Source organism: Siniperca chuatsi, linkage group LG11, assembly GCF_020085105.1.
Source record: "Siniperca chuatsi isolate FFG_IHB_CAS linkage group LG11, ASM2008510v1, whole genome shotgun sequence".
In the NCBI taxonomy this organism is placed as follows: Eukaryota; Metazoa; Chordata; class Actinopteri; order Centrarchiformes; family Sinipercidae; genus Siniperca; species Siniperca chuatsi.
Window position 1 is genome coordinate 4,087,331 of NC_058052.1, and position 144,179 is coordinate 4,231,509.

At 40.3% G+C, this 144,179-nt stretch overlaps 3 protein-coding genes across 7 annotated transcripts; 2 read left to right on the top strand and 1 right to left on the bottom strand.

The window, feature by feature from the left end:
• The first annotated feature begins 26,568 nt into the window (after positions 1 to 26,568).
• Positions 26,569 to 69,461, top strand: vrk2 (VRK serine/threonine kinase 2). 3 transcript variants are annotated; one of them, XM_044213975.1, is made up of 14 exons: positions 26,569 to 26,727; positions 27,500 to 27,639; positions 28,039 to 28,094; positions 29,511 to 29,580; positions 30,511 to 30,598; positions 34,194 to 34,302; positions 34,573 to 34,665; positions 34,924 to 35,056; positions 47,142 to 47,262; positions 48,246 to 48,304; positions 64,694 to 64,872; positions 67,088 to 67,228; positions 68,293 to 68,466; positions 68,765 to 69,461. In XM_044213975.1, exons 2-14 carry the CDS (start codon positions 27,510 to 27,512, stop codon positions 69,152 to 69,154), a joined length of 1,743 nt encoding a protein of 580 aa, XP_044069910.1. In that variant the 5' UTR covers positions 26,569 to 26,727; positions 27,500 to 27,509; the 3' UTR covers positions 69,155 to 69,461. The 3 variants fall into 3 exon arrangements, with proteins under 3 accessions (XP_044069910.1, XP_044069911.1, XP_044069912.1); XM_044213977.1 differs by lacking the exon at positions 26,569 to 26,727 and having other exon boundaries at positions 27,555 to 27,639; positions 30,516 to 30,598; XM_044213976.1 differs by lacking the exons at positions 47,142 to 47,262; positions 48,246 to 48,304.
• On the top strand, positions 56,017 to 58,266 carry LOC122884276. The gene is made up of 5 exons (XM_044213982.1): positions 56,017 to 56,174; positions 56,577 to 56,862; positions 56,967 to 57,065; positions 57,298 to 57,605; positions 57,705 to 58,266. Exons 2-5 carry the CDS (start codon positions 56,717 to 56,719, stop codon positions 57,884 to 57,886), a joined length of 735 nt encoding a protein of 244 aa, XP_044069917.1. The 5' UTR covers positions 56,017 to 56,174; positions 56,577 to 56,716; the 3' UTR covers positions 57,887 to 58,266.
• Positions 68,596 to 102,066, bottom strand: fancl (FA complementation group L). Of its 3 annotated transcripts, none has more exons than XM_044213979.1 (14): positions 101,682 to 102,066; positions 99,721 to 99,779; positions 99,443 to 99,503; positions 98,880 to 98,936; positions 97,403 to 97,491; positions 86,646 to 86,742; positions 82,632 to 82,700; positions 76,312 to 76,462; positions 75,988 to 76,071; positions 73,799 to 73,844; positions 71,629 to 71,710; positions 70,736 to 70,852; positions 69,696 to 69,767; positions 68,596 to 69,276 (listed from the first exon to the last, which is right to left on the bottom strand). In XM_044213979.1, the coding sequence occupies exons 1-14, from the start codon at positions 101,766 to 101,768 to the stop codon at positions 69,241 to 69,243; spliced, it is 1,107 nt and encodes a 368-aa protein (XP_044069914.1). In that variant the 5' UTR covers positions 101,769 to 102,066; the 3' UTR covers positions 68,596 to 69,240. The 3 variants fall into 3 exon arrangements, with proteins under 3 accessions (XP_044069914.1, XP_044069913.1, XP_044069915.1); XM_044213978.1 differs by having other exon boundaries at positions 97,394 to 97,491; positions 101,682 to 102,064; XM_044213980.1 differs by having other exon boundaries at positions 97,394 to 97,491; positions 99,721 to 99,799; positions 101,682 to 102,064.
• Positions 102,067 to 144,179: the final 42,113 nt, after the last annotated feature.

Here is a 144,179-nt window from a genome sequence, read left to right on the forward strand (position 1 = left end):
TTTCATGTAGGGTATAGGCCTGCTAGTTGTTGTGTCTATTACTGACTAGCCTGAGTAAAGCTGGTTCAAAAATACAGCCAAGTGGCCGATATTTCTGTCAAGTTAGTACCGTACACATTTACAGTGATATGTGCAATGGATCAAATGGCTATGTGTAATGTGTAAGGAGTCATTTTTAGTGCCAAAAAAGAAAATACCAACTCTACAGTTGCCTTACGCTCTACGCCTTAGGCTGTTATAGGTAACCGAGAAAGTCGGGGACTGTCTCATTTTTAAAGTTACGTTACAACCCATTGACAAATTGGCAATAAAAAGTGATTAATACATAAAATTAATAAGTAAAATGCTTCAGAATCTTACATATGGCACCTTTTAAAGTCCTCTTCAGAACTGTGTATGACCCACATCACAATCCTAGCCCACCAATTGGGAAACAATGGTTTGAATCCAGATTGTAATCGCCTTTGTAACTAAAACTTTGTGAGCACCAGTGGGGGATGAAGAGAAGGAAGGCACTGTTGTTTGAGGAACAACATCAAAGACAAAGGTAGTCTCCAGCAAATGATAGTGTAATTGCCCCGCGGTACCTGCGAGCCATATGACGGTACTCTCTAAGCTAGTTAGGAGCCCCAGGTGAGAGAACAGTAGGTCCAGTCTCTGCATCCCCCGTAATCTGCACACACACACACACACACACACACACACACACACACACACACACACACACACACACACACCCCTGCATAAATTAGATAGAAACTTTGGGATCAACATCAGAGATGCTTTTGTATTTTCAAAAGTATATTGTTTATTGGGGTCAGAATGATTTAGGGGCGGGACTTGGGATGAAACAAAAGAAAAGCTCTAGTTAGCAGAGAAAATAAATCAATAAATTCTTCTCTGCCAGGAGTGTTCCTTTGTTGTGTTGGACGCTTAGTGTTGCTGAGAGGAGGTAAAATAGGTGAGTCTTGTTAGTGTGAATGACTAGCAGGCCAGACGCCTCTCTCCTGTTTGTGAGGTGTGTGAAGCAGCTTCTGATGTTCACAAACAGTGTATAAACATGTGCAAAAGTGAATATGAGCACAGTTTCAGTCCTACTTGAAAAAAGAAAGTTTCCTTGAATGTGCAGGCACTTTGGAGAAACAAGAGTTATGCCAACACTTTCTTGACTCATTGAACTTTCATATCTTACGTATGTGTCTTGCAGTACGTACCTGCATATTTTGCATACAGAGCTATCTGTGATCAGATAGGATGCCTGTAACTACTTATCTTTTCTCCATTTCAAATTAGAGTAAATTAGAGCAGAAAAGCAGTGTTGCCTGACCTCCAGCACACATGGAATACACAAACTAACTATGTTTCTGCCTCTGATTTTCTGCACATAACAATTCCTCTTCAACATGCTTCTGCTCATTCAAATAGTGACACAATTCATCTTGTAAGCTCAACATCTACTTCACTTTGTTGATCCCCTTGAGGAATTTTATCCTTTGACTTTGACCTATTTCAAATGGGTCGCAATGGGTCACCGTTGTTAAGTGTTACAAAGAGCCTATGTAACTTTTGCTGAACAGCAGCAACTGTGGCCACAAGTGGTAATTCAGAATCAGAGTCAGAAATACTTAATTGATCCCCGAAGGGAAACTCTTTGTTACAGCAGCTCGCCTTTACGTCAGTGCACACAGGAAAAAGTACTTGCAAAAATATAATACAATACATTATAAAACAGGTCAGAAAATAAATTAAGTACCAGGTGGGTTGTAGAAAAGGTTTCAGTCGTAGTCAGTCATCTACAATGGAACACTCCTGGACGAATGAGGGACTACACGTTCTACCAGGTGGGTATAAGTATAAAATAAAATAAGTGTGAAGTACCAAGTGGGTTTACCGGTTGATGATGATAATACGGTATAATAATACAATGTAATAATATAAGTAATAAGTAGTAGTGCATGTACTGTCGAGTTAAGTGTAGCTTATTGAGATTATTATGAACCGGTGGATATTGCACAGCAGTAATGGAGGTATGAATAATATCAATTACAGGATAATGGTAAATACTAAAATGTAGCGCAATGTTAGCTCAGTAATATCTGTTACACAGCAATATCTATCTACAGTTTGGGTTAGCTACCATAAGCTACTTGTCACACCAGACCAAGTAAGGCTGTAACAGCAAAACCTCTGGGTGTATTGAAATGAGCATTAGAGCAACACTGAAATGTGTTTATTGCTTATTAAATAAACTTTTCACTTGTCAGAAGCAAACTGTTATTTCAAAAGTTACAAAGTCTCACTTAAACTCAATCTGCTTCTCGCACTCTCAAATCTCGACTTGCAAACTGAAAACTGCTTAAAAGTATTACAAATAATTCTTAGATGTGGGGATGTAATACCATACCTTATTCATGGAAAGTATGCCAAGTCATGTATCCCCAGATATAATACATTCTGGCTATCATACACATATTTTAACATCACTACCATATGTAAACGTATGGTATGTGCTTCTGATCTGTGTTGGTAGAGTCCATGTTGTATACTGTAGGCTATGGTTGTCTGTTATTTGACAAACCTTTCTTTTCAAAATATAATTTATTTGATTATATTTACATGTTGGGGCGAGTTGAAGAAAATGCATTGGGGTGAATATGGGCACTAGCAGGATAAGTTCTTGCATATGGTTGCACCTTGGTGACTTTTCAGTTGAATCATTTTGAGAAAAGAATTGTTTGTTGCTCACTTGGTGGTTTTTAACTTCTATACCTTCTGTCAAAGTCTATCACAGCAATTAAATATTAAGTTTACCATTTTTTCCCATATTATCAGCGTTGCTTAAGGAATGGCAATGTCTGTCAATCGGTCAGTCCACAACTTTGGTCCAGACAATATTTTGAAAACTACTGGATGGATTGCAATGAAATTTGGTTCAGAGTATTAACTGTATATGAAGATGGACAACATGTCAGCTCCCCAAAAATTAAGCCAGAACATCTTGATCGCCCCCTGGTGGCTGGCTGCAGTATAGGTCATGATCGCTACTGCGCAGACTCTGGCTCCAAATGACGTCACCAGCGCAAGATGGCTGCGCTCATATTTTGGCTTCATTTTTGTACAGTGGGAGGAAGTGGAGATGCGTTGTCCATCTTTATATACAGTCTATGGTTCAGATATGCATGTTCATCACAGGATGGGATTTGCAGGGTCGTCTACATGCAGAGCTCCAGTGGTTACTAAGTAGTGGTTCAGTGTTATCTGGTGGATTTACTCAGTAATCAGGTTTATGCTCCTTTCTGACTGTCAAACACTAAAACAGAATCCATTTTGGTGGACAGGGAAGAGGACCTAATCACTCCTGCACAGACAAACAGCTCAATGACTAAGCTTGGGGGTGACAGTGTGTTAAATCCACCAGAACATCTCACCAGGTAGCCTGACTGGCTCTTAGTACTTTGATATTTTCACACACTTTCTCCAGTGTACCTGCCGCTAGCAAAATCTGCTGCTAGCTAGTACCGGTTTGTTTTCAGCCAAAGTAGCTAAGCTAGTGCTCCAAGACAGAGACTCTCGCCGGGACAAATTCTGCAGCTCGGATCCTATTTTTTATCCGTCATGAACTTCCACTTGAGAGACTGATTGTAAAAAGCACCCCTTGCTCTAGACCTTCCGCTGCTGCTGGCTTTGCTAGGCTCTTCTTTTGCCTGGTGGCCAAGCAAGCTGGCTGCTTGACCATGGGTGTGTGTGAGAATTGTCTGCCTATCTACTCGCAGATAACTGAAGACATCTGTTGTTTGCAAGAGGATCTGAGGAAGAAGGATGAGCTCTTCATGCACCTCTCCACAATCAGCACTGCCCAGGCTAAGCGCATTTCATGCACCGTTTCCTCAGCCCTTGTCCCATCGGACTCCAACACCACCCTGCCTTGGTCCGGGTCCATTTCCAGCAAAGCCCAAGTCCCGAGCTTGTTCTATCCCAGAGCCCTGGACCTTGGTGAAGGTCAGAAAGCTGTGAGGCAAGCGCTCCCCTCGTTGCTCTATGCCAGAGGCTCTTCATCTGGAGAACAAGTTTCAAGCCCTGGAGCCCACAATCGATGTCCTAGATGAGCAGGAATTCTCCCCTCTGTGTGAGCAACCCCAATCCTCTGTGCCATCGACTGCACCGCGACTCTCCATCACAACCGACCATGCCGCTGCAGTCTACCTGTCTCATTCTGGACATTAACACCTTCGTCCTACTGCTGCTACATCGTCACCCGTTTGTCTTGACTGTTGTTATGCATGTGGGCACAAACGATCTCAAGATGCAGAAATCGGAGAAACTTAGAGGATTTTGTCTGCCTCATGGACAGTGTCTTGAACACTGGCAAACAGTGCATAATTTCAAGCCCACTGCCCTCCCCCCGTTTTGGCGACGTGAAGTTTAGCAAGTTTGGAAACAATTCAGTTAATGTGGTGGGTGCATACAGACCACCCTCAGCTGTCTCTAGTGCAATTAATAAACTAGCAGACTTACTTGCTCAGTACAGTAACTCAGATGCTGGTTCTAGGTGACTTTAATCTAAACTGGTTAGCAAATGACTCAAATAGTCAAAAAGAGATGTGTGACAATCTCAATCTGTCACAGCTAATTGATGAGCCGACCAGACCTAATTTAAAGGATCCTTTAAAATCAACATTGATAGATTTGATTCTGTCCAATAGGAGGGACAAAATTACTGCTTCTCGAGTTTTTGCGGTCACTAAGGTCACTAAGGCAGACCTCTAGCCTGCATCAGAATTACTAAACTGGAAACATCAAGCTATAGGATTCTCATTAAAAGAAACTTAAAAACTTTTAATGAACAGGCTTTTCTCAGGGACCTTGCTAACAGTAATTATACACCACACCTCTGAAATACCAGATGTAGAATTGGCATTGGATATATTGCTAATAATATTTCACAAATTCATTACTTGCACTTTGACAAGTGCCAATTCATAACAGAAGTTATCTCATTACACATGTTCTTATAGAGCATTCTAGACCATACTCTTTAAAATATTATTTACAGAGACCCAACAAATCTTACCATGAGCAAGCATGTGGTGACAATGGCAAGGAAAAACTTCCTTTATGAGGCAGAAACCTTGGGCAGAACTATATCTATTCCTTCTCGTGTTACTTTTAATGACTGCCAAATAAATAAGACATCAGAGATTTGCCATGTTTTCAACACACATTTTGCTGCTGCTGGTAATCAGTTTGATATGGTATACTTAGGATCTGCTGTTAATAGTAAGCCTTTGGCTCATGTGCCCTCCTTAAACCGTACCTCTTAGTTCACCCTGCAGGCCTTCACCTCCTCTGTTGTTAAGGAAGCACTTCAAACAATTGATTGCAGGAAAGCAACTGGGGAGGATAAACTACACCCTTGTTTTTTTTAAAGCTCTGTGCCCCAAATATTGCTGAACAAATTGCATATCTCTTTAACCTCTCCATTTCTACTGGCGTTATCCCTCAGGTCTGAAAATCTGACTACTTGTGGTTCCTAGAGTCTTCAAAAGTAGAATGGGAGCCACAGTCTTCAGTTTTCAAGCTCCTCTTCTGTGGAATCAGGTCCCAGTTTGGGTTCGGGAGGCAGACACCATCTCCACATTTAAGAGTAGGCTAAAGACTTTCCTCTTTGATAAAGCTTATAATTAGGGCTGGCTTGGGTGAGTCCTGAACCATCCCTTAGTTATGCTGCTATAGGCCTAGACTGCCAGGAGACTTCCCATGATGCGCCTCTTTCCTCTTTCCTCTCTCCTTCTCTCCCTCACCATCTGTATGCATTTTTATCCCATTACTGCATGTTACTAACTCAACATCTTCTCTCTCCCTTAGTTCTGTGCTTTCTCGTTTCTCCTCTCTCTTTCTGTCACTTTCAGCAGGTATTTCTGCCTCCAGAGCTGCGGACTCTGGGTCTGTGGTTGTGGGCCCTCTTAAAGGAAGTTTTTCCTTGCCACTGTTGCCAAATGCTTGCTCATGGTGGGATTTGTTGGGTCTCTGTAATTGATATTATAAAGAGTACGGTCTGGACCTGCTCTACAGGAAAAGCGCAATGAGATAACTTCTGTTATGAACTGGCGCTATATAAATAAAACTGAATTTAATTGAAAATTTAATATTACCACTATAATACCACTATGACAGAGTATTGAGAGGGTTTCAGAGTACAAATACTTTGGGATCAGGCTGGATCAAAAAGTTACATTTCACATTAACACATTTGTCAGCAAGCTACGACAAAAAATTTGATATTTGTGCAAAAACAGAGCTAATTTTCCATTGTTCAAAATATAAAGCAATAACTGAGGCCATCTTCTGTCTTGGACTATGGTGATGATGTTATCCATAGACATGCCTCTGCCTCCACTCTTAAGCCGCTAGATTCAGTTTATCACTCCGCCCTAAGATGTATTACAGTTATTCTACTTATCATTGCATTTTGCATGAAAAGGTTGGGTGGACATCTCTAACAGTAAGACGTGACAGGTATTGGTTTCTATTCAAGGAGTGCAAGGAGAGCGTGATTTACATTTAATCTGCATACTAAGGACAGAACATCACTCTTCTTGAACTAGCCGTCCTCTTGTCTGCTCCGAAGCCTCTGGTATCACAGCAAACACAAGATGACAGCAGCTACATTTGAAACAGTATGGGAACCTGCAAGTCACTGAATTTTCCAGAAGACGGTCCTACAAATGTTCCACAATTAAAGCCTTGTTGTGAAATAACGGGATTCTGTCCACTGAAACACTAGAGGGATTTTAATTAATTAACGGATACAGGAAGTGTCGAGTTTGTATTAACAGCATAGTGCAGTAAATTTTTCCAGGGCAAACAGGAGTGGATCAGAAAACAAGGAGGCTTCATACTAAAATATGAGCAAATGTACTTATCAAACAAAGGGAATTAGAAAGGCTATGGCAATCTTTGAATCCTGTTACAGCAAAATACCATTTGGCTGAGACATTAACATATATACACCCAAAGAGACTGAAATAAGACAATAACACTTAGGTTAACAAAGTGTTGACAATAGCATGAATATATTGTTGAATTTATTAAATTAAAGTGATGAAAATGCAGTGGTCGAATGTCACTAAGTTAATTTACTCAAGTACTGTACGTAAGTACAAAGTTGAGGTACTTGAGAATTTTCTTTTCATGCCACCATCTACTTTTACTCCACTACATCTCAGAGGGAAATATTGTACTTTTTACTTCATTTAGCTGACAGCTTTAGTTACTAGTTACTTTACAAATTACACAAAACACACAAAACATAGAGTTTATAAAATGTGTTTTGTTAGAAATTAAACTACCCAATAGACAGAAAATGATAATCGTTTACATTTTTCATGCCAAAACATTTCATGGTTCCACCTTTTCAAATGTGAGGATTTGCTGCTTTTCCTTTTAATTATTTTAATATATTTTTAAAAAACAAACCAAACAATCAAGTGATTAATTGAGAAAATCCATAATCCATAATGAAAATAATCATTAGTTGCAGTCCTATACAAAACAGTTTTCTCCATTTACATTAATGCATAAGTAATAATAATAATCTAAAGGTATAATATGCAGTATAATAGTATAACATTCACAGGGGCCAATTTTTCTGCATTGAGTAGGCCTACTTTTACTTTTACCAGAATTCCTGGTGAACTTGTGGAACCCTTTACAGTAGGTTTGCAGTGATGCCAGAGGCTTCAGAGCAGATAAGAGGACAGCTGGTTCTCTCCTTAGTATGCCCCCTCCCCTCAGACCCCTTCTCTCCACACCAAATGGTGACAGAAAGTTGAAACACTGAAAAAATCCTGACAGTGTAAAAAAAAAAACTGTCACTGAAAAAAGTGACATGAAGAAAAAACTGAACATTGTCAGTGAAAAACACATCAGAATGCAAAAAATATCAAAATAAAATGGAATAATTTTTATTTTTCAGTGAAACTTTTTTCAGTGTCAATACTTGTTTCAGTGCCAATACAACTTTTTTTTCAGTACAAATGTTTCCTTTTTCAGTTCCCTTTTTTTTCAATGCCAAATTTTCTTTTCAATGCCAAATTCCCTGTCCCTGTCCTGGCTCCATAATGTTAGCATGCTAACACAGTAAACTAAGATGGTAGCCATGGTAAACATTATACTTGCTAAACATCTGCATGTTAACATTGTTGCTGTGATCATGTTAGCATGCGGATATTAGCATTTAGCTAATAACCTCACAGGGCTGCTAGCAAGGGTAGACTCAGTCTTGTTTCGTTTTATCCTGTAAGGAAACTGTGAGTTGTACAGAATGTGTGACTGCTTACCTATTGATTACCTTCATCTCTTGCTGACTCAGTTTCAAAGATAAATTTTAATTTTGTCTTTGAGCTTTTGCTTTATGCATCTATTCTTAATAGTACACATGTTTTTTACCAGGCATTCAGTGCAGTAATACATAAAATGTTATATTGGCATGATTTACATGTCTGTTAATATAACCTGGGTAATATAAGAACAACATATAAAGACCCATGTATATTACAATGTTATCTACTGACACAGGTAAACATGTCTCACTCATCAGGTTAACTAGGTTACTCGTCTTGCTAGGTTAATTAACATTTTGTAAACCTAACCTACTTTGTGCTGAATAATGTTTGAATCATGTCTTCTAAGAACTCTTCAGGAGCAATTAGAATGCAAGTGATGACACATGGTTAAAATTTGGTTACTTAAAGACAAAAAAGTTGCTGGGTATTGTTTACTGCTTGATTTATGTCTCTTAAGATCCATAAGGACCAGTAAAGGATAATGTAAATGAGCTGCTTGAAGAGACTTTAAAACACAAGAAAACATATGAAGTTTTATGTCCAATGTTCTTCAACAATTAATAAAATACTTCAAAATGTCTAAACAAATACCATGTCAGGAGTTCTGTCTATTAAAAAGATACTGAAGCTGTCATGATACAGCTGTACCATTCCTAGTGTCTCTCTCTGTTTGTTCCATGTTGGTTCCCTTATCTGAAACCCTGACTAACTCTCTGACTCCCTCACATCGTTCCTCTCATCTGCCACCAAGTTACTCACCGGCTTTCCAGGAAGACCTCACCTCGGATCTCCACTGCTCCACCTCAGCCCACTGTCCTCGCTCCGCCTGCTCTGGTCTCCCCAGTCTCTTGCCAGTCCGATGTCTTCACCCAGTCCACCGGCTTACAGCGATTACCTCCACATCCCTGGTTACTCATTGTACTTTATAAGAAACTGAAACCAACTACTTCAACTCCCTCTGTGCTAGTCGTGCTTTTGGGTCCAGCCATAGTGTACCATAACAGAAGCTCAATGTTTGCTTTAAACAAGTCAGTAGAAGGTAAACATCATCATACTAATGATCTGTCTGTTTAATCCTGTAAAACAAAATAATTAGAGTCACTATAAATACACTAACTTCTTGGTGCAAAACAAATGATTATATTCTAATAACTTAGCAATAAAGGGTAGAATTTTGTGCACCAACCTATTAAGGCAAAAATGTTTAGATTCGCTTCTCAAATTCCAAAACACCTAAAGAGATTCATCCTGAAATTCCTTTGAAATCTTACAAGAGTTTCATGGTATCATATTTAGACACACGAATAGAAAATCTAGTGCACCAAATCTAGCACCAGTCCTGATTAGAAAAAGTAAGTATATGGGTCCAGCTATGTCTGCATTCAAAATTAAGAAGACAATATTCTATCTTGATCAGGCCTCTATTTCAAATTGCAGTGTTTATACACTCCAGACTGATTACTTTTGTTAACTCTCAACTAAGACTCTGAGGGTACAAAGAGGGTACAGATGTGATGTGTGACTGCTTAGTTGAATAAAATACAGCAGTGGCCGCAGTCCATGAACTGCCAGACAAAGCCACATAGAAGAGTGAAGGGAGGCATGGTCAAACCATGGTTTTAAACCATATCCACTCAATGTTGCTCAAGGTGAGACAGGGTAGAGACCAATGAAGTGTTTTTCATGTATTTTCTCACCTTCTTTCCACCTTTTCTTTTTTCTTTCTTATGCCACTGGTTAACGCTGGAGTTGTGGCCTTGGCCAAGGTCATCCAAGTGAATGCATCAAGCTGTGAATGTGTCAAGTGCTATATCATTTTGTACCAGGCACACTGCATTTTATGACACTCAACAAAGGCAACCAGGCCAGTGCTCCGACCTTCCGTGCAATAAGACAATTAATTTTGTTCACTCTTCTCTTTTCACTTTTTCTCCATGCGTGCGCCCCAGATTGATGAGAAACGTTTGACAGAAGAGCTTCCAGTGGTATTGTATCGATCATTGTCCGAAGAGATAATTGATAGTGGGTGTTTAGCTGTTGGAGGCTATGGCTACTGCCAGCCTTCATGTCACAATGACGTTGTTTGCAGCTCGAGGTGTGCTGTCAACAGTTTTACAGACCCCCCCTTTAATAATGGAAGACAGAGGGGGGAAATGCATTTTCGGCAGAAGGGGAGTTATTTTGTTGCAGTACTGTGGTTAGTAGCTGGGACAAACTGACCCTTTGCTAAATGACACCTTTCAAGCTTTCTGCACTGTACATATGCAGTTTACAATGGTAACTGTGGCAGTTTTACCACTTGAAATTTGTGGTAATTTTTTAAACAATAGGTCATTGTAAGCCCATAAAACAATATAGTTATCTAATGATATGTTACCCCTTGGCCTTGTAAGTAATGTGGGATTACTGTAAGTAATAAGCCAGTTAGACAGGCATTATAATGTTTGCAACTTACATTAAAACAGAAACACACTTTTTTTAACATTTATTTTTGCTGACACTTTTATCCAAAGCGACTTACAATAAGTGCATTCAACCATGTGGATACAACCTAAAACTTGCAAGAATCCTGCAAGTACATCAACTTCATCAAATATGCTGAACTGCTTTAAGTATTACATTAGAGAGTAGAGATTTTTATTTTTTATGGGCCACATGAGTTTTCAGTCTGCGACAGATGATGTGTTGAGTGTCTGCTGTTCTGATGCCAATGGGGAGCTAGTTCCTCCATTGTGGAGCCAGGACAGCAAACAGTCGTGATTTTGTTGAGTAGCAGAACATAGTGGACAGGCTGGGGTGTATGGATTGACCATGTCTTGGATGTAGGAGTGCCTGAGCCATTTGCAGCATTGTAGGCAAGTATCAGTGTCTTGAATCGGATTCGAGCAGCCACCGGTAGCCAGTGTAGTGGTGTAGGGTGGGAAAACTTGGGTAGGCTGTAGACCAGTCAGACTGCTGCATTCTGGATGAGCTGCAGAGATCTGATGGCACATTGCCCCATATTGCCCCTACTGGTGGTCAAATACTCCACACTGTACCTTAAAGGATGACTAGGTGGCCCTCACCAGACTCAACCGTGATCTATTGACCAGTGTATTAATTAGCTGATCTGTCAGGCCAACAATGTCTGATATCTAGTCCGGTCTGAGTTGTCTCTAATATGATGGATATGATGTATTATGATTTTATTGCAGAATTGATCCATACTGGTTGTTTATGACAAGCCTCTAAGCTGAATTGACTCCAATGCAACATTTTAATTGTTTTTCACATATTATTGTGGCTACTACTAAGTACTTAGATATTTTACTTAAGTAAAGGTAGCAATACCACAGTGTAAAGTAAAAGTACCAACATATTAGCATCAAGATATACTTAAAGTACCAAGAGTAAAGTCATTTTGCAGAAGGCCTATTTCAGAATAATGTACATTATGTTATTGTATTATAATTATTGATGCATTAATGTGTACATCACTTTATTCTCACAGCTAGTAAAGGTGTTGCTAATTGTAATTACTATATATGTATACTGATGGTATAGCTTGTGAATTTCAATAAATCAATAAAGTCTTATATAAATCTTACCTATAATAATGCATCATACTATTGATTATATTTGGTATTATTAATCTGAATCTGCAAAGAAACTAGTATAGTAAGTTATCACATAAATGTATTGGAGTAAAAAATACAATATTCCCATGTGAAATGTAATGGGGTAGAAGCATAAAGTAGCAGAAAATGGAAATACTCAAGTAAAGTACAAGTATCTCAAAATTGTATTTAAGTACAGTACTTGGGTAAATGTACTTAGTTACTTTCCACTACTGCTGCCACCAATAACAAAAGACAACAATAAAACATGAAACAGTCAAATTAATTAATTTTAGATTCAGGTTCAGTCCAAACTGAATTCAAAAATCCTGTATTTTCAAACCTTCTTCTACACTCTCTCAATACTTTGTTTGTCTGGCTAATACACACCAGAGGAAAAAACAACTTAAACTGTTGAATTTATTGGGAGGAGGCTGCTGAGTACACACAGATTACCAGAAATGAACAGTGATAGCATTGCAATGCAAATCCAGACATGCATCTTTGTTTATGTAGCACAGCCTCTTCAATGGAATGTTTGCATGAAACAAAGCAAATTACAGTTACACAGCTACATGTCTCCAACTTCCACATCAAAAAATGTAAGGAATAAATGATGTTTGGTTTGGGGATTTACATTTCAATTTAGCCCCAGGCCTAGAAGCCATTAAGACCTAATCTGAATCCTGGTCAGTGCTTGCTCCCTGGAGCAGAACGTATGGCTTTATTAGCATCAAATCATACACAGCATTGAGAAAACACACACACACACACACACACTGGCATAGACCCAGCCCACGTCCAATAATGGCAAAACAGCATCTCATTACTGGCCATTAGATTTGTATTACTTTCATTTGAACTGGCAATACATCTCATATTCATAAATAGAACAGTCACAACATGAAATGGTGACACAGCTGCATGATGGGAGCTGAGAGACAAGGCCAGGAACAAATGATTCATAAAATGAAACAGTTTGAAAATGTCGTTTATGATACGGCGGCAGAATGTCCGTAATTACTTACAAAATGTAACGCTCACTAATGTGAAGATAAGGTATGACTACTGTAGGTAATTAAGTACATAAATACATCAGGTTTTCGAGTGAATTTTGTCAATTTTTTTTATTGGAGCCAAAATGTAAATTTATGTGTAAATGAGTGAGCGAGAGGGAGGAAATAGAAAAGAGGGCAAAGAGAGTAAAACCTCCTCCATCTCTTTGGCACAACGTTCATACTGAGTATCTCTTACTGATGGACACAGCACATTAACTGGCTCATTATCAGCCTCCCACCATATGGACTCGGACCGGGGTGGGTCAGAGCTGCAGCCGCCCTGATCCTCGACTCCTAATTAGGACAATTATGCCATCTCCATCACGATGGCCAGTTACACAAAATGGTGTCACGCCCTTACTGAGATTGGTGTCACCGAACCCAGACTATGAGAGGCGCAGAGAGGAAACAGCAGTGTCGTTTGGCAGGCACTGCCGAGCTCACAGAGCAATTACCCCAGGTGAGAGGTGGCGGAGTCGGGGGGGGGAGAGAGCAAGTGAAAAGAGAAAAGACAACAGAGAGAAAATTGTAGAGAGATGGATGGAGGCGAGGGTTAAAACCTGGACTATAGTGAGAGGTTACAGTATCAGCGAAGTTAACATTGGTGACTTTTAGATCGATTGGGTGTGAGGCTGTACAGTGGTATCCTACTGGACAAGGACAATGACTTTATTCAGTCATTTAACCTCTATTGGTTCCATTGAAGCTAAGAGTCTCTTTTACTGGAGAACTGGATAAAGGAATAGTTTTGGAAAATACACTGCAGGGCGAAACAGCTAGACTGACAAAGTCAAAGTAGTTCAAAAATACACCTACCAACAACTCTAAAGCTTAGAATAAACAGTGTTAACAGTAACAGTAAAATTATGTTTCCACTGTGTTTCACTCTAGCCAGCAGGGAGGGCACCCCCCTTCCCGTGCTAATGTATCTCACAAACAGAAATGTGAAAGCAACATTTTGTGGTTTTAGGATGAGTTGTGTGCTGTAACATGTACTTCAGGAAAAAATGCTTATCCATCCGTTCAGCACTTATGTGCAGCACCTCCATCTTCTATATAGCCAGATACATATATTACCATGGTTTTTTGGTCTCTTTATTCAAATGGCAATTCATTTTGCAATTGGCAAATCTATGTGCAATTTGTAAATGCATTTTGCAATTGACAATTCAATATGCAAAGTGGCAATACAATTCTCAATTCAGTTTGAATTATTTTGATTCTAATTTTTTAATGAAAGCTCAATCAATTGCATTTCATATTGCCATGGTCTTTTGGTCTCTTTATTCAAATGGCGATTCATTTTTGCATTGGCATTTCAATGTGCCAGTGAAACAGCGCCCCCAGTCTATTGCATTTACATTTACTTGTCACCATGCTTTTTTGGTGTCAAAATTCAAATGGAAATTAAATCTGTCAGTCCTCTCATCATGGCAAGTCTTCAGTTCATACAAGCTTTTCTCGTTCAGTGATTGGGAAACAGCCGGCACTTCACTTCAGCCACTTCAGGCGGCGAAGGTGGGGACCCCCTGGAGGTCTGTGGCAAAAGTGGGAACCCCCCTGGAGGTCTGCGACTAAGGCAGGAGCTCTCTGGAGACCGGTGAACCAGATCAAGGGCCGGCTGCAGGACCGGTGAACCAGATCAAGGGCTGGCTGCAGGAACAGGAGCCAGCGTCAGGATAGCAGGACTGGGAGCCAGCGACGAGGCAGCAGGACTGGGAGCCGGCGACAGGATGACTGGCTGAGGAGCGGCTGGACCAGTGGTGTCCGGGAGTCCGGAACCTGCTCCTCTGGCTGAGAAGGAGGGTACGGCTGCTGCTGTGACCTCGCCAATGATTCAGTGGCTTGTTGCGGAGGTGGTTGCGATCCAGCATCAGCCAGGGATTGGTGCTGCTGCGATCCAGCCAGGAGTCCAGGGAGCTGCTGCAATCCAGCCAGGAAAGGAGTCGACTGCGACCTGCAGGGGTTGCTGTCTGCTGCCGACCTGCAGGGGTCGGTGTCTGCTGCAATCCAACAGGGAGTGATGGTTGCTGCGATGGCTGCTGTGATCCAGCAGGGACTGGAGGCTGCTGCGATCAAGCAGGGACTGGAGGCTGCTGCGGAGCTGGAACTGGAGGTGTTGACGGAGCAGGCGAGCAATTGGGCAGCGGAGTTCCGGTGCAGGGAAGTCGTGGGTTGCTAGACCCAAGACTGGCCGGTAGAGGTGCAGGCTGAGGACTGGCTGATGAGGTACTGACTGGGGTGCCAAACGCTTTTCTGAGGTGTGTTGCAAAATGGCGAAAAGATTGTGTGACAGCCTCACCTCTCGACCAGATGTCTGCCACCCAGCGGAGTGCCGGTCCATCAAGCCAGGACACCAAGAAGGCCACCTTCGATTGCTCGGTGGGGTACTGGTGTGGATATAGGCTGATGACCAGGGAACACCACAGCAAAAATCCCTCGCAGTCCTCTGCTGAGCCTGAGAAGGTCTGTAATTGACTAATCATCCTCATTACCAGCGGGGTTGAAGGAGTGTCTGAGGAGGCGTTGGTTGGGGTGACTGGTGGTGGATGGGTGAGGAGATATCGTCGGATAACATCCTCCAGGTCTGGGAAGGGGTCATCGGGGCTCAGGGCTGTCATCCTTTCGGTAGTGGTCCGACCTTCTGTTACAGTACAGACAGGCAGGGGACACCGAGATGGACAAAGTTGTAGAAACAAAGTAGAATGTTCTTTATTGAAATACAGCCAGATATAGTGGGTATGGAGAGAGGGAAGTCGGTAGGAGGGAGATTGCTGAAGACAGGAGAACGCTGGAGACAGAAGACCGCTGGAAACAGGAGAAACGCTGGAGCCAGGGAGTCCGGGTGATCGCTGGAGCCAGGGAGACCGGGAGATCACTGGAGAAGGGCGAATAGGCGTAATGCGAGGTCGGACACATACTGAGGTGAGTGCAGGGCTTTTATGCTGCCTGTGATTGAGAGCTAATGTGGAGCAGGAGTGTAATTGGGAGCAGGTGTGGATAATTAGTAGGTAGTGGAGCCTGGAGTATCCATGACATTTATTCACTTTATTTATTTATTTATAGAGCGCCAATTATTATCAGGCTGCCCAAATAAGTCCCTTAAGACTCTCCAGTTGATCCAGAATGCTGCAGCACGTGTACTGACAAGAACTTGGAAAAGAGATAATTTTTCTCCAATATTAGCTTCTCTGCACTGGCTCCCTGTAAAATACAGAATAGAATTTATAATACTTCTCCTCACCTACAAAGGTCTTAATGGTCAGGTTAGTTTAGTGCTTTTTCGTCTCTCTCTTCTCTCTCCTTCTGTCGCTTTCAGCAGGTACTTCTGCCTCCGGAGCTTGATTGTGGGCCACCTGCACACACCGTGTTCCTACTCAACAACTGTTACTACAATTGTTATTATTAGTCTTATTACTATTATTATCATTCCTATTTGTATTACTTTATTAATATTAAAATTACCACTACCATTACATTATTATTATTTTAAAATTCTAGGTGGTATTTTAAAATAATACTGTGATTGTTCTTATTTTCCTATTAATGATGAATAGTAGGCTGCTCTGGCATTAGGGAGGGCCATCCTGTATGTTTTAGGACCATCTTGCCAGACTAAACAAGATTCTTCCGGAGTTCACGATGTTTGCTTTAATTTGCAGGTTCGGGGGTTATACCATGAAGCTAACCATTATCTTCTTTTTTAAAGAACAGACAACTCATAATATTCCCATTTGTGTATAAATAATATTCATATTTGTGTATAAGTTATTATGTATGCAAGAAGTATAAGACGACATTAAATATGGCCTTTTAATGAATAATCTACATTCTGACAAACAAAAAATGCCATTAATGTCTTTCTGTCATTTGATTATTGTACATATTGATATTAAACTTAGTTCCGGAATTGTACCATGAGAGAAATCAACTGACTTGGAGCAACAATTTAATAAATTTTTTTATCGCACATTAAAAATAGCAGCATCACTGGGTGAGGCAGGTTATGCAACCCCCCGCCCAGAAAAAACTCTCTCTCTCTCTCTCTCTCTCTCTCAAAACCTAACACGGCAGTGGCGGATGGCTGCCTACCATTGAGTCTGGTTCTGTCCAAGGTTTCCAAGTTTTTTCTTGCCACTGTCGCCAAATGCTTGCTCATGGTGGGATTTGTTGGGTCTCTGAAAATATTATTATAAAAAGTACAGTCTACACCTGCAATATAGGAAAAGTGCAATGAGATAACTTCTGTTATGAATTGGCGCTATATAAATAAAATTTAATTTAATTGAGGCAGTTTATGCAGTGTGGTGGGTAGTGATGACATGCAGGTGATGCAGGTTTGAGCTGAATGCTGGTAACCTCCTAAGGTCATTCAACTGCACTGGATGAGGAGGACATCTGGTACTGCTCTTACTGGTAGGGACTGGTCAGAAGATACTTCTGATACTTTCGGTCCTCATGGTCTCCACGTCTCTCTAAGCCCCACACTGGACTGATGATCCAGACTTAGGGCTGAGGATGGAAAATACATTGCAATAGTGTATCCTGATGTAGGGTAGTGACAAAAAGTAAACGTTGGAAAACCCTGACTAGCTAGCTACCATATGTTAATATGACTGCAATATTCTGCTGTTTCAGAAATACTGAACAAAATTTTATCGTCAGTCTGCTTCCTTATGATAGTCAGAAAAAAATAGTACTCACTTGTTTAGTATTGTGTGGGTGCAGCATGGTCCCAGCTGTCAGAAGAATACATTTCTCTGGAGGGGAGAGAATCAACATTTAATCTTTCCAATAACTCTCTGTTGATCGTGACGTTATCAATCAGTACCACTATAATATGGTGTAAATGTGCCAGGTTTAGACAAAAGGCTCACATTAATTTCCACCTGCTGTTCCTGTAATGAATACATTAAGATAACACACTAACACAATAGTAGTAGCTTAAATGAATCCCAATTTTGCATTTCACTGTCACTTAATGCACCACGTTAATATTAAGTTAGCTAATGTGAATAGCACTGATTGGATTCAACATATATTGCTAAATGCCTTTATTGAGACATCTCCCTAGCTTCATCTCAGCCCTTTTCCTTCATATGCACAATGAATGATATTGAACTGATTGTATTAACCAACTAAATATATATCAGTTAGCAGTGCAAAAAATATTAATCTACAAGTTTCCTTTGACACTTGCCATTCTAGTTCTTTTACTTGTTGAGAATCTGTGTGTTATGTTAGTACAGAAAGCTAGTTGGAATATTGTTTATAATACTCACTGGTCTCGTGAAAGTGTACAGATGAAACAGGACATCCCTGGCCCTTCTTTTTCTGCTTGCTGGGAGTGGAGGTCAGTGGGTCACTTGGATCATCCCTAGCCATTATCATCATGAAAATATAATAAGCATGTTAGTGACTAGTAGCATTAGCTATTCAGAACTAAGGGAGGAGGCTGTGCCATGGCCTAACCTTTCTCCAAAGAACACGTGCCAGCTGTGGTATTGTAGTGTAGTATAGCATAATTAATGTTCTGTTCACATTGTCAAATACCAGTAGTTTTGTTTACTGCCTCTGGGCTTACTTAATGTAACTTGTTTATGTGGTGAGCAATAAATACGCATCAACATCACGAAAGTGGTGAAACCTATGGTCTTTGACAGGCTATATTACAGTAACGTTACAGGCTCCCATGAGGGGCTTATAGCCCTGAAAAGAGACCCCTCGGGCTACTGGTTTATGTTGTTTAGGAAAGTTAGGTTTATAAGGGATTGAAATGTTTGTTTTTTTTACCACAGAAATTATTCTGCCTTTGTTGTTGTCACTAGCGTTGTAAATTAGTGAGCAATCGGCAGTAAACTTAGCTAAAGTTAGCTTACTTTGCTAGCGTTAGCTTAGATTGTTAGAAAGCTACCAACGCGTTAGTCACGGTTATTCTTTCAGATTTGACAAAACTCCCTCCAGAGCCACAGAAGACTATGCAATTAAAAGCATTCCTGAGCCATTTAGATATAAGCTTAGTTAATAGCAGGTATTCAGATACACCATAGGCTCTATAGTGCAATAATTAGGTCACATTCATTTTAAGTGTTCTTCAATTGATCTTCAACCAAACACCACACATGACTTATTGCTTATCTTCATCAAAGCAGACCCAGTTTTCCAACAGTTTTCCTTATGACTACCTGATGTTCAACCAGTGATGTTTTTTTTTTTCTTCCTTTCATGGCAGAATCCTTGAGTCTTAAATTAGGCCCTGAGGGTGCCTGTAGATCGATAGGCTCAAAGCAGGTGCACGCCGACAGGAGCAACAAGGGAAGGCATTTTCCCTCTCCTTTCATCGCAATAAAACAAGCTTGATTGGGAGCGATGAGTGGAGAGAAATGTGTGAGTTCCTGTCCACCACCGGTTCCAGGAACATTTGTTCCTGCAGCCTGTGTTCATTAGCCAGGTATGGTATTGACAACGTTGAACAACAAAACGGAGATCAAGCTGGGTTACAACAGGGACGCCTGAATTCATGAAAACAAACTGTTATTGATTTGTGTAAGTAAGTTGAATAAGCAGTATACAAGGGGCTGCTTTGAAGGCCCAATTCCATGTCAGAATCCAGCACCACCTCTGCTTCCATTTTACTGCATGTAGCTGCTAACACCGGCTGCCCTTATTGATTACTATTTAGAGTATTCATGCATAGGTGGAGTCCACTTTAGTACTGAGTGTAACAAGGGTGTACTAGGATCTGTGTGAAACTTGAATTTATGGATGACACCCTAAGCACCAGCCACACTGGAGGCTGACTGGTACATTTTTAAGGCTTTAAGGCTGATACATAGGAGGATATCTTTTTAAAGTGAAGCTACCTATAACATCAATATCAATACAATTTAACTATTTTCATGCCAAAACAGGAGAAACACTCAGAATTTTGCTCTTGGCAGAGTAAAATTCTTGGAATTATCTGCTGTGTAAAGCAGGGTGACCCACAGCTATTCGATGGCAGGGAAATCTCAGCAATAATTAGGCCATTAAATGAAAAATGTATTTTGAATATTACTGAATAATTAAATGAATGATTTTTTTTTACAGACCCTTTTTATGCAGGGGTATCATATTGCAAGTGAAGGACACAGCCTAGGTGTAAACAGTATTTATATTCAGAGAATAAATTAAAGCACAGTGTCTGCAGTTTAGGTTTGGGTTAGTTAATATTCAAATGAGTTCATGTAAGATTTCTTTGAATTATTTATTGGTATTTGGTTGATACAAAGTATTTTTTTAATGAAAATAATTTCATTGTAACAGGTTAAATCATCGCAATATCTTTTCGGAGCTGCCTTTATACTGAAAATACTGTAGAACAGAACCCAATGCCATCACTTCACATGACGCTGTGACAACTTTGAATTGAATTTAGGGATCATGACATTGAGAAAAACCATTATGCTGAGAACCGTTATGCTAATTTTAGTGAATCATGATGATTTCACACCAACCACTGAATGGGATCTGATGTAATAAACAATATTTTTGAGAAACATCTTAGATGCTTGAGAAATAAAGATGGGTTATCAGGTGGACATCTTACATCACAGATGCTTGGTTGAAAAAAGTCCAGTGACTCCTCTAGATGGCTCAACAGTGAGTTACTACTGCATACTAAGAATCACAAATTGGTTAATCATTACATCCAGTGAACTGTTAGTGTGTCACTGGCCTCAACAATAGGATTAATCATCCCTCTGGCTTGATAAACTGCTCACGTACTAAATTTGGTACTGCCATTTCTCATGCATCCTGGTCAAAATTAGCACAAAAATATCATAGGTGTTGTATTATCAAAATGAAAATACAGATGTAAATACACACCAAAGAACTTGCGAATCAACAGATGATGGCCCTGTGCACAGCTATAAGCTTGTTCATCTTCCAGAGTGCTGAACTGGACCAGGAACAATGTAGCAGTGCAAGCATATAAATTAAAGCTCACACCAGAAATAGACACATTGTCTAGATCGTCTTAATTTATTTGTTCAGTCGTGCATAATTACAAATCTTTTGCATTGTAGCTTCTTCAGGTTCGCTCCTCACATGATCAGCAACAGGTGAGTGCTTTTAAAGCTTCTTGTGACTCATGATAGCCCATGCATGGTCAGTGATCAAATACAGATCACATGACAAAAACTTTGACATTTCTCAATACATCATCTATATATATGTAAAGTACAATTCCTGTATGTACACATAATAGTTAAGGATACAACAGGATAATTAAAAAATACACAAGTTTAAAACTACATTTAGTCCCCAACTGTATTCAAGGACTGAATTAGATTACATGATGAATGAAAAATCTCTCAAATACAGTTGGATGCAGTTAAAAAGTCGCAAACATAGTTTTAAAATCAGAATCCAACAAAAGTCACCAAATGCTACCGCCATTTCTTTTTCTTTTGTGATCCTCTGGAAGTGTCCTGACTCACACATTTGAAACCACTGTGTTTTGATATACTGGTAGGCTATCATTGTTTTCCATACTATCATATTAATCCTGTTCTGGCTGAGCTGCTTTTATCAACTGCTTCACAGACTATCTTTATATACATGATGAAGTGTGTGTTTTTTTAAATCTGGATGATAAAGAGTAGTATCATATAGTTAATCTCTCTTTATGTAAACAGTGCTTATTAGGTGGTGTTTATGTTGCTTTTATATCTGTATAATAAGTATGTTCTACCTTTCAAGAATCTCTAAGAAATTCTAAGCCATAACTTTTGTAAATTCAAAAAAATGATGAAGGTATCAGGTTTTAAAGTACGCCCATGCTTTGTAATAAATAATTAAAGCATAAAGCATTTAATTCTTCAAATAATAAATTACATATATGGTATGTTGATTTGTCAAATTGAGTGCACAATATTGCATATTCCCGCCTCTACTGCTTCTCTATTGGCTATTGAGAAACTTGTCCTGGCATGTCATTGGCTGTGTGGCGTAGCAGGACAACGAGTGATAACAGGCATTCCCATTGACGAAGATCTGGAGAAACTCAAACTATTCAAAGTATTCATAGGCGAGGTGAGGAGACTAAAGAGATTGTTAAAGACAATCAATGGGGAGAGAGTAGAAAGTTTGTCAGTGCTTCTAGAGTTCCAGGACCTGGTACTTCCTGATAAAATAAAGGCTGTATGAGTTTCCTCCTCCGCTTCGGTGTTACAAATGCCAGAGGTGTGGGCATATAGCGATGGGTTGCAAAGGAAAGCAAAGGTGTGCCAAATGCGGAGGGGATCATAGATTTAGGGAATGTGGAGATAATGTACAAGCTAAATGTTGTAATTGTGGTGGCCAACACAGTACGGCATTTGGGGGTTGTGAAGTCAGGAAAAGAGCAGTGGAAATTCAACAAGTAAAAACAGCTAACAACATAAGTTATGCTGAAGCAGTGAAGACGGTGCAAAGACAAAAGGGAATGGAAGAAACAGACAAAACCAGTCAAAACTCAAGACCAGAAGGAGGTCAAAGAGGACAAACTATAGAACTGACAGTAGATAAGCTGTTTTTTTTCATTGCTTATGTAATCAACTGTGCAGATCAAGTTAAACACAAAACACAGAAAATTGTGAAGAGAGCTGAAAAATTCTTGGCTATGAAATATCTGTCCTGGGAACAAATCAACAAAAGACTTGAGGCAGAAGGGAAAACGGGGGTCTTGGGAGAAAGAACCTAATGATTATTCTTCAATGGATCGCAAGAAGTTTAATAGCAAATGGTCAGGAATTTAAATGATTTGTTAAAGGTCTCAGAAATAAACCAGAAATATTATGTATTCAAGAAACATGGCTTAAGCCAGCATTAGAGTTCATAATAAAAAGATTATAATAGTATACGCAGAGATAGAGTGGAGGGAAATGGAGGAGGCTGTATAGTATTTGTGAAACCTAGAAATCTAAAATGCCTTAATGATGGAAATGGTACCAGAACTGATGTTAGAAAAGGTACAGAATCAGCCATAGATCTTACTTTAGTGTCAGAAACAGTGGCGGGTATTTGCACATGGGAAATTGTAAAAGCAAACGATTGAAAGGAAAGGAGGTAAGCTTAAAAGGAAAATCGTATAATAGTGGACAAAGGAATGTGAAAATGTAATAAAATCATGAAATAAAGCTTTTAAAATGTTAAAAAGAACTCACAATTTTCAGAATCTTATTGAATGTAAAAGGTTGCAAGCTAAGGTAAAGAAAACAATTAAAATACAAAGAAGAAAGAAGTTTTGTAACTCAGTAGGAAGAGAAACAGAAATTGCTAAAATATGGGGAATGATAAAAAGAATGAATGGGGTTAAAAGAGAGTATGGATATCCAGTATTAGTGGACAATGGAACTACAGCAGTGACAGACGAGCAGAAAGCAGAGATGTTAGCACAAACTTTTGTTAAAATTCACAGTTCTAATAGTAATAGTGAAGAGGGGCAAAGAGGAAGGGTATAGACAATAGCTGAGAATAAGGAACTACTACAGCAAAATGAAGATACCAATGATTTAACAAATATACCATTCACAAAGGCAGAACTGAACTGTGCTCTCAGGAAAACCAAGATGTCAACACCAGGGAAAGATCAGATATGTTACACTATGATAAATCATCTTAGTGAAACATCGAAGGACATCCTACTGGAACTATAAAATAAGGTTTGGGAGAAGGGAAAATTGCCACAAGTCTGGAAAGAAGCTGTTGTAATTCCGATACGTAAACCAGAAAAGATTGCACAAACCCAGGGAATTATACGCCTATTGCCTTAACCTCCAATGTATGCAAAGTAAGAATAAGAAGTGTTATTCAGATTTTTTTTTTTTGTTGAAAATGGAACTCCTCAAGGGATTACATTGAGTCCTTTGTTATTTTCTATTATGATAAATGATGTTTTTCTGAATTTGGAGAATGGGATGGGATTCTCTCTTGAATTGGAAAGAGTGAAACAATTCAGGTTGTGGTTTGATGAAAGAATCACATGGGCAGTACATATTCAGAAGGAAACGGACAAGTGTAAAAAAGTATTAAATGTAATGAGATGTCTGGTGGGAAGTGAATGGGGGCAGAGAGATCAGCATTGAAAACCATCAACATAGGATTAATAAGATCAGTATTAGATTATGGGTGTGTAACGTTTGGATCTGCAGCAAGTACATCTCTCAGAAAGCTAGACAACATCCAATATCAGGCTTAAAACTATGTTCAGGTGCCATCAGAATAACCCCAACATCAGCATTACAAGTGGAAATGGGAGAAATACTACTTGAATTAAGGAGAATACAGCTATCTTTAAACTACTGGGTTAATTTAAAAGGACATAATGAAGATCATCCAACGCAAGATACACTAAAACCCTGTTGGGAAAAGGAGAGGAGAGAAACAAAAAGTTTTGGATGGACAATTGAGCAGAAAGCAAAAGAACTAGGAATAACTGAAATAAACATTAGTCCAACAGTACCATTCCCAATAATACACCCTTGGATACTCCCTGACCCTATAGTAGATCTCACATTGCTTGGTAAAAAGAACAAACAGGAGCTTATTTTACATCCACAGATAATACAGACATATATAGAAAGCATATACCACAGCTACGTGAAAATTTATACAGATGCTTCAAAGAACACAGCTAACAACACTGGTATTTCATTCATAGTTCCAGATTTCAACATTAAAACTGGCAAACGAATCAGAGATGGAGTATCGGTTTATACAGGGGAGATGCTGGCAATTTTGTTAGCATTGCAATGGGTAGAAGATGTGAGACCTTTGAGAGCAGTAATATGTTCTGATTCCAGCTCGTCATTAATCAGCTTGAAGCACAGCCATTCAGACAACAGGCCAGATGTCTTAATAGAGATAAAGCAAACTCTATATAGAATTCAAATGATGGGACTAAATATGACATTTGTATGGATACCAGCACATTTAGGGATCAAAGGAAATGAAATAGCTGACAAGTATGCAAAGGAAGCCACAAAAACGAATCACATTGACATTACAGTACCCCTTAGTAAAACGGAAATGAAAACCACAGTTAAAGAGAAGGTGAAAGAAAGGTGGCAAAAGCAGTGGGAAGAAGAGCGAACAGGAAGGTGGTTATACAACATTCAAAGAAAAGTAGGGGTGATGAGGAAAATGGGGAGAACCAGGAAAGAGGAAACAATAATATCCAGACTACGTTTTGGGCATACAGGATTAAACAGCACATTATGTAAAATAGGAAAACCGCCATAAAACTTTACGAAGAAGAAGAAGAAGAAGCGGGAGGTTGAACAGGACCGCCACCTAGGATATGGGATGGTAAGAGATTGTACGCACAAGAAAAAAAAAAAGGCGAAAATGGAGTCAGAGGAGGAATCGGAGCGTGAAATTGGAAACGAGGACTCAAGGGGATTTGAAAAGGAAGAAGAACAGTTCAAGTGAATCCAGTCAGACAATGAAGAAAGAGGACAAGTATCTTGTCGGGATGGTAGCGGTGACACAAACAGACGGCATTTTCAAGGATCCACATGAGGTTGGAAAGTTTATAGGAGGAAAGCTTGGAGATGTAAGATCTGACAGGATAACAAGAAGTGGGATGATTATCATTGACTGTGTATCACAGCGTCAGAGAGATAAAGCCCTGAAGATTCATGCATTTAGAGATTATAGCAGTGTGAATTGCTTCCCACTTGGAGCAGAAATAAAGAAAAAGGGAGTGGTAAGCGGCGTGCCACTGAGAGTAGAGGCCGAGTCATTTCAGGAGGTTAAAGATGTGTGTGAGGCAAAAAGGCTGACAAGATTCAGAAAAGGGGAGAAGGAGGAAAGTAATTTGGTGTGTTCCACGTTTGAGGGGGAGTTGCCGGAAAGAGTGTATCTAGATTATGTGTGTTACAGGGTGAGGCCATACAAGAGAGCTCCTCTCAGATGTTTCTGCTGTCAGGAATATGGACATGTTGCTGCAGTATGTAGAGGAGGCAGAAGATGTGGGAGATGTGTGAAGGACAACTGTAATGTGTAAGTGGAGAAAGAGGAAGCAAAGTGCCTGTACTGCGAGGGAAACCACCATACGGGATCAGCACAGTGCCCAAAAAGAATTAAGGAAGTAAAAATGAATAAGATCAGAGCAGAAAAGGGATTGTCATACACTGAAGCTGCTAAGAGTAGAAGAGGGAAAGGAGAGTAACGGTGAAAACGGTGGCAGTGCAACAGGAAAAGGAGCAGCAAGGAAATGGAGATAATCAGAGCATCAGTATGGACAAGAAATGATTTCTGGCATTGCCAATGCCATGGTTATAAATTGTGCAGCTGAAGGGGAAGTGGGAAAGGATTAATATGGTGCTGGACGCTGCAAGAAGGTTCTTGAATGTTGTGGACATATCTGGAGAAGATCTAGATGTTACACTGAGGGAAGGGACAATTGGGTCTGGGTTATAGAATGGACTTTGACATGAGATCACTTTGGATCACACTGTAAATAGTTTACACTGTGAAGCTGTTACAATCCAGTAGGTGGCGGTAATGCACAATTATGGATGCCAACCGCCATAAAACTCAACAGAAGAAGAAGAAGAAGAAGAAGAAGAAGAAGAAGAAGAAGAAGAAGAAGAAAAAAAAAAACAGAAACAGAAACAGAAACATAAGTTTTGTCACTTCTGTTTCGTACCGGGGCATTCGGCTTGGATTCTCTTCGAAGGAGGGTGCATATTTTAGCTTGTGAGTCATTAAAGAGCTTCTTACTAGCTAACGTTAAGTTAGCCGCTAGTTGAGTGCTAACTTAGTTTAGTTGTCCAAACGTTGTCCTCTTCCCACCAGAGTTATTTAAATCTTCAACTGCCGCGTGTCAGCTAACTGTTAACTGCAGTGTGTTTAACGTTCTTCGGTTGTTTTACATTCAACGATCCAGCTATTTCAGTTGTCATTCTTGTGTTTCATATAACTAACCTTAACAAACAACTTCTCTGAAAAGTTGCATAGCAAGCTGGGAATACCTTCCCATAATCCTAAAGAGCCGCTCTGCAAGTTAACGAAAACGTATGATAAGAAGGTTGCCACAGATTTTGCGGAAATCTCAAATTTGTATTTGGCTTAACAGTCTTGTCGGCACTAAAATACTGTCCTAAAAGACCAGGCAGTTAACAGTTACAGTATGTACTTTGCTTTTGTTAATAAGCAATCTTGTGTCAGAGGTTTAAAGCTGACAGATTTTTAATGGTGTTTGTGGACATTGCCTTTAACTTGTACAATAGAGAACTGGCAGTATAATGGTACAGGGCAGTGTTGTACCAGCTAGCAATAGCTGTACCAGTTAGGCCAGTTGTTGTTTTCATATTACACTTTGTGAAAGAGATTACTGTTTGCTCACCTATAATTAAATTGTTATGTCTCTTACATTTTGTCATTTTGTCAGTTTCATCAGTTTCGCATATTCTCCTAGTATATAAAAATATATTTCTAGCATTTTCTTACACATATTTTCTGGAACTAGCTCAGCTTTCATGGCACCACAAAGAAAGAGGGCATTACCCAAACCACTCCCAGATGGCTTCTTACTGACCGACACTGAGAAGAAGAAATGGAGGCTGGGGAAAATCATTGGTCAAGGTGGCTTTGGACTGATCTATCTTGGTAATGAGCACACTCTGTCTGATGACACACACGCACACACCCTGTACATTCACACTCTGTCACACAAGTATGTACATGCAAGCAGACTAGACCTCCTCAGTTTCTCTGTCAGATACACACATTGTTTCTGAGAGACACTACTCTGATTGATCTGTTTTTCTCTTGGTTGTAAAAGCAGTTTGAACAGTCTAATCTATGAAGACCTTTCCAGTCAGCTGTAATTCCCCAACATTTACAAACCCATTTGTGCTCAGTACAGAGTTTTGTTAATTTCTTCCTGGTGTTGGATACATTTTATAAATCCAAAGGGCTTGATCTAGTCTAAGAGTTAAGACTTAACATAATGTATCACAACTTTGTTTGTCTCATCTTTTCTCACTGTCTCCTGTTGTCTCAAAGCCTCCCAGGATGTTGACAGACCTGTTGCAGCAGACACTGACTTTGTCATAAAAGTGGTGAGTACATTTGTGCTGCGCACAGACAGCATGTCCATCTTAAGGGACACAATAATGCTTGTTTGAAATGTCAGTATATACTGCAAGATGCCCTACTGCACTCTGCTGGAAGCAGAAAGCAGCTGATGGTGACGAACAATAATGCATGTATAAATTGTTAACAACAAGATATGTTTCCACTTCTGTAGTTTCAAATTCACCAAACATCATGTGATTCAGAAGTCACTGTGAGAAAGCATGTGAGACAAATGATGCAAAAATAACATTTGACAATGTATCAAAACTGTAATTGGTGTGATGGTGCACATGCCCTTCTTCATGTCACAGTATTGTCCACTTCCACTTCCAATTAACTGGTTTGGGATAGCCTTCAATATGTGAACCCTTCTTGCAATGGTGGCTGAGTGAATAAAGTGAGACTGCAATGGCAGGTTTATTTCAGGCCTTGGACTATATTCAGATTCAAACTAGCAAATTGTCATCCCTTTGTGCAAGTGATACATTATAAAGTTCAGCTGATGCCAATATGAGGCTTTAGCGGTTCCAGCAGTTGCAGCCATTCCCTCTCTCCCTCTTTGAGTTAATGTACCTCTGTCGCATCTCAGCAAGGTAACCGAGTCTGGGTCAACAAAAAGATGGAATTTCGTGCTAAAAAGACTGTAACTTTGAAAATGAAATACTGGCTTTGGCTAAGTAAACAGGCGTTCAGACCGAAAACAGCCCTGCATTAAAATAATGCAGGGGGCGTGTTGCTTCAGGTACCGGTGAGACATGAAATACGATCCAGGAAGTCCAGTTCGAGTAACAGATGCCAAAACGCTGCACATCGTTTTATACTGCGCTGAGGATAGACTGAAAAATCCAAACCTACCTTTAACATTCTAACATATACCATGAGGTACTGTAAGTTGTCTAATAAATAAATTGCATTTAAAATTTGTTAATGGCCTCTAACTTTCTCAGGAACTATTAAATGTAAAAGTAATTAGTCTTACATTTGTATGCAAGGTAATATGTCTCTCTCATTGCATCAGAAAGTATTGTGTGATATACTTAATGTTTACATGTATTTATACCCTTGGTTGAAGGGAGGTGAAAAAGAAAGGAATTAGAGAAGAGGGATTCTTTTTTCATTTAATTTAGCCTAATCTAAATGGGAATGCCATGTTCCATCCAGGTATTTTGGGGAGTCCTTCTTTGATTCAAGGGAAGGGACAACAGGAAGAAAGCTTTAAAAAGGAATAGAATGCACAGCCAGTTTTATTTATACAGGTGGGATGATGATTATTAGTTGGGACACTAACGTCTCTCACAGCCCCACTTTGTGATGTATACTAAGACATGTTTATTTTTGTCTAGCCTAGTGCTTTAACCAGTGATAATGAAATAGTTAATAATGTGTGCTTTTATGTGCAGGAATACCAGGAGAATGGCCCCCTGTTCTCAGAGCTCAAGTTCTACCAGAGGGCAGCCAAACCAGAGAGCAGTGAGTAGCACCACCCGTCCAGCGTTCTGGCAGCTCACTGGAGCACGAGTATGTTTGACTGATGAAGTGGCCACAGACACAGAGGCTTTGCTGCCTGCCGCACAGTAATTAATAATAAGCCAAAGCAAACATGCACCTCAGTGGCAGTTAGCCCCCCTCTCCATGCTTGTCAGAGCTCTCCAACACCTCCGTTTGGAGTGGAGCAAGAGAGAGGAAGCCACTCAAACGTAATGATGGCCCGGCCTCCGATGAGCCCCTGACCACCTGCCAGCCTGGTTGAGCGCCAGTCAGGCCAGCCGCCATCAAGCCCTGAGCCAAGTCCACTGCTTTGTCTTTCTTTCTTTCTTTCTTTCTTTCTTTCTTTCTTTCTTTCTTTCTTTCTTTCTTTCTTTCTTTCTTTCTTTCTTTCTTTCTTTCTCTCTCTCTCTCTCTCTCTCTCTCTCTCTCTCTCTCTCTCTCTCTCTCTCTCTCTCTCTCTCTCTCTCTCTCTCTCTGTACCCACAATACTGTAAGATTGATATTTGCATGCATGCATTATTACACTTACAAGGACAAATCAGAATTCTGAGCAAAACATATGCCTACATTTCATAGAGTTTAGGGGCTTTTGTTCAGATTCCTCTTGGAAAAGGAGAGGTGTTAGATTGGGGGTTAGGTCAAGGTTAGGGAATCATTAGACTCTCATCAAAAGTTTTTGTAGTTTCCAACCATTCCCTTCAGACTCATTGTCAGTACAACTAAGTGTTCCAAGGCACCAGGGTACCTGCTTTCTCAATACAGCCATTGTGGTTTTGAGTTTTAATTTAGTTGATGGTTTGAGTCCTGTAATTTAGTCTTTTCAGACACCCACTATAAGTACCTCAGGAGTGTGAAAATAGAAATGTGTGTGCACACATTCACATAATTATTCATCTTCTAATCTTGTTCCAGTGCAGAAATGGAAGAGAAGCAGGAAACTGGACTTCCTGGGCATCCCCAAGTACTGGGGATCAGGGCTCGCTGAATATAATGACCTCAGGTATTGACATAGCCAGCGCTTGGTGGACAACATGTTATCCGATGATTAGATGATGACTGTATTATGTCTGCTCCCTTTTTGAGTGTAAAACCAGCATCAGCATTTTCTCTGCATTTTACAGTATTACTGTGGGTTTGTTTCTAATATGTTGCACCTTAAGATAGCATTACGATTCAAATGGAGGATGTTGTTGTGACTGGTGGATTTCATTTCTAAATTGTTTTCATAAACAATATAGATGAGAGAAATGTCAGTATATACTGCAAGATGCCCTTACTGCACTTTGTCCTGGAAGCAGAAAGCAGCTGGTGGTTACGGCATGGTTACGAACAATAATGCATGTATAAATTGTTTACTACAAAGTTATGTTTCCACTTCACCAAACATCACGTGATTTACAAGCCACTGTGAGAAAGCATGTGAGACAATTGCAACATATGATGCAAAAATAACATGTGACAATGTAGCAAAATGGAACTGTAATTGGTGTTATGGTTCCTCCAACCTCTTGCACATACCCTTCTTCACGTCACAGTATTGTCAACTTCCACTTCCAATTAACTGGTTTGGGATAGCCTTCAATATGTGAACCCTTCCTGCAATGGTGGCTGAGTGAATAAAGTGAGACTGCAATGGCAGGTTTATTTCAGGCCTTGGACTATATTCAGATTCAAACTAGCAAATTGTCATCCCTTAACATAGGCCGTTTTGTGCAAGTGATACATTATAAAGTTCAACTGATGCCAATATGAGGCTTTAGCGGTTCCAGCAGTTGCCGCTCCCTCTCTCCCTCTTTGAGTCAATGTACCTCTGTCACATCTCAGCAAGGTAACGGTAAGATGGAATTTCGTGCTAAAAAGACTGTAACTTTGAAAATGAAATACTGGCTTTGGCTAAGTAAGCACTTAGTTTACCTGGATAATGAAAAACATGTTAATGAATGCGTAAGTGCACATAGCATTGTGATCAGATCGGCCAGACCACATCTGGAGGTGGCTAGGCTCGCATTGTGATCAGATCTCAGCCAGGTGTAAATGCAATTCGTACAGCGTGACCACATTCTTAAGAGGAAAATTCAGCCAGCAAGTTGAAAGGTCATGTAACTCTGCCTCTTGCTGCTAGTTTTAAGCTGCCATCTAGTTATGAAATTGCAGTTTGCAAACATTTGAATACAGCTTGCCTCACCTTGCCCTTCCAAGCGTGTTGGAGAAACTACGGTCACCGCAAAATTTCGTGAAAAATGCTAAAGGCCCTATATAGAGCCAGTGTTTGGTTTGTCCGTTCTGGGCTACTGTAGAAACATGTCGGTGCAACGTGGCGGCCTCCGTGGAAGGGGACCCACTCCCTCTGTAGATATAAACAGCGTATTATAAGTTAATGAAAACACAACGATTCTTATTTTCAGGTGATTATACACTAATGAAAACATACTTATGAATATTATATTCCATTTCTGCCAATAGATCCTCCTAAATGTTATACACTGGTACTTCAAAGTTGGCTAAAGTAGACTTTGTGGGCAGAACTTCAAAACAAAAGAAACTTGACACAATGTGAAATGTTTGAAACGTAAAGCAAATGACTTGCTGGGCTTTAAAAAAAGACCAACCTGGGTTTTGTTTGTGTTATACATTAGATCCAGTGGGCATCGGTATTTATGTTTGTCATGTTGTAGATCAGATAAATTCTGGGTCCTGGTGTGAAATGTGTGCATCTAGCAACCAATTAAAATGTTAAAAGTTTGCCTGTGCTCTCCTAAGAGTGTATTTATCTGCTTTAAAGAAGGCAGTTGCCTTCCAGGCACAGCTGGGTCGGAGAGCTAACTTTCAAGGGTAGCTTTTAGTGGCCCACCTTTTGTGTGTTTTTTTTTTTTTTTTTGACCACAAGTGAAAGTTTTAACCAAAGAGCTTTCTTATCTGTTGACTTGTTCTGTTTCAGATTACATATATCTTTGCCTTGGAAAGATGGCTTCAGAATGGGTTCAAAGTCCAGTATTTATTTTGATATACTGTAAATTTTTAGGCATGAAATTTGTTTCCTCTCACTTTCGTGAGGGGAAACAAAGTTTCTCACCTTACAGTGTCAGTATTTTTCCGCATTTTGTTGATATGAGAAGTTTTTTTCCTGACTGTCTCAGTTAATGCTAAACTCTTTTAGGAGTCTATAATTATGTCAACAGTGTAAGATATTTTATAGCTTTTGCTTGTGAATATTGTGTTAAAAATCTTTCTCTAGCCACACCCAGGCCTGATTACTGCCACACCTGTTCTCAATTTAGAAATCACTTAAATAGGACCTACCTGACAAAGTGAAGTAGACCAAAAGCTAGAAATCATGCTGAGATCCAAAGAAATTCAGGAACAAATGAGAAAGAAAGTAACTGAGATCTATCAGTCTGGAAAAGGTTATAAAGCCATTTCTAAAGCTTTGGGACTCCAGCAAACCACAGTGAGAGCCATTATCCACAAATGGTGAAAACATGGAACAGTGGTGAACCTTCCCAGGAGTGGCCGGCCAACCAAAATTACTCCAAGAGCACAGCGACAGCTCAGCCAAGAGGTCACAAAAGACCCCACAACAACATCCAAAGAACTGCAAGCCTCACTTGCCTCAGTTAAGGTCAGTGTTCATGACTCCACCATAAGAAAGACTGGGCAAAAATGGCCTGCATGGCAGAGTTCCAAGACGAAAACCACTACTGAGCAAAAAGAACATTAAGGTTCGTCTCATTTTTGCCAGAAAACATCTTGATGATCCCCAAGACTTTTGGGAAAATACTCTGTGGACTGACGAGACAAAAGTTTAACTTTTTGGAAGGTGTGTGTGCCATTACATCTGGTGTATAAGTAACACCGCATTTCAGAAAAAGAACATCATACCAACAGTAAAATATGGTGGTGGTACTGTGATGGTCTGGGCCTGTTTTGCTGCTTCAAGACCTGGAAGACTTGCTGTGATAAATAGAACCATGAATTCTGCTGTCTACCAAAAACTCCTGAAGAAGAATGTCTGGCCATCTGTTAATGACCTCAAGCTGACACGAACTTGGGTTCTGCAGCAGGACAATGATCCAGAACACACCAGCAAGTCCACCTCTGAATGGCTGAAGAAGAACAAAATTAAGACTTTAGAGTGACCTAGTCTAAGTCCTGACCTGAATCCTATTGAGATGCTGTGGCATGACCTTAAAAAGGCAGTTTATGCTCGAAAACCCTCCAATGTGACTGAATTACAACAATTCTGCAAAGATGAGTGGGCCAAAATTCCTCCACAGCGCTGTAAAAGACTCATTGCAAATTATCGCAAACGCTTGATTGCAGTTGTTGCTGCTAAGAGTGGCCCAACCAGTTATTAGGTTTAGGGGGCAATCACTTTTTCACACAGGGCCATGTAGGTTTGGATTTTGTTTTCTCTTAATAATAACAACCTTCATTTAAAAACTGCATTTTGTGTTTACTTGTGTTATCTTCTTGTGTTATCTAAGAAATCAAACACTTTTTCACACCATTGTATGTTTCAGGAATTAGGAGATGGTTTGTTATTCAGAATCAGGAAAAAAGGTTTTGATCTTTGCTTTTTTTCTTCTACTACTCAGGTATCGTTTCATGGCCATGGATCGACTGGGCAGTGACCTTGAGAAAGTCTGCGAGCACAATAGAGGTCGACTGAGGAAGTCCACTGTGCTCCAACTTGGTCAAGGACTGGTGAGATCATCTTCCTGGAGAAAAGGCAGACTCTATTTTTTTATGTTCATTGATTGTTGTTTAAAGAAGCTGAACACAGCTGGAGTTCCAGTGGCTCAGATAGAAAACACAAGACAAAGGCCCCTTTAACAGATAATGACCCCTGTCTTTACCATAAGGTGAACAGAACATGCCTCTAAGTGAATGTGCATTCACTTCTCATTACAGTCTTCTTATCATAATTGTCATTCTTGTTTTTGTGTGTATATGCTCTGTCTTGGCCTGTGCCAGGTGGCTGTACTGGAGTATATTCATGAGAACGAGTACGTCCATGCAGACATTAAAGCTACCAACCTCATGCTGGGTTACAGAGACCCTGAACAGGTTAGTCCACTGTTGACCTCCTCTAATTATCTCGTATGTGCATAGAAGTGAGGTCTGCTCTATTCTACACTTTATGTATATATCGCAATTAAGGGCTGTGATTCTGTGTGCACATTATATTAATAATGCAAATGGTTGCAGTTATCAGCTTTTCATTTTAATGAGGATTACGTCACTAAGAAGACAAGATAAATTTACTTTTTTTGTTGAATGGCTTTGTAATTAGTAATGTGTATGTGTGTCCTGTTTGTGCTGTAGGTCTACCTAGCAGACTATGGGCTGTCCTACAGATACTGTCCTGATGGAGTCCACAAAGAATACAAGGAAAACCCCAAGAAGGGCCACAATGGAACCATCGAGTACACCAGCCTTGATGCCCACAAAGGACTTGGTAAACCTTCCAATTCATAAGCAGATAAACACTACAGGGAAAAAAAGCCCCGGCTGTGTGCAGTTCCACATGTGTAGTGAGTACATGGATGGTCGGTTGATTTGAATATTATGTGTGGCAATCTAGTTTATCAAAAGAGATTATGTGCTGCAGCAATCACGATGTGCAGTAAGCTTCATTGGCAATGGAGTGAATTCTCCTCACAGTGGAGCAGTTGATTTTGGCCATGATGCAAAAAATCGGCCTAAAACTGATCACCTACACTCAGTTTGCTGGTATATTCAATTTAATTTATTTATATTGCGCCACTTCATAACAGAAGTTATCTTACTGCACTTTTCTTATAGAGCTGGTCTAGACCGTACTCTTTATAATATTATTTACAGAGATCCAACAAATGGTCTGGTAAAATGCACAGTTCTCGCACACATAAAAATACTATCTGTCAAAATGTACAGTGGAATTGATCAATCAGTAGCTTAACTAAATGGTATTGGGTGATTTACAAAACTTGTTTCTAGTACAGATTGTTACCATGGTTACCATTTGCATAGGCCTTTCTCTGACTTCATACAAAACAACTAGGCTTGCTGGTCAGGTTATGCTTTCCTCATGGTCATGTGGTGGGTCAGTAGACAGGTTGACAGCTGATTAAATATTTAAGTATATTAACAGTTTTTGCAGAGTATGTTGCTATTTTCACCTCAAATCCAGATTGTAATTATTATTGGCCTACGTAAACATAAAGTGGACATATAAGATCTGACCAGGAATTAACATCACTATAAGAAGACTCTCTCAAGTATTCACTGGAGGGGCAATAAGTGGCCTACAGTTGCCTATCTCCAACATACCTGAAGGTCCCTCTGTTAGACATTTAGAAGTAACAAACGGAAAACACATGTAAGTGGGGGAAAAACTGATTGAAAAATCTATTTTAAAACTGACACAATTGCCTACTTGTCTGGAATCCTAAATCCTGGAATCCTTGGATCCCATACTAGGCAGCAGAAAACTGTTAAACGGTTGTTGACAAGTCCACCTCAAGCCCCCTTTAGTAGCTGTTCTGAAGCTTACGATCATTTCAAATGATCTTCATCAGCAGATGGAGTTTGCCAGTTGCAATGTAATTGTAGATGTTCAAATTTACATTTTTCTCTGAGCACTTACAGAACTTTTCAACCAGGTTGGCTTAAAGGTTCAGCTTCATAATTCATTCTTGACCTTAGGTACAGCAGGTGACTGACAGCAGTTGACTTAAAGACACAGTGAATTGAAAAATACATTTTCCAAGTTCTAATCCTGTGGTAATTGTTCATTATCTCTTCTTATGTGCTAAATATAAGCCCAACAATCTTTTTTCAGTATTTTTTTTATATCAAAATCCCTTTCTTTTCTATTCCTACATTCATCTTGAACTCAGGGGTGGTTGCATTTAATTTATCTAATCAAATGTGATTTGGTGTGACTAGTTAACTGCACCCATCATATAACTGCATTTGACCATTAGCTAGTGGGTAGCTAGCAGAGCAATATCATAGTAGGAGGTGTGTGTTTGGATTTCAGCTTGTAAAACAAAGAATGTGACAGAGGTCTAATTTGTTAATTTAACTCTTATCCTCCTCCTGGTCTAAAAATGCCGGTGAGGGAGGTGTGTGTGGAGGCCAACAGTCCTCTGTAGCACACTAGCTTTGTGTCTCTCATGGATCTCTCTACAGCTCTGTATTGCGGTGCTGTATATGCTAAGCTACACTCACTTCTGAGCAATCCAATCACATCTAAAGATGCGGAAATACGTCAAATTACAGAAGATAAAGACGCTCTAATTTCTATTTAGTTAGCTAGTCACATGAGCAGCTCATTTATAAATGTACAAACCAAGACAACGAACCAAGACAAAAGTAGGAGTGCATGTGATTTATGTACAGTCTGTCTTAAAATGATACTCACATGCCATATTCATATAGAAAGAGTTATTGGTCACTTTAATCATTCCTCCTCTCCATACTGGCCACAAAGCGATTCCTTCACAGGGCGACTACACTGTAAAACATGGGGGACAAAATCCACAGTCCTTGTTCCGTGCAAAAATGCATTCCAAAGTTCAGACAAAGTAAATATGAAATTTGAGCAGTGTGTGTTTGCCAAATCGAGTAGGTAACTTCCAAAGTTTTTATCTCCAAATTCCTTCTTTATTTTTCGGACAGTGTTTCCTTGCTGAGTCATGGTGGATGTGTCCTGGGAGGTGCATGGGACAATAAACCTTCACACAACTATCAGGACAAAGATATACCCTGATTTGTCTATCGCAGACTGCTGATTTTACTACTATTTTTGATTTTGGTACTAATTGTGGGAAGAATGACAGGTATTCACAATTGCCAGTTTTTAGGTATTTTTTATAGTATCTATTTTAACCCTTCTATAAGCTCTGCCCTTTTAGTTTGCAGTGTTATGTAAAATAGTCTCTCTACCCCGCCACCGTCTGCCTCCTTCAGCTCATATTGGGAACACATTAACTGGCAAATTGCTTACATACTCCTCTTCACTGACCATCGATTCTCCATCCTCGCCCCCTGCTGAATTCCCCGGTACCGTCTCTGTTGAACAATTCCCTAATTAGTTGAAGTCATAACCTGCATTGTGTATTCATCCCCCATTTAGTTAAGTTGATGTTTGGTTAGAGTGAAGCCCGAGCCACAGATAACCTCTATGAGCTCCAAGCCGACCAACTCCACTACCCTCCAGTTTGATATTGTGAGTTAGCATGGCTCAGACTGCCTAATCGCCACTGTAGTGTTTCAATATGATCAACATGATAGATAAGTAAAAGATCAATTTTATGTGTTTAATGTCAATTTTAATATAATTTTGAAAAGGGAGGGAAAGAGCGGGAGAAAGGTGAGCCATAAAAATTGTAATGCACCTTTTTGCTTTTCTACATCTACATCCATTTCCACCAGACTCTCTTCTTGGAGCTACAAGAGTGCTGCAAGCCTACCAGAGATAATCATTGTTTTGAACAAAGATCCATGCCTATACTACACTAGTCCTTCAAAGAACTGAACAAAGCTCCAGCTATGGGACTAAAACTGTATATATACTGTCATTTTAAACACCTGCTTAAAAACAGACAAGTGTAAGTGTATTTTACACTGTGCGTGGAGATTATGACTGAGGACCAGACCCTTATCTGCCTTTCTCTGACCTGATGGCACCAATCCCCCCAAAGATGTTGATGTTGGTGAACGCAGTTACCGTCTGGCAGGCCTTTGAACCTAGAGCTAAACGGTGTAATTACTACCATTCGGTGGGCGTCCAGTGGACAGAAGACTGTCTCCAAACGACAAGACTCAGAAGCAGAAGGGTTAAGCATGTGACACTGCAGGATGCTTTAGGGAATCTGAATAACAATAGGAGATAATTAACAACACCATCACTGCCGCCTCACCTCCCTGTCTAAAGCATATAGAGAACGAGTGAACAGTGTGTGTATTTACGTGGGTGTACTGTATTTATGTACTGTACATGTGTGTTTTTCAAGCATGTTCAACCTCCCTTTGAGATCTGTTTAAGTGTGTATGTGTACGCATATGCATATCTCTCTGTACTGTCCTGTCATTCCTTATGAGGGCAAAACGCATTAAATACAGAAGAGCAGACACACAAAACACTATTATGAGCTTTGATAACGTGCCCAGAGCATACACAGAGGCCAGCAACGTTTAATGCAGTTGTTGATCTTTTTAATTGTTAATCCATTATGATGCTCTGGGAGTTGCAACACTTTTTCCGGTGTCAGTATCACATGTATTTTTCATCACCTTTAATGGGCTCTCAGTAGCAATTAAGTGTTATGTAATTATTTACAACAATAGGAAGCCACATTGTAAAAGTGACTTAATGCATATTTTACACCCACAAGGGCAAACAGACCTAACTCTTAGCATCATAGTTGTTGAGATGTAGTCTAACCGACAATGACAGTTTCATATTTGGAGCTAACATATAGTTTTTCAATTCATTACACTTTTCCTATAGAGCAGGTCTAGACCGTACTCTTTATAATATTATTTACAGAGACCCAACAAATCCCACCATGAGCAAGCACTTGGCAACAGTGGCAAGGAAAAACTTCCTTTAAGAGGCAGAAACTGCAAATTCCACCTAGAATTTGTAAATAGTAATAATGTAATGGTAGTATTAATAAAGTAATAATAATAGGAATGATTTGTGATAGGAATAATAATGATAATTATAGTGATAAGACTAATAATAATTGTAGTAGCAGTTGTCGAGCAGGAACACGGGGGCAGCAGGTGGCCCACAATCATAGATCCAGAGTCTGTAGCAGCAGAGGTAGTCTGCTGAAAGTGACAGAAGGAGAGAGGAGAGAGACGTTTACACTTTATGTTCACTGCAGGTTTGTGCATACGCTAGTTTTACTGGTTAAATTCCTATGCTTTGCTCCCCCTGAACAGGGATCCAATCGTTCAGTCAAGTCAGTTTTATTTCTGGAGTTATAGTCTGTGCAACATACAACACCCTCTATCCTAATGCTGGAATCAGACTACACAATAATTTTGCCTTTTGAAATGATTACTGATCAAATTAGTCATATTAAGCAATCACAGATTAATTTATTGGCCAAAAGACATGGCAGACTACACATTGGACCCCAACCAACCCTAGCTTGATGTCTTTCACGACTTACGTGACATACAGAGGTGATTGGTAAGGTGGCAGGGATGACCTTCACTGTTCCGCCTGACAGCACCAACAACAGACTTTCATGTATGTAATCAGTTTTATGAATGAAAGTGCAACTGGAACCATTCATCGTCACTTGGCAGTGAAGGTGGGCTCTTGTCAGTCTCTCACTAGTGTGTGGGTGCATAGTGTACATGTGTACAGATTGATTTGGTATGATGCTTCTGACCTGAAGATGATGGTCAAATGGTTACAGGTTCACTGAAATAAAATAAAAATCATTCCTTTGTGCTTCACTTTGTCTGCAGTTGTGCACGTAAGAGTGCTCCGTGTTCCTATTGGTCACCTCATGAAACGTTGTAAAAGTTGTCAAACTAGACGAGATCAGTCGTTGGTTGACTACCACTATTACATTACATGGGATAAAACCAAAAATGGTTGCGCCCAACACTAAATTTCATTTTCGACGCCCCACGTCTGTCGATTCAAATGGTGCGTGTAGTCTGATTTGGGCATTACATAACACATAATCTCCTTAGAACATGAATTCATACCCTCAGAGTTGAGTTACTCTAGGGTTTCTGATGCCATCATGTAAGGACATCAGCTAGCATCACTCTTTAAGGCCCTTCCTATACAGTTAGCGTCAACATGCAGTCTTTAACCACCTCTGCTATTCTGATCATCCTCATTAATTGTTGAGCCTCCCTGCTGGGTCCAAGCAGTTTAGTGTTCCCTGCTAACTCCAGAGTTTGTTATTCAGGCACAAAACTCAAACAAACATGTACAAAATATGTATTTCCTTGAGGTGATTTCCTTTGATCTTTTGCACTCATGATCAACACATCCCTACGTCTTGATATTCTGTACCCACGTTAAAAACATTTGGATTACTTATTTCATGAACTACAAATTTGTGTAATCAAATTACTGCCCACCCATTTCATGTAATCTGGTCCTGTGTGGCAGTGACCACGCTTCCTCTTTAGACCAGCATGTTGACTGGGGAGGATCAATGTCGGCTGTGGCTCAGGGAGGAGATTTCTCCTCTCTGATGGAGCCAGTCGATAGGTAATTTCTCCGGAGATGTGTGGCCGCCGTTACAGTATTGAGCTGCTAAAACTCCCCGGGCTTGACCCCTCTGGATGGATTTGGTCAACAAGTATTGATAGACCTCACACATTAATGTAGACCCATGCAATCGCACACCATTCACAATAAGACACAAACGCACTCTATACTTGTTCTTAAAGTCTTACTACATGGGAAATCACACTGGTATCATACATACAATTTTTCATGTCTTCAAGTATTAAATTCCCTAATATTAAATTATGTTGAATCTGAAGTGCTGAAGTATTTTTGGTTATGATTTGTGAAAAGACTTTGTACCTTCTGGAGACATTTACAGTGCAGATACACAGCTGTGCATATCTGCATTTGTGTGTGCTCTTAATAATTAAATACCTAGGTGTAAAGCATATTTTGAGCACAGTAGTTCTTCAAAGTGCTGATAAACACTTTGTCCACAAATGAACATTTTGAACATAAATATCATTCTTTATAGATGAATGAAGAATTTGTCACTGCTTTACTCCCATTCAATGCACATAGCGAAAAAAACAGCAGAAACAGCAGTGATATAAACCAAATTCTGCCAAATAGCAGATTAAAAGAGTACTTCACCGATTCAGCAATGTACTCCTATACCATTGTTGGACTCACAATGGACAGTTTGAAAAAAGGATCTAAATAGCTGCAGCAGAACCATCGTATCGTCTTTTTTAATTCCATGCATTCTTGTTCCTTGTCAAAACCTGGCGCCTACGTTATGCACAATGCATCTTGACTACAGACAGTTTGGTTGGAGATTCAGGTGTGTTATGCTAGTAGCGGTCATTGTAACCCTGAGCCTTTAGCCTCAAGAGTCGGCTACAGGTCTGGTATGCTCCACACACCCGGATTTTTTTCATTTTCAAACTTGTAGTCTTCAGTCCCAACTGATAATGACTAAAGTGACATTTTGGGAGAAAAACCTTCAGCTGGGCCAGATGTCTTAAGGTCCTCTCACACACTGTTTAATTCTTCTTCAATAAAACACTTGAGTCGAATAGAGTCCAATACAATATAGATTTTAATGTAATAACAAAGTACATGTAAAACCGAGTTGGTTCATGAAGCAACTGAACAGGCTCAGTTGTGTATTCACTTATATTTTCAAAACGTGCTCCTATTGGCTGGTCGTTGGAATGTTCCCTATTGGTCCATAATCAAAACACGGAAATCATTGACAATCTCTGATTGGTTATGAATTATTGTGCCATTACGCTTTTACCCGCATGAGGGTGCCATTACACAAGAAAACACAATTACCTCAACTGTCCTTGAATACATTGGGTAAAGATAAGGATAAGGTTGTTTATGAGAAACTAAAACAGGAGGATCCGGGCAGAGAGATATGACTTCTGAGAAGAGCGTCTTTTTTGTCTCTTTATCAGACGGAAAGTTTATCACAAAAGTTCTCAGGCTCTGTTCAATGGAATCTTTGATTAAAATGAAGCATATAACTCTGCAACAAACGAGCACCCTCCGACCTTTGGCAAAACGCATCAAAGCCCTCCGACCTTTGGCAAAACGCATCAAAGCCCACAGCTGTTGGTATTATGTGTGTAGAGAGAGCATGCACATTTTATTCTCACAACTCTCATGTATGTCCATCAAATGTAGACACTTTTCATAATCTACAGTATATTCTAAACTATATAAAAATAAAGGCTTTGTTACAACACTATATGCATTAATCAGGAAACATTACTTTTCACTTAGCAACACAACCTGAATCATTATTGAACTTGATTGTCTATATATGTCTATATCAAGGAAAATATTTTCCACATCATCACTTGAGGACATATATCAGACTGCATGCAGCTCCCTCTGGAGACATAAAATGCTTTATACAACTTTTTTCATGTATGCAGTAGTACTCCCCAACACCTGTAAACAGACTTAATGTGTAAAATCGGTGGAGATCCCCTTTAAATATTCTTGGTAGAGTTCGCGAAATGGCTCTAGGGATGGCAAGGTTGGTTGGTTGGTTGGTTAGTCGAGCTGTCAGTCGATCTGTCCAACTCTTTGGTCCAGACTGAAATGTCAAAAACAGTGGTGATAGAAGAGTCACAGGATCACCAAAGTCATTAGGATTCATCCTCTGGGGAACATGACTGAGAGGGAAATGTCACGCAACTGTTGGACTGGCTTGAAATATGGTGCAAACATTCGTCCCACTCACGATGAATTGTGAGAAACTTTTCTTCTAGTTCCATCATCAGGTCAAAATTACACCTGGAAAACTAATGACATTCATTAGCCCCAGCTGTACTTTGTGTTTAGTGCTGATTTAGCAAATATTAACATGCTAACACTAAACATATGGTGAACATGAAAAACATTTGCCCATTTAACATGTACCCTGACGATCTGTCCAAAGTGGCCTTCATCATTTCCCAACTACATGAACGTGCTCTCCAATGGGCAGAATCCCTGTAGTCGCAGAATCAGTTATCACGTATCGCCAGGGCCCCAGTCACACTCCAGGTGGGGTGTACCCCAATAGGGAACAACTACATCTACTGGTTCTGGAGGATTCAACCGCTGATTGGAGCCGCACAACCCAGTCATTTCCTGGACCCCCGGCCAGATTCTGAAGTGGAGCGACACCTGCTTCCCGGACTGTTCCCCACACCGACCTCAACCTCCCGCTCCATGTTCCGAGATGGTACCGGCATGCTAAATGGACATTTGTGTGGACATCCCTTCGTGTTATGCCCCCTCCAGAGACATCTTCTGCTCCAGGAAGGCCTCAAAGCTGCCTCCACATCGGCCATGGGACTGCGCTATAGATCTACTTCCGGGTGAGCCAGTACCCTGCGGGAAGATATATTCATTATCCATCCCAGAACAAAAGGCTATGGAGGAGTACATTCCTGAAGCACTACTACAAGGCTACATCTGTCCATCCACTTCCCCTGCTGCTTCCAGTTTTTTTCTTTGTGGCCAAGAAGGACGGTGGCTTGCGGCCCTGTGTCGACTACCGGGGCCTCAACAAGATCACGGTCCAGTTCCGGTACCTACTTCCCCTCGTCCCAGCGGCTCTGGAACATCTCCGCTGTGCCACTGTTTTCACAAAGTTGGACCTCCGCAGTGCCTACAACCTCATCCGAATACGTGAGGGGGACGTGTGGAAGACAGCCTTCATAACTCCCACTGGACATTATGAATACCTAGTCATGCTTTACGGTCTGGTCAACGCCCCCTCCGTATTCCAAGACTTCATCCATGAGGTGCTGTGGGAGTTCCTCCACAAGTTCATCCTGGTCTACATAGACGACATCCTGATCTACTCCCGGAGCATGGTAGAACATCGCCACCACGTTGTGGAGGACCTGAAACGCCTGAGGGATTCCAGCTCTTCCTAAAAGCTGAGAAATGCTCTTTCCACCAACTCTCAGTGCAGTTTCTTGGCTACAACATCAGCCACAGTGGCATCCAGATGGACGAGGGGAAGGTCAACGCCATAAGAACTTGGCCCACTCCATCAACCATAAAGGAACTCCAGAAACCCTTCGTCGTGGAGGTGGACGCCTCCACTATGGGAGTAGGAGTGGTGCTTTCGCAGCAGCAGGGGAATCCCGCCAGACTCCACCCATATGCCTTCTTCTCCTGGAAGCTCAGCCCGGTGGAGAGGAACTTCTAGCCATAAAACTGGCCCTAGAGGAGTGGAGGCATTGGTTGGCATCCCTGGTACTCACAGATCATGAGAACAGAATACTTAAGAGACGCCAAGGGATGTCAGGACTGTGCTATCTCTAAAAGCCCTCGCCACCTTCCATCTGGCAAGCTACTTCCTCTTCCCGTTCCCAATAGGCCCTGGTCACACCTAGGGATGGATTTCATAACCGACCTACCGGCCTCCGATAACAACACATGCATCCTAGTAGTGGTGGACAGGTTCTCCAAATCATGCCGACTACTACCCCTCAAGGGCCTACCCACAGCAATGGAGACTGCAGAACTTCAAGCATGTATTCCGCTACTATGGTATCCCAGAAGACATTGTATCAGACCGTGGACCTCCAGAGTTTGGAGAGCCTTCTTCTTCCTCCTAGGTGACAGTAAGCCTATCTTCTGGATACCATCCGCAGTCTAACAAGCAGACAGAAAGGAAGATCCAAAAGATCGACCGGTTCCTGCGTACCTTCTGCCATGGCCACCAGAACTCTAGGAATCAGTTCCTGGGTTGGGCCGAGTACGCCCCGAAACCCCTCTGCCAGCCTACCACTGGACTCACTCCCTTCCAGTGCATACTCGGTTACCAACCCCGTCTCTTCCCGTGGTCAGGAGAACCATCAGAGGTACCTGCTGTGGACTACTGGTTCCGAGAGAGCGAGGGGGTCTGGGACACTGCTACAGCAAGCACTCTGCAGACGCCGTATGAAGGCCGACCTACGACGGTCTACGACTCCGGTCTATCAGCCTGGTCAGAAGGTCTGGCTGTCTACCAGGGACATCAGGATGCGTCTGCCCTGCCGGAAGCTCAGTCCCAGATTCATTGGTCCTTTCACCATCATAAAACAGATCAACCCAGTCACATACCAACTGTAACTACCACCTCAATACAAAATTCACCCAACCTTCCACGTATCTCACCTAAAACCTCACCACCCTTCGGTCTCTGTCTCCACAGAACCTGGCGCAGCAGTGGAACCCCCCCTTCCTCTTATCCTGGAAGATGGAGCAGCGTACCGAGTCAATGAGATCTTGGACTCCCAGCGCCGTGGTGGGCAACTGGAATGCATGGACTGGGAGGACTATGGGCCAGAGGAGCGCTCTTAAGTACCCAGGCATGATATTCTCGACCCCTCTCTGCTCGAGGACTTCCACACCACTCACCCAGATCGTCCTGCCCTCCAGGGAAGAGGAACACCACCACGGCGTCGGGGTCCTCGGCCCTCGGGAGCTGGCCGTGGGGGTACTGTTACAGACTCGTCAGGTTCCCCCATCAATCATACTCCACGAGATGCCTCATCGGAATACTAATTACACACACCTGCTCCCCATCACCACCAAATCACACCAGGATAAAAGCGCACCACTCACCCCAGTCAGTTGTCCAGTCTCGTTCAAGAAGGACTAATCTCGACAAAACTATTTTGACTTATTACCTCTTCATCGTGTTCCCTCGTCATCGTACCTCCACTCCAGCGGTTTCCTCTCCAGCCTATACGTTTCACCAGTGTGGTTTCCCTGCCAGCTACCCCTCTGTCAGTGACGGATCAGTAAGGACAGTATCTGGTTACATTCCTCATCATCATTCATTCCTGCCATCTGTGTTTGCTCTGCTGTTGTCACAATAAAATACCATCCTGTTCCATATCGGTGTCTCCCGACTCTCTGTCCGTAACAAGTAAGGTATTATGAGCATTAAGATACGATGGTGTCTGACCATTAAGAGCTCTGTAGGTGAGGAGAAGGATTTTAAATTCTATTTTGGATTTTACAGGGAGCCAGTGCAGAGAAGCCAATACTGGAGAAATATATCTCCTTTCCTAGTTCTCTCCAGTACTCGTGCCTCATGACGGAACAACTGGAGAGTCTTAAGGGACGTATTTGGGCAGCCTGACAATAAGGAATTGCAATAATCCAGCCTAGAAGTAACAAATGCATGGACTAGTTTTTTGGCATCATTTTGAGACAGGATGTGCCTGATTTTTGCAATGCTATGGTGGTGCTGGAGGCCAGGGCTATGCCATCTAGAGTAACTATATCTTTAGATAATGTGTCTCGAAGGTGTTTGGGGCCAAGCACAATGACTTTTGAGTTTTTTCAGAGTTTAACATCAGAAAATTGCAGGTCATCCAGGTTTTTATGTCCTTAAGTCATGCTTGAAGTTTAGCTAACTGATTAGTTTCATCTGGCTTGATCGATAGATATAATTGGGTATCATCCGCATAACAAGGAATATTTATGGAGTGTTTGCTAGATTGTTTCCTATATTGCCTTGAGGAAACATATATAAGGTGAATAGAATCGGTCCAACCACAGAACCATGTGGAACTTCGTGACTAACTTTGACGTGCATGCAGGACTCATTGTTATCGTGTACAAACTGAGATTGATATGATAGGATTTTAACCAGCTTAGTGCGGTTTCTTTAATGAGATCTGAAAAAAGCTTTCACAAACTGAAACTTGTGATGGAGTCAGGGATGATTGATGGATAAAAGAAGCAAGCAGCATGTAAAAGAATATTAATGGCAGCCAAATATTAGATGTATTATTTTTTATGACCACCTCATCTTTCTGTCTCTGTATAGCTCCATCTAGACGTGGTGACCTCCAGATTTTGGGTTTTTGTCTTCTTCATTGGTTATGTGGGTCTCTGCCTTGGGACAATGTTCTCAAGAACCCAACTCAGGTCCAGGAGGCCAAGGCCAGGTAGGTAGTCACTTGTACTGTTCCCACAGCAGAGACTTTATTGCCCGTAAGGCAATGTGTAGTCACTCCCTAACTTTGCGTTTTTTGCCATAACTTATACTATTAATTTGTGCAGGTATACATAATAGAGCATGTGGGTATTATTTTGGTTATTGGCACAACAGCTTGTTTACAGAAGCAACACGGCATTAAAAAAAAGTAGTGTTGGGTTAGTGTAACTATATTAAAAATCTGTTAGCGTTTCCATTAGCAATCTAATTTTTCTACAGAGTTGCGGTGTAGCGCAACCAAATACTACATGGCTGTATATTTACAACATTTATTGATGACGTTTAATGTTAATATTAGTGCCACTTCTTTCATTGTTTCCTGTCCCTCAACTGCACACATAAAAAAATGTGTATAATAGTGCAGATGTAGTTTGTCCTGCTATCACGTTTCATCCAAAATGTCCTGGTTTATAAAATACAGTGGAAATGCAAGGAAAAATTACTGTTTGTCAAAGGTAAATTTTACAAAACACTAAAAGCCTACCAAATATCTGCTGGGAAACGGAAAAGTAAATCCACTGGGTGGACATCTAATTAAAAACTAGTCATGCAATAAAATACTTTTAGAGACTGAGAGATGTTGATTTAACTATTTTTTGAATCTGGAGTTTGTAATGTTGTATTGCAATGATGGTAATATAAGGTGTTCATAATATTTTGCTGTCCACCACATTATAGCCATTCATGGGATGGTAAAAGTACTAGAGCTGCGATACTTCAACACTAATTATTACAACAAATAAATGTACTGGCTGTCAGTGTTTGAACCTGAAAGAAGTATTAACATCCTGTAGGACAGTTTGCTTTGACTTGGATTCAGCTTATTCTCCTGCTGTGTTCTTCCCACCCTACTATCTACCCCTGAACTCCAGCTCTCAAAATGTTTCTGTCCTTGCTTCCTCACTGTTTTATCTCCATTTACTCCTCTCTCAGACTGATGGATAATCTGCCAGACTCAGTCCAGCAGCTGTCAGTGAGCGGATCCAGCACAGGTAAGCCAGGGCCACAGGGTACTTCAGATTACTGGACATCATTTACTCCTCTTAGGTTAAACTGAGAATTTGGATATAAGACGACAAGCCTGTAGATAAGAGAAGAATCTTCTCTGGTGTGCCTCGGTTGCACCTGGTAGAGTTTGTACCATTATGTCCTTACTGCAGCGGCTCAGGTTCGATTCCAACCCAGGGCCCTTGAATGTCATCCCCTTACTCTCCCGCCTTTCCTCTCTCTCTCTGCTACCGTCACTGTCCAATAAAGGAAAACATAATCTTAAAAAAAAAGAAAAGGAAAAAAAAAGAATCTTGTGTCTAATCTTACTCTTCTAATTGAGATCCAGAGTAAAGGCCAAATCCAAGACTAATTTAGATACTGGGCTGACATCCACAGGGCATAGGGGAATGGCTGTTGTACAGCAATATTCCTGTATGCATAGACAAAATATTTGAGACAAGGTTTCCAGTCCTAAAAAAAATCATGTGAAGCATGATTTTGGGGCAGTGGTGGCCTAAAGGTTAGAGAAGGGAGCTTGTGACTGGTAGGATAAATAACACACTACATATCACATTCATACACTGATGGCAGATTGATTACAGTTTTTTTAATGAGGGTGTCTTGTCTCAATGACTCAGCACAGTCAGTTACACACACACACACACACCTGAGGTTGATTGGCTGATTACACATCAAAGCAGTTTGTTCCTCTGTTCTGATTAGTGAATAGGGGCTCAGCTATTTTTGGCATTTGATACCTCTGTCCTTACATTGAGCTGTTTCAGTCTTCTGTGAAGGGAACTTTTAGAGGGCTCTTTCTGTGTACACACACACACAATCACACACACCTCTCTTTCTGTCTCTCTTGGTCTGTATTTCTCTCTCTGTCTCTCACACTTCCTGTCTGTCTGTCTGTCTTAATGACATTTATGCTATGATTCAGCTATTTTCTACCTTATCTTTTCATTCATACTTTTTGAACAAACCTCGAATCAAACTTTATGGTGTTCCACATCTTTCATACAGTATTGGTGTGTTGCCATTAAGGCAAAATGTTAAGGACTTTTATTTTGATACGATGTAGACCTGGAGTTCGGGGTTAGAGGTTATTTCCTGTATGGAAGAAAGGAAGCTGACAGTATGTGTGCACATGTAATCCATCTGTTGTTAGCACTAGAAGCAATGTCTTAAGTACAAAATTCATTATGTTAATAAGTTAATGTTACAATACTGTTTGAAAAGAAAAGAACAAACATAGTTATAGTGTTTATTTACATGTAGATACAGGTATATTTCATTAGACAAGATTTGTTAAAACATTCAAACTTTTTTCCTTTGTTACAGTTTTCACTCTGTCATGTAAGATGATATTGAAAGCCACAGTAAACAGCAAGAAATCGCTCACTACGACTTTTCGTCATTTTTGCATCAGAGTTAGCTGGCTGTATAGCTACAGTTGCTACACAGCAGTGAGGACAGCACAGTGAAAAGACAGAAAAGTTAGTGTTGAACATTGTGACAAGATGGAAGGAAAACGCGCTAAGTCTTCTGTAGCAAGTGGAAGTTCTCACTCATCTGCGTCATCAAGCAGTGCAGTAATCCGTGCACGAGCTAAAGCAGCAGCAGCTAAAGTGCGTGCTGAATATGCAGAAAGAGAGGCTAAAGCTAAAATAGAAAAGGCAGCTAAAGAAGCTGAATCACAGTTGGAGAAAGTAAAAAGAGAGACTGAGCTTGAAACACTCGCCATGTGTCGTGAAGCAGCAGCCGCTGAAGCTGAAGCAGCGGTTTGGGAATCGGCTGACACAATTGCAAAGTGTATTCTGTTAGATGAAACGAGTGCTTCAGGAGAAGATAAAATGGAGCGGACAAGCGAATACGTCCAAACTCATTTTGGCCCGACTAGCTCCACAAAGCGAGCACCTACTAAGGCTTGCTCACAGGCTTTTCAGCCTGCTGCGGATAGCACTCTCATTTTCAGTCCGAACAATCCCTTCTTTCCATACCGGCAGGTCCATGTTCCTTCACATGAGCCACGACAGGCTAATATCATAGGAAATGTGAATTTATCAGAGGATGGTCTAGACAATGCTTATGTTCCACCGGCAGTCAAACTGTCATACGGTGAGACTTTAACTGACAGAGAGGATGCTCAAGTCGATTCAAAGAAGTTTCATACTGACTTGAATATTTCTGCTCCGAGCTATTACCCCCAACTAAAACCCGACCAGGGCGTGTCTGCAACTGAACATCTTGCGCAATATTTAGCTCGACATGACCTGGTGAGCGCAAGCTTGTATGAATTTGACGATAAACCGGAAAATTATCGTGCTTGGCAGTCTTCATATAAAAATGCTACACAAGGGCTTGCTCTCACTGCTACTGAGGAGCTAGACTTAATGACTCAATGGCTTGGCAAAGAATCCAGCAACCAAGTGAAACGCCTGCGTTCAGTGCATGTAGCAAGTCCAGACATAGCACTCAGAAAAGCCTGGGAACGTCTTCAGGAATGCTACGCAGCACCAGAGGTAGTTGAAAAAGCCCTCTTCACTCGACTCGATAAGTTCCCTAAGGTTTCGGCGAAAGAAAATCTGAAGCTAAGGGAGCTAGCAGATCTGCTGATGGAAGTGCAGTGTGCTAAGGAAGACGGCTACCTTCCAGGTTTGTCCTACGTGGATACTGCACGAGGCATTGAACCTATAGTAGCCAAACTGCCTTATGGACTTCAAGAAAAATGTATCTCTGCGGGTTCAAGGTATAAAGAAGAAAACTGAGGACGGTTTCCACCATTTGAATTCTTTACCAGATTCATCTGCTATGAGGCGAAGAAAAGGAATGATCCCAGTTTTGTCTTTTTAAATGCTAGTGGATCTTCTGTAAAAGCACCAAGAACCCCATTGCAGTTCATAAGACCAATGTCTCCCCAGCAGAGTCAAGCATTTCCAGTGATCCAAATAAGAGCTGCCCAATACATGCAAAGCCACATCCACTGAAGAAGTGCAAAGCCTTTAGAGCCAAAGACCTTCAAGACAGGAAAGCCTTTCTGAAAGAGAGAGGATTCTGCTTTAAGTGCTGTGGATCAAATAGTCATGTGGCGAAGGACTGCACTGCAGTAGTGAAATGTTCTGAGTGTGACAGCACTAAACATGTCTCAGCTATGCAGCCGGTCATTGGCGACGTCCAGTTTCTTTAACCTTTTCAACATTCAGAGTAAGCCATATCCTTACTTACTGAGAACGTGTTCCGGCACAGAGGAAACATTTGGCAGAAGGGCTGAAGATTTTATGGTCAAAGCACTTGATGGGAAAGTGACAATCCCTCTCCCCCCACTTATTGAGTGTAATGACGTACCTGACAACCGGGCTGAAATTCCCACACCGAACGCTGCTCTTCATCAACCTCACCTCGTCAAAGTAGCAGAACACATTCCTGAGTTGGACCCCACTGCAGAGATCCTCCTGCTGCTTGGTAGAGACGTAATTAGAGTGCACAAGGTAAGGGAACAAGTAAATGGCCCTTCCAACGTCAGTGATGAACTTCATGGCAAAGAGCCCAGGAAGAGAGTCTTAGGGCTCAGCAGGGCTAAAGAAGACAGGCTGGGTAAAAATGTATTTGACCGCACCGAACAGGACAACAAGCTGGCACCATCAATTGAGGATGAGACTTTCTTGAACATAATGGACAAAGAAGTCTACAGAAATGATTCAAACAGTTGGGTCGCTCCACTACCGTTCAGGCAGCCTAGAGAACGATTGCCCAACAACCGTAGCCAAGCACTCAAACGATTTGAATCACTTCAACGCAACTTGAGAAGAAAGCCGGAGATGGAACAGCAATATGTGGCATTCATGGGTAAACTGCTGGAAAATGATCATGCTGAGGTGGCACCAGGACTAAGGGAAGACGAAGAGTGTTGGTACTTACCAAGCTTTGCAGTATTTCACCCACAAAAACCAGGTCAAATCAGGGTGGTGTTTGATTCGAGTGCCCAACACTCCGGAATCTCCTTAAATAATGTGCTATTGACTGGCCCTGATCTTAACAACTCCCTTCTGGGAGTACTCATGCGGTTCCGAAAGGAAAAGGTGGCTGTTATGGCAGACATACAGCAGATGTTTTACTGCTTCCTCGTAGAAGAAAAACACAGGAACTATTTGAGATTTTTATGGTTCAAGAACAATGATGTAACAAGTGAAGTCGTAGACTAAAGGATGAAGGTCCACGTGTTTGGGAACAGCCCGTCTCCAGCAGTGGCAATTTATGGGCTTAGAAGGGCTGTCAGAAAGGGTGCACAAAGATACGGACAAGACACCGTCAACTTTGTTGAGCGTCACTTTTATGTCGATGACGGTCTTTGTTCTGTCCCTACTGATGCTGAAGCCATTGACTTGCTTGACTCAGGCTTCACTCGTTGAGTCCAACCTCAGGCTCCACAAGTTTGCTTCGAATAGTCCGGCTGTCCTGGCAGCTTTCCCAAGTGAGGACTGTGTGACAGCTGGAAAAGAGGTAGACCTCTGTGGGAAGGAGTCCCACAGCTTAGGCCTCCTACATTGTTGACATTGGATTTGTCATGGGAAAGTCTAAACTTGCTCCTCAATCAGAGCCAACCATACCGAGACTTGAACTATGTGCTGCGGTTTTGGCTGTGGAAGTGGCCGAACTGATTCAGGATGAACTGGACTTGAAGCTAGATTCCATTAAGTTCTACACTGATAGCAGAGTGGTCCTTGGATACATTCATAACCAATCCAGACAGTTTTATGTATATGTCCACAATCGAGTCCAGCGTATTCGCCAGACCACAAATCCTGAACAGTGGCACTACGTACACACAGAGGACAATCCGGCTGACATTGCGTCAAGATCTGTCCAGCATCACGTCTCACACAAACAATGTGGTTCAGCGGACCTACCTTTTTGCGTAAGCTTTCCATTCAACCAGAGCCTATTCAGTCATTCAGTTTAGTCTCACCAGAATTGGATGCGGAGATTCGTCCGGATGTGAAGAGTTATGCAACCCAGCTATACGAGAAAGGTCTCAGCATAGAGCGTTTTGAGAGGTTCTCCACCTTTAACACTCTCCAGCGAGCCGTGGCACTCTTAATTCATGTTGCAAGATCTTACAAGTCCCCTAACATGATGGACAAGTGTAGAGGTTGGCATAAATGTGAGCTGTCTCGCTCTCCGGATGAGCTTTCCCAAGCCAGAGAAGTCATCATTAAAGCCGTTCAGAGAAAAGCATTTGGAAAGGAATTTGAAACTCTAGAAAGAGACAAGCCAATTCCTATAAACAGCTGTCTACGTCGTCTCAACCCTATCTTGCAGAATGACCTCATCTGTATCGGAGGCCTCCTGAAAAACGCAGACGTAGAGATTGATCAAAAGAACCCTGTAATTCTCCCAAAAGACAACCATGTTTCCTTGCTGCTCATCAGACATCATCATACCCAAGTAAAACATCAGGGCCGCCATTTAACAGAAGGCGCTGTGAGAGGTGCAGGACTCTGGATTTTGGGAGGTAAAAGGCTCATTAACTCAACTCTTCACAAATGCGTGACCTGTCGCAGACTCAGAGGACGGATGCAGGAGCAACTAATGGCGGATTTGCCACCAGAGTGTCTCAAGGCCTGCCCTCCCTTCACGTATTTGGGGCTAGATGTCTTCAGACCATGGCACATCACTACCAGACGTACAAGAGGAGCTCAGCCTGAGAGCAAGAGGTGGGCCATATTATTCTGTTGTATGAGCTCCAGGGCGGTTCACATTGAGGTGATTGCCTCAATGGACACTTCAAGCTGTATCAATGCCTTAAGGCGTTTCTTTGCCGTAAGAGGACCAGCCAAACAACTACGGTCAGATTGTGGCACGAATTTCATAGGGGCCTGCAGAGAACTCGGGATGAGCGCAGACCAACCAGACACCGCTGTGCAGAGGTACCTACACCAACAAGGATGCTCCTGGGTGTTTAACCCACCACATGCTTCGCACATGGGTGGTTCATGGGAACGCCTCATTGGAGTGGCTCGAAGGATCCTGGAGTCAATGCTTCTTGAAAATGGCACTCGCCTGACCCATGAAGTCTTGTGCACACTAATGGCGGAGGTGGCAGCAATTATGAATGCAAGGCCTCTGGTTCCAGTTTCAAATGATCCAGAGGATCCATTCATGCTCACACCATCTATGTTGTTAACTCAGAAAGTCGGTACTCCACCTCCTCCAGGAGACTTTACGGACAGAGACCTCCTAACCAAGCAGTGGAGACAAGTACAAGCCTTGTCCAACATGTTCTGGTGCCGTTGGAGACAAGTGTACTTGTCAACTTTACAAGGCCGGAAGAAATGGACCAAATCCCACCGAAATCTGCAAGAAGGAGATGTCGTCCTCCTCAAGGACAACCTAGTTGTCCGCAACAACTGGCCTATGGCGATAATCACAAAGGCTATTCCTGGAGAAGACGGGAAAGTCCGTAAGGTGGAATTGAAGACCACAGATCAAGGACATTCAAAAAAGTACCTTAGACCAGTGACAGAACTTGTTTTGCTTCTGAGTAAAGAATGATGTTCATATGTTTAGTTAATTCATAACTTGTTAAGTGTAGTGACCTCACAGATGCCATTAAGGCAAAATGTTAAGGACTTTTATTTTGATACGATGTAGACCTGGAGTTCGGGGTTAGAGTTTATTTCCTGTATGGAAGAGAGGAAGCTGACAGTATGTGTGCACATGTAATCCATCTGTTGTTAGCACTAGAAGCAATGTCGTAAGTACAAAATTCATTATGTTAATAAGTTAATGTTACAATACTGTTTGAAAAGAAAAGAACAAACATAGTTATAGTGTTTATTTACATGTAGATACAGGTATATTTCATTAGACAAGATTTGTTAAAACATTCAAACTTTTTTCCTTTGTTACAGTTTTCACTCTGTCATGTAAGATGATGTTGAAAGCCACAGTAAACAGCAAGAAATTGCTCACTACGACTTTTCGTCATTTTTGCATCAGAGTTAGCTGGCTGTATAGCTACAGTTGCTACACTGCAGTGGGGACAGCACAATTGGTATTATTCAACTTTTAAAGCCAGCAATTCAGTTACGCGTCAGCTAAGCAACAGACTTTAAAATATTCCACATCTAAAACAAATGGCAGCTTCACCTGCTAGTGCAAACTACAAAAAACCCTACATGAAATATTAGTATTATGCTCACCAGTCCATGGGATGTTACCTGTAGCATGGAGGGAAAGATGGAGAAGAGACGATGGATGGTGGGGGGCTGAGTAGATTTAAGACTGGATGCTGGGTCTAAGATGATGCTCTGACTGGCAGCGACAGTTCACAACAAAGTCACTTTAATCAACCAAAGGCCCATATACTATATCATACTGGTAGTTTTAGCTTCAGGTCTTAGCAAACAACAGAAAACACACAACCAATATACAGTAATATTGACTGCTACCACACTGAGAGCTATTCTAATGTTGCATGCTAACGTGCTAATCACGATTAGCATCCCAACTTTTACAAACTGCATTGAATTAGTACAGTATTAAAAATACACATGTGTATTTACCTTCTGTATGCCGCAGTAAGTCCTCAACATAGTGGGATTACTCTCCATTAACTGAAATGTCTTCCGACATCAACTGTGTTCACATAGCTGGCTAGCTGCGTCTGCTTTAGCTAACGTTACATCTGACTAAGATAGCCTGCAGCTCAGTCTGTGGTGTTATCTTTACAATTTTGCTATAACTTGGATTTAAAAAAAAAAAAGTACTTACGTTTGTAGCTAGCATTAGAGAATAATTCCTGGACGAATCCACAACTGAAAAGGAAAAGGGAAAGTCTGACAGTGGAGCAAGAGGCTCCTTGCCATGGTAAGAACATTCAAATGATGTTTTATGCACTGTACTCAGCAGTGGTGGAATGTGTTCAGATCGTTAACTTGAGTAAAAGTAATAATAACACACTTAAAATACTCCGCTACAAGTAAAAGTACTGCGTGTGTGTGTGTTCAGATGTGTAAGAAGTTCTGTCTCCGTGCACAAGATGGCGTCTGTCAACTTCTGGGATATGAGAGTGTACATTGTTGTGTATCCATTAGCAATTCGTCACGCTATAACTCAGAGATAAGTTTTCACTCGTTTCCTGTAGATACTGCGGTACGGGCTCAGCGGCTAATCAAGATCTGTAGAGACAGCTTCAGCCCTACGAAAAACACTTAAGCTGGGGGATTGAGGAGATTGTAAAAAGGAGCTATACCGGTTCTCTTTTCTTAGAATGAGTACACACTACCCACACCAAGACCTAATATTTGGGAGCGTAAGCCGAGGGCAGAGAGCCCTACCTCGGACTTAACTGCAAACTCTGACTCCAAGTCCGAGATGGAAACAGCGATCATGATTACTGTGTGACTCCAATGACGGCGGAGATGGCCAACGAGAATGAAGCCTTGCATCGAAAGATTAGTGAGCTCCAACACCAACTGGAAGTGCTACAGCTGCGAACCTATTTCGGCATACAACGCTTGGCAGGGTCAGACGAGGACATTCGTTTTTACACCAGGTTGGTTTATAAGGCTTTTTGGAGTTTGAAAAACATGTTTCATTTTGCGGAAACTAATTAAAAAAATAAAACAAATTCTAACATGAACCTCATTACAATCTTAGGTTTGCCTCATACAAACATTTTCAGGCCTTTTGGAAACTGGTGGAGCCTGCACCAAGGCTGCCTCTGCTAACAGCTCTGAGTTCTCTCAACCAACATAGGTATGCATCTGTACAATAATTCTAATGTATAACCAGTGGTGGAGGAAGTATTCAGATCCTTTTCTTTAAGTAAAAGTACTAATACCACACTGTAAAAATCATCTGTTACAAGTAACAAATCCTCACATTTGTTTAGCTGGAACCATGAAATTGAAAGTGTACTTAAGTACCATACTTGAGTAAATGTAGGCCTACTTAGTTGCATTCCACCACTGTGTATAACAATAGCTAGGCCTAACACTTTTTCACAGAAACCTCCACCCATAGAAGTGCTGCTGCTGTTCGTCATGCATCTGTCAGTGGGCCTGCCTCTCAGGGATCTAGCAGAACGGTTTGGCATTCACCACACCACAGCCAGCAGGATTATTGCCACCTGGATGCACTTCCTATACAACCTGCTTGGAACCAAATGTCTGTGGATCCCAGGTGGATCTGTCAGAGCTCACCTTCCACCAGAGTTTTCAGCTTTCCCAGACACACAAGTGGTGCTTGACTGCATTGAAATATTCTACCAGACTCCATCCTCTCTCCTGTTGCAAAGTAAGGTGTTTTCCACTTACAAATCTCATTCGACATTCAAGGCCATGATTGGCATGGAACCCCATGGTGCCATTACATTCGTGTCTGGCCTGTATGCAGGATCCATAAGTGACCGTGAGATCTTCAAGCTGTCTGGCATCGTAAACCTACTCACACCAGACATGGCAATTATGGTTGACAAAGGGTTCCTTGTGGACAATCTGGCTCTGTGCAAGGTTTACCAGCCCGTCTTTCTCTCAAGAAACGCCCAAATGAGTAGAGAGGACGTCAGGCAGACTTAATCCATTGCACATCTGCACATTCAATGTGGCTTGCTTCCTGGTCAACTACCAAAACAGACCACTGGTAAAGGCATGGACAACTTGACGATGAATAACTCTGGATTCATGTATTAATGACATTTCACTTTTTGCTTATTCTGTGCTTGTAAATAGTTTCTAATTAATGTTCTATAGGTTTGTGTTAAACATTCACTTACCAGAATTGATTCATTAAACAGCTTTTTGTTGTCATAGCTTTTACATTATTTCTTTAAAAAGGTAATTATTTTCAAACAAAAGTTTGTACATGTATATGAATTGCCAAAATCGAAAATAAATAAATGACTCAATAAATAGATTACTATGCCATTAAATGCACCAAAAATAATATTAAAATTGATTTAGGCATTAAATTATAAAATGTGACACAAATTGATATTTGTTTTAATTTGCTTCTGTATTTATTTACATTTGTATTAATTCCCATATTTATTTACTTTCCCATTTAATTTTCCATTTTATTTATTAATTTAATTGTGTATTTATGTATGTATTATATTCCCTTTACATTTCCCCCCTATTTATTTCCCCAAACTTATTTATTGTGTCATGGGCTTAACTTTTCACCTTTTGCTTGATCGACATCAGAGTGTATAGATCGACTATACATGCCTTGCTTGCATACAAACAATCCAATAAGGAACCAGCAGATGGCAGAATTTGGTTTTCCATTTGCTGGGAACCGATGACAAGGATCTCTGTTTTGTTGACATCACAGAGGCAGTTGTTAAGTGAACTCAGCATTGCAGGGTCTGTTGATCTAACAGGCATTTACATCTGTGTATCATCAGCATACAAATGAAAAGAGACACTATGTCTATGAATAATGTGCCCAAGGGGAAGCATGTATGAAGAAAATAAAATTGGTCCCAAACCGACCCCTGAGGGACACCATACTTAACAGAAGAATATAAACACAGAGTGTTCACAGAGACACAGAACCTCCTATTTGACAGGTACGATGAAAACCATTATAAGGCTGTACCAGATATCCCCACACAGTGCCTCAGTCTGTCTAACAGGATGCTGTGGTCGATCGTGTCAAAGGCTGCGCTAAGGTCCAGCAGTACAAGGACTGATCACGTGCCATCATCGGCAGCCATTAAAAGGTTGTTGGTGACCTTGAGCAGGGCAGTCTCAGTGCTGTGATATTTTAGGAAACCAGATAGAAACTTTTCAAAAATGTTATTTTTACAGTTCAAAGAGAAATTGTTTTGACACTATTTTTTCAAAAAATTTTGATATAAAAGGTAACTTGGAAATTGGTCTATAGTTTTGAGGGAGGGAGGGATCCAGCCCAGGTTTTTTTAGCAGTGGGTTCACGAAAGAAGTTTTAAAATAATCAGGGACACAACCAGTAGTCAAGGAACTGTTAAAAACAGAAAGCAAACAGGGCCCGACAGATTGCATTACTTTAAGTAAAAACTTTGTTGGTATAACATCAAGAGGGCTGCAAGACATTCTCATATGCGATACTGTTTCTAAAAGTTCAGACAAGTTAACGGGATAAAACTGGTTAAAACTATTTTGTTACAGGTGAAGGACATCAGAAGTGAGTGGCATTTGGGGTAATAGAGGCTCTAATTGTCTCCACTTTATCAGTAAAATAAGATAAAAACAATTCACAATCAGCATCACTTTCAGCTGGGGCACAAGGAGGGGCTGGATTTACCAGCTGATCGACAGTCTTAAATAAAAATCTAGGATTATGTTGATGGGTAGAAATAAGTTCTGGAAAATAGTGTTCTCGCATCCTTAACAGAATTATTATAGTGTAACCATAACTCCTTCATAATATTGTAGTGTACTTGGAGACCAGATTTTTTCCATCGGCGCTCTGCGTTCCTACATTCCCTTTTACACCTGCAAATATTGTTGTTTATCCAAAGCTGCTTTCTTGCTGAGGACTTTGATTATTCCCACACCAATGATAGGGCCGAACATTTCATTTCCATCTGCTTGTCTTCACTATCATTGCACCTCTTTTGGATAGATCCGACAGGTGTAGACTTTGACTATCAAACAAGACACAGAGCTTTGAGACGCTTTGCTCCGTAAAGAGATTCATGTTCACATAAAAAGCTCGACATTTGGGAAACTGTCCACTTTGCCTGCTTTTGAGCACCAAGCATCATCGATGTAAACACAGAGTCCTCCACCTTTCATCTTGCGAGAGTCTTGCGCTCTGTCAGCTTGGAACACGGTTCGCCCATCAAGTGCTTGATCCGGGATGTTGATGGAACAGGTCTCTGTAAAGATGTGGGCACAACAGTAACTGATTTCCTGTTGCTTGACCAGACTGAGTTCCATTTCGTCCAGACCAGATATTAGCCTTAAATCCAAGCTGGGCCAGCATGGCTCCCATCCTGTCCTCCCATGAATTCCATGGAGGCATGTACTATTTTCACTAATATTATGAATGTACTAACTACTACTATTGCTATTGTTCTGTTTCTCAAGTGAGAAGGTGTGATGTGTCTTAGCTGAACAGAAGCTGGTTGCACAGGTTGTGCAGCATCTCCCTGATGTCTGATGCCAGCTCAGAGGTAGAGGGGGAGATACTGTGGCAATAGGCTGGGCTACAACTTCAGCATAGCTCCACTGCTGTGGGTGGGGAGGGAGACCAGGGGCAGCTTCTGTAGCATAACTCCACTGCAGTAGGTGGGGAGGGAGACAGGGGGCAGGTGCTGCTGCATAGCTCCACTGCTGTGGGAGGGGAGGGGGACCAGGGGCAGCTACTCCTGCATAGCTCCGATGCTGTGGGTGTTTAAAAGTTGTTGTTCTTATCTGCCAAACAAAATGAAGTAGTAAACACCCTAACCAGGCATTCTGACCAGGGTTGAAGGTTTTACTGTAATTTTAAAATGATTACTTACCGGGAATTTATCACTCTATTCCAAGGATTTCTTGCCATAAAAGAAATGTGATTTTAAAAACAGAACTGCAAATAATTGAATATAAATAGGTGTTTATTCAGATTTTCTGATATTATCCTATTTGTTAGTTTATGCTGTAATGTTTCTAGAGAATAACACTTCCTCCTCTTTAAAACTACACTATCTATGAGGTGGAAAAACAATGCTAACCGTACAGAATCATTAGATGCTCACTGTTTGTCAGCATATCCTTTTAACCCGTTTTATTTTACCAAGTAGTTTTGCGGGAGCATATGACCATCTTCACAGGGTTGACCTGAGGTTATTACTGCGTGCAGTGAGACGGAAATAATATGCAACATATGCAGCCATTTCAGTGTGTTATTTCAGACATTCAGTTCTAACATTAGGGTGATCTTCTGCACTCGATCGAATGCTGCTCTGACTCTCTGCTCTGAGGATGTAGTTCTGCATATCTGATTAAGCCACTTCTTAACCGTCTATAAACAATATATTTACAGATTTTGCACTCCATTTTATTCACTCACTCTAAAACATTATTCCACACAGCTGAACTATAAACTGTATGGAAAGTATTTGGATGAAACTGCTGCAGATGAAAAGCTGATCCAGTAATACAACTGTAATAACAGCAAGTTTAGGTTGGACCATATCTATGACAGTAGTTTGGTTTGCAGCGTTTTCTTCCAAATACTGGTAGCGTTACCAAACGTGTTGTTTCAATACATTTGATATTCTTCAGTATGTGAAAAAACAGTTGCACACAGGAGGACACATGCTAAAATCCCAGGAAGCCTCAGGGTTTTTTTTTTTTCCTCAGGAAATGTGACCAGATTTTGGCCAGAATTCTTGTCACATACCGGGATTTCAGTTCCTGGTATTCAACCCTAGTTCAGCCAAAAAGTAGGAGCTGTACACTACATCTCTACTTTTACACATCTATTTTTTTTTTTCTGTACGTGCAGCTATGCGGTACTTCAACAGGTAAAAACGACATAGAACTGTAAAAAAAAATTTAAAAAAAAAGAGTAAAATTTGTTTAAAAATGATTAAAATACCTCATTGTACCAGAGGCAATGTAATGCAGCAGAGCAACTTTGTGGGTGTTTTTACATTTCACATTAAAATAAATCAGTCAGATCAATGTGTATCCATAATCCTGTAGTTAAAATGATCCAGTTAATTAATTCAGTAACACCTACACTTCCAAACCCTGCATAACCAACTGCATTATCACTTGGCAAAACTCAGTCTGCACATTGAAGCTGGCACACAACCACACGCTACAAAGACGGAGTCTGTGTCACAGGTAAAAAACCCCGCCCTGCCTACGTGACGTGTATTTCGGCCATTACCCTGCGTTTCTTTGCCAGAGCCCTTTGCGTTGGTATCCCCACTGTCACAGCGCAGCAGGATTCACTACTGGAATCAATGGGGCTGCGTTTCTTCATGCTTGGCTAATGTTGGTTTGAACATGGCCTAAACATACAGTGGTGAGCAAAAGTATTTTCCCCCTTCCTGATTTCTTATTTTTTTGCATGTTTGTCACACTTTAATGTTTCAGATCATCAAACAAATTTAAATATTAGTCAAAGATAACACAAGTAAACACAAAATACAGTTTTTAAATGAAGGTTGTTATTATTAAGGGAAAACAAAATCCAAACCTACACGGCCCTGTGTGAAATAATGATTGCCCCCTAAACCTAATAACTGGTTGGCCACCCTTAGCAGCAACAACTGCAATCGAGCGTTTGCGATAACTTGCAATGAGTCTTTTACAGCGCTGTGGAGGAATTTTGGCCCACTCATCTTTGCAGAATTGTTGTAATTCAGCCACATTGGAGGGTTTTCGAGCATAAACTGCCTTTTTAAGGTCATGCCACAGCATCTCAATAGGATTCAGGTCAGGACTTTGACTAGGTCACTCCAAAGTCTTAATTTTGTTCTTCTTCAGCCATTCAGAGGTGGACTTGCTGCTTTATTTTGGATCATTGTCCTGCTGCAGAACCCAAGTTCGCTTCAGCTTGAGGTCACAAACAGATGGCCAGACATTCTCCTTCAGGAGTTTTTGGTAGACAGCAGAATTCATGGTTCTGTTTATCACAGCAAGTCTTCCAGGTCCTGAAGCAGCAAAACAGCCCCAGACCATCACACTACCACCACCATATTTTACTGTTGGTATGATGTTCTTTTTCTGAAATGTGGTGTTACTTTTACGGCAGATGGAATGGGACACACACCTTCCAAAAAATTCAACTTTTGTCTCGTCAGTACACAGAGTATTTTCCCAAAAGGGGATCATCAAGATGTTTTCTGGCAAAAATGAGACGAACCTTAATGTTCTTTTTGCTTAGCAGAGGCCTGCAGTTCTTTGGATGTTGTTGTGGGGTCTTTTGTGACCTCTTGGATGAGCCGTCGCTGCGCTCTTGGGGTAATTTTGGTTGGCCAGCCACTCCTGAGAAGGTTCACCACTGTTCCATGTTTCGCCATTTGTGGATAATGGTTCGCTGGAGTCCCAAGGCTTTAGAAATGGCTTTATAACCTTTTCCAGACTGATAGATCTCAATTACTTTCTTTCTCATTTGTTCCTGAATTTCTTTGGATCTCTGCATGATGTCTAGCTTTAGAGGATCTTTTGGTCTACTTCACTTTGTCAGGCAGGTCCTACTTAAGTGATTTCTTGATTGAGAACAGGTATGGCAGTAATCAGGCCTGGGTGTGGCTAGAGAAATTGAACTCAGGTGTGATAAACCATAGTTATGTTTTAACAGGTGGGGCAATCGCTTTTTCACACAGTGCCATGTAGTTTTAGATTTTGTTTTTCCTTAATAATAACAACCTTCATTTAAAAACTGCATTTTGTGTTTACTTGTTATCTTTGACTAATATTTATTTTGTTTGATGATCTGAAACATTTAAGTGTGACAAACATGCAAAAAAGTAAAAAATCAGGAAGGGGGCAAACACTTTTGCACACTACTGTACCTGATGTGAACAGGACCTTTTAAAATGGATTATTGTCCAAGAGTCTGTTGAAACTACACTACATTAAAATCACAGAGCCAAAGTTTTCCACCCAGAATAAAACACTCCATCTCTCCCTCAGTTACCTGAAGCTCCTGAATAACTTTGTACCAATTAAACAGCTGTCCCACTGACATGCCTTTCAAAGTTTGTCGTGTTTTATCTCTCTTTATAAGGAGAGGTCACACCTGTGTGAGGGCTTAATGTGTGATGTATAGTTGGGGACCGGATGCTCCTCTGCTGACAAGGCCTGGCTGCTCGCCTCAGATAAGAGCCAGGGTATGCATCAATTAAGTGTGTGTGTGTTTGAGAGAGATTCAAGTTCTACCGCAGTATGGGTCATACACGTCGTCTGGCCAGTGTGTGATGCATCGCGACTGACTGTGTATGACACGTCTCTGTAAATAATATTATAAAGAGTACGGTCTAGACCTGCTCTTTAGGAAAAGTGCAATGAGATAACTCTTATGAATTGCTGTTATATAAATAAAATTGAATTGAATTGAATGTATATCCATAGTTGTGCGCATGCCTAATGTGGGGAGATACATTGCCAGGCAGTGTATTATCTGGACTGTGAGACCTTCTGGTTCATCCTGCCTTTGCTGCTGCATGACTCAGGCACTAGCATCAGTAATGATGCATACTCATCATTTCTGGGAGACTTATCTAAAAAAAAGTATGTCTCACTTAGTAAAATCAAACCAATGTCTGATTATAGCTTGGGCAACAGATGCATGTTTCTTTCACAAATGGCCTGATTGATTTGGCTTTATCTATTATTAAACATTCTGACTTAAATCTTGGACTTTTTGTTTGACGTTCACTCTGTTCCTGTCTTCAGATGAGGTGGCCGCATTCCTCCTTTATGTGAAAACTCTGGACTACCAAAGTAAGCCAGACTACCACCTTCTTAAAGACCTGTTGGCCAGTGTTGCCACAGGAAGACTTGACTTCTCCATGCCCCATGGACCTGCAGAGGAGTCATCCACCAAGGTACAAGATCCCCCCACAAGGGAAAAGGTGAGAACATGACAAGAAATGACAAAAAGCTGTTTTCATTTGAAAATGATTTGCGTCCACACATTAGTGTTTTCAGGTCATTTTTGTAGAAACCTGTTTCCACAGTGAAACGTGAACAAAGTTGACAAACAACAAAACTGCACATTACAGCCAACATCTGGTAAGGATTGTCAGCCGGTTACCTCCACTCAGTGTCCTCCTGCTGTATGGTAACTGTTACTATGTTTTAATGTGACATTATGAAATAGTCCCATAAAATAAATAAATGTGGCATTATGAAATGAAAGTCCCATGAAATAAAATAAATGGCATTATGAAACAAAAGTCCAATTAAATAAAAATCAATTTATTTATATATTGACAAATTTATTAATTTCATAGGCATATTTATGTATTTATTTAATATTGACTAAAATGGCATTCCATAGAATTGGAGAGAAAAGGATACGTTTACAAATTTAACAGGCTTAATGTACATTAACCGTTTAACTGAACCAGTGATGTGATATGATGTGAGATCACTTGTTATTTAAACAGAGTGGCCTTAGAGTTTTGCATTAAAATATGAGATTGGTCACTACTCAGGCTAAATTATTCTTTGATCCAAACAAAAGGGTGTTGCCACTGAGTGTCTAAGTGCCTGAGAATATTTTCCAGAAAAGACCTACTCCACATAAGGCCTTCAACACAGGCAGCAAGCCTAACAGCAAATGTTAGACATATCCCCTTTTCTGTCTTAAGCTGCCCACTCATTTACAGACGTGACCAGTTTAAGTCGAGTCCCAGATCACCTCAAATCAAATTGTCACAGTACACATTTAGCAGGACCTCGTCCCCACCCTCATGTTCACGAGCACTGTGCAACCATGTCTGGAGAAAGTCCCCTCATATCAAACATGCTTGCAAAGCACTGCTAATTATACCATTCTCGGGTGGCCCACCCAACTATAGTATTGGCATCTCATGAATAATTTGACCCAGTGTAACAATGGCAGAGGTTCATGCATTCAGTTTGATGTCATCCAGCTTGCTCCTGATCCCCAGACCCGTCCCAAGGAACAGTCAGATCGTCAGCATCAGCTCTTGTTAATTCAACTAAAATGGCATATTAATTGTACTGCACTGTGTGCACGCCAACCCCAACAGCAGATAGTCAGGAAGAGATGGCTGTGTTGTTAACAGGGCAAGACTGCCAGTATCAAAGCGGAGCTTGTCCAGCAGTTAGCCCCTGTAAAACTGGAATTATTCGTCTTCGGGCTGCACGGACGTGAACATGCACATGCATTTGGGGTTCAATGTCTTGCCCAAAGACACTTCGACATGTGGGCTGGGGGAAGCCGGGTTCGACCCGCCAACCTTCTGATTGGTGGACGACCCGCTTTAGTGGCTTAATGTGTTTTTCCACAGTGGGGAATATTTGACATGAAATATTTTTGCTTTCAGTGAACATTCAACAAATTCAGTGTTGGTCACAAAGATTACTGTGTCTTTTGTGGAATCTCTTAACCCCAAAGTGGAGAAATGTGACAGCAGTGAAGGGGGGGATTAACCTGCCCCTGACCCCCGCCAATGAGTATGTCAACCAGGGGTGGGCAGGTCTAAAGCTGGAGGACTATGATTCTCCTCAAATTCACCAGAATCACTTCTTGACGCCTTGGGCCCAGCGAGTGCCCTCTCAATGGCCCGATTTGAAGAAGTTGATGACACATACTTTCCACAGCACAGGGTGTCTCCAATTATGTTCCTGATTTCTTCTCGTCTTCATGTGTCATTTAATTCCCACGTTAAAGTGCTGGCCAGTTTGATCCCTAGTTAAACAGAAGTGGCCATTTACAGGCGGTTTAGCGAGGAGAGTAAATGTCAGCCGAGAAAAAGGCCATTGAAAGGACATGTTCACTGAATCATTTGCCACTGGTGTTGCATAAATATATTATTATTTTATGGATGATTATAATTATGTAGTAAGGCAAAGTTTTGTTTAAGAGAAACTAGTCAAATAGTTAAAAAAACTGTCATCTGAATTAAGTTGCTATAAAAAAGCAGCTTTTACAAATTTTATGGGGATATTTAAAACACATAACATAGCAGCACCTAATACAGCTGTACAACTTTAGAAAGAAAGTGAAAGTTCAGTGGTTAAAGGAGCATGCATGATGAGAGAAAATTAAGCTTGGAAAGCAGTAAGGACATGAAAATGTGACTATTATCTCAACAGAAAGCAGGACGAGCCCGAGGGTCCTCCAAACCCAAGGCTGTGCCTACAGAGGCAGATGATGAACAAGAGGAGATGAACACTAAACCAGCGCCAGCTCGCTACATAAGAGGACCACCCCTCACTAAACCTCAGTCACAACTGGTAAGGCCTGAAACAACTCTATATTCAACACCTAGTGAGTTAATTTGTGTTTGTTCTGTGTCTCCTTGCCATCAATTTAAGACCTGAGTTTAAGATCTGAACTCAAGGTCCACTTACTAGAGTTCTTCAAAATCTTTCAGCTACATCTTGTGACTTTCAGCAGCTGAAAGTTCTGGAAGAAATAAGTGGACCTTTTTTCCTTGTCAAACTACTATATCCATTGTCAAGAATGAACCTTTAATAAACAATGTTCATCGACTTTACTTAACCACAAGGAAAAGATTCTTGATGAAGCTGGCAGTGTTTCCTAATTGCAATCTTTGTCAGTTAAATGAGTTAGGGACTTTCCTCTGCATATGATGTGGGAATCCCCTGCATTTCAATAGTGTGGTGCATATATAGATATACTGATAATGAAGGTATCTGTGGCTACGATCCATGGGCTCAAACTGGGAGGAAGCACTTGAGACCGCAAGATTCAATTCAATTTTATTTATATAGCGCCAATTCATAACAGAAGTTATCTCATTGCACTTTTCCTATAGAGCAGGTCTAGACCGTACTCTTTCTAATATTAATTAAGATCTGGTGATGTACTGTATATGTTAACATTTGTAAACAATTTGAGGTTGGATGGGTGTGGGAGTTTGTTTCTATAATGTAATACAGATTACAAGCTGAATGAACTTTAATATTGATTCACTCTTTTCAGTTGTTATGTAGTAATTTCTGTATAGCGTCTGTTTTGATTTTATAAATATAAACCCCCAAAGATGGTGCACTAAGAATGTGGTGGAATGGCAAAAAAAGAACCTTCAAGCTCAATTTAAGACAAAGTTATATATGTACTAAATATATACGTATATGCTTTCACCACATACCAGGATGCGCTTGTGTGAAGACATTAAGGCATCATCACAATTTTCATTTCAAAAAAGCTGTTTACTGTGGCCACATTTAGGGTGTAAACCTAAACATACATGTTCATCATAACTGCACATAATGAAGCAAATAATCCAGTTAAGCATTGATAAATCAATAATGAACTGCTATTTTTCTCATAGAAGAAAGATGGAGTTTTGCCTGATGTCAGCAGATCACTGAGGTCAAGGCCTAAACCTGTGGTGACTTATGAAGAAGATGACAGTGAAGATGAGGATGAGGAGGCCAGACCCAGACCCATTCCTGCATGCTATCTGAGAGGCCCTCCAATAGGCCCCAGTGCTCAGCCTAAACAGGTGTGAGGCCTAGATACTAGAGCTGCCAGGCTCCTTATGCATGACTGTTTTTAATTTGCTGTGTAAAATTGCATTAATACTTTTGTTGTTTGGTTTGAACCTGTTTTACAAAAATGGCTCCAAAACAAGTATTTTATTGTCAGTAAGCCTTTATAAAAATGTTTTAAAACCTTCAGACTTCTTCTTGTGACTCAAGTTCTCAAGAAGGTTAGAAAGTTATTCACATACAGTACAGTAGAATTCTTCAGGTTATTGCCAATTTTGAAGGAGCAAACACTTTAATTACCGTCTTTAACAGAAAGCTAAATCCAAATGGAGTGGCAAGAAAACAGACAACCTCACCGTGTCCTCAGGAAGACAGGAACGACGACTCCACCCGCAAAGTAGAAAACGCATACTGACAAACTGTGATGCCAATGACCAAACACACATGGACAACAGGGGAAGATGGGATGAAAGACTGCTCAACCACAGTGCAGGCTACAGCCATCAACAGTGGTGGGACAGTGACCTCTGTTATGACCACAGAGACAGTTTTGGTGAATGGGAAGGGTCTGTTCTCAGAGGTTCAGAACAGGAAGCTGGTCCCACACAGAAGAATGGACTGTTTTCCTGGTTTGTCTTTGTGGGTGTCTTCTTTTTCTTGGGTACTGTTCTTGTTTGCCAAAGTGCATTTAAACCCTTTTGAACAAGAAAACCGACTTCTGAGCAGGTAAGGGATATATTAGTTTTAGCACTGTCGAGATGGAGCTGACAGGAACAAAAAGCCACTTCTCAGGACTTCTGGCCTGCCATTTTCACAGTAACAGGCTGAAATAGAAGGAGAATCCTCAGTTTATTCTGCTTATTAAATGTTCATTATAATTAAATGTGGTACAAAGAATCACTTTGTGAAAAAATGAAGTGGGCTCTCATTTCTGAGTGGATTGTAGATGAAGGACTCCCAAATACACTCAAAATTATATGCACAAATAAAAACTGTCTTTGACTTTGAATCAGTGGCGTGCTGTATTTACAGATATCCAGCATTACATACTTTACTTACTCCTTTATGACACGAGTAGCGTCAGTGGAAAGGACTGAATGCAGCATATTGTTGTGAACACACACAGCAGCCTTTCAGCAAAGAGAAGGCTACATAATGTATAGAGCCATGCCAATTAAGTATGCTAAATATCTGAGTCTGCAATGAAGGCAACTGTCAGTCACACTGTAAGGTGCAGACATACCTTGTTGCAGTAAGGACACTCTCCAAAAACAATGTTGAAGCTCTGCCTGCTGGAGGGGAGCGCTCGCAGCCACTGAAGGAAAAGGACAGAGAAGAAAAAAGACTATTTCATCAAATCATTACATTGGGTACCTTGCGTCAGTGTCAAGTGATAATGCTTGTTTCAATGCACACAATTACTACACACTTTAAAGATTCAAGATTATACTTTAAAGCATTTTAAAGGCTTTTATGTGGAACTTTGGAATGTCCTCCTGCCACTTTTTTAGGCTTTAAAAAGAGATCTCAGAATGCTTTCATTGAATACAGAGTATATAAACAAAGTCATCCCTGCTCAGGCAGATGGAGCTCATTTCCTTTGTGTTGTGAAGCAGCAACAGTCCACCTCAACAATCCTTCTCTTAACTTGAGTGCCAAGCAGAAAGCCTGTGTGTGTGTGTGCACGTGGTGTGACTCAGCCAGGATCACATTCCCCTGTCAGTATCGGAGCTAACAGTCCAGCTCGCAGAACACTAAAAACATTTGTACCCATAGGACCTAGACCCCCCCCACAACAGATCAGCTCTTAACTGGTTGTGTCTCTGGAGGAGCTTTGTCAACTGATAAGTTAACCCTGATGATGTCATCAGGGTGTGTAACTACAAATATATAGCAGTAACAGCAACTGTCACACATTGTGGTGTGGAGAATGACATGGGCATTTACCTAACAAAAAGATGCTATTGGTTACATTATGGAAAATGTTAGCAGGTTTTGGAGCTTGACTTATACTAGGGACTGAAAGTCAGAATATCTCAGCCTCTGCTGCTTTGATGAATTTATTCCCCCGACTTTATGGAAGTGCAATACTAAATCACTGGAAAACCACTTTATCTCCATTATCCATAAAGTGTATGTTATCATATCATGCTGATAGTGCCCAGTGACACCTCTGTTCAGTTTCATAACTTTCAGTTTTTCAGCACTATGGAAGCCTGCTGATGAAGAAAAGGCAATCTGTACATGCTGCTGCAGCATCTGTGTGTGCGTTTGTGTCCATACCTCATACAGACAGGCCTGGTGGTAGGGCTGGCCACAGCGAGGGTCATTACACACCTGATCGGGGATCGCAGCTTCAAGACGATAGGAGTAACAGATCCCACACTCAACGTTGAAGCTCTACACACACACACACACACACACACACACACACACACACACAATGAAATAAATATTCAGCATGCACACACACCATGGCTACAGATGCTAAGATTTGGACAGGGCCTCTGTAACCACTTAGTGTTAAACAACCTAGTTAAAACCCCATGCTAACATCACCCCGAGCTTTCCCCCTCTCTCCAGTCCCACCATCACCCACTCAACACAGACTTTTCTCTCTGCTCTCGTTTGCATTTTGGTGTAATGAGAAGCTCCTGTTTTTCTGGAGCTATCCATTAAGAGAGGGTGGCAGGTAAAAAAAAAAAAAAAATCAACATCTGGTCAACTCAACTTTTTTGCACTCCTCTGAATGTTAATGAAGCTGAGACATTAATCACTGCGGCGACAGCGCATAAACACAACGCCCTTTTAACCCATCCGCAGAGAGGGGAGGGGAAAAGAGTGTTAAAAAAAAGAGATAAATGGTTTTGCGTGATTAAAGCGATAGTGCAGAGAATTCTGCCATCTTTGTTATTCTAATGATCTTTTCTGTAAACAACCCAATTAAAAGAGAATTCGTGCCCACCTCATGGAAAAACAAAACAGAAAGAAAAATATGGAAATAGACAGAAAAATAGGCAATAGTGTATGTCCGCCCCCTTATAACTTGAAGCTCAAACAGACACACAAACAGGAGTATGCATGCATAAATGTAAACACACACACACAGCTCCTTGAGGTAGTCATGATGGGAATGGACATGTTTGAAATGGAAACGGGGCAACTGTGTGACATACAGATTTTTCGTGGGTGGCAGGTGACGGGAATTCGATCTCCAAAACATCCCGGAGGTTGTGCAAGACACTGGAGTCCAGGTTCCTGCCAGCAGACCACAGACAGCGCCTTCACACACTAATTAACCACATGCAAATGAACCTGCAAAGACACTAGGGGATGATTAGGAGACTTTCACCATTGGTATAAGAAAAAAAAAGAAAGCAGGATCATTTCTGCTGCTTCAAACTCAACAGTGGTGGAGGGAGATTTTCCTCAGACATGTCATGCAGGGAGGCAAATGTTAAAACCTGTGGTGAAATTTAAAATCTGTACTTTATTTTAAAATTAAGTGTAATTGTGTATTTTTTTTTTCCTGAGTGATAATCAGAGTAGTGGAACTGGTATACACGGTTTGACTCATCAGACACTGATAACGCAACTGCATGTAATGGTGAAAAAAATAGGACTAGACAAAATGCGCAAAGTCAACAAATCACTCAAAAAGACTAAAACAAACAATTAATGTATCCTACTAACAAGTGTTGTGTGTGTATCCAAAGCCTGATATAATTTCTATCGCTCAACAGTAGCGATATGTAGGGAATAGAAAATGAATAGTAAATAATGAATAGATAAGGAATACAATGTTGCTTTTAGCAGGCATTTCTGCCTCCGGAGCTGCAGTAGCTCTGCTACTACAATTATTATTATTAGTCTTATTACTATTATTATCATCATTATTATTAATATTACCACTACCATTACATTAGTATTATTTTTAATTTCTATGTGGAATTTGCATTGTTCTCTCTCTCTCGAGCATTCCTTCGAACACTTCAGTAGGAGACGGAGACGGTTACTGAAGGTGCTTCTTAGGCCGTTTATCTCCTCATGAAGTGGATGAGATGGGTTCTCCGATATGTTCCTGATTTTGCACCTCATCCTCCCCTCAGTCAGCTCCTCTAGGCTGTCCTACAAAAGAGCCCACCTTCCTGACCAGTTTATTGAGTCTGTTTGCATCACCAAGCATAATGTTGCCTCCCCAACACACAACAGCAAAGAAGAGTGCACTGGCCACTACTGTTTCATAGAACATGCAAAGTAGCCTGTTGCATACATTGAATGACCTGAGCCTTGTCAGGAAGTGCAGTCTGCTTTGTCCCTTCCTATAGAGAGCACCACAATTGACCAGTATAGTTTGTTGTTGAGGTGCACCCCCAGGAACTTGTATGACTCCACCACACCCATCTCCTCACCCTGAATGGTAATAGGTTGATAGGAATGGCTTCCTGTTTCGTCGGAAGTCCACTACCAGCTCTTTCGTCTTGCTGATGTCTAGCTGCAGGTGGTTGATGTTACACCAGATGATAAATCTATCCATCATACTACATACAGAATAAAATCTAAAGTCAGATGTGTATAGGGTGAACAGGAAAGGAGTCAGAACAGTTCCCTGAGGTGCGCCTGTGTTACTATTCAGTACGTCTGTCTGGCAGCTCTGGAGCCAGACAAACTGTGGTCTGCAGGTGAGACAGTCTGTATGGCGTGTTAGCAAGAATTTGCCTATTTACACATAGAGCAGATTTTGAGCAACATTAGCATTCACTTGGCAGTCGTGTTTCTGGCCATCTGATGAACGTAAGTCCAACATTCACCCTACTTTTAGCTCTGTTTTGGTCTTTACCAACTCCTGAGGAAATATCTGGCTCGTTAGCTGCAAAATGCTCCACTATGTTCACCAGCTAGTATCTGCTACATTAATATAAAAATATATTTTAGTGCAATTTCAATTCAGTCAATGGCCTTGGGGCGGAGAGCCACAGACATGGTAAGAAAGTCAAAATATTGAGAGATGGACTGGTTTTGATCTTTTCGTGGGATTTGTTGACAACAATGCAAAATCATATAAAATAATCAAACTGATATATGGTGATATACACATACAGTATATTATATATGAAATCCACTGAACTCTTCATATGTGTAAAACACAACCATAAATAACTAATTTGTTGATTTATAATTACAGCTTGACAACATTTAGACAACAGAAATTATTATTATTATTATTAATTGGAAAATAATAATTATATCATTATGATATGATTGCTGAAAGTCGATAAATGATTATATTGTATTATCACCAAGTCCAAAACCCAAGTAAAAGCTCTGAAATGCCAAGAACCTTACCACAAGTGCATGTTGGCGTTCAGCTTATTCCTCAGCGGAGTCACCACTGCAGCAACAAAAGAAAGGGACACACACATTTCAAGCACCAGCAGATACACTATTACTGTATATAAGCCCTCAGAAAATTACACTGTCTTAAAAAAAAAAAAAAAACATACTCCACATACCCTCAAACTCTGTCTCTTATTTGACAACAGCCTGGTTCACCACAGACAACAGTGTCACCACTGTCATGATATGAACCATCATTGCTTCCTCTGTTCCAGAGGGGAGCTTTGTCTCCGTGCAGCACTCATCACTTTCACTATTTGTTATTCCTACATGCAAAAACCAATATTTCTGCACGACCCCTCATATTTGAGGGTCGCCGCCTGCCTCCCTTCTTGGTGGCTGAAGTGTGTATGTGTTTAATATCTTTTGAGTTGCATTGCTAGGCAACAGGCTAGGAGTTGCATGACCTTGGGTTTACAGAAACAATGGCCGACAATTGACGGGGACTTAAATAGAAAGCTGAAGCCGAAGCTCACCGGCTGGCTCCGGTGTTGGTGTGGTGAGAATGAAAACGTGCCATTCAGGAAGCAAGTCCTCTGACATGACAACAGACAATAGTCAACACAACCAGCCTGGTTGAAGTCGAGACATGTGGAAACACCTGATGGCTTTTCACGGATCTGATCTGAATAATGGTGGGCATAGGAAGAATTTATCCTTTATTGCCTAGGTTGATCCTCGGTTTACAGATTATTCTGTGAAAACAGGCATCTGACTGCAGTGATATGGGCCTTATGAAGAGGCTCAGGACACAGTCGTTCCCATTAGTGATGAAACAATTATTAATTAATTGAGTCACCTATCATTTTGATTAATTGTTCAACTAATCTAAGAAAACATGCCAAACATCTGCATGTTCTAGCAAATGTGAGGATTTGCTGCTTCTCGTGTTTCTCTTTTAACAACGTAACTGGAATATTTAAGGGGGATTTAGTTGAATAAAAAAAGGAAACATACCCCTTCACTTTTTACAATTTTGTACCCTCAATTTACAGTTTGTTTGATTTTCTCACTAAACATGCGTCCTCTGACCTTAAAGCTACCAAAATACAGATGAAAAAACTGTCAAATCTGAGTCGCCTTTGATTATTAGCATGTGTTCCAAGCAGTATCATAAAGCTCTGTGAGCAGTGCTTGCAGGACTTTTTTGCCCTGGGTTTCCCCTCTCAGGCGGCATAGGTGCTGCCCTAACCTGATTGATGGAGCTTGTTGAGGCTGAACGCAGCCTGAGAGGAAGCTCTGCAGACAAAAAAACAGTGACCTGTTCTGCTTGTTTTTGACACTTCATACATTTTTTGATTTACAGATGACAATGATTTTTGTTAATCTAATAAAAAAAAAATATGCAACAATTGAACATTAATCAAAGCTAAACCAGCTAAGGACAGTGTCCCTGAGACAACAGATGTTTGGTTTGCTCTCTTTATTAGTACAGTACAGTACCAAGGTGATTTATGGAGTTTCCTGATGGACAGATAGCTTTACTTATTGCTAAAGTAACGTTAGCTAACGTAACCACATTGGTGGTGGTTGATGTGAGTTCACCCCCTTCACTGTGAAGCACTTTGGTTATCAAGATAAAACGCTAATGTTATATAAATGTAATCCATTGTTATTATTAATATAACCGCTAACTGCTGCTAATTAGCTGCTGTTAGCTAAGATAGTTAGCTCAGTTAGACCTGTGCAGCCAGCCGTGCTATTAACTAGCTGACTCAGCCCTGGGATCCCAGGAGGCAAATCCGGCTAGAAAACCACTTTATTCCCTGTCAAACTCGCCACCGTTGGTCTCGGACCCACAGTACCAGCTATCTCACGAGGAAGTGGATGAATTGTATTGTGCCACTTTCTGGTGTTACCATTTACTTGCTTACTGTCTATTTATCAGTTAAGTTAAATTTTCATTGGGGACTGTCATCTCATTGTGTCACCTGCAATTCCTAAAAGTACCTAAAGAAACAATTTACTCACAAACCTCATGGGCATCTGAATACTGTATTATAACAAAGAGATGATTTCACATGTATAATATAGTGTGCCAGTTTTTGGTGTGTATTACTGTAGATACACTTCTTATGCTCTTCCACTGCCTGAAAACACACTTTCAAGTGTTGCGAAGTCTCTGGGGTCCTACCCACCATGCTCGGGTCCCAGCAGGCAGCACTCTGGCAGCATCTTAGGGTGTCTGGGATCCACCTCCACTTTGATGGATATGTTGTTTCCTGCACACACAGATAGGAATACACAACAACAATTTTCTTTGTTATCATATGGATTGATTAGTGTTACTGTATGTGTGATATTCAGTGTTGCAGTGATATTATGTATTTAGTGCCGATCGTGCATGATCAACATCAACCTGTGAAGTCCAATGAGACACGGTGCAGTATGTGATACTGGGCTATGCATATAAACTGTCTGACTTGGCTTTGTGGTGAGGTCTTGCTTGATGTGTACCGTACCGATGGCGATACGCCTCATGGTGTCAGACCGGCTGGGTTTTTCCGGCTCCAGAATCCAGGTCTTACTGTCAATCTCATCCAGGACATCCCAGAACTCGGTCAGGGACTCCAAAACCAGCAGGAACTGGCTGTGGAGATGGTCCAGAGTACTCTAACAAACCAGACCAGAACAAGCACAGCGGTCACGTACAAGATTAGAGAATTCCTAGGTGCTCCAACAGCAGTGAAGCTTTTGTTATAAACAACTTCTTCTTCATTGTTACTGAACAAAACTGTGTCCAAACTACAAATGTAATTTCTTTCATTGCATATGATTAAATATAAAGGTGTGTATTAATGCCTTATGAATATGATGTTTTGCTCAAATTACCTAACCTTGACTATAAAGAAATAGTTGAACATTTTGGGAAATACACTTTGTACACAGCACTAAGTACAGAGCTGGAGCCAGAAGGCATTTAGCCTAGCTTATCTTAAAGACTGGAAGCAGGGGGAAACACCTAGCCTGGCTCTGTCCGAAGTTCAGAAATTCACCTACCAGTACATGCAAAGCTCACTAATTAACGTCTTTTTGATTAATCTGAAGCAAACTGACATGTAAAAACACCAATTTGCAGTTTTAAAGGGAGTTACAGGCTGGAACAATTTCTTAATACTCTTAAAGAGTTAGCCTAATCCATTTGCCCAATACATCTGTGCAGTGTCTTGGTTATACATGGGTTATTTCCCAAAATGTTAAACTATTCGGTTCTGAAGAGCTAAATAATTAGAAAATAATGGTCTAGTTTCACTCCTCTGGTTACTCCAAAGTAGTTGTTTAGTGGTCAACATTTAGGAAAATTAGAAATAACACTGTATGAATGTATAAGCTTTTTCATTATGGTTTGAATTTTAGTCAGACTTCTTCATATGACTTGAGAAATCCACACTGTAATGTGATTGGGAAGTAGAAAGATTTTAAACACTGAAGTAATCTGTGGATTAACCTCGATTGCTGTACAGTGAACCCACAGTGAAGTACAACTGAAACGATAAGTTGATTAGTTGATTTATAGACAGTTTATCTTATTGATAATTGGTTAATAGTTCAAGTTATCAACGTTATCCAACTTTTTTTCTCCTGATACTGATTCCAATAAATAAACTTAGGGTATCTGCCAATATCGAGTACCGATCAGATACCAGTTCTCAAATTAACGTTTAAAATCTGTAAACCTCACTGCTAGGAATTCAATGGAATAATTTTTTGTAAGGTAACCTGAGGCCAAGGATTGCTGTGGCTTTAAAAACTGACTCGGCAGCCCACCATGACTGAATACATGTTGCCACTGTACAGCACATGTGCTGTTTTCTACTTGCTATTTTGTTCTTATGGTGTTTGTTCCAGCTTCTCAAATGTTGTGCTGGCTTGTTTTTCTGGTAGTAAACGGAATATCTTTAGGTTTTGAACTTTTGGTTAGACAAAAAAAGGAACCTGAATACGTCAATTTGTGCTCTGGGAAACTGTGATGTACACTTTTCATGGTTTTCAGATTTTCTATTGACGAAGCTATTAATCAATAAATTGCAAGAAATAACCAGCAGATTAATGATAATAAAAGTAATCATTTGCTGCAGCATTACAATGAAGGTTAAATGAAGCTAGCTTCCATGCCTCCCAGCATGGAAACAGTAAAGTGTGATTAGGTTTATGTTCAGAAGGGCAGAGAATCCTTTCATTTTATTATTTAATTATTACATCAAAATACCACACTGAGAAGCTGTAAATTTCAGTTTTTGATACAACCAAATGCAGAGGACTTCGACTGCCGGATCTCATTTGAGGCAACTGGAGTGAACTGAAAGTGCAGATAGCAATTGACCAGTTGTTAAGAACTGTAACAACTTAAGGCACACAAATGGTCTCACACACACACACACAGAGAAGAGAAAGGGAGGCTGATAGAGGTGTCTGAGAGCAATACAGATGGAATGAGAGGAAAAAATTAGGGGGGAAAATGAACCAAAAATTATGGGTCATTGTGCAGCACAGTGCACACAATTAAGCATCGTCCAGGTGCTGAGAGCCTCAGCAATTACAGCCCAATTAATGGCAGTGGCATGATTACAGTTACAGCTCAGGATAACTACGCTAGGCCTAGTTCAGAAAGAAAAGGAGAAAAAAAGGAAGAGCTGGTAATTGAATTCCTGCTGTATCTGTGAGAAGAACATGAGTGAGAGCGGAAGGCTATAAGAAAGTATGAAAGAGACTGAATCTGAGCTGAGATATTATCTATTTATGCTATCTCTGACTGACCTCAATTTAGCTGTTAAAAGCAGCCAGGCTGAAAAAATTCACTCCTCTTTACATGCATGCTATTAAACTTTACCACTTTTAACCTATTTTCAATAAATTCATTTCTCACTGAGCAGCTTCTGATTTATAAACGAATCAAGAATTATTCACACATTATTGTAAAAATAATAATAATGATGCATTTCCAGTGCTTCAGACTACTCTCACCTTATACATGTTTTAAAAATCACAAGACAAACTTAATCTGGCATTTTATAATGAAACATATGGCTGTCTTGTCTATGAATGTGTTATAATCTACTGTAAGTATGCCAACATTACTGTATTATCCATAGAAGACATGAAGTACAAAACACAATCAATTAAAGTGATCGTTAATTAAGTCTATACAATATGTCAGTGAATGCACTATGGAACTGTAGAAACGTCTGTTCCCGTTCATCTTGATTAACAGATCACAGGTCGGACAGCAAATAGGGCTGCTGATGAGTATTTTACATGGATTATACTAGTATTTGAAGAAATCTACATGTACTCACTATATGCTGACTATGTGATGAATTTACATTTGAAAATGGACATAGAATATGCAATATGCATTTGGTCATATGTCCAAATAAGAAGGTATGATTGTGACTGACAGTATATGAGTGTGCGTATAATCACTCGGGTGCTTTGGTGTGGTGGCTGTTTTTTATTCTATTATTTTCCTTTATCTCATTTAATTCTCTCACTCTCAGTCTGACATATAGACACTAAGAGGTTTGACCTCTAAAGTTGTATAACATTATGTACAGTATATTAGTAAATATACATTAATTTATTCTTCTTCTCTATTAATTATTACTATCCTTCTGAGATGGCCATGACGGTCTGGACTAAATAATTTTTAATGGGACTATCTTGACTATGTGTTAATGATGCGATAGGTTTGCCATCTTTTGCCATCAGTGTTTGCTATCTGTCAAACTATTCCTATCAATGTAGCATATATTATATATCTCTTACAGGATTGGAAAGTGAATCACTTGGGTACAGAGGTTGCTCTTTTCTTTTTTCCCCCCACCTTTTTTGCTTTGCTGGGTTTATTATGCTCAATTGGAGTGTATGCACATAAACACGACACAGTTTGTTCTCTTGAGCACTTTAATAAAATGTATGTATGTTTATGTAAATTTGTGTTACTATGTATATTTGTGTCTTTACGATATTCATTATGGCATCTAGTTTAATAATTTATCCAGTAAAAATATTTTCTAGTTTTTTTGCTGTTTTGTTTCATATCAATGTCAATTGAAAACCTTTGGGTTTTTGTGGATTGTCAATCCGATCATACACAAATAAAGGATTACATTACATTCATTTCTCAGACACGTTTATCCAAAGAAACTTACATTTTTTTCTACATACACAAATAGTTGTAGGTATTTGAGGTTCAGCGTGTTTACTTTGACACATGGACAGGAGGACCTAGCATTCGAAACACCAGCCCTGTGATTTATCAACACCCCGCTCTACCACCTGAGCTACAGCGATCCCACAATAAGCACACCACACCAAAAAATTTTACAATTTGAAGACACCTCTTTGGTCACTGGTAACTTAGAATGGGCATCTGTCGTTACTTTTTACATGTTATAGATACAACAATTTATCACAAAATTAATCAGAAGATTAAGTGATTGATCGATAATGAAGACCATATGTTTTAGGTGTACTACAGGCAGTTTCACACCCACAGTATCAGCCATGACCTTCAAAAATACTTATTAGCCAAATTTATGAAACTATATATCTGTTGCTTAGATACAAGACAACATACACAAACACAGGCAGGATTTTTAGTCAAGCTATGATGTGCGTTCAACAGTGGCTCAGGTGACCACACTCACATTCACCTTTTTAATTCACACTGAAACCTCCTCGATTTCTTAATTCATGCAGTTTTTGGTTAAAAATCACTTTTGTATAGTCTGCAAGCATAAAAGGACACAAACTACACACAAACTACACACACACACACACACACACAGACAGAGGTTTATTTCTCTTCCCATTCTAGTTCCACACAAATGCACAGAGTGGCATGTCTTGGCCCTGCAACAGAACAAGCAATAATTACTCATTCAAATGAACATGTCAGGACTGGCGACAGACAGGCCCTTCCCCCCGCAACACACACACACACACACACACATCAGACAAAAACACACTTGGCACAGATGCAAGCACATACACACACACACACACACACTTCATGTTGCAGTGTGGGAGAGATCCATCAACGGCCCAGCAGGCAGACAGGATCCATACGGTAGCGCTGTTCTAAGCTGGTCCTCACTGTACGCCTGCCATGTATCAGCAAGCATGCACACTTGCATGCACGCTTGCATGCACGCTTGCACGCACACACGCATTCACACAGATATGCCCACATATTAGCATCTCTCTGCTCAAATTCTCTTTATCACTGTTCTCTCCTCTGATTTTTGCCTACACAGTCACTCTACAGACACACACATGTGCACACACACACACGTGTGTGAGTGAGTAAGTAAAACACAGACTCAGAGGTAGTGACAGATGAAAAGGAAAGCCAGAGTGGAAGAAGCAAGACGGCTAACAACAATAACGAGGAAGCAAAGACATACAAAGAGCCCACAGCTGGTTTTACATCAAAACAGTTTTATGCCAATTATAGTGGACTACATTTGAGGGGCTGAAAGAAAATGTCTTCATACAGCAGGTTGAGAAGAGTTCTGTCACATTATGCAATAGGTACCAATAGGATTAGTGTATTTGTGTAGCCCTTACATCGCAGTTTGAGTCTCAAAGTATGGAAGTTTTTTGGCCTCTTTATTCAAATGGTAACGAATTTTGCAATTGGCAATTCAATGTGCAATTTGGTCATGGTAAATGGACTGTACTTATATAGCTTACTGTACTTACAGTGGTGTGAAAAAAGTGTTCTTCCTGATTTTTTTTTTGCATGTTTGTCACACTTTAATGTTTCAGATCATCAAACAAATTTAAATATTAGTCAAAGATAACACAAGTAAACACAAAATGCAGTTTTTAAATGAAGGTTGTTATTATTAAGGGGAAACAAAATCCAAACCTACACGGCCCTGTGTGAAATAGTGATTGCCCCCTAAACCTAATAACACCACCCTAAGCGTTTGCGATAATTTGCAATAGTCTTTTACAGCGCTGTGGAGAAATTTTGGCCCACTCATCTTTGCAGAATTGTTGTAATTGAGCCACATTGGAGGGTTTTCGAGCATGAACTGCTTTTTTAAGGTCATGCCACAGCATCTCAATAGGATTCAGGTCAGGACTTTGACTAGGCCACCCCAAAGTCTTCATTTTGTTCTTCTTATATAGTTTTTATAAGCTTCCAAATACAACTTCAAGAACAAGAACTTCAGGAGCTTTTGTAACAAGTATGACTGGATGACTTACAGATGAGTGTAGCATTGCAAGTTAAATGAAATTAATAAAAGTAAAAAAATGTGACATCCTAAGGACATTAGTGATTTTTTTAATTGAAATTTTTTGTGCATTATTGTGTAGCCTTTTTCGGGATTTAATCACAGTGGAATGCATACAGACTCAAGCTGCATGAAATGAAGGTTAATCATTAAAAACAGTTTACAGTAGCTTGGCCTTTATATGCTTGCTGTCCATTTTCATATTTGTCAGTCTTTAAATTTAGTCTTGTATGAACCCAAATATTTGACCTTATTAATGTTTAATTCAATGTTCAATGTTAATTCTTGTGATGTCAGTTTTTAATTTTTTTGCCATATTTCAACAGATTTCCGGTCCAGTTTTATATGTCAGTTTCAAACATTTATAAAACAGTTTTTGATTTGTAAGATACTTGGTGGTTTCAATTTTTTTGTTGATGTTTTTGAACATAAGTACGTCTTTGTTTCCATCAACTCTGCGGACAGAAAAGCACCTGTTAACAGCATTTCAAATGTTAACCAAAAATTTAATTTAGAGATGCACATGCAGATACCTGTGGTGTCCAGGTTATGGCCAGATGGATTGGCAGGTCAGCTGAGCAGTCAGGAGCCTCTGCAGGGTGCTGTGGGTGTAGAAGATGGGACAGTTACGTAGTTTAAATTAAGACCTCTTTTAAATGTGAAAGCTAATTAATCTTCTGAATCCCTCCATGTCTCTGACAGGAAGCAATGAACTACACCCTTGATTTGCTGTGATAATTTGTGAAATGTGTACCCAAACTGCTTCAATAAAATATTCCCTGACGTCTGTCTTTAGTTCTTTTTCTCTCCTAGCTCTTCCCTCTCACATGACCAATATATGACCTTTGTAGCCCTGAGTTTCAGTATACTAAAGGTTTTTATTTGTTGTTTTTTTGATCGTCAGATTGTAAGGAACACTGGATGGGAGGTCCACTAATGCAATGTCTTGATAATTTAGCACAATGTACATTTCCACCAGTACAGTAACAGAGTCATGCCATACTCACCTCTCTGCTGCTCTGAATTAATATTTTTAAACAGAAACTTTGTTTTTATTCACTAATTAATTCCAGTTGCTTCTACTGTATTTTGTGTTTTTGTCGATTGCTGTTAAGCTCCATGTGACACCTTTTACAGGGTTGTTGTTTTAAAACGAGCCAGCTGGAAACATAAAAAAAAGTCAGCTAGATTTATTCTGTCAACCATGGAGCTAACGTTAGCTTAATTAGCTAGCTAGCCACAGCTAGTAAAAACTGCCAATGACGAGAAAATTGCTAAAGTTAAGTAGTAAATCGGCTTTAGTTACCATTGTCTAATGCATATGTGCCGTGTGAGAACAGAAGCTTGACAGGCATAGCAACAGTAACTACGGGGCTTAGTACTGTGAGAATATAATATGCTGAATTTATCAGGTGAGCCATCATAATACAGGTAATTCCAATTATTAGAAACTGCCATTTATTTGTTCGTGCTTATTATTTGAATACTGTCTTTTATTTGAGAATTTACAGTACTAATTGACATTAGTGCTGGTCAACTTTAATATGTTGCCAAAACCTCCATAAGCCCTTAATAAGAAGCTTTGGTCAGTACATATGAGCCAGATTTCCTCTCTCTGTTCAACTTATACATCAAGTTACTTTGTCCTTTCACTGTGCTCTTCCTCTCTCATTCCCCTGCCATCCAAACCTCCATGTGTCCATGCCAGTGTTGCCTCCTGGGGATGACCTGGCACTGATCTGGTGGAAGCAGCTGGAATGCAGGGAGGACTCCAAGCTATTTTTACCTGGTGCCAGAGGGGTGAGGAGGGCCAGGTGGCCACAGAGTGGGGTCCCACCACCCTCCCTTGTCCCTGGTGAATGTCATTTGGGTTTAGGTAAGCACCACCTCACAATGCTACTCACCCACTATGCCTAGGATATGCAACCCCACTGTGAGATACTTACACTCCTGCCAGCTACTAGACACTCCATTCTGACTAAGATTTTAAGAAAAGTTTCAGAGATGCAAAGAACCTGCACCTTTACTTATACAATAGTAAAATGTACTTTTTAAAAGTTTTTTTAATGTATACTTTAGCCATAATTCCTTTCATTGAAAAGAAGAAGTTTTTCCTGACTTTGAGTCAGCTTCATACACACAAAAAATATACATCATCATGGACAATGAAATACAAAAAAAAGGGGGGAAAAAAAGGGAAGTGAGGGTTTCATACAACTTTTTTTTCTAGTTTTGGCCATCATTTCTATCACTAAAAATATTGCACTGTCCTAGTTAATAGCTGAGATGTGGAAATGCAGCAAAAATTAAATCCAAAGGACCAAGAAACCAGAGCAGTGAGATAATCAGACAAACCCCCAGATGAAACAATGTATTTGGAAAAGAAAACTAAGGGGAATGGTAAAATTATAACCCACACTGGCTGTAAACATACATCACAGTTTACCATGGATGTATTTAGGGGCTACAACTGACGATCGTTGTCATTATCAATTCATCTAGCGATTATTTTACAAAATAACCAATTCATCATTTAGTCCATTACATGTCAGAAAATAGAAAAAATGCACAATACAAGTTCCCAAAGCCTAAGGCTACATATTCAAATTGCTTGTTTTGTCGTACCCACAGTCCAAAACCCCAAGATATTCAATTTAGAATCTTATAAAACAAAATCAGCAGTTCCTAACATGTGAGAAGCTGGAATAAGAGAATGCTTGGCAGTTTTGCTTGACTTCGCCTGTTTGTCTGACTGCTTGTGTTTCTTGTCCCAGACTTTGTTGTAGCAATGTGGCTACGTTCTCAGATCTCAGCAATAACTTTGGTGAGTACAATATTGTCATAACTGATAGAAGTGATGGCCAGAATTATGAAAATTTGAGCCATGTAATAAACTGGAATTATCCACACCAGGGCCAGATGGCATCCCAGCTAAGGTGTTCGAGCCATGGAGCTCTCACCTATCCTCCACTCTATCTTCTGAGAATCCTACAGGACAGCATCAATACCCACTGTATGGAAAACATCCACTATCATACCAGTACCCAAGAAACCCCGCCCTTCAGAACTCATCCACTTCCCACCGGTCGCACTCACTTCAATAATGGAAAAACTGATCCTGAATACCATCCTGCCAGCCATCAGACCACAGCTGGACCCCCATCAGTTTGTCTGCAGGACCAAACGAGGGACGGAGGATGCTGTGGCATGCCTTCTCCATTCCCTCCTCCAGCATCTGGAATCACCAGGCAACTTTGCTAAAATCCTCTTTGTTGACTTCAGCTCTGCCTTCAGTACAATTCAAAGCCACCAGATGATCAAGAAACTTCACTACCTCAACATCCCTCCACTGCTCATCCACTGGATTCACAACCCTCTCTGCAACAAACCACAGGCTGTTAGAATAGGCACAGTATCATCATCAACTGTCATCACCAACACCAGAGCCCATCAGGGTTGTGTCCTCAGTCCCTTCCTTTACACCTGCTACACAAATGCCTGTACCAGCCCCTCACCCATCACCACATACTTAAAATACTCTGATGACACACCATTCTCGGACTACTCAATAACAATAATTCTGTTACACACTATCAAAACTCCATTCCTCACTTCACACGATGGTGCACTGATAAGTACCTGCAGCTGAACATGGACAAAACAAAATAACTGGTCATTAGCACATCACATACCCCATACTGGACTGAACCACCCCTCCATCTGTAGCAAGACAGTAAAACAGGTCAACAACTTAAAATACCCTGGACTCACTATAGACAATAAACTCAGTTTTGATCAACACATCACTTCTATCCATAAACGATCCCAGCAGACTCAATGTTATCCGTAAACTCAGAGCACTGTCTGTTGCCCCCCACCTCCTGTTGTTGCTTTACAAAAGCATAATTCAACACATCCTGTTGTACTGTTCCCACTGCTTCTTCACCATGTTAACAATCTTGAACAAAAACAAACTTACCAGCATCATACATACTGCCTCTAAAATCATCTGCCTTCCCACACCCAAACTCTCGGACATGAATGACATAGCCATCACACGCTTAGCACTCACAATAGCAAATGACACTGATCACCCCCAAATTTACCTTTACCTACAGTAGCTAAAGGGTTTGTGTACTTCTCTCAATTGCAGCGAGCAGAGACAGCAGCTATGTAGATGAGTGTGGGTGTATTGGTGGTTTTCTCTATGCATAGAGGAAGAGTTTTCTATCATGCTGAGGTCTATGTGGAGATGTTTTATCTGTGCTACATCTCAGTCACAGCGGGTTATCATGTCTCTCCACATCCTCTCTAGTTTGACCTAGATTTAGGGACGCAGATGTAAATCACTGATTTGCTATCAGCAAATTGAACATCCCATATGCATTTGGTGAAGTTGGACTATTTGGATTTGGATTGGCTGTAGGTCAACATCAAGCTGTAGAGTATTCCATTTGATGATGAATAATTTTCAGTGTGGAAATTCTCCAGTCCTTACAGTAAACTGTGTGTGTGTGTTTCTGTGCGTGTAGGAGAATGTGTCTTACCTTAGGCTTGAGTTTAATAGTGAAAATGTGCTGCCTTCCAGAGGAGTCCGCCACATTCAGTTTCAGCATTCGGAACTCTGCGTCTATGAAGAGCAGCCTAAAGATGGACACACACAATACGTACACAATAAATGAACATCCATTCACAGAGAATGGTACACATAACACTGTAAACTGACAGCAGCCGCCATCCATCATTAATCACAGCTGCAGAGAGCAATATTGAGACATCAACTCTGCCTTTAGATTTATCACTCCGGTTACCAACACCGTGACATTACATCAGGCTACAGCTCCACATTCACGCCCCAAAACAGGCAAGACATAACTACAGGCTTTTCTTCTCTAAATTTTAATTTGCATTCTTCTCCAGCAAGTGCCTTTTTAATGCTCTAATGTAGGAACATAACAAATCCAATCACACTGAGGCTGAGAGTATTCTTTTCATGCTGAGTCACCACAGAAACACCCTGGATTTTATGCTTTCTAATAAAACTGTAAGCAAACACACTGACTGTATGTACATTATGTTAATTGCACAATAGTAACTAATCTGACATCACATCATCTGATTCATGCAGAAGAACTGGAGTGAGTATATCTTTCATGACAATACAATAAGGCAGCAATTTTACTCTATCAACATAGACACATTCAAAGAATAATTCTGATGAACAGAGGGATATTTGATAAAACGAATTACATTTACGTAACAGTTCAAAACTAACAAACCCTAACCCTTTCAAATAAATTTTAATTATTTCCCCCAAAATTCAATATTACTGAATAGGTTAGTGGTTTCTCTGTCTTTAAGAGCTGCTTACCCTGAAATAATTTTCTGAAAAAAGTTTTCTGTGTGTCTTGATTGTCTAAATGCTGTTGAAGAAACTTTTCTACACTGACAAGAGCAAAATTCTACAGGAGAATGCTGGGATTTGTAGGCATTACACCACAAAATATTGGCTGTCAGGAGCAACAAAAACCCCGACCTTGCTTGAGCAGATTTAGCTGTATTTGTAAAATTAATTTCTAATCAAATTTGGAAAAAATGTGACAGAATCCAGTGAATGTGGACAACATTCCATTTATATTTACACCAAATTCACAGCTCGTATTAACATGCGATGTACTTGAATGTCTTTTCTAGAAAAGAAAAAACTTTTGAAAAAAAGTGTTAACACTCAGTGTAATGCAAGCAGAATATTTGGAGGTGGTCTGTACTAATCCATATATTTTTTATAAATAATGGCTCAAATGACTGTGTAATGTGAAAGGGATCGCTTAAGGTGACAAACCTACCGGGAATTATCACCAACTCTCACCAACACAATCTCCTCAGCTCTATGGAGTATTTTTAACGCTTTTCTGCTCATTGTTTCGGTTTTACAGGCCGCAACATTACTGCTTGAGTTTTTGTCACTGTTTTCATCAACCTAGTGTTTACCAGCAGCAAGCAGCTCTTTTGAGTTAAAAAGCTCTGATAAACTGTATGTTAGATGTGTAAATAGGCAACTGTTTACTTGTTCACATTCGCCATACCAACTTTATAAGGCCATGATATGCCAAACGTGTGCGTCATATTTAGCTTGTTGTGGTGTTTTGCCCCAAAATGGATATGATATGTGCTGCTTTAAGATGAAAATCTGCCCAACATGTTGAAGGGTCACTTAAGTCAGTCCCTTCCTGAGATTACGGTCACAGTATGAGTATTTAGTTACCAAGGCTACTGAAAAGTAGCCTAAAGCGGTCTCCACCAGTCATGTGAACCTCACCTTGCACATCGTAGCGGCCCCTCAAGAGTATCCTACATTGCTTCCTGAGATACACAATGTTTGTTAAGTCCACCAGCTTGGCGGGAGTTGAGTCTCTTAGCTGTCTAAATTTGCACATTGAAATCCGTTCACAATGCGAGCAGAATCGAGATAAGTAGGGCACTTGTTTGGACTAGGTAAAAATAGAGTATTATTGTTTTAGTCATTTTGTCATGGCTGGTAAGTATAGTTTTAGAGTTTGCTTAAAGACACTTTGACAAGACAGGACACATGACTGAATAACTGACTGCTGATGGGGATAAACTTCAGCCAACATCTCTGCCACTATTTGAGTAAAATAATTTAATATTAACACTATAATGACTTTAGCACTTACAGGAATCGGATTCAAGCTCTCCTGGTGACCTTAAGGTGGGTTCACATTTTCAAGCTCGAGTGAACTATAAATCAGGTAAATCCTGAACTAATTATAACCTATTGAGGCTGAGGACAAAACACTGATCTGGCCCAAGCATGCACCAACACTGTGGTCAGATTTACTGCTGCTCCAGTACACATAGATGAAGGAGTCAGTTCCTCCCCTTCTCAAGTCCTTCTCTAGTCGATTGAGACCTCAAGACAAAAGACTGATCTGAGACAAAGGATTTGGACAGTCCTCCAGATTTACAGTACATTACGATGTGTGTCGAGGCTGACATGGCTGTATATCGGCTGAGAATTTATGGAGTGTGTTAGAGAGGAGTGATGTGAGCAGGAATTACGCACACACTTATGGAAGTGATGGAATGATGGGAGATAGTATCCAATGTGCCTGATTCATAAAAGTGTCTGCTTACTCACACGCTTGCAGGTGAAGGGCAACAGTGCCTATGTGTTATATGGACACTAACATCTACATACACAAACACACAATATCATGATTACACCGTTTCTTGCATGCTGACCTGATAAATTTCTGCTCCCGCGCTTACTCAATTTCAGTGCTCCATGTCTCTCTAAAACTATATGGTTATTAAGATCTACCAAACACATTGCCCTATCTGCTCCTTGTAACACACACACACACACACGTCCCTCAATACGGTGTCAATACCGATATTAGTGTCATCTATCAGGCCAAAATAATCTAGCAGCAGCTTAGAACTTCTTGAATTGACAATACCCAGGTTACTTTATATCATCAGATACACATTCACAAAGAGTACAGGCCCATAAAATACCCACTACTGCTAACAGCAATAAATAGATAAGTGTGTCAAGCACGACCAGTTAATAGACATATGCAAGTGAAGGAAGTGACAAGCATCCAAATAAACAAATCAATAAAATTTGTATTGCAAATGCTTTGCAAATTTGCAAGTAACTACAGTTAAAAATAACTACAACTCAAACACCTGTATTCACCTCCAGTTGGCAGAGAAGGCACAAACACTATAGTTTTGCATCAAAGTTTAACTGAGACATTATCCTGGAATTGATTATCATGATCAGCCAGTAAATGCAACATTCGAAGTTGTCCCCATGGTTGTCCCCTCCTCCTCAGCTCAGAGAAAGAGAGTATGACTAAAAGAGAGAGAGTAGTGCTATCGACAACAAAGCAGTGAATCAGAGAAATAAAACCTTATTTTCTGATTGTTTCACAGCGGTTACGTTTTAAAGCACAAATAAAACTGCCCACACCTCCACAAAACGCTGCGGGAAGGAGCCAGCTGCTCGCTACATTACGAGTCCCAATTTCATGATCCTGACCTCGCAGCCTGCACACTGTCATTGGCTGGAGCTATACACCACTGAGCCAAGAAACGCCCCAAACACAGCAAACTAAGAAGAAACTAAGAAAATACTGGCAGAGGGCAGCGTCTCTGCAGGCACAGACAACGCCACAAACTTCTATTGGGTCATAAGTGATGATTGAGAGGGACTAGATTTGTATGAGCCTCTACATTGTTTTATAGGAAAATCCTGCATATTCTACTTTTAACTATAGCTGATATAATCTGCTGCCAGTGATGTTTTTCATTTTAACCAGGGTAAGATATTATCAGCAATGGTTAAAAATTAGAAGCCAGCTACCTAAATGTATTCCACATTGCTCTTAAGAAATAAAAAAAGAGAGATGAAGCAGGTATTTTATCAACTGGAAACTGGACCTTAAATGGAACCGGCTATCAAAACTCTGAGCCCAACCCTATGTTTCAATACTGTAGATTAGACTTTGACCTTTTCAGTCATTATGGTCATTTTAAAAAAGAAAGTATGTTGTAAAAACATTAATATATCAGCAAACAACTATTTGCTATATAAAGATACAGTGGAGTAATGGCGTCCTAAGCAGAGCATGACATCACACCCCCTTTGCCCGTGTTGTTATCGCAGCCTCTCTGTGCTTTGTTTATAAAGCCGCAACGGCCACGCATGCATGTTAGTGCATGTGAGTCCCTCGTGTGAAACTGTTCGTCTGTGAGGAGAGCTGTTTCTTTTCTCATCTAACACAGTGAATTAAGGATTTATTTCAACCAAACCAGAATTGGTGATTGTTGAAACGGTGGAAAGACTAACAAAGACGGTTTTGGTGAGTTTTATTTTGTTTCTGTCCAGTTTGAATGAAGTGTGTTTTACGATGATCTGCGAGGTAAAACAGTTTTTCTCAATGGAGTCTGGTGCGCCGTGGCGCCCATTTGTTTTGGTCTAAGATGCTAGTGCTCTAGTGCAACATTTAGTGGTAGTGAATGTCACAGCTCCTTTAAAAGTATATATATATAATGTAAGTTATACCCCTTATTTCATTCTGTAATAAGAGAGGAAAAGTTAGACCAGCACTCAGTATCGACCAACTTTTAAGGTTTAGTACTCTACAAACAGTATCGGCAGTGAAAAAGTCTCATTGGTGCATCACTAAGATACACATTTCCATCTCCTCTCCTCTGAGGTCTCACACCCAGGATAGCAGGGACTAGCTCCCGCCCCTACTTGGCCATGATGGAAACAGTGTGACAGTCAGATGTCCTGCTGGGAAGACTGATGAGAGCATCCCATTTGCAACTCCATAGCCAAGTGTGCTGCTTCGAGACAGTGTACACCATGCACATTTGTGCTTGTCTGTGTGTGTGCGCATGTCTCTGAATTTTTTTGTGTCGACAATGTGATTAATGAATGATGAGGCGAGATCAACACACATATACTGCTTGTGGGTGTTACATGAGAAATTCACATGCTAAATGATGGCAAACGCAAGGTATGGTAGAGTAAATGGAGGACGATGCAAGTCACATTCACACAAACAGTGTATGTGCAAATCAAGTGCACAAAACACACACACACACACTAATCTTATACAGCACAGAGACACCTATATTATTAGCTGGGTTTGCAGTCTAACTGTGCTAACCAGGAGATTCTCATTACTTACTGCACTTGGATCCCAATACTATCTGTGACTGCATTTACATCACATGATTTTAAGAGTCATTTATTAGCTGGCCTAATAACGTAACAAAATAAATATGAAACATAAAAATCCATGTTAGAAAGCATCTAATCCCTCAGCCCTGGGCCTGGTTGGCCCAATGGAGCCCTGTTGTCAGAGAGCCGCAACACAGTGTAACAGAGCGATAACACTGTGATAAGAAGAGATGACGCTCTGTACATACACCAAGAGGCTGTGAACATGGAGTGCCAGCTGTGCCTGTAATGAGCCCCAGAGCTTCCAGGACCACGTTTTGGGGCCACAGAGTGATGGCGGCTGACTTACTTGACCTCATTTTCCATTAATTAACAAATGGTTTGCCATCTCCAGCCAATTAAGATGACCACACTTTCAAATGCAGAAATGGAGACACACAGGGAGAGAGAAGAGGGAGAGAAAGACTCACTTACCTGACCCAATCAGTAGACAGAATTACAGCTGAAAACCCCTGGTGGGTATTAGCACGGCCCATACCAATTAAGACGCTAAGCGAATCTCGAGTGCTTTGGAGATTGAGGCCCACTGTGTATAATGCCTCCTAACCGTAACAAGACACTGAAAATGATGTTGGTCCCATTTCCAGCATAAAGCATACCTTCACCCTCCCTACTCCTATTAAAACCTGAGAGTCTTCAATTAGAGCCATTTGCATTTTGCTAATATCATAATTGTAGCCATGGTTATTAACAGGAAAGTGGAAAATGAGTGTAGTAGTCAAGGCTTAATCTGAGCTGGGGGAGAATAGATATCTTCCTACTAACCACCACCGCCCCCTCCTCCTTCTCTGGTGACGAGTGGAGACGACAGTATTAGCTGGGCCTGCCACTGCACATGGGCTGAGAGTTATTAAATGTGACCTGGATTTAACTATGACTCAATAACTAAAAATAAGGAAGTCATTAAGAGCCATTTGTTAATGTGGAGCTGTGTTGCAGGCTCTCCAATCAGTTTAGACTGCTGGGACAAAAACAAGGACTGCTCCATATAGCCGTTTAAAGCAGCAGAGGTTTCCAACCATATATACACCTCGGTATGTTAATCTTGCCTCTGGGGAAAATACACAATAAATAAATAATAAAAAACAATAAACAATAAATCTTTATCAATAACTTACAGTTTCAATAATAACTTTTCCTTGTCTCTGGCTTGTGAGTCGCTTACAATTGCCTATTTTTGGCCCACAAACTCTGAAGTGTACAGTAGATTCTACAAAGAAAAGCAAAACTATAGAGTTGTTATCTAGATCACTGTGAAATAAGCTTGATCGGAAAACAACTCTGTAGGTAAATCTGAGTATCCTTGGACCATGTAAGTGGGGATATTACCATGTTGCTCATTAAGAGAAAATAATTATTTGATTATCACTTGATTCTCACTGTAAGCCATTTAACACTAGAACTGACCGGAGTCACTGTAACCGCCAACGGGTAAAATTAGAATGCATTGATTTTGTGATTATTTCTGCTACACGTTGCTCAAACACACTTTGTGCAGACATTCAGCACCTTGGGTGTGCACTTCCCACAAACAGCATCCAAGCACTTCAGGCATTTGCAGAATGTTTTATTGTGTTTGCATTCTGCCTTTACCATACAGGTAATTTTCTCCTGCGCTCTTCTGCACCTCTGAAGGTGGAGAAGGTAGGTCTAAACACAGTCTGAATTTAAATGCAGCATACAATCTATAAAAAACGATTGACTATTGCAGTGTTTTTATAGGCCTGAAGAAGAAGAAGAAGAAGAAGAAGAAGTTCTTCCTGGCTGTTTGTTTCGGACTGACGTGCATCCAAACAATTAAGCATACAAAAAATCTTTATCGAAAAGCAACAATTCTAATCAATTAAAAAATTCAAAGTAGAGATTCACCCAACGAAAAAATGTATAATGATCACTTTTGCTAAACAATAGGCTTACAATGCAGTCTAAAACTCTACTCTGTCTCCACAGGTCAAAAAACACATAATGAGGGAGCCGCACACCACCTGAAAGGACGGCAAAACAGACCTGTGTCAAAGGGAAAGACTACTTTAGACTAAGTCTATTTCATAAATGTTTATAGGGTACATTTGATAATATTAGTATAAAAGTTTTGCCTTACTTTTTGCAAAGGCTCTGGATCGCTGTCAGATGATGACCTGTCAGAATCAACCCAGGACATGTCACTCAGTCCTGAAACCTTGCCACCATCAGCCTCTCCTTCACTCAATGCCTGCTTTATTTCATAACTCTCTTTCTCTTATCCAAATTGAAGGGTAGCCTATGACTTGACACAGCTCTATCATGCACGGTAGTAGACAAAAGGCGGCAATAATTATCTAAACGCACAAAATGAATAGGGCGAAAATGACTATGTTCTCTATCTGGGTAAATTTGACCTGATGGCATTTACATGCCTGAATGCCCATTTTTTAAATCTGGCTTTATCTTGACAATTTTTAACAATAGGGGGTGCTACGTAACACCCTTTTAGGAAAGGAAGGAGACTGGGGGCACTTGAATATTGTATTGAAACAAAGTTACATACAATCGAAAAACAGCCACGGATAAATTTTTACCCGTTTGCGGTACTAGTATTACACAACTATTTCATTTAGTGGCAATTCATTCAGTAGCATTGCAGCAGTAGTTTATTGTTGTAACACATAGTTATGTGCACATAGATACATAGATCATAGTTACATCTACATTTAATTTTTAAAAGGGACCCCCTTGAAAACCAGAGGATACACTTTGTTTCTTGCCAGGCCAACAATAAAGGCAGGTAAACATGCCTGAAATTTGCTCTTGCACTCTGGTCAATGAATGCTTAGTAGTGTATAGAACATGAAATCTGAGTGCTGCTAAGAGTTTTTCAAGTTTCCTGATTTCTACAAAAATGATTAATCGCTTATCAAGAAAATAATATTCAGATTAATTGCTAAAAACAATAATTTGTTGCACCCCTAATGTGAAGGCAATGGAAGGATGGTTTAGATGGATTACCGCAGCATACTGATTAAGATTTTTCATAAATACATTTTGCCCCACTGGTGGAAAAAAATATATAAAGAATGATCATCTTAAAATCAGCAGGGGCATCAGCAATTGGAAATCATGTCTTCAATTGTCGATACAATCATCAAACTACACAATTGTTAGCCACAACAATACAGGTAAGCTATCTGTCCAAGCGACATGTTAGGGGAGAAAAACATGAGAAAGATGCGTGAGCAGAGAAAAACACAGACCTGACAGTCTGTCCAGGGGTATGCTCCTCCCAGAGATAAAAAAAAAAGAAAAAAAAGCTACTAAATGCTCATTATAAGATTACTCTGGTGCTGGTCACAAGCTAACAGAATTACAGGATTGAGCAAAATAAAGTATTTTCAATTCAATTCAGTATTTTTATTTATATAGCGCCAATTCATAACAGAAGTTATCTCATTGCATTTTTCCTATGAGCAGGTCTCAACCATACACTTTATAATATTATTTACAGAGACCCAACAAATCAAAGTACAAAGTATTCATTTATTAAGTGCAAAATATCTGTACCATCTGAGGTTGCAAAAGGGTCAGTGGTTCTGCGTTGTTCTTCATATTTCAATGAACAAATTGACATATGATAGACCTCTCAAAAGAGTAGCTAAATATTTTTTATATGCCATAATAGATCAGCTCAGTTAGAGAGAACAGTGGAAGTTAAAGTAAAATGTATGGTAACACTCAACAGAATACACTAAGTCACAATCTCTCTCTTCTTGCAGTTGGTGATGCTGGATAAATACACATTATGTTTACATCCTGTAATGCATGCATGAGCTGGCTCTGAACCAAAAGCAGAAGAAAATGGGCAAAAATTGAGGAAGATAGCAAACGATAGACCAGATAAATTAACACTTTATTATTAGATAAAAATTTGTATTTTTCTGGCCATGATCATATAAAATGTAAAAAGTGTTCATCTTACCCTGTTCTCCCCTGCAGTATAATTAATAAGAATGCATTAGAATAAACTTGAGGCAAAGGTTGCATTTAATTGCTGATCTAGGATCGGTGTCATTACCCCAAATGTAATATTGACCAATATAAGAGAACAAACAATTATTGAAAACAAACCTGTACACTAACATTAGTTAGTGATTGCAAGCTAGCAAAATAGCCAGCTGCCTTGTTAATTTATCTGGTCTATAGTTTGCTATTGTATCTAACATGTTGAATGGAGGATAGGCTCATTAATGTAAAAACTAACTGCAAACAATTTATTCCTTCCTTTATTCCTTTAAACTCAGTTTTGTCCCATTTTCTTGTGCTTTTGATAAGAGCTAGGTCATGCATGCATTACATGTTGTATATATAACATGTATTTATCATCTGCTGCTAGACGAAAGAAATTGCAACTTAGTATATTCTGTTGAGTGTATTCTCAGGTTACTGCCACTGTTCTCCGTAAATAAGCTGATCTATTACGGTTTATAAAATGTATTTAGCTAAGCTTTTGACAGGTCTATCCCATATCAATTTGTTCATTGAAATGTGAAGAACAATCTAGGACCATTAGAACCTTTGCCACCTCAGATGATACCGATACATGAAATTTCAAGATCTGGCACATGGACTAAGATGGACATCGCATGTAATGACGGTGTAAAATTAGCTAGCTAGCAAACGATACCTTAGCTGTCTGTCACTCTGAGTGAGTATTTGGTCGATTATCTACCTAACGTTAGCCAACAACGCTAGGTTATCTAGCTACCAAGTTATCAAACTGGTAACATTACTGTAACTAACAGGATAATTAAAGTCCCCCTCCACTCAAAATTTATTGTTCCTACAGTTGGATGTTCGAGCTTCACTGTGACCTATGTGCAGAGTTTGACACTAGAAGGCTGTTTTCACATTCATCTGCTGAAAGTGGAAAGTTTCTCTGTGCTCATTGAAAATCTGATTTTAAGGGGTGGGCCTATACGAGCATGAAGAAACTTGAAGCCACTAGTGCACATACACTGAGAATGGACTTTACAGTGAAGTAGCAGACATCTTGTGTCCAGCCGGAAAACTTTAGAAATTAACAAAATTTGCAAATTCATAGCTTCTAGAATTTTTAATGCACTAGAGTAGATGCATTTTTAAGGATTTTAATGTGGAAATTTTTTGAAGAAAAAACAATTCAGACCCACATTATTGTTCTAAGCAGACTATTTGTATATATGTTTTAATACATGTCTGGAGGGGATATTTAACAATGTTAGCTAGCTTGCTAACAATTTTTGTTTCCTCCTTGATCTCTTACCTCGGGCTTTCCAACTGCCCCCCTCCCCCCCAAAAAATTCTCTCATCGGATCTGCATGAATCACGTAGGTGACCTATTTTTTATTCAAAACACCGAATTTCACCCAAATGTGACCCAAAAGTTTGCATGCATGCACGCAGACCTGGCAAGCATAGTGGCAACATTTGACGGTTTAGTGGCTTATGTTCCTTTAAAACCTGGATCCAGATACAGTGTTAGTACTCCTAGTAGTCACTTACTTGACCCACCCAAGGGTCTCCATCTCAGAGATGAGCTGAGAGTAGTACTGTGGAGGCGGGATGGAGCAGCACTTAGGATGGCTCTTCAGACCCACTTCCTGCAACGACAGAGAGAATGCTTCGTATTTTAAGCCCAGATTACTATGCACATCATATCACAAATGCACCATTTTCTTTCAACTAAAAGCAAATAACATAAATACAGAAAAACGAAATCAGGGCCAATAAGTCTTAAGCCTGTGTTAAGCCCCACCCATGGACCCAGTTTTCAACTGCCATTGGTCCATACCATTGGAGTGTGGCCTACGAGCTATGACGTCATCTTATCAATAAAACCAGCGGACAGATTCAAACTGGTCTCTCTGTGCGATGCCCCGACTTGCTGTTAAGAGACCTCCGTTATTGTGCATACACTGAAGGAGTTTCCCTCCTTTTTGGACCAAGAACAAATAGACCATGCTTTCTGATCTCACCATTTGGCCACAGTAGAGCAAGTAAAGAAATGCTGATGTTTTGATGCTGTATTTTATGTTTGAGCGCTTGAGATTTTGCATGCATCTCTCCCTATTTCCTCGCTCTCTCCCTCTCACTGAAATACACACACCCACAGAGTGAGCAACGCCATGGTTCATGTCCAACTCAGGCCAGTGTTCCAAATTCTCCCACTTGTTTCGGCAGTTCCTTTGTGTGTCTCCTCATTTCCACACTTGTGTAGTATCAGCTCCACTGCTCAGGACCTGATCCTTCCCTTCCTTTCTTTCTTTCTTTTCACACCTACACGATCTTTGGTGGCTCCATTTTGAACCAAATCCGCCATTTTGTTTCTCATCACCTTTCCTTTGTTGCCACATCTAGACATTCTCACACACACACTCTCACGCAGACCTGTATATAGCTCCACCACTAGTTAGGACTTCCTGTTGTGTTCTATTGTTATATTCAAGTAGTACTGGCTGTATGTTCATTGCTGCTGAAATATAACAAACCATGTTATATTGTAACAAGAAATGCTCCTGGTTGTTTTTGCTTGAATGTTGTGTTGAAGCCAGCCTCTGCCACATTAAGAACTCCCAAATTACCTTCAGCGTGTTGCTACTTCATTGGTGTTATAAACATAACTGTAATCAGATTACTATTGGATTTATGCATTAATAATTTAACTAGTTCCCCCATTATTTTGATCATTTTAATTAATAATTAAAATACCCAACAGTCATGGTAAACCATTAATGAGACTAGATCAGTTATCTTGCTTTCGTTTTCCCTTTGTTAAAAAGGGTGGTGCCTCGAGGAACTTTAATATTAATTAAATTATTTAATATAATTTTTGATAATTTCTGATAGCCAAAAAAATGATTTAAATAACCTGTCGCACCTACAACAATCAAGACTATTGATAGTGCCTGAAGGTTCCCATTTACCGCCTATTCATAAAGCAACAATGTCAAAGTGACCGTGCTAACCACTGTGTCATTGTCCTCCTTACCAAGACAGTCTTCAGCTCCAGAATGAAACTGACAAGATCAGCCGACTGCTGCAGCCTCTGTGAGAAGTCAAACAAGAGAGAAAAGACATCCTTGAATGGGAAGATAATGAAGTGACAGTGTCTATTTTTTTCCTCTAGCCAGGCATTCAAATCAAACACAGTGTTTGTGATTAATGGGGGCTGCCACCAGCTTTAATAATTAATGATAGCTTAAAGGCTGTGAAAATAATGAACTCTGCAGCCCGGGGTGAAATATCAATCTCATCCAAATAACCCTAAGGGGCTACATAACAAATAGGCACATTTTCCAGGCGATGTTAATTAAACAGTGAAAAATATTTTTCTCTGCTTCTGAGTGAGGCCAGCCTGATGGGTGTGAGAGTACAAGAACGACACCAATGCAGAGAACACAAGGGAGCCAAAATGACATCACAAAAAATGTGAAACACAGAACAATCAACCTGATCACAGTAAGCCCTTGCAGACACAACACAACGAAAAATATTATGATGCAATTTGCAGCCAAATACAACACAAGGTTTGGTGCTGTATTTAGAGTTTACCTGCTTCACTATGTGTTCATACCCACGCAACAGGTGTTTTAACTGCCAACAGCAGTGCAGCCTACAAGAACAAAGTTATGCATAGTTACAACAATTAAAATAATAAATAAAAAAATACATATTCTGTTTATGCAGTGGCTTATAGTTGAGCACACTCCTTAATATCGTACTTACTTGAAATTTGGGATATCAATTTGTAAAAGGAGCCTGATTTCTGACAACATCAAAATGTCTGGGCTAGGTATGCCGTAAAGAGAACGTGAGATGATAATTTATACCTTGCCCGTTTAAGTTGGCGATCTGGTGGTAGTAGTATTCTCATTCTGAAGTCTCGTTCCTATGAGAATCACAGCATGACTGTAAATTACATGACAGGCACAAAACAATATAAGTAAATTGACCAGTTTAACAGTCACAAGTGCTAATGTTAGCTAGCTGCATTATTTAATAACATCTAAAACGTACTCAGAAGAAAAGGAACATGTGGCCTGCCAAATTCTGATGACAAATATATAACAATATAATGTTTATGTGCTTACTGGCAAAGGTGCACATTGGGTATAACATAACGTTGCACCACATTTGAATTAACAGTATCAACTCTTCAATTCAACATAAACCATACATAGCAAGTAATATTCTATTTGAATATTTCGTTTTACAGTAGTAACATTAACACTAACGCTGACATAACTTCACTGCAAACATGACATAATGTAACTACTAACTGTTACATGTAAGTTAGAGACTGTTCGTTATTTATGAGAGGGGAAGGGGTAGTGCAAAACGGGGGAAGCACATCAAATAAGTTTTGAAGAACTGGGGAGGGGCTTATGTTTTTTATTCTGGCAATAGGGGAGTGGCATACAACTTTTAAAATGTTGTATTTTGGGTGATGAGGGAGTGGAACTGAGGAGCAGCAAACGCTAAGTTATCAGCTAACGCTAGCACTAGCTAGGTTAGCAAGGTGCATCCGTAATTCATGTTAACTGTGATATTAATTGGGATGCTAATTTTGGCTAACGAAAAACAGGTTTAAAATAAAATGTACTTTGTACTGGAAAAACTGAACAGCCGACTCCTAGAGTGTCTTTTTGTACAACCAAACGCTGAAGAAGACATTTTTAGGTTTCCAAAATGTTACAATTAACTTTCATGAACTTAAAACACACTGTGAAAGGGTCAAAGTTCTAAGGCGAAAACACGAACAACCAAAACAAGTTCACGGCTGTTTAAATGTAGTGCATTGCTATGCCTCTATCTTGATTGACAGGTGGTAGCGACTTGTCAATCACAAGGTAACCACGCCCTAAAGCATACCTTGCTTTATCGTCTATTTTACTCTAAATGTGACCATAATTTACAAAATTAACATCATGCTGTATTGAAGAAGACTTGAAACTAGCGATTGAAACCATAAACTCAGTAGGAAACTGGTAATAAATCAAGTGAGAAGTAGGGTCATTTTCTCAGACTTCTATACAATCTGGCTTCTTTTTGCAACCAGTGGAGTCGCCCCCTGCTGGCCTTTAGAAAGAATGCAGGTTTAAGGCACTTCCGCATTGGCTTCACTTTTTAGACCCGGAGGTTGCTTGGTTTTATCGCTGTAAGGTGACGGGACTCACTAAACTTGGTATCTCCCACCCCTACCTTAACCTCATTGGATCTCATGCCCCATCTTAACGGCCCATTATACGTGATGCATGCAAGACTATAGTGAGTCCCATGTCATGCACCCATATTAATATTCTGCTGAAGTGCACACACAGCTTGTGTGATGATGCGATCATTTTTAAGGAGGATTTTCATTTTGTTTAAGAAATTAATTGTTTTGGTGATAACTCTCTGTCCCTCCGTGCTGTTTGCTCGTTGCATTGTTTGGACTGAGTTAGCGTCTTACTTTGTTTCAGAGCTGGAATTGTCATAGTGAGTAGTTACTAAAGGAGAGGACAGTAAGTTTGGCTGGTAGTTTTTGTATTTTTTTTCGAAGTCACACCAGCCATAACGAACAGTCCCTTAAGTAACGTTGATGAGTGTGCAAATCAATAATACCCGAGTGCCCGAGGATTACACGTATACCGAAATTACCAGCGATTCGTAGAGATTGGTGACATATTTGAAGTTACATTCTACCAAGCATGTAAATTTGTCCATAGCGAGGACTCATTCAATGGACACCTTTTTAAAAGTAGTTTGAGAATCGTTGTTTTAAGAACACACCACTGACACATTAACTTACTTGGACTGTGATGAATCCGTTATACACAGTTTTCTCCTTGTTGAGAGGTAAAAGCAGTGGGTTGTCTTTTACCAATGAACTCTCCATCGCTTAACGTTATCTTAGTCAAACCTTCAGTCAGCCGTCAAACCAGGACTGCTTCCTTAGCTAACGTTAGCAAACCTGAGGATTGACTAGCAATGACTTACGATTTTTAAATAACTCGGAAACCTGAACCAAACATTTGAACTTAGATATTTCAATTAAGATTGTTAAATCGTAGACTATAACAAAACGGATCTTGGTTTTAAGCAGGACACAGTACGCAAAGTCGAGGCTGAAACCCCCATATCCCGCCTTGAAAAACAAAACAGGCGACGTCAGGCGGCTGCCTTCAGTGACTTATAAAAATATCGGAATTTCAAAATTGACCCTTGATGGTGGGACGTTTGAATGTAAGAGTGTGTAAATATTTTTTTACTTTCGTATCATATGGTTGTATATTCATAAAGCTTCCTTTACTCTTCTGCCTTTTACTATGTCTAAATTTTTTTCTACTGGTCTGGCACGTTCGAGATGAACTGCGCCTCGCCTGGAAAGTGAACGAGATCAGGCAGCTGCAGCAGGGGGGCGGTGACAAAAAGGCTGCAGCCAAGTCGGACAATTTCGAGCAGCCTTCAAAGAAACTAAAGGAAGTCCCAGAAATATTTACATCCTGTTTATGTAAAGGTAATGTCACTGAAACATTATACAAACCTAAATTTAAGAAATTGAACTACTGAATCAACAGTCCAAACTTTCTCACAGCTACATACATATATATGGGGAGGAAAAGCAACAATTGACTGTAAGTTTCCTTCATTGATAGACATAATTTGACATCGTTCAAAACAATTGTGTTATTCTTTTAAAAGGTTTTCTGTCGCTTCACAAAAACCTATGGAATTCTTGGCCTAAACATATTCCACTTCTCTGGCTGACAGAAGTTGTCATCCAGTTGTAATTAGGCTTTCTTATCTTTATTTATTGATTTATTTATATTTGTTATATTTGTCTAGCGTTAAATATTACAATTACGCAGAGAACAAGGGTTTTCTACAAAACGTGGTGTTTGTGGTCAAAACTAAGAGCCAATCAGCTCTTTAATCAGGCGACAGCCAGACGTTTCCCATCATGCCCTGGGTCTTGCAGTCGGTGGAGATCAGCTGCGGCGCCTCCAGCTCCTGAGGTTGTCTTGCCGACGTGTGGATGACGTCAGAGCAAGTCGGGGTCAAGTCGGACACAAATCTAACTTGGGACCTGACACGCTCCGAGAGAGACTGCAGAAACAAACTGTGGCCGCTGGTCGAGCAGGCAATAAGGAAGGGGAAAAACCAGATGGCAAGGTCTGGTCGCCTTCATAAACTGTGTGAGATTTGCTATATGAGAAGCCATCAACAAGTATTCAGATATCTCTAGTTAATGATATTAAGGCAAGTGAACAGTTGACAAGTGGACAACTTAGCAGCCTGATATTAATAATATTATAGTGTTTGGAGTATCTTTAAAAATTCCACCAAGGTTAAGAGTTCTTATTAACTATATTCTGTTAAACTTTTTTTTTTAATCGTTACTGTTTTATGGCAACCACTAATTTCATCAATCTAAAAGTTTTTTCTTTAAATGTTAAAGGCATACGAAATATCGCAAGAATGGAAGGTTGTTTTTTTTGTTCTGTAGATGCTCAAATGCAGATTAAATTTTTTTTCTACAAGAGACTCACTCGTGATGACGATGGGAAATTTCGGAGAAGTTAATGGGAAGATCAGATTTACTTAAGCCATGCTTCTAATCACTCTGCAGGAATTGCTATCTTGTTAAACAAATTTAAAGGAGATGTGGTAGAATCTCACATATCTAAAGAGGGAGATGGATTATCCTGGTTCTTAAAATAGGTAATGTGATTCTGGTGGTGAATAATATTTATGGTCATAATGCTCTGGCAATATTTTTTTTTTACCCAACTAGCAGTATAATTTTTATTTTTATTTTTTTTTTTTTTAAAAGGTGAAAGAGAAATACCAAAATGCTCATTTAATTATTGGCAGTGACTTAAACAATGCAGCAGATAATCAAATGGACAGAATACCAGCACAAATACCCCCCAACTCAAGGTTTAAAGCAATATCACATTTATGCGAACAACTTAATGTCATTGATATCTGGCGCTATGCCATGGAGGATATTTTTGGTCATAATTCAAATAAAAAAATCCAAATAGGAAATTAAGATAAAATTATTTTATTACACTACTGGGAATAATCAGGCCATGATTAAACTTAAGGAAATTGAAAAAGCTAAATTTAAAATGACAATGAAAAAAGTGAAATATATAATGCTCAAACTTAAATTGTAAAGATGAAATACAAAAAAAAAAAAAGGCTATGGAAATAAGAAAAAGGTAAACATCAATATGAGAAATAGAAAAGCATAAATGGAAAAACTTTTTTTGCATTTTGCCTTTAAAATTCTCTTGTCCAATTTGACATTTGAAATTTCAATTTTCCATTAAGAGTTTGCCATTTCGTATTTGACATTTGGCTTTTCAAGCTGTATGTAAATGAGGAGGTGTGGCCAAAGGCTGGAGGGAGGGTTTGAAATGGCTGGAGTACAGCAGCTCCTTAATTTATTGGCAGAGCATCATCATAACCTCCAAGTATTGAATTAGAACCCGAGTACACAGCAACAGGGAAACACGGTCATGTATCAAATCACATTTATTGGTCACTTCACTTTATACACAAGGATCAAAGGCAAGTGAAAGTCTTGGGTGCTTGCTCCACAACAGTGTATCTGTATAAGTCAGACATTAGCCAATACACTCTAGTCTAAAAAAATGTAATAGGCCTGATTTAATGCAAGGTAAGACTGTTGAAGCAGTGCAGTGTAGTATATGGAGGTTAACACAAGCATCACTGTTTTTCCTGTTGCACTGTCTTGTGCTCCTCCCTGCAGACAGATGTTTCACCTGAACATCACAGTGAAGGACCACTTGGTGTCACAGATACATTGGCACTTTATTAAAATTGTATATTTTATCTTTTACAGTTTTATATAAATTACCTTGTTTTAGTTTGCTTGTTATATCTTGCTATTCCCTACGGTACATTTCTGTACCCACTTTATGCTGTTGTGGCACCTGAATTTCCCCTAGGGAATCAATAAAGTGCAATCTTATCTTAACCAGATGGACAGACTTTACATGACTGTACAATACAGTACACGTTTGTGCTTTACGTTATTTGCTTCTACTTTGGCAGATCTGCTGGAATTAGAAAGACATGACTGCTCATTTGGCTGTTAACTCATAGCCACAGGTTTTTATTAACTACTATTGCAGTAATTCAGTTATTATGTAGAGTAACTCATTTGTTCTGCTGTCTTTAAAATAATCTGTTAATTTTGAGGCAGCAAAATTTGTATTCAAAAAAGTAAAAAATAGGCATAATAATCTTGTTTTTTCATTATTATCCTAAAATTAGAAGTATAAAGTGTTAAAATAAGTGTTCAATAAACTAGTACAGCAAGAGGAAGTTACCACACCAGGTCTCTAACCTCAGTCATCAGTCAACTATGCTAACCACTTAACCATGCCTCAGCTTTGTCAGGTATGTCTTATAAATAGCAGAATAAGAGAATGTAACAGTATTTTGATCTAATATGAAAACTACAGCTACACAGTAACAGTATAAGCAGTGATATTGTGAAAGTTGTGGAAATAAGAGACCAGCAGCTTCTCTTTCTGACTACACCTCTGTGTGCTATTTATACACAACATGGCAGTGATACAAATTCTGCCTAAACTATCTGCTCTGCTGTTGCCATGGCTACCCACAGATGCCTGTAAGTGTGCAAATCAGCATTAAATAGGGTGAATCCAAATAGCCGGACTTTCTCCCATCCATTGCTAGCAGCCAATGTGGATGGCAGGGCACAGTGCGCTTCTAGTTTGGGCTCACACTACTCTGCCGAACTCAGTGCTCTTTGGCAGGTAGCTCCCCCTGTTGTCCATAAGAAGCTTCTGCACCCCAGCTGTTTCAAACTCTTCCTCCAGTCTTTAGGCCACACCTCCTCATTTACATATAGCTGGAAAAATGAAATGTTAAATGAAAAATGGAAATTTCAAGGGTCAAATGACTGTCCCTACTCCTACTACCCACACCATACACTTATGGCAGAAATTAGAGAATAGGCCATAAAATAGAGCAAAGAAAAACAGAACATGGCAGTATCAAAGAAATTTAAACTATAAAAGAGCTAAATACCTTAGTAAAACAAGGGAACTCTTACAGTAGGGGAAGATTCAAAATTGAGGGGGCTGGACAAAGACGATGTAGACACCCTGGGGGCAGGACAGAAATGGGGTGGGTGCTTCAGTCAGATGGCTTGACGGCAGCGCAGGTGGGTGGCCTGGAGGCAGGACCGAAGGGCATAGCAGGTCCTGAGGATGACCAGATATGTGGAGCAACTCAGGAGGTCGGCGACAAAGGTGAAACCCCTCTGGAGGCCGGCATTGTGGCTGGAGATCAGGACCAGGGTCTAACGACTGGAGATCTGAGCTCGAGGCCGGTGATGGGGCAGCGGGACATTGCTGCAGCTCCCGGGAAATCAGAAGACTGCTTCAGCTCAGGAACGGGCGATTGCTGCAGCTCAACAGAATGTTCCGGAGACAGCTGCAGCTCAGAAAGTCCAGGAGATTCAGGAGTATGCAGCAACTCAGAGGCTGGATTCAGATGCATCTCCTCCAGGCCAGGAGTGTGTTGCAGTTTAAGAGATTCAGGAGGCTGCGGCCCCAACAGAGCATGTTCAGGAAATGGTTGAGGCGGAGGTGACTGTGGCAGCCCAGCTGGGACAGGACTTGGTGCAGGGACTGGTGACCGCCAGGCTGCCAACTGGAGATCAGGAGTCCGCCAGACCACAGACTGGGGACCAGGCAGGACAAATGATGGCTCAGAGGCGCAGGGACCTCCACAGCGCAGGGCAGCAGTGAGGATTAGGGCTTGGGCCGGGTCAGGACAGGCTGGTTGCAGGCTAACAAACCCGAGCCTAACCGACTGGAGTGCAGGCAAGGGTGCGGGCTGTTTGCTAGCAGGCTGGAAAGCATGCTGAGGTGCAGGCAGAAATCTATTAGACTGGAGGCTAGCAGGCTGAGGATCAGGTGTTGATGAATTTCTTAGCCCACCCAGGTAACAAACTCCACAGCCAAGGTTTAGAGCACACCTCCTTGTGTTCTTAAGTCAGAGCTTTCTGTATATGCTCATTACTGGGTGCATTCCTCCAAGTGTCCTTGATCCAAATCAAATCAAAAAGCAAGTAACAGTTTAGAGTAGTCTGCTGGGTCAATACTGGTCAGATCATATTGTTGTAGTCAAGTCAAGCAGATTACACAGGGATTTGGACCCAAATGTAGTCAGGGCAGGTGCAGTTAAATTAATTGTAATGGTAAGGAAGACTTATACAGCTTACAGGCAGGCAGGGGTTGAAATAAGGGAAGCTGTCCAACACAGGCAAACAGGTTCGACAGGTAGCAGGCAAAGTCCCAAAAATCCAAAATCCAGGCAAGGTCCAACAGAAACAAAGCACAAATCCACAGACCACACGGGGGAAACAAATACAGGTACGCTTAACGTAGTGACACTGATGATCTGACCCAGAACAAAGGAACACACAGACTTAAATACACAGGTGAGGGTAGGATAACTAGACACAGGTGAAACTAATTAGGGCGGGGCAAACAATCAAAACTGGCGGGAAAGCAAACAAAATACAGAAAGCAAAACTGCACAAGACACACAAGGTAAAAAGAGCATTTCAAAATAAAACAGGAAATACAATACATAACCCCTTAAACCATGACAATATTGATAATGACGAAATGACTGTGAAGCAGGGTATAATAACACTACTTCCCAAACCAGACCAAGATCATTTCTTGATAGATAACTGGAGACCAATAACATATCTAAATGTAGACTATAAAATACTCTCACTAATCTTAGCCAGATGCTTAAAGAAAGGCTTAAGTGAAATCATAAATGAAACTCAAACCAGCTTTATGGCTAATCGACATATAAATTGCAACATTAGGCTTATTCTTGACCTAATAGATTAATAGATATGTAGAATATGTACATTTTATAAGGCCTTCAATACAATGGTACATCAGTTCCTATTTAGATCACTTCAAACCTTTTTCTATGGTAAAGCATTTATCTCCAATATTAGAATGCTCTATAAAGACATCAGTAGCTGTGTCATGTTGTTTCCAAATACCACTAAAAGATTTCCATTTTGTAGATCAGTCCACCAAAGTTGCCCCCAGTTGTTTTAGTTGTTGAATTGCTCTCAATACATATTTTACATTGCCATCATTTTCAAGGTCTAAAGATTTTTGAGAGAGAGATTAGAATAACACAGTTGGCTGATGACACAGTCCTTTTTTAAAAGGACAAACAACAAATTAAGAAAGCAATTGATGAGATACACACTTTCTCTTTGGCATCAGGCCAAATGTGAAATCTTAAGCCTGTATAACACTGAGGACACATTAATGTGTGATATACCAGTTTAAAAAAGTGTTAAATACCTTGGAATCCATATTTCTAAAAATCTTAAAGAATGCCAGGAAAATCATTTTAAGCCCAAAATACAAAAAGCAAGAACTATATTCAATATGTGGCTTCAAAGAGATTTGTTTTTGTTAGGTAGAGTTCTTTTAAGTAAAGCAGATGGGATCTCTGGATTTGTTTACCCTACCCTCTCTCTTTTTATTCAACCATCCCTTTGTAAGGAAATAAATTAATTTCATTTGGAAAAATAAATGCCATCATTTAAAAAAAGAGATCTTAGTGGGCCAGAGAGGTGAAGGTAGTATGGAGGTGCTGGACTTTATGGATGTGAACTATACCTTTAAACTAAAATGGATAAAAGAATATTTGAAATCTCCAGACTCCTTTTGGTACTTCATACCGCAGAATATGTTTGTAAAGATGGAATCAAAATGACCACAAAAGTTATATACATTTCATCAACAGGATCTCATGGCAGCAAAATTATACTTTATCTATAACTTCTCTCCTCACAAAACTGTTACTTGGTAGAACGAGTACATAACGAGTAAGAATAAATCTCTATATTTGCAACATTGGATTAGCAGGAATATAATTTTTCTTGCAGATTTACAAAATGATGAAGTCCAACTTCTTAGCTATGAGGAATTTCTCAGTTCTAAAACCTTCCCTGTCACTTATAAAGAATATCAAACAGTAATAAATGCTATTCCAAGTGGAATCCTTCAGCTGTTGAAATGTCATTCAGAGAGGCAAGAGTTACAAGAATTGCAACCTACCTTCTTTATTAATGGAATAAACATTAAAAGCCACAAATGTACTAATAAGCATATAAGGAATTATTTCTACAGCAAAAGGAAAATTACTCCAAGGGGAAAATCTGTATGGAACCCCCATTTTCCTAATATTCACTGGGAAACAACATGGCTTCTCCCTTATCCCCAAGAAATTGAAAGAAGTACATTATATAATTGTGCAAAATATTTATCTCACCAACAAATTTGTCTTAAAATGTGTGGATATTGATAACAAATGTGAATTTTGTAAAAATTATGAAGAAACAACTAAACATAGATTTTATGATTGTGAGTACACACCAGGATTCTGGAAAAAGTTTGAGGACTATTTTGGCACTCAGACCAGTCACTCAATTAAGTTAGAATAATGAGTCCCTTAAGACTCTCCAGTTGATCCAGAATGCTGCGGCACGTGTACTGACAAGAACTAGGAAAAGAGATCATATTTCTTCAATATTAGCTTCTCTGCACTGGCTCCTTAAGTTATCAAGCTTAGATGGAGAGTCTTATTACTTCTACTTACTTATTCGGGCACCCTGATAATAAGGAATTGCAATAGTCCAACCTAGAAGTAACAAATGCATGCACTAATTTTTCACGCACTAAGATGTGTCTGATTTTTGCAATGTTACGTAGGTGAAAAAAGGCCTTGAAGTTTGTTTCATGTGGGAGTTAAAGTATAAATCCTGATCAAAGATAATTCCGAGGTTCCTTACGGTGCTCCTGGAGGCCAGGGCAATGCCGTCTAGAGTAACTATATCTTTAGTGTCTCGGAGGTGTTTGGGGCCAAATACAATAACTTCAGTTTTGTCTGAGTTTAACATCAGAAAATTGCAGGTCATCCAGGTCTTTATGTCCTTAAGGCATGCTTGAAGTTTAGTTAACTGGTTAGTTTCATCTGGCTTGATCGATAGATATAACAGTGAAAGTTTATGGAGTGTTTTCTAATAATATTGCCTAGAGGAGACGGTGTAGTCCCTCATTCGTCCAGGAGTGTTCTATCGTAGAAAAGGTTTCAGTCGTAGTCATCTGGACACTGTTTTCAGAATCAAGACGTCAATTGTGACAATTGAGAATGACTTCCGGATGGGAGCCGAAACGTCTTGAAACTTTTTCTACGATATTGCCTAGAGGAAGCATATTTAAGGTGAATAGAATCGGTCCAAGCACATAACCTTGTGGAACTCTGTGACTAACTTTGGCGTGCACGGAGGAATACCCGGCTCCTTTAATGCCAATTACACGTTCCAGTCTCTGTAATAGGATGTGATGGTCAATGGTATCAAACGCAGCACTAAGATCTAACAAGACAAGTACAGAGACAAGTCCATTGTCTGATGCAATTAAAAGGTCATTTGTAATTTTCACCAGTGCTGTCTCTGTGCTATGATGCACTCTAAATCCTGACTGAAAATACTCAAATAAACTATTGTTATTTAGAAAGTCACACAACTGATTGGCGACTGCTTTCTCAAGGATCTTAGAGAAAAAGGGATGGTTAGATATAGGTCTATAATTGGCTAAAACCCACTGGATCAAGAGTGGGCTTTTTAAGAAGCGGTTTAATTACAGCTAAGGATTATGGTGCATAGCCTGTTAATATAGCAGATCGATCATATCTAGTAAAGAGGTGCTAACTAAGGGTAAAACGTCTTTAAGCAGCCTAGTTGGAATGGGGTGTAAGAGACAGGTTGATGGCTTAGATGAATTAATCGTCGAAGTTAGTTGAAGAAGGTCGATAGGAGCAAAGCAGTCGAAATATATATCAGGTTTTACAGTTGTTTCTAAGGTTCCTGTGTTTGAAGATAAGTCGGTACCAGTTGAAGGCAGGACTTAATGAATTTTTTCTCTAATAGTTAAAATTTTATTATTGAAGAAACTCGTGAAGTCGTTACTACTGAGGGCTATAGAAATACATGGTTCAAAATGCTATGACTCTCTGTCAGCCTGGCTACAGTGCTGAAAAGAAACCTGGGGTTGTTTTTATTTTCCTCTATTAATGATGAGTAGTAAGCTGCTCTGGCATTCTATCTTGCCAGACTAAACGAGATTCTTCCAGGTTGTTGGAACGCCATTTCCTTTCAAGTTTTCGTGATGTTTGCTTTAATTTGGGAGGGGCTGCAATTTGCATAGGAGTCCTCTGTTATATTAAGACATAACATTGAATTAAATGCAGATGGGATCGCTTCATTGAATCTAGCCACAGCAATATGAGACAGACATGTAGAGTAAGAGTTTTTGCCTAATGGCATGTAGTCCAGTAATAGCAGTTCAAAAGTTATTAAGTAATGGTCCGAAGGATTCTGTGGAAAGACTATTAAATGTTCAATTTGAATGCCATATACCAGAACAAGGTTGAGGGTGTGGTTATAACAGTGAGTGGCTTCATGTACACTCTGACAAAAGCCAATCGCCGGTGCCTCGAGGAATATGAGTATTAATATGACTGGGCGGAGTGGATTCATTTAGGCTGACATATTCTTCATGACCCAGCCAGGTTTCAGTAAGACAAAATAAGTCAATATGATATTCTGATATTAAATCATTCACTAGTACAGCTTTAGATGACAGAGATCTGATGCTTAAGAGTCCACATTTAATTCTCCTATTTTGTTGTGCAATCAGGATGTTGCAAAGTTTAGGTGTTTAATGGCACACCATCTCTGTCTAGGTTACCCTGACTGGTTTTGGGCCTGCCTCATCACATGAGGTGGCCATGATGCCCACTCAGAAGAAAGTTTTATTTTGATTTAATATCTGTATTTATATGCAATCAAATGAACTGCTTATGAAGGAGATTGGGTGCACCAGTGTCGGTTCAGGGACTGTGCTGGTGGAAGATACAGTTTGATGTTGATTTTGAATGAATGAAAAATTCGACATGTTCACAAAAGTACATAAGGATTAATACTTTTACATTAAATCCTTTAGTTCCTCAGGAGTGACCTCTCAGGTGAACTTGTCACCATACTGTGTGTTTGCTGTTGGTCTAGACTTACATTTATTTTGTTTTTTGTTCCTATCACATTTCAAACTTTTCTAAATCCAAGTGACTATATGGAGTAACTCCCACTATACCTGACAGTAAAGGTACTCAGACAGCAGGTGGTTACCACTGTGCCTGCTGAAGACATCCGTGCTCTGTATTTTGAATGGGCAGCAGCAAGGTACAACTCTGCCAGCTACGTATGATCCTACTGTACCATACACTACGGGTTGCTGCTATCCACCTACTCAAATCTCATCATGTAACAGAGGGGTATAAAGCTTTAAATAGAGAAAATGGTTTGAAACATGACTGCATCCCCAAATTCTGCTACCTCCCTCCGAGCATATTTAAGAAATGCAGCAAAGGACTGGACAGATCAAGCACTTTAGGGGGCATGGCCTCCACAGGAGGTAAGGAGACACTGACCAGACAGCTAACCAGCCATGATCAGCTCCTGTCAGACATTCTGCTGTCAAGTGTCTACACTGGAAACACACTGGAGCTTTGACACTCAGAAGCACATTCATGGCCCTTTGTAAGTTTCTGTGTGGTACCTGTGTTGTAGCTGAGCTAACGTTAGCGGCTCAGAGAGGCTAAGAGTGTGTGTCTGTGGGGGAATGTCGCTATGTAGCCATAGCCCTATCATGGATGGGATCATCATCAAGGGAAAGAATTCAGTCCGGTGGTGCTTCTACAGCCATGAAAAGTCCGAACCATTGCACCACAATTGAAATATACTAAGTAGAGGGTTAACAAAAACTAGCATAAACTCCTGTGAATGATGCATCTCAGTTTGCATATATTTAAAAATGAGCGCTGTTTCACAGACTCCCACTCAAAAGCTGGGGGAGGTGGGTCGCCCACCTCTGATTAGAGGGTGTTAACACTCTTTTTATATAAATGTCATGACCCAAGGTTCAGGGTGATGTAAAACAGGTTTTTAGATGTAGGTATTATTCAAAGAATTCAGATGTTTGGTTTGGTTTCTATGGTTGCCATGGTCACATGGCAAGCCATGGCGCAAGTTGAAAAAACAATATTGAGTCAGACAGCAGGGGCAGATAGTTGTATGTGTTCACAAGAGCTGCCACCAACCTTGTCGTTGGTGTATTTACTTTTGACACAAAGGAGGCAGTGGTGGCAACTGGTCACTGTCTGAAAGCACCTTAAAGCTGCATAATTTATTTTTTGTCCACTTGGGTGGCAGTGGAACAAGCTGTAAACACAACATTAACATATTATTCAATTCAATTCAATTTTACTTATATAACGCCAATTCATAACAGAAGTTATCTCATTGCACTTTTCCTATAGAGCAGGTCTAGACCATACTCTTTAACACCTCATTCTCACCTTATAAAGTTGATATGGCTGACGTTTTAGCAAACAATTGTCTGGTTACACATCCAGCAGACACGGGGAGCAACATTAGTATTCATTTGGAGTTGTGCTTCTGGTGAACTAATGAATTTAAGTCCAATAGTCACTGTCCTTTTTGCTCTGTTTTTGGTCTCCACCAACTCCTTTAGCTGCTAAATGCTCCACTATGTTCACCAGCTAGTCGCTAACTTCGTCTGTCTGCTCTTTGGTGCTGGGCAGGTAGTGTACAGTGGGTTTATGCAAGCTTTTTCAGTGAAAACAACTGCTGCTGCTAGAAACGAGGTTGATGAGAGTAAACTAAAAGAGTAACCATGCGGGACCTAAAGTTAAAACAATGACCTGAAAGATGCTAAAATGCTCTGTAGAGCTGAGGGCAACTGCAGAGCTGGTGATAATTCTCTGTGGGTTCATCACTAAGAGTGACAACTTTCACATCACACATTTCCATTGTTGATAAAAAATATTGATTAGTGAATGATATGAACAATATTGCAACTCTTGCTTTTTGGTCTTGACTTGGTCTTGAGCCGTTTTTGACTCGGTCTCGACTTGGACTTGACCCCCATTTGGACTCAGTCTTGACTTAATCTTGGAACCTTTGTATGCACAAAAACATAATTTATGCTATTTCATAATAAATATGATTTAAAGAGGGAAAACAGTCAAGTGGGCACCTTATGATTCTCGCTCATGCTTATTGTTTGTTGCTAACTTGCATCCATCAGCCCATCCATCAGCCAATGTCTTCCCTTAATCAGTGTGCATAAAATTGCTTCAACATATGGCAAATCTCTGGAGATATAGCAAATTCTCATTCTAATCCAATCAAAACATGATTACAACAAAAGCACACTCCAACAATGCACACTTGTCCTTCAGTTTCCTTTTGAGCCCATATTCATTTGTTGAGTTGTGAGGAGAGAATAGGAATGTGTGATTATACTGTATAGAGCTGGTGAGGGGAGTGTGTCAAAGCGTGCATGCCACACAGTGTGCCTGGAGAGATTGATGTTTTTGTCATCCACCTGCTTCAAAGCTGTAAAAAGCCGGCTGATGCAAATAGAGAAACCTAGCCAGGCAGGCTCACAAACAAAAGAGGGAGAACCTCACTGCTCCTCTTTGCACATCTGTTTTGGAGGAATATCTGAGGTTTCTGTTGTGATGCACACTGGGCTCAAATGAACACTGACTCTGAGTCTTGTGTCTGGGAGTGGGTAAGTGTTGAATGACTTTTTTTGTTCTCTTAGGGAAATGGGAACAATTGAAGGCTTTTTTGTTTTGTTTTTTTGAATATGATGCATTGGCACAGTGGCAGTGGGAGAAGGAAGCAGCAGCACCACCACTCTTCCCTCCCTCTTTCTCTCTTTCTCTCTCTGTCTTTCTCTTTGGCTCACTCTCTCGTTCTTGTCATGGAGAGCAAATCTGCAGGCGTGCAGCACGGCCGGCAATTAATGGCATTCCAGTTGCAAAAAGGGCTTGAAAATGTAGCATCAGAGGATAGCAGAGGGGCAGAAGCATATAGGCGGTGAGCTCTCTATCGTCTTCTGTCTCTGTCTGCTTCTCCTTCTCTCTCTCTCTCTGTCTGACCGCTCTCCCTTCAGCTGCCTCCAGCACCGGGCTCCGTCTGGGAGAAGAATGATCTATGGTGCTTTGTTTATCACTGGCCATGGTCACTTCTCTGGAATGCAATTGGCTGGAACTACACCGTGTGGGTCCTGCACCCTGCGTCTCTTTCTCTCTCTCTCTCTCTCCCTTTCTCTCTGTCTGTGTCTCTCTTTGAAGCAAGACATGAGCAGGGGTGCCTTGTCCAACGTGCCTTTTTATCTCTCTCTCGTTCTTTTTTTTCCTTTGTGGCGTTTTGCATGTATCTGAATGACAATGGGACATATTGTTCCCTGGACCAGTGATTGATTTAATGGCTTGCCAGCAAAATGTGTTGAAGACATTCAGGAATTTGTGCATGCCCAGTTGTAAATGATCTTGAGTTTTGTCCTTTTTGAACACCGTTTTGAATATGTACTTTGTCTTTTTATTTATTTAGTTATTTGTGAGTTTTTTTACGTTTAATCTGAATATATTTCATGATTTCTAACCACAGTGGGAGGGTTTGCAGCTTTTAATCTCTTTTGTATTTTAAGAAATGAATTTCCATAAATCATAAATCAGATTTTTGTGTTTTTAATAGACAAAGTATCTTCTATTTTGTTTTTATGGGGAAAATATGTCAGCACATTTGTCAAAAATTGTACACGAGCAGACACACACACACTTGATATGCAATATATTCTCTCTGACAAAAATGCTCATTGTCCTATCAAAGTCTGAGATGTTGTACACGAAATATTAACATGTCTTTCTCTCTTTCTGCGCCTGCTACATTGCATAAAGGATTAACTGATATATTAACACAGTAAAAATGAAATTCCCTTTTCTTTTTCTAGCCTCTACTGTACATATTATCCAAATTTGATCTTTTTCTATTTTTAGGATCCGTTTCAACTCCCCGTATGTTTGGTGTGAGCTGAAACCATGAACGTGACAACATTTTCACATTTATGCTGATTCTTCCCTTATATAAATTACTGTAGAATATCGTGTTTTTCTACAAAGACAAACTGATTGAAGCAGCCACCAACTATCACTTTTCTCTCCAAGAATGTTTATGAGTGTGTGAGTGTTTCCAGATAAGTGGGAGCATGGTGTGTGAAGTCTTCGCCATGGATTACAGGCCTCACAGATAGGCTTGTATCAAGACTGCTGTCTGACATGAGTTGATGGGATTACAGGAGGCGGGTGTCTGTCCTGCATTTACTGTAGGTGCAAAAAGAATACAAAATAACACAAGTATGTGACATTTTCTTTTGAAGTTGAATCCAAATTTTGACACGGGCCAAAAAAAATCTCTATTTAAGTAACTCTTAGCTCTTATTTTGTTATTTCTGGTTAATTTCAGCTTCACAGTCTTAACTGCAGGTTTTACAAACTGTTGAGTAGAGCTGAAACAATAAGTCAATTAATAGATTAGTTGATAAACAGAAAATGTATTGAATTGGATTAATTGATCAGTTGTTAAAATATCAACGGATTCATGGATAGGGAAAGTAATTAGCTTCAGCTTTATTGTTGAGTCTGATTATTTATAGTCTCAGCCTAATTTATGTATATTATTGTGTTTAATGTGTTGGTTTGGCAGCCCTGTGAGGGGCAATAAGAAGATCAATACAGGCAGCATTGGAGTTTGCTGAGAAAAAGCACATTGTATGTACTTTCTCTTTGATTACCTCTGACCCCCTCTTTGCATTCAGCACTCTATTTTATCTTTAAACACCACAGGAACCATCCCTCCCCACTATACGTGAACATACTCATTACATTGGGCAAATCATAACCTTATCTATTGATACTATCCAGATCATTTCAAAATCTAAGCCAGGGCTTGTCTCCATGAGGAGGAAACCAAAACACAAGGACACAATGCAAGTCCACTTGAGCTGATTAGTGTGTGAAGTGTGCTTGTTAGGCATACTGTGAAGTGTGCTTGTTATATATCTAGCCCTCACGCTTGATTACTGCTGGTGCTTTACTACCAACGGCTGTGTACAGAGAGACACTGCTGGGATCTGATGCGTCCGGTGACTAATGGAAATCGGGAAATATTAAGAGCTCCTGTTTTGAAAACAAGAAATTTAAAAAATTTGATGAAATTAAAATGTCACAACAACCAACATTAATCTTTTGTGGCCTACATAGGCTATCTATTCTCTGAATAGCCCAAATGCTAAATAATAGTAAATTAAAATGTCCTCCATTAATCCCATGTATTCTTCAAAAACAATCTACTACCTCATTTAACTTTATTCTTATCCTTACATGTCCTTCAATTCTCACCAATTGAATGTTATTCCATATGATGTATTATTGGACATGCTCCTCAATCTCTCAGTAATTGTGCGACTGAATCTAATATGGGTTTGAAATACAATGTGAATATTTTGGGGGAGGGTGAGATAGCCTGCTGTGATTCTCCATCTGGCCTGTGTAGTATTGGAATGGGCCATCCTCCTTTACCATGCCGGCCCAGAATAAGCTTCACTTTAAAGGATCAATGCTTTTATTATTGAAGTCGGTCTCGGTAGTGCAGGCTAATACATTCTGCATTGATCTCTCTCCCCCCTCCCTAAAACCTTTATTGCCATTCCTTCCAGCGAGGCTTGCATTTAAAAAGATATCTTCGGCAGAATAAAGATTTTACAAAGTGACTGGAGGACAAATAAGCCTATAAACTGGGGTATTCACATCTTAGTGGGAAGGAAAGACAGGGGAGAATAAGGAGTTGGGGTTGCCAGCAGGCTTTTTGAATATTATTATCAGCTTTGTGGGGAGAAATTGAAATCATAAGCATAAGGAAAGTACCTGGTAATTAAAACTATCTCGCTGCGGCAAGGCTTTTGATACCTGCTCAAGAAAGTATATGCAAGTGTGTTTCTGCCTGGATGTAGATATTGTGGCTGCACAAATTTCGTGTTTTGCTCTTTTTTTCCTCTGTCGGGAGGATGTCTGTTGATGACAAGCTGTACGGTGTGTGTGTGTAAAAGCAGCCATGGATTGCTGTGGGTTATGGCTCTAGCTCTTATTACAATGCACATTCCTCTGACCAGACCTGTTCAGTCTCCAGGTGATGTGAGTAATGTGTGTTCAAATTCATTAATCCTTTCGCACTTTCTGAAATCCTATGTGTCATTACAATAAAGTATTAATTGGAATTTACTGTAAGACTCATAAAGAAGAAAAACACATGCTACCATCACCAAATGTGTCTTAGGTTTGTGGCCTGTGGAGCAGCCACAAACAGTTTGCTGTGGCTGTATCAAAATTAAACCCTGAAGCATACGTGCAGACCCTTATTGAACAAAGTTGCGCCAGTGAAGCCAGCAGTTGAGGACATTAATGATCTGGACCCACTGGGGTCTGGTGCTCCACGCCCACAGGCCAGCTGCTCGATCCCTAATCAATAGCTTTTTATTAAAATTTGTTTTCGAGGCAACACAAATCCATATTGTTTTGCCTTGGACAGGGTCGCCCATGTGAAATATGTCGGACATATTTATATATTTTTTTCCAGATGAATGCAGAAAATGATTGGTTGATATGCATGAGAAAAAAACAGAGGGGCAGTGGTTTGGCATTATTGGAATATCCATTTCAACATTGATTTTCATAAGAGATGCATTTGTGATTATCTTATTTTCTCTTCCCTCAACAGGGTTGAATTACATATCATATTATCCCTTGTATTAAGGCAAAATTAATAACACAAGTAATTATAATACTTATGTCTAATGATATGCTGCGAGGGGTTAGATTGATTCAGTCGAGATGCATCTAGGGGAAATGGCTTGGAGCTTTGCCTGACGACAGGCGCTGCTAGTGTACTCAGCTCTGCGTGTGGAGTAGCAAAATAAAATCAACAGCAGAACACAAGCCTCATGCCACAATCCACGTTCAGTGTCATTTCATACTTAAAATCCAATCTGTGGCCAATGATTAAGCTTTGTTATCTTATCTGTTTTCACCTGTTTTCTCATATCGTGCCTCGAATGTAACTCTCTGACGCTAGTTAGTCCAGGCACTGATTGTATTTGAAGTTTAGATTTATTCAACAGTATGTCCCTCTGCGTTGCACTGCTTTATTTCTTTCTTCTTTTTGAATCATGTGAAGATAAACAAGACAGGACAGCTATGGATTTAATTGTTTTTACATTTTTTTCCTGAATTGCAGAGTGGCAGAAAATTCACAAAAACAAAGACATCACAATAAATTCTAGAGGATCTTTTTTAGTGCTTTTATTAGATTACTGTGATGTGCTCTCCATGAATACACCTGCCCATTTTATTACAGTAATGGTTATCTATACTATTGCTATTGCTGAGTGGCCATCTCTGTATGTGCCCAGTGGGCTGGTTCCTTCTTAGCTGTGTACATATATCTATAGAAAGTGAAATCTAATACGGCTTGTATTCTACAGATTTCAGTTCTCTGAGTTAAGACTGAGTTGGGCAAAAAAGCTTTTAAATACATCACTCCTTCCACCTGGAACAGAGTACAGAATGACTTGAAATTGACAGAGGTGATTACTTTTGGTGAATTCAAGTCAATTTTAGGATATGGAAAATACTGTAGCACTGTTGGTCAATGTTTTTCCTTCTAATTTATTGTTTGTGCTTTATTAGATAGTTTCAGAAACTCGTACCTGTGTATGCATCTTAACTAGATATCATTTATACTCTTTTGTAGCATGTAGTCATCTTACAGTCAGTTTATTTTGTCTGTGTTGTTACTATTCTTAAGCTGCCTTCTTGACCATGTCTCTCTTGAAAAATACATTGTAATGAGTATTTTACCTGGTTAAATAGAAGGTGAAATGAAAAGATGGCGAGAAAATAAGGCTGAGACAAGATTAATACTGTAAATTGGGGCAAAATTTGTCTTTCCAAATCATGCAGAAGACAATTCACCAGTAAAAAAAAACGCCATCACACTGATACTAATCCTGCTCAAAATGTTTTACAAGCAGATTTATCTATTTATGGCTGATTACCAGAGAGGCAATGGAAAGTCTTTAGATGTGTATGTCTGTAAGATAGTAATGTTGAGAACTTACCAGTAGCTTGAATCTCAAGCATTTTAAATTTCTTTTGCCCTCAAGAAATTTTGTCCAGATTTTTTACACCTCGGCCAAACGTGGGTCTTCATGCTGTATATTCATTATGCGCTCATACATATAATATAAAGATAGGATCATTAAAATGATTTGTCAACATATTGGTGGTTGCTCCACCACTCAGCCTTTTTGTTCACAAAAAAGGGAAGGCTGAGTTGTTGCCTTTGAGGTGAGGACAGTGAGGTGCAGTTGCAAACACCCACCAAAAGAGGGCAACATGATGTCAGAATTGTCCCCCCCTCACCACCACTACCTCCTTCCATAGCCTAGCGCAAGCCAGTGTACAGGAAAGAGGGTGGGGTGAGGTGTGCGCGGGGGTGGGGTGGGGGGGGGGGGGGGGGGGGGGGGGTGTAGGTGCTGGGTTAAACGTGTAAGTAATAGTAATTTACATTTACGCCTGAAACGGCTTCCCTTCCCTGTCAGTCTGCAATTCAAAGCTCTCTTCCACTCTCCTGGCAACAAAGCCAGCCGTCTTGTCACACAGGCGCCAGATAGCGCAGCGGAGTGGATGAAGTTCTTCACAGTCAAGGTGTCATTATGGAAGACCTTGCTTCAGTGCGGCGGCCCGCTTCAAAAAACAAAAGGGATGGTGGTGTGATGGGGTAGAGGGGGGAAATTAAATATGCCACTCTCCCTTCACTCAATCGAGAGCGGGAGTTCCAGACCCCTAAACGTGGCTTTGGGCCTCAGCCAAGGACGTTCAGATGCAGAATAGCTTCATGATGCTGATCAAATCAAAATCAAAATTTTGATTTGACAGATATGCATTTGCTCTCTCACTTTGGAACTATTTCCCATCCTTTTTCCTCACCCTTTGGTGAGGTGAAGCACAGTGGCCGACGCTTATTGAATAAGTCACGAAAGAGCAGTAATAGATCACATGCTAACTGATACCTTTCGCCATCCCTTGGTTTTGGGCTGTAAAAATCCCACAGCCCATTTGTTTTATGATGTGACAGCATTGATGATAGGATGACAGATGTCTTACCAGCCCCCAACAACCCCCTTACCAGCCCCCAACAACCCCACACACACACACACACACACTGAAACATTTTGCCCCCGTTTGGCTGGGAGTCGACCGCAGAGCACAGCTGCATTGCTCTAGTACGGAGCCCCCTTAACCTTGCCCCCCTCTGGAAACCTTCCCTCCTCTTCCTCCCTCTCCTCCCCTCTGGAGGAGAGAGTGATAGGCCTCTTTGGCACAGCACTGCCTCTTTGTTCTCTGCCAGGTCAGCTGCAGGAGGCAGGGTCAGCTGTAATTCATGCTCTGGCCAGTAGAGGACAATGTGCCCTGCACGGCAACAGAGGCACAGGGCCTGGAGAAGTAGGAAAGCCTTGGTGGTGACAATTCTTCTTCTTATTAAAACCAGCTGCTTATATCTAACACTAGTATTTGTTAACAGTTATTAACAGACACAAGGCTTAATTACATGTATTGTAATTAGACTCACACACATACACAACAGTGTAGTGGTAACAACTGTAATGCATAATACTGTAGCACTGCTGGTACAATTAAATTACATTGGACATGCTGTACAGAAGAATTCAGCTGGAAATGACTTCCATATATGCAGAGATGTAGAGATGAAACAATCAGCTTATTAACCAATTAGTTGATCGACAAAGTTCATCAGCAACTATTATGATAACCAATTAATCGTCAGGGCTATACAATTACAAATTCAATTGGGCCAGATTTTAAAACCAGGAAATGTAGATGGGGCAGACATTTTCAGCAGCTTATTTAAAACCTTTTTTTTTTGTTTTTGTTAATGACAAATTTTAAACAAATGCAAATGAATGTAGTAAAACAAAAAACAGGCGTTTGGAGAGGGCGGTAAAATAAACAAATACTTGCCAGTCCAGGCAGGGTTAAACTGATGGTTTTCATTGTCAAATTTACGTTTTAGGGTTGACAGAGACATATTTTCAGGAGAGCACTTGCCTACTTGTGACTGTCAATAGCCAGATGTTTTGAAAAACTACTAAGCATGGTCGGAACTCTCATGAGAAAATGTTGATTTGTGAAAGATATGATTGGCGGTGTCGCTACATCCAGAAACATCCTGCCCGATCGGTACTGGGCATGTGGAACTCTCAACAGAGATGAGAATGCAGCGAGAAGGCTCACTCGTTAGCTACTTCCATAAACTATATATGTTTGTTTATATATGTTTACTTATTTTGTCATATATCAGATTTATGTATGCTGGGCCACTCGGAGGTTGCTTCTGGGTTGGATGTGGCCCGTAGGCTGCCAATTGAATAGGCCTGATTTAAGTCATTTGTTAATTCAGTGCTGAACTTTCTTTGTTTTCTGCTTCTCGCATTTGAAAATGTGCTGCTCATAACAGTTTTATATCATTATAAATTTCCTTGGGTTTTGTACACTTGATCAGATAAAACAACTTGAAGACCTTGGGCTCTTGGAAATTGTGAAGGGCATGTTTTACTTTTTCTGATGGCTATAGACCACACAATAAATTAATTAATCGAGAAAATAATTGTTATATTAATCAATAATGAAAAAAATCATTACTTGCATTCCTACAGAGATCATTTTAATTCTGTGGTCTGCCTGTTAGCAAAGGCCACGAAGTGCAGGGATAAAACATTTGTGATTTTGTGCTATTTCAAATTGTTGCTCAGAAAAACAAAATGGACTTGCAGTACCAGGTCTCATCCTGAAACTATGCTGACCTCCCTGACTGTCACACACACACACACACACACACACACACACACACACACACACGCTGTTGTTTCTGCAGCTCTTTATTCCATCTGTACTATCTGCATCTTCTCCTGTAATATTCCTAATCCCACTACACAGGCAACAGCAGGTGCGTTTAGGCGCACTGTATGTAAAACAAACTCTTTCTTATTGTACGAATATTTAAAACAAACAAACTCATTAGAAATACACATCCTGCTCCCTTTTTGTTCTTTGTGATATTTTATCTAGGCTAATGTGGAATGGATATTCAGCACAGACTTCTGCTGAAGTCGTCATTTCGCTTCAACAAAACATACACATTGTGTGTGCATATTTATTATTATTGCCTTGATTCCTTCTTGCCAGGTTTTTGTAGAACATTTAGCTAATTGATTATCACATACCTTGGCCTTATCAGCAAACCGTTATTTTGTAAATGAATATTCAAGAGAGATTTCTCCTCTCTTTGCCTTTGTAGTACATTATTTGTGGACAAAATATGCAAACATCGAGAAAGGCAGCTTGCTTTTCTGCCTAACTGCCTAATTACATTTTGCGCTTGCACCTATACAGAGACACGGCATGTATTTATAGCGGAGGACAATGAATTCACACACTCCCCCAGCTGCAATTGTATGCCAGGCATCTGCTTATGAAGTGGTTCTTTCTTCGGGATGGTTCTGCAACTGCTCTCCCCCACCTTCTACAAGAGCAAAAGAGAGATCAAGCTTGGGAGAAAGAGAGAAAGAAGTGAGAGAAAGGAGCTTAATCGCTCCTGTCTGTTTCATGCCCCCCCTCCACCACAAACCCCTCAAAAATCCAGCTGCTGGCTCATCTTCTGTGTGATCAATTTGACTTGTTTATGTTTATGCGCCGTCGTTCTTGTCGCCGTCGCCATCTTTGTGAGGAGCCTTGTCGGAGGTAGAGGAAATGGATGGCAGCGAAAGAGAGGAAGAGAGAAAAAGAAAAGAGAAGGAGGGAAGGATGGACTGACAGGTGGAGAAGGTGTGTGCGTGTTTGTGTGTGTGTGTGGGGGGTGTTGACAGACAGACAGCAAAGAGAGGATGGGGGCGATCTGTGACAACCCTTGTCATCATATATGTAGATGCTGTTTGAAGTTTGCAGCGTGTTCCTGTGCCTGGTAATGTACCGTGCACCCGCGCACTAGATTGACTAAAAAACCCCAAGCACCTTACTGTGCCCAGTTCGGCTGAAGTGCCTAATCGTTCTTGGCAGAACATACTCTGCTTTAATTTTAGCCATAATGACGATGAGAGGAGAGAAATGATACTTTAAAGAGCAGAGGAGAGTGGAGGCAAGAAAAAGAGGGGATTGCAAAGAGTGAAAAAAGGGCAGAGAGAAGAAGAGAGGGAGAGAGAGGGAGTGAGAGAGAAGCTGTGAAGGTGATTAGTTGTACTGGCGGATCTTGGCGGTGGAGGAGGTTGGAACACTAATCCTTGCTTTGGTTGGAGACATTTTCGCGCAGTAGGTCCCTTCTTCCCGCCCCCTCTCAATTTTAAGCCCCGTGTCAAGCTGAAGCCCTTCTTTTCCAGTGCTCACTTGCTCTCATTTCCTCTGCCTTCTGGCAAGCCCTGCTATTTATAAGAAAAATCATTTTTCTTTCTCTCTCCCTCTCTGCCTCTCTTTCTCCTTTAATTCTTTCCTGGCGTGTTTGATTTTCTGCCCTGCTTAGAGAAGGTGCCCAGATGAGTGGCAGCCAGCCAGGGCTCGTCTCTTCTCCGCTCTTCCTCCCTCTCCTCTCTTTCCTCCTCTTCCTCATCCTCCCTCACATGTGGCTTTTAACAGGGCTGCCGTAAGCACACAAACACATATGAAATTTAAATTGAATAACAGTAGCAGACTGCTGCTGTTGTATATTGATGACTAGCTCATGTTCGAAGCATTACTGCCATTTTGCATAACCAGTGTAGCAATGTGAATTGGCCCTCTGCCCAGACAATAAGCCATAGATTTTACAGTATGACATCATTTATCCAGTGCATTATTTGATTGTTTTGGCTGGCTTCTAATTTGATGGATCTCACTGTTGTCTCTTAAAATAATCAGCATCACTTTTTCTGCTTAATCTGTTCAGCTGAAAAAGGAGGAAAATATATGTATTTAGCACACTGAAGCTGCTGGAAGCTTTACTATTACTACAACTGCTTCAAATGCATGTATTGATTAACGTTAATCAGGACAAAATGGCATATTGTAGCTTTGGCCTGCCTTACTGCATATAAAGAAAACTGCACTTTTCACATTTACATTCATGCCACTCCAAGGCCTGTCAATGCTTATGGCCAGATATCATCCAAACTGCCATTGATTTGTTTGTCCTTTGGCCCTATTCCATAGTTTGGGAAATGAATCATGGCTTCTTTTTTTGTTGTTCGTCTTGGCATCATGTGTTTAATCCATACACTTCTCATTTTACATAAATATCAGGGCAGAACTCAGCTTGGACCGTCTTGTAACACTTGTGCTTTTGTTCTCAAAAGGATGACAGCAGTGCTCGAGGTGCTTCACACACAAACACATCCTTAACCACGCTTTTAGAGGTAAATTGAATTTAGAGAGCACCAAAAAGATACTTCCATATCTGTGAGGCTGCAAGTTCAAATTTCAAAATGTATGCACAGCAATAACCAACACAGTCTCATGGCAGTTTGTGAAATAGTCCTGAAATAGTCACAAAATTTAATCTATAGGATTCATATACATGGAGACGAATTTTCAAAATAAAGCTTACTGAGAAACATTTCAGGTGATGGTCCGTTTGAAAGTCGTGCTGAGTGTCACAAAAGAAATGGAAAATCCATCTCCATGTACACAAATCTATAGATTAGGCCTAAATTTTGTGACTTTTTCACGAACTGCTGTGAGCAGGGCATGACCGTCGTTGCCCCTTCGTCTGGCCTTGATGCCCTCCTGAAAATCATACACACATCAGCCACTGTGGCCTTGGTGCCCTGCTCTCTGCCTGTTTTGTTTTTTTCTTTCCCTGCCCTGCCTCTCTGCCCTCTCATGCCAAGCCCACCCCGGCAACAGAATGTTAGTAGGTTACATGTACTTGATTGTAACAGTAACATAATCAACACATGTGGTGTGACCAATAAAAATGCAAGCGTGAAAGAGCTCTTGTTTTAAAGCAGTACATCATGCTCGATTGGTACTGTGCAACTCTCAACAGAGATCTGGACGCAGGAAGTAGGGGTGTTCAGGGGGCTGCAGCACCCCTAAAACCAGGCATTATAAAAACCATCAATTGATAAAAAAGTGTGATGCAGACTCGCAGCAGAGAGTGAGAGAGAGAGAGAGAGACAATGTGGACGAGCAAGAGAGAGGGAGCGTGCGAATATGGACAGAAGTGTCGACGTGATATAAAAACTTGCTTTGATCATGAAGCCTAATGTTACTCTACAGTTCTGTGGTTTATCATTGAAGTGTATGAACTACACTGCAGACTGGAGTCTCTGTCTGCTCAATGAAACGTCTGTATCCTCACTGCGCTGCATTATTCTAAACTATTATGAACTGTTCGTGGGTCGCATCTCTTGCACGTGTCCAAGCGCTGTCTCTCTTCATCTCCTTGCAGTTGTAGTTGCACAGTATAATTGCTGTAGCCGCTTTGACATACAGTACATTGGTGTTCAAGTTTGCTGTGTGCTGTAGTGTAAAACGTTCTCTAAATAAATGATTGTGTTTTTATTTCTCTAGAAGTGTTACAATGTTTATTAAAAAGGCATTAATGTTTTCAGAAATTGATTCATCTATTTAAGTGAATCAAAATTGTGTTTTTTAACTTATGTTGCCTTTGTGCCTTCAAAAAAATTGGCCCTCTGCAGGCCAAGTGGCCTTGCCCTTAAAATTAAATTCCAGGCCTGGCTGTGAGACTGGGTTGCAATAATTGAGGAATACTTGAACTTCTGAATCATGGAACTAACTCATCAATTGTTGAATAACGAGTTTAAAAGGTTCAAGTTACAAAGGATGTCTTACTGTTTTCATAACTGTATTCCTCTTATTTCCTACACCATTTCTCCATCTTTCCCTGCAACAGTGGGCCCAGACAGCATGGGGTCAAATTTCAACATTCGTTTTATTTCACTATTAAATATGTGCAACTGGATAACGAGAGCTCTGGGAATCCAAGTATAGATTTTTATTTCATGATCCTGGTGAAAAGAAGAAAAAAAGAATTAAAGGCGAATAAACACCTGATCAGATTGGGGGTTGACACAGGAACTGTAAAAAAATGACAGAAGTGGTTGGTTTTTACTAATGTGTGTGGGGGAGATGAGAGATGAAACATATTGAGTAATATTGTGATGGTGGAGGTTGTCAATAAATGATCTGATCTGTGTTTTTGTGTATGTGCTTGAATATAAATGCAGATGCACACAAATGCAGACAGTTTACGGGCACTCAAGATTTTTTGGAAATCTCATTACCTGCAGACTTTGAGGCTGTTTCATCAGCAGGATTTTAATGTTTCTCTCTGTAATCTCTTTTTAATTTGGAGCTAGCTGCTATATATCAACCTCAAACTCTTATTTTTCAGGTAGGGGGTTGAGGTCTTGTATGCATTTTCTAGAGGTTGGTTTATACAGTAATGCACACCAAGGCAATTGTGCCAGGTGTGTTCCATGGACATAAACACTGTGTAAGCATGATAATTGTGCCACTTAGCAAGCAAAGCTGTGTGGGTTTACCTCCAAATAACCTTCCCCAGCCATGGAACCTGTGGCCAACAGCTGCCACATAGCAGTATCAGGACTCTGTATTTAATATGCTGTAGGTGGGGAGAATCAAATCTTGCCATGTTTAGGCTGACACATAAAAGAAGGCAGATTGGATATTTGGATAACCTTGTACATATGCTTCTATGAGGCAGAGCTGCTCTTAAAGGGAAAATTTGGCACCTTTTATGTGGATGTCCAGTCAGTGTTGATGGTAAATATAGTCTATTGAAGCAATAAATTCCTCAGTTCATGCTATATTGAATGCCTCAGCGGCACTGCCAGCAGAGCCATGCTGGTACCAGGATGTTCGAGCAGGAATCTGATCTGCATTAGCCCAGCGGGCCACTAATGTTACAGCATTATGGTCTTTATGGTCTTATGGTCCAGCTAGCTGCTGGGTACTAATCAAAGTTACACAATGTTGCCAAGCAAATGAATTCCTGCAGTTTGACCATTTCTTTTTCACACGCCAAAAAATAGCGTTATGTAACAAAAATACTCACTCTTCTGCCCTCTCGGCCCTGCTGGTCTTGGTTGTCTTTTCCAGTTTATCTTCGGGATCCTGAAGAAGGTCTCCATCACACCTCTGTCTAAGTTTGGAGAAAAATCTTCATGCATAGTAACGCACACAGCTTCTGTTGGCATTGGAGGACAATTTGAGCAAAGGCACCACCAGTCACTGTTTGCTTTTGGCGACTCAGGTTCTGGAAGGTCCCCGCCAGCCATATCCTCTTGCTCGAATAAATACAGCTGAATATCCGAATCAGCCAAAACACTGTAAAATGCATCCTTGTCCATAACATCCTCTGTACACATACATATTCTGGGATGCCATTTTCGCTGTAGGAAATGTAACTAGTTTGCAATACAAGCAAAGACAACAAGGAAGTTCTGTCCTAGAGCGGCATCTAGAGCACATCCCCTAGCTACCCAGAGGCAGAAGCTAGAAATCCAAGCTGAAATCGCCTCTAGTTTTCCATGACTCCAACTACGTCACTGCCACTTCAAATGATAGCACTGGATGCAGGAAGAACTAGGCGAACTCTGTCAATATAGCACGCACTGAGAAATGTATTGCTTCAATTGACCACATTTACCATCAACACTGACTGGACATCCACATAAATGGTGCCAAACTTTCCCTTGAAGGCAAGAATAATCTAATTACTAAACCTCAGTGGCTGAACTGTGGCGCCAGAGCTAGAAAGTTAGCTAATAGCTGTGCCTGAATGGCAGATGAGGAAGTATAATGGTATATATAACGTATTTTTTACTTTTACGGTCAGCAGCTTACTATTTTCCTTTGATAGTTACATGCTAATGGAAAACCTTGAATGGCAGGAGAAGAACTAAAATGGCAATAAATTCTTTTACTTTTTTTTTATTGGTCAGCAGGTTAACCAACTTTTTTTCTTTGATTGTTACAGGCTATTGTTGCTAGTTTGAACTTGAAAGGTCAGCCAGGTTAACTAGCTAACGTGATGGCTAATATTGTTTTTCAATTAGTAGCAAAAAAGTTAGACTTTGTAATATAAACTAGCTCCATCACTGTTTTAGCATAATTACGGTTTATTACAACTTGGACTTATTTTCATTTTGTTTATCATTTCTAACAATTGTGACAACATTGTACTCGCCAACAAATTATTGAGATGTGGGAACAAGGGGACATTGCTAGGAAGGAAGCCTGACGGGGCAAGAGTTTTGCCAGATTATCTAAACTATTTTATTTGGAGGAGAAAACAAAAGTGCGCACACCCATAATGGCGGTACTAATTCCTCATTGCACTGGAAAACTACGACAAGTATAGTAGGTCAAAAATGAACCAGGAAAGCAGTCCTTATCATGGTTTTAGGTTTGTGTCTAGTTAATTTCCTGCGTTTGTTCTCCCCAGTTCTGTGTGTTATCGTCAGTCCTTTATTTTTCATGTGCCTCTGTGGCTATTTACCTTTGTTGGGCTCCTGTTATTTTTTGTGTTGGTCTTTTTTTGGATTACTTACCTGGACTTCTTAGCTGCTCTAAATTGTGTTGTGTTGCCGTTTAAGTAATAAACTCATCTTTTGTTTCTTCAAGCTGCCTGCCTAGAGTCCTGCATTTGGGTCCGCCTTTGAACTGAACGTGACAGTAAAATTATTACCCAAATTGTCCATCACAGTTCGAGGACATTTTACCTTTGTTTTCTTTTCCAAATAAGTTAACCTGGTGTTTTATTTAAAATATGTCAGATTGTCCAACTGCTAGTGTTTTTTGCCTTCTTTGACTTTATAGTGAAATCATTGTGTTATCAGATCTCAGTAATTCAATTCAATTCAATTTTATTTATATAGCGCCAATTCATAACAGAAGTTATCTCATTGCACTTTTCCTGTAGAGCAGGTCTAGACCGTACTCTTTATAATATTGAGTAAGAAATTAACTATGGTGTTGCTATTACTAACAGGAATGATGGCCAGAATTACTCAAATAAGACCAACATTGTAAAAAACTGAAATGATCCTTTAACTGTCATGATTTGAAAAACCTGTTTAACATTTTCTCAGTAGTAGAGTACATCTCCAACCACCTGAGTCTTTGTTAACATTTCACTCTACCATAAAGATGGATATCAAACGTACAATATTTAAAACATTATGAATTCCAGCTTTTGCTCAACCTTAAATAGGTGTTATGATTGAATTGTGATTGACAGAGCCCGCTGTGTTGTATACAGTATGAATACATGCAGTGACTGTATTCACTGATCTCTTAAGAGTGTGACTATAACTCTAGTGCCAAGATCCACATTAGCTGTCATATACAAGTTACATAAGTTCTAATGATGATATAGGCCCTATTTTGAGGTACATAGGAACACACACACAGATACGCCCTACACATTATCATCAGTAGTCAGTAATGGACTCCATAGGTGTTGGATACTGCTTGATTGATACCCCCCACTCCCCCTTTTCCAGGCCAGAAACTGCAAACTGTCCCTTTCCTCAAATAACTTTACACATAGAGAAAAAATATAGAGGCAAATCTCTCTTAATCTTCTCACCTTTGCACGCCTGGTAATGGTGCAAAGTAAATAACTGCTCAGCCTGTCTGAAAAGAAGTCGTCCAATCCAGGAATTTTACCTTTTTTCTTTCTTTTCTTTTTCTTGGAGTGACCACTGGGCTCTTAAAGTCACTGTCTGGCAGTATCCTTGCCAGCCGCCAAACTCCATCAAATTGTCCCGACAGCGCGGGCCGGAAGAGCAAATGGAGTGAAACTTTTAGAAGTGTGTGTGAAGGAGGTGAAGGGAGACAGAGGCACGAAGAGGAAGAGGAGGAGAGGGGGAGAGGGAGTCAGTCTTCATCTTTTAATGGCAGCGAGTGTGTGAGGAGAAGATGTGGAAGGAGGAAGGTGGAGGGAGAAAGAAGTGTTCTGATAGATATTGATAGAGATTCTAATGAATGTGGTGAGGGCACGGCACCCTTAAGCTCTGCAGTGGTAATGCAGGGTGACAGTGTATTTGTACTAATAACCCTTAAAAGTGGTGATAAAATACTCCACTCCCATACTGGAGATCCTGATGGATGTGCTGGGAGTGATTAAACTACATTAGGCTGTGGGTCCACTCACCCTGCGTCTGTGTGTGTGTGTGTGTGTGTGTGTGTGTGAGAGAGAGTGTGTTTGAATGTCTTAAAACACCACTCCCCTCAGGGATCAGGCTATTACAGGGAGAGGGGCAAGTGTACAGCCATTGTCTGTGTGTGTGTGTGTGCGTAAGAGTTCTGTGTTTGTGAGCAGCAAAGCATATGTTGCTTTAGAAAAGCCTGCAGAATGACACATACTGTACATCATTTGGATTTGTGATGCTAAGTATACACCGGCTCTTCACTCCATTATATTCCCAAAGGTTGGGAGTGCAGTGTCAGTGTCATTGTCATCCAACACATTGCTGTGTTTTGCTGTTGACAGAGAAGCACACTCGGCTACTGATTTTATTTTTTTTTACCACGGGAAATGTTTTGACTCAACATTGAGCCAGGGGAGAAGCCTGCGGCAAGACCACTGTACGGGGCTCACTGGGAATAGCACCGGTCCTGTGTCATGTTTTCACTTGGCACTCCATCACACACACACAACCACAAATGCATTTATACAGATGTGCGTCTGACACACACACAGAGCAAAGTGGTTGGTAATCTATCTATGATCTCAAGTTGGTAATCATGCAGCATCAAGCAATAATGACTACAAATATGAACAAAAATGAAAAAAACTTAATGTAATATGACTTATAAAGTGCGCACACACACCTTCCCTAAAAGCACAAAAACACACCCATCTTTGCTGCATTTAATTCTTGAGGCCCTCGCATCACGGTTGGCACCCAGGCAGGTCCGATCTGCTTTTAATGACCCTCCTGGGAACCCTTACCTGATGGGCCAGCTTAGCCAATGTGTCCAGGTGCAGCAACATAAGCATTTCATTAAAAATTGAAGCCAACATTTTGTAGAAAAGCTCTCAGTCGGTGCAGGATAAAAGAAGGAAGAGAAAGGACAGCAAATTAAAAAAAAGACGTTCTGGCACTGGTCCAAAACTAGATGTATGTGAGCTCCTTCTCCTTCTTGTCTGTCTCATTTCTATCCTCCCCCTCCTCTTTCACTCTCTTTCTCTCTCCTTCTCTCTAATCACACTCTGACTTTACTTGACCTTTTTGCGGCTAATTAGTCAGCTTGTGGAAAAGGATTGTGGGTAGTATATCTCCAGCAAAGATGATGCCGATGCTCTGGTCTTTCTACGACTTGCAAATGTGCCGGTGATTAATTCAGGGAGGCCTTTTTAAAAAAAACTGTTCTCCCTAAAACACACAACCTATAAAACATGGTGGGTTGTGGTAACCAGTCAGTGAAAGGAGAGTGGTGGCTGGAAGTGTGGCTTAGGGTGGCATTTGAATATGTCCTTACTATTATAAATTATTTTTTAAAGCACAAAGGTACATTTAAGAGAAATCAAGTCAAATCTAATCCTAAATCTATTTTTGCTTAATCTCTTTAGAGAAACCCTTTTCTATGATCACACTCTATTGAATAATTCCAGTAATTTGTTTCAGTTGAGTAGCTATGAACACATTGTTTATTAAAACTGAATGTATGATGGTGCTTTTTAGACTTAGAAATAATTAAACTAATGCCAGTTATTTGTCTCATGGGGGAAATCACAATGGGGATTGCATTAGTTGTAATGAGTGGGTGGAATAGCACTTATTTCTTTATTTTTGTCAAATGTGTTTTTTTCATTCATGCACACATGCAGTCGAATAAACTTTAGTGTATGTGTTTGTCTGTCTGTGTGTGTTTGTGTGTGAACAGCTGAATATGACTCAAGTTCTGAGCTGATGGCTGTTCTTGGCGTGTTGACGTGTGCCTTCAGGTGCATAGTGTTCTCCATTTCACGCATAAAAGAGTTAGCTTGTACACACATACAAATATACACACATACACATATGGTACATACACACACAGGGACAAGGTAAATGCATGCAAAACATCCGCCCACATACACATACACAGCAGGGAAAGGAGAGGTAAAAGCAGGTGTGTGTATGTGTGTCAGATGCTCAAAGTGAATCCTGTGTGATTGACTGTGTGTCGGATGTTTCAGTGTCTGCTGCCTCATTATTACAATTTACATATGCTGTTTTTAAAAATGAATAATTAATCTTCCTTTAGCTGAGAAAAGGAACCTTGTTGGAATCTCTTATAGCAGGTTTATAGTTAGTGTGATTATTAATGGTACTATTATACAGTATGTATGTGTTAGTAGCCACACATACAGTGTATTCTAATACATTACTATTATATGAATATTTTACCAGCCACACATGAGATGCATTATAATATATTACTGTTACGTGTGTGTTAGTAGCCACACCTATTTGTATATGTTAGCCACACACTGCACAATGTATTATAAAACATTGGTTTCCTCTGGGGGAGTTTACATGTTACAAATACACACACAATACATACACAAGTTAATTCCAGTATTTTTAAAATCTCAATCAATTTTATTTATATAGTGCCAATTCATAACAGAAGTTATCTCATTGCACTTTTCTATTGAGCAGTTCTAGAACATAGTCTCTATAATATTATTTACAGAGACTCAACAATTCCCACCATGAGCAAGCACTTGGTGACAGTGGCAAGGAAAAACTTCCTTTTAAGAGGCAGAAACCTCAAGCAGAATCAGACTCAGGGTGGGCAGCCATCTGCCACTGCCGGCTGGGTTGAGAGAGAAATAGAGAGAGAGCAGGAGGAAAGAGAGCATACATTAGCACAATGTAAATTCCACATAGAATTTTAAAATAATAATAATGATGTAATGGTAGTGGTAATATCAATATTAATAAAATAATAATAGTAATCATAATGATAGGAATAATAATGATAATAATAACAATAATAATAATAATAATTGTAGCAGTGGGTGTTGAGCAGGAACATGGGGGTTTGTAGTTGGCCCACAATCATAGATCCAGGCTCTACAGCTCCGGAGGCAGAAATACCTGCTGAAAGCGACAGAATGAGACAGGAGAGAGATGAAAAAGCACAAAACTACGGGAGGGAGATGTCAAGTTAGTAACATGCATTAATGAGATAAGAATGTGTACAGATGGAGGAGGAGAGAAGAAAGAGGTGCATCATGGGAAGTCTTCTGGCAGTCGAGGCCTATGGCAGCATAAATAAGGGATGGTTGAACCATCAGCTTTATCAAAGAGTAAAGTCTTAAGCCTACTCTTAAATGTGAAGATGATGTCTGCCTCCCGAACCCAAACTGGGACCTGATTCCACAGGACAGGATATATAAAATGTATATATATATATATATATATATATAATATTAGATCTTACTGCCATTGTTGGTTTAATTCACTGCAGTTCCTTCTTCTTGATCATCCACCAACCAACCAGCTTTGCATATTGCACCTTTTATTCCATAAGTGGCACACTCTGTTCCATCAAATCACAATTCATCTTTTTACAGCCTCAGACGCCTCAAACAACAAAATGCATTTTCAGTTTCTCATCCCACTACTCAAGGCAATACCTGCTATTCTCCATCAAACATGCATCAATTAAGTGTTGATGTGAGGAGAAAGGACAATCTATAGTTTCGAGGATTTATTCAATTTGCATCCGTAATTGCGTGCAATTTACAAACTCATTATTTTACAATTTAGTGCATTTAACAGCAGCTGGAGGGCAGATAATGGTGGAGCTAGAGGGGGCTAACACGGGCCCCAGCTGGACTCCAAACATGATGCAAAACACTAAAATGATGATAGTCATCTGTCTGACTTTAAAAAGTCAGATTTCAGTTAAGAAAAGTGCAAATAATAATAATAACAGAAAACAAAGTTGATATCAGGAAAAAGCAGCTTCTGGTAATGCAGCTGATGGTATTTTTACAACCTGATAGGGATGATGTGCAAGATATCTGCTCTAAATAATTCATAATAGATATGCAATCATACAGTATTGATTGTTTTTAATTGAGCTTTGAAATATTATTGAAATATTCATTTTAATGTTTAATGATGAGCTTGCACTGATTCCTATCTCAGTGTACAATGAATAAAAGCGCTGCTTGTAATAGAAACCACTGCTAGTCAAGAGGATATTTCTGGCACATTGTAACTTTCTGGTCCAACATTTCTGTGAAACCACTTTAGTCACTGATACTTTGAAGGTGACATAGCCATAAAGCCTAACAGCCTTTGTGCTTTTATTACATTTGGCATGTCCACAAGAGCCCATGAAAGAGCTTTTTTTGCTGCAAAGGTGGGCGGCTCGCCGCTTTCAGGCCCTTTTGGATTTGGGCTTGATCTGTGGGCAAGATGGCCTTGTTAAGCTCTAATAAAGTCTACAGATTTTCAATGTATGATGCTGTACTTAAAATTGGATTGTGTGTACCTCAGTCAGTCGCACCTTGCGAGTGTGTGTGTGATGGCCTCTCCCTTTCTCTTCTCTCAGAACTGATTGTTTACTGAGTGCTTTCCACCTTTTTCCCTGAGCCTGTAAGTATAAAATTTTAATTAGGAACACTGACAGGTCTGGCGCATGATCCACAGCCTTACATCAATCACAGAAAAAGGGGAGAGAGAAATACAGAAAGAGAGACACTTTCTTTCACATCTCTCTCTTTCACGTCTCTACCTTTCCCGTCCTCCCCCCTGCTCGATCTCCCCTCTCCTGACGCGAGCGCCGGACTTGAGCAGCAGGTGCCATATTACTGTGTACAGAAAAGCAATTAGGCAGCATATTGGATGAATGAGGAGTGCATTAATATTAGCAAGTGCATTTGTCAGTGGCGTTTGATGAGAGTCCTTTTCTTTTCTTTCTGCAACATTAAGATTGTGGCGCTCATAAATTCACTGCTTAAACCACCATCTGCTGCGCTGTCAGCCCACACCGAGGAGAGAGGAGAGGGAAGGGAAGACATTTATTTCCTTCTGTCTCTCTCACTGGGGAAAGAGAGTGAAATACAGATAGATAAGAAGAAAATGCATTCATTCCCTCCCTTTCTTTGCCTTTCCTTTTTTTGTTCCACAGGGAATGACTGTGTATTAGGATTTATGGAGATGCTTGGCACACACGAAGTGACAATGCTCTTAAATCTGGTTCTTTTCCTATTGTCTGGAGTGCTACCTTCTGCTTACCGACACATGCATAGACACATTGCTCCTCATTGTGCTCAACAAGGAGATAAATTCATATGTGTGTGCCAATTCAAACAAGCATAGAGAATAACTTACAATAAACAGGTGGTTTTGTGATCATAACTTAGCGCAGTGTGTGGCAAGAGGTTGTGTTTCTCCATGACCTCTGCCATTTGTTTTCTATCTTTTGCTACATGTATTCTCAGTTTCACACAGCAGTTGCCCTACTATTTAAGGGATAAGTTTGAGGATATTCTATATTTTTCTTATTGTCAACAAATTCCATGAAAAGACCAAAAGCAACAATGAATTGATCCTGCTAACAAGTATTGTCTTTGTGACATATTCCTCTGTGTCATAGAGCTTACACACTGCCACACTGTAGTTCATTTTGGGTTAGTCCCATATATGCATGTCTTGCCAGTCTTTTCCACCAGTATTGTTGTAAAAACTACAGTGCCCAGCTGTTTAAGGAAATTGATATTTACGTCTAAGATGTACAGTATGTTTACATACTGTTTTTTTGTATGTAAAAAATAACTGTTTCTCCATCAGCTGAAGTGACGGTGGGTGATGAAACACATTTCTTTGCGCATCTACCAGCAGTATGGAGCTGAATCAGGTGCTTCTCAGTTCGAGGACAGCAAATTTCCAAAGGAAAAAAGGGGGCCGGAGCACACTGATTGGTCTGAAGACTTTTATAATGCAAACAGACTACCATTTAGAGACTGCTGTGTCTTCATCAGAGTCAGTCATTGGTCTTTGCCTTATGTCTTTGTCCATTTTGACACTTTTCCCTTGGTGGTGGTGGGTGATGTTTGGGTGCATTACCATGTGCCGGTGCATCATTGCATAAACCTATTATCAGATGCATTGTGTGGAAGTATTTTTAGAGGCGAGGGAGGGAAGGCATGTCTGTGCTCCTGGCTGGCTGTGCTGTGCATTGTGCCACTGCATTTTTGGCTTCTCCCGGGACAATTGTCACAGTACCTCTGGGTAGATGGGGGTGGTGTGTGTGTTTGGCGGGGGTTGACAATGACCCTCCCCATAAAAAACATAGAAAAAGAAAGAATGAAAAAACAGAGAAGTGTCACTGGAAGATTACTGTCACACCGCTGTCACAGTGACGGTGCCCTGCGGGCAGTACGGGGGCGGGATTAGCGGGGGTCGGATGAGGAGGTGGGGGGCAATTGAGCACCACTCCCCTTCCTTCTCTCTCTCTCTCTCTCCCCCTTACCCCCTCCTCCTCGCCAACCCCTTGCTTTCCTTGGTGATTAGCTCACCCCGTGGTAAGCGCTAAGCGGCCTAATCTGCAACTGTGAGGTGGTGGGTGTAGAAAAGCAGAGACAGAAAGACAGACCCAGAGAGAGTAACAATGTACAATCTGGGGTGAGAACAAACACACACATATAGACACACATATACAGTACACATCCAATGATTATTAGAGAGGTTTGTTTTTGCATTTGAATGATCAGCAGAACTACATTTCTCTGTGTTGTTTTACATTATCATAGAAATTGCTGCTGTGGATTATTGTATAATAAATTCTTTCAAACCAAAATATCTTGATTTACACTTTGCATATTGCTTTGGCAATACTGTTTCTAATAAACAGTCACTGCAATAAAGTTTAAGTATAATTTCAATGTATTACACCTTGAGTCAGTTGACAAAAAAATCAACTCAAGAGCCACAAACTAGTGTTTTGCTATGCTTCAAGCACATCTCATAGTCTTCATCAGTGGATTTGCTCAGTTGACATGCTCAACGTGGGTCTTATTCTCCTACTCTTGGCCATCATTCCTATCAGTAATAATAACTTTGTACTCAGAAAGACAACTCTAATAGCAATATGCATCAAGTGAGCTCAATATAAACTAAAATAATAAAGACAAGACAGGGTCATAAAATGTGCTAATAATAAAGGACCTGCCTTAGTTGATAGTGAATTTTCAATGGTGCAAATTCACCAACAAATCTGCAATCAAACCAATGGACACACAGTGACACTAGGCCTTTTGGGGCCCTTTGGAGACCTTTGGGGCCGGGGCTGTGGCCCTAGGGCATTTGCTCCCTTTGCCAGGTTGGTAAAGGTGAACTGTCCCTGAGTGGTCTGAGTTAATTAGACCCAACATGGCTCTCTGCCACATAGTTCCCTCCATTCGACTAGTCTGGATGCCATCACGGGCATATGGGCACCATATTGTGTCTGATAGTGGTTACTGGTAGTGTGTGGTTTCGCCGTGGTAAAGTGGCTCTTGAAGTGTTGTGAATTCAGCATTTTGCAAGTGTAGACTGTTTGTCTGCAAGAGTCCCTAGACTACGTACCACTGACACCCTCTTATTTACACAGATTGTGTAGTCAGCCTTAAACAGCCACACATGCAGATGCAGATGTACTTGCTGCACATATATGCACATGCAGGCACACACACACACTCTTTTACTAACCTAAATCAGCCCTGTGAGAGCCCTACATCTGCCTTAAATCATAACTGATCAGTCTCCCCAATCAACCATTTTGGCACATTCCAAAATGCTCCATTTCCTGACCCAGCTCCTCGTCTCGCTCCTCGCTATTAGTGAAAGCCCCTCTCGGTTTCTTTTTTAACAATCCTTCCCCAAACACTACTACTGCCAGGTTTGTCAGCCGGCGTAGATTTAGCTGCCTTGTCAGTAGCGCTGCTGTCCTAATCTCTATCACAGCCTCAACTCTGGCCTCGAGGAATGATCAGACAGAGAATGAGAGAGGGAAAGAAAAGGGAGAGAAGCAGATTTTGTGCCAGAATTGCTTTTTTTTCTTCAAATAAGCAAATGTGTAACGTGGCAAAGGCCCAGTGCAGACCTACCCGCGAGATGTTTATGACTAGAAAGCTGCAGCCTCCCTTTGGTCCTTTGAAAGGGAAAGGGTAGGGGGGTGGGTGGGACTAGGGGGTTAGAGAGGAGAGGCAGACTTGGCACAATGCTCCGTCTAGTGTTCTGAATTAGCGAGGGTCCCTTTCACCCCCACTCCCACCCCTTTGTGCCTTCCCTCCTTTATTTGCTTTGTCTTTTTATCTGATATACTTTTTTAACTTCCTCCTAATAGCTAGCGGCTTGTGATAAAGTAGGCAAATTTATGAAAGCTCTACTGTACCGGCCTGTGATTTGTCACATTAAGAACATGTACTTGTTTTTGGATAGTGGAAAAGTATGTGTGATTATTTCCACAGGATCAGGTCAGTATTGTACTGCCTTATTTTCTGTATATGACACTCTTATTTCTAAAGACACAACATTGCAGAAAACAATAAGACCACCTATACATCACCTTTTCATGCAACAGGTGAACCAGCCCTGTCATTTACATATCGCTCCAGTGTTTTTGTTTTAATTTTTAATCCTCTAAACACTCATCTATCTGCAGGGTTTGGCTGTAATGACTGCTCTTGGGTGGATGGACTGGCTAACGTACGGAGGCAGCCAACTTTGTACATGCAAGACTATTTGTTCTATCTACATACATATACATCTAGAGATTATTTCGTTATATAGGTTTTGAATTTATTTGATTCTGAGCATTCAAAAAGGCTTCAAATCAAATCCACTAAACTCATGTAACACTCATACCTGTAAACACATTTCTAATGGATTCTGAATTGTTCTTAAGCAAGACTGTAGGCCTTTCTTAATATGCTGTGTGCCAATAAGTTTTTGGGATCCTAAACTTGGTAAGTTGAACACAGGAGTCCCAACTCCCAACAGTCATTTTACATTTGGGACAACAGTGTTCTTGCTGACATTACCAGCTTAGCCAAGCTCAGGTGATAACACTTACAAAACTCAACAGCTCTTATTTTCACCGCAGTGTATATTCACAAGAAAACCAAATCTAATATCATACACTACACTGCACTACTTATTCATTCTTAATGTAGTGTGATTGGATGTGTATATATGAAGAGCCAAAAATACAGTAGGCAGAGCTATTCCAATAAGTCCAATAAAAAACCCTAAACCTTTACTTTACCTCCAAACAAACCAATTAAGCAGCAGCAAATAATAGATTGCGACTCCAAAACCAAAATGTATCTTCCAAAAGGAATTATAACTTATGTACAGCTCTACACCTGTAAATTAGGGCTTGCCCGAGATAAGACTGTTCACCCCTGGATGATCATGGATGACCAGCTTGTCTTGCTAGTGGGCTCTCACATGTCCAAAACCAGTAGTGTAGTGTATATTTTCAAGTAGGCATTATTTTGATAAATATTTAAACATATTTGAGATCAATTCTTTTTATTTCTCACAAACAAATATGAAAAAGTATGAAAAATTATAACATCTGTGGGTTTGGTTCATATCCTCAGCCATCACCGCTGGTTATGGTGAAATTCATGCTGGGATACTTGTTTGCCTCAAGCCCACAGTGATCAGCTACAAAAACAACCTTGATAATAGATAATAAAGAGGGTTTTGTCACTTTAATATCGACATGTAATTTTGGGGAACTTGCTGAAATGACTGATGCTGTTGTTCTTCTTGGGACGACAGTCTCTGAAGTTCCCAAGAAAACCAAACATACAGCGAGTTACCCCAAATAATGAAGTTAATCCTGCCACGTTTTCCAGCTCTAAAGAACTGATATGACATAGGGATTCTGTAACCACACAATAAAACTGACCTCATCATCTCAGGTTTGTTCTGGTGCTTAGAAGAACCTAAGCTACTGAAATTTGGTAGCCATTTAACATAGTTGCATTGTGTTTTATTTTCATACAAACTTCAATGTAGTTATTGTATTGTAGAGATATTTTCATTTTGGGGTGAACTCAAAAACAACAGGGAATTAAAAACGCAGAACTAAAGGGACTAGAGGGGCAGGTTGTTGGTGTATATACTAAACTCTCAGTAACAGATAATAGTGGAATAGTGGAGAAAATACGGGTTAAATTATAATAATAAGTCCAGGGAGCAGTGCATAGTATGTGGGTTAAATTATACTGTAAGCAGGGACCGCTGGACTGTATGTGGGTCATATTATACACTTTAAATGAGGACTGGTGCACATCATGTGGGTCTATCTCACAATAAATCCAATCAAATGAATTTCAGATTTTAGCTATACACATTTGCGACTCCTGTGCACCTCAGAGATTCTGCCTTTGTTGGTGAAGCTTTTTGTGTGAATTTGTATACCACCATACACATTATACCACCATACACATATACTCAATGAAAATTTTCCACTAGTCCACTACACAGCAAGGTCATTGCTAAAATCTCAAATCTAAAGTCTGACATATCTCTAATCTTACTCAGGCATGCATACACTCACACACAGAAGCAGCTCATCCACACCGTGATGGCCTGTAAGCCCTCAGATATATAATTTTCTTCAAATGTACCTTTTTGGACTAGTTAGTTTGTATCCTTAGTGCCCTTTTTCAATCTGAGCTGCCGACTCATCCTGTCGCATCCCATCTTTCACAAATCACACAGCGACAGGGCCGTGATCGGAGAGGGACAATTTGTCAGCTGTATGCATGAGTAAGCAACAGATTCACCATCTATTTCACTGACCAGACAGAGGAAGGCGGAACGAGAGAGTTTGGAGGGATTGTATGTGTGTATGTGTATGTGTGTTCATGCACTCCTATCCTTGTGACAACGATTTTAAATTTTAGACCTTCAGAGGCAGGGCATTTTTGCAAAGTGAGGACATTTTGGCTGTTCGTCATTTACACAAGTAGTTTGATGATTGAGTTGTGGTTTCAGGGTTAAAGAAATTCCCCAAGGTTTGGGGGAATTGGCCTAAAGGTCAACTTACGTGTTCAGCAAAATGAAAAAAATCATCCTTGGTAGACCACATGCCAAAGTACTCTGTGTTGACGCTTGTTTTTAGCACAAACTATGTTGAGTGATTGTGTATTTTAAAGATTAAGTATTGAGCCTGCTACATATTATGGAAGCCTATAAGAGAATGTATTTAAATGATAATGTTAACTTAAAAATGAAAATGTAATTCCACAATAGCATTATAATTTTCCACATATGTATGTGTTATTTTAATAAAAATAAAAATTAAAATGCAATAATCCAATTTGCATTTTCATTTTCACACACTCAAATGGGTGTTCTATGACCATATTATAATGAAAATGGAAAAGCTGTTTGACATTTAATTTTTAAAGTTGTACTGCTGTACAGTGGACAATATTTGAAAAAAAAAACTAATTTGAAAATTAAAATGCAATATAAACAATGTAACCTTATTTTCCCATTTATGTAAGCAAGATTTAAGTCAAAATGAAAATGAAAATGAAATTTTCTAACAATCTGAAAATGAAAATGGCATTTGACGTTTAATTTTCAAAGACTTTATTAAGCTGTTAAATGTTGTAGCCACTAATGAATGATCCTTTAGACAGTGGTGGAATGTAACTAAGTACATTTACTCAGATACTGAAGTACAATTTTGACATACTTGTACTTTACGCGAGTATTTCCATTTAATGCTACTTTATACTTCTACCCCACAAAATTTCAGAAGCAAATATTGTACTTTTTATTCCACAAAACTGATTTAACACTTATTGTTACTTTGATATGATATGCTGATATGATATTATGCAGTACTGTGCTACTTTTCTACCCAGTGGTATACAAAGTATCTAAAATTGGCTCCACATTAAAGAACAACAACATTAAAATATTCTTACACTTATTGGTTAATGACAGAAACAGAATAATCAAATATTCTATAATAAAATAAAATTTTTAAAAGGTGCCATTTTGCATACTTTTATGATACTTCAAGTATTTTTATAATGCTTCTGTACTTTTTATTACATTTTGAATTCAGGACTTTTACTTGCAACTGAGTATTGTTAGACTATGGTATTTCTACTTTTACTTAAGTAAATGTTTTGAGTACTTTTTCTACCACTGTCTTTAGATACACAAAAATTATGAATTCATGTTGATATAATGTGTTGATTTATATGATGATCAGCTGTAGGTTAATGAAAGTACAATGAACTTAATGCTCATTAGGCCCAAGATCATTTAGTTAGTGCATTTTACCCATTTGTTTACAACAGTCTTTTATGTAGTTCTGCAGTAATACAAATACAATAATACAGTAACTATACAACTGTGTATATAGTGAGCAACGTGATGAACCTTCTTGGCCCTAATTAATGGAAACGGACGTGCTGGCGTGCTGCGGTAAGCGTATTGTCTCATTTCCGGTCACCAGTGTTTGTGTTTTACTAGTAGCGTATTTCTGCTGCTCTAGCTCATCACAGTTCATTTTGTTCGATTCTTCATTATAGTGACTAACTATCTGCTATACATTTAAACGTACATTACTTCTGCTCAAGCACTCATAGCTCTCTCCTTCTTTTAACAACTTTCTCGCTAATCCCAAAGTTTACACGCTATTCATTTTTGCTACCTACCGTTCTTTAGCTTAGCAGCTAGCATTGGCTTCTCTCTCTCCCTCTCACTCTCCTGCTCTCTCTTGTTTGGTGTGTCAAATGTTTAGCTATTCCTCTGCCTCCTTTAGTGATAATGGTACATGTAATAAATGTTGTTTATTTGTAGCATTGGAGGCGAGGCTTAGTGAATTGGAAACGCGGTTAAACACCATGGGAACTGCTGTAGTTAGCCAGCCCCCAGTAGCCGGTGCGGACCGACCAGAGGTAGCTCCTGTTAGCCGTTTCCTGGCAGCTCCTGAGCAGCTGGGAAACCATTGAGGCTGGGTGACTGTCTGAAGGAAGCCTGGCCCTAAGCAGAAGCCCACGCTTCACCCCCAACCTGTTCACGTTTCTAACAAATTCTCCCCATTCAACGATACACCCGCTGTATTCCTG

Bases quoted from the DNA above. Each gene is read 5' to 3' on its own strand.
- vrk2 (XM_044213975.1), top strand. From the start codon at position 27,510: ATGGCACCACAAAGAAAGAGGGCATTACCCAAACCACTCCCAGATGGC. The intron at 29,581-30,510 runs GTGAGTAGCACC...ATCTTGTTCCAG, and splicing joins GGCAGCCAAACCAGAGAGCA to TGCAGAAATGGAAGAGAAGC. The intron at 35,057-47,141 runs GTAAACCTTCCA...GTCTCTGTATAG, and splicing joins TGATGCCCACAAAGGACTTG to CTCCATCTAGACGTGGTGAC.
- fancl (XM_044213978.1), bottom strand. From the start codon at position 101,768: ATGGAGAGTTCATTGGTAAAAGACAACCCACTGCTTTTACCTCTCAAC. The intron at 86,743-97,393 runs GTAAGTGACTAC...GTCCATCTTTAG, and splicing joins GAGACCCTTGGGTGGGTCAA to GCTGCTCTTCATAGACGCAG. The intron at 69,277-69,695 runs GTATGTCTGCAC...CTTCTATTTCAG, and splicing joins AGTGTCCTTACTGCAACAAG to CCTGTTACTGTGAAAATGGC.
- LOC122884276 (XM_044213982.1), top strand. From the start codon at position 56,717: ATGACGGCGGAGATGGCCAACGAGAATGAAGCCTTGCATCGAAAGATT. The intron at 57,066-57,297 runs GTATGCATCTGT...AACAATAGCTAG, and splicing joins AGTTCTCTCAACCAACATAG to GCCTAACACTTTTTCACAGA. The intron at 57,606-57,704 runs GTAAGGTGTTTT...GCCTGTATGCAG, and splicing joins ATCCTCTCTCCTGTTGCAAA to GATCCATAAGTGACCGTGAG.